Source organism: Diospyros lotus, chromosome 1 (assembly GCF_014633365.1).
Source record: "Diospyros lotus cultivar Yz01 chromosome 1, ASM1463336v1, whole genome shotgun sequence".
In the NCBI taxonomy this organism is placed as follows: domain Eukaryota; kingdom Viridiplantae; phylum Streptophyta; class Magnoliopsida; order Ericales; family Ebenaceae; genus Diospyros; species Diospyros lotus.
The window spans coordinates 54203000-54317385 of record NC_068338.1 but is presented as its reverse complement, the minus strand read 5'-3'; the positions used below and the strand labels follow the sequence as shown (position 1 = coordinate 54317385).

The following is a 114386-nucleotide window of genomic DNA, read 5'->3' as shown; positions in this document are numbered from 1 at the left end:
TTTCCCATTAGAATAATAAAATATGAATAAATAAATAAATATATTTTGAGTTTAGAGTTTGTTTTGAATGAAAATACTCAAAACAACTTTTTGTTATTTTGAGTTTTCTTTATTTTTTTTTTTGTTTTCAAAAATATATTTTTAAAAATAATAAAGAAAACACGTTTTCATTATTTTAGAAAATTAAAAACTAAAAATGACTTGGAAAACAGTAAAAATAATGCAACCTAATTTTCTCAGCCATTATAGGTAAGAAAATAAAATAAATTTTATATAAATGATGAAAGAAAAAATAAGAAAAATCATTTTTAGTTAATATAAATCACCCAATAATGAAGAAAATCAACAAATAATGGTGTTCAAACAAGTTGCCAATGAGTTTAAACTTGTGATTTATGTGTTATTTTTTTTTTCAATTAGGAACTATAACATTATCTTGTATCTCTAATATTTTTTAAATAATTTTGCATGTGTTGTAAGAGCAAGCGGTGTTGAAAAAACCAAAATCGAAAAACTTTACAAGTTATTTAGCTAACTTACCACAAATTAATTTCGATAAATTTTGTTCTCATCATTTGGTCAATTTAAGACTATCATTTGATTCTACATAACCAATGATTTTTATTTATTTTTAAAGTGTGGGTCTAGCTACAATAAATAGAACTTTAAGGAGTCTAAAATTAAATATGATTTAACCTTAAGGGCTTTTGTGGAATTGCATGTGACAAATTTGAATTCTTTAAAGATATTGGTATTAATGCAATTGCAATCAACTATTGGGCATAAGGGAAATTGTTAACAGATTTGGAACCTGCTGATATTTTGAAAGAGTTGAGGTGTTTGATTAATATTATGGAATATTGGGCATGATAGCTAATTATGAAATATCATGGGTTTTGATATCCATGTTACATTGTTTTGACAACATTGGGATATTTCGATAAAAATATAAACTTACATAGACAAGATAGATAACAGAATTAAGACTCGACTTGTTAATATTAATATGTATGTTATGTGTTATTTCACAATACTACAATACTAATAAAGGAACACGAATATACAATAAATTTAACAAAATGTAAGAACTATGCAAAGTAAACATTAATCAATATGTTTCATTACATGTGCATTTGAACCACTTTGACATATATTAATCGTGTAGTTTACATAAATATTTAGTTTGTAATTAGTTCACAGACGTAGAGGTATTTAAGTTCATACTGAAAAATCAAACCAAACCATATTAAAATTTTTGATCCGGTCTAATATCATATAAGTCCACTCAGAAAATTTTGAAAAATTAGTTTATGATTTAATCTAATTCGGTCCCAATCTTAGATCAAATATCTAATAAATGTAGCAATACATGTATTTACATACTTTTATTTGTATGTGTATGCAGTTGTTGTATGTAATATGTATGCAATTACATACTAGGGGTTGATTTGGTTGCATATAGAATATCGAGGAATAAACAATCAAGAATTGATTACTTATCCTTGGAATTTGTAGTCATAAACTTCCAAGTGTTCGATTTGCATAACTCCCCTCTATAATATATTATGTTTGGTTAATATAAGGATAAACACGTGATAACTCAAAATTAATAAAATATTCATGTCACAAGATTTTAAAATGTATAAATATTTAAAATTATAAAAATATTTGTTTTGAATATTAAATTTGTTAAAATCCCTTGAATAATGTATTGTGACCCATCATGAGATTATGTTATCTCTTATTTTGGTGATTTTTGAACCCATCATATTTATTATCTTGCGTGCATAAACACGAACAAAATACAATATAATTTTTATTTGCTAACTTTTTGTGTCATATATTATGAACCAAACAAACTTTAATTATACTCACCTTGTTGTGTCTTTTTCTTGTTTGGTCCAAAATCTTTGTCAATTCAAATTATGTTCCAAACCAATTTAACATGCTTGTAAACTCACAAAATATAAGTTAACAATTGAAAAAATTTAAAGAAATCAGCCAAAATTCTAAGATGTACACATATCATATGTAATTAAAGTTGTAATTCACTCACATAATTTTAGGAAAAAATTAATCGCTAATTTATTTTCCTTTTTTTTGCAAATGCCTCAATCACTTTCGTTATTTTTTGGGCAGTGATCTAGTTTTTGTTTAGTTATTGACATTTGTCATTTTCTTGGTACATCTCCAATTATATAATGTTTGTCGAAAATTTAAAAAAAAAAAATTAATATTGAAACACGAAGTCAATTAGATGTCACATATCTAGTAGAATTGAACAATAGTAAGTCTATACTGAAATATGTACTTGGTTTTGTTGTTTATCTTTGTATCATGACAACTCATTATTTATTATTTACTTTATTATTGAGTGATATAATTTGCGTATTTGACATAATTTTTGTATAAATAAATTTATGCTTGTATACACTCGAATAGTGCTTTCAGGGGTTAATCATTTAAGCCACGAAACCTATGCCAATTTAATGAAAATAATTTAAAAAATATTATTAATATTTTACTAAAATACTAGAGTTGCAACAATGAAACAAAGTTGTTTGTTCATATTTATTTACAAAAATAGAAGAAGAAAAACATGTTACTTTTCAATTGTAATGGGTAATGTGGTGCTTTATTACAAGAGAAATTACTTATACTCCGTTCTCTTTGTTATTTTCAGATTATTTTTAATTTTTAATATTTTAAAATAATAAAAATACTTTTACTTTGTTATTTTAAAAAATAATAAAAAAGTTTCTAAAGGAAACCCAAAGTTATTTTCACGCAAAACAATTTATAAGTCAAAAATATGGAAAATACAATAAATTTTTAATATTTGAGCTCTAAAAAAAAAAGAAAAGAATTATATTTATTTAATTTTTTTAAAATATAGTATATTTATATTATAATTAAAAGTATAAGATAACATATAGTATATTATTAAGTATATTACACATATTATGTATAATAATATTTAATATAAATTATCACTCAAATGTCAATAATTTATTAATTAAATTTATTATTTGATTTTAATAGTAAAGTTTTATTAAAATTAGTTAATTTTATTACTTAATAATCAAGTTCATTGAATAAAATATTATAAAATAAATTTTCTCAAATTTCTAAAATAAAATTGTTTTTTAAAATTTTTTTAAGATTTTTTTTTAAAATGATAAAAAAACATATTTTTAGTTTTATGAAGATAGAAAACTAAAAATAAATTTAAAACTTAGAACTTAAAATTAAAAAGGCAAAAAATAATGGAGTCTTATTAGTTTTTCAATTAAAGCTTAGGCCTTCATATATTAATTACAGTGGATAGAAAGTAAAATTATTTCTACCTTATTTTATTAGTGAGTAATGACACCCATGTTTTTTTTAATGCCCCTTTTTGTTTGTCCTCCCATGAACTTTATTTTGCCTTTTGAATTCTAACAAATTTATTGATTTCATAATAGGGTACCCAGGCCATGTTGTGACATGATATGCTTGCATGGTGCATGTCAAGATAAATTCTTTTTTTTTTTTTTTTATCAAATTTTGTTCACAAAATTTGATAAAAATTAAAAAAAAAGTTACTAAAATTTAATAGAAATAAAAATTTAAGGACACTCATAACAAAAATAAAAATACAATAATTAATTTGTTATGATGTGCACAATTAAAATTAATGGATAATTGTTATGTTGCCTAAAATCAATAGCGTAATTTATACGTGACTGCCACCACGAGGTCCAAAGTGCAAAATATGAGTATGACTTGAGTAAAATCTTGGAAAAAAAGTATACAAGTATAATAAAATTATAATAATAAATAAGGAAACAAGTTTTAATTAAAAATAAAAAAAAGATAAAAGAAAAAGGGAGGAGAGCAGATCGGGATAAACCCGATCCGTTGGGCTCGCCCGACCCAATGGGTCGGAATATAACGGTGGGGGACCCTTCAGCTCCCCCAAACCCTAGCCGCTCTGTCACCCTGCCTCATCTCTCTCTCTTTATCTCTCACCGCCGGCGTCAATATCAACGCCGGCAACCACTTCCTCGCCGTGAACCACCGGTAACGCCACTTCCACCAGCGATAGCCACAGCCGCCGCCTCTCCGTCATCTCTTCCTCTCTCCCTCCGTTTGCGGCGTCGACATCGGCACCGACCACCACCTGTCCGTCTGTCACCCGCCTCCTCTGCATTTTTGGGCCACTGCCGTTCCACCATATCCGATTCCCCCATCAGTTCTTCACGCCGCACAGTCGTTGGTCCGACCATTGGTAAGGTTTCCGGCGACCTCTCAGTTTTTGATCTATATACACATACACGCACTAAAGGATTTTCTGAAAATCAAAGTCTAGATCTACTAAGTTCCAATGGTTAGATCTTTTTGATTTTTGGGTACGTGGGTCACAAGGCCAAGGCGAGTCCGATGGTCCGTTCTGATTGTCGGAATCTGCAGTGGACGGCGACCGGCGATGATGTTTCAAAAAGGCGATTTTCTGTCCAAAAATTAATTTTTAGATCTGGTAAAGTCTAGCCGTTGGATCGATTTGATTTCTGGGTATGTGAACTACCGCAGTCGAGAAAATCCGATGACCGACTCCGATTATCGGAATCACTGACTGGCGCCGGCCCACCGCAACAGTGTGTCTGGAAATTATTTCTCAGATCTAGCGTAATCCGACAGTTGGATCGACTTCATTTTCAAGTATATTTGCTCACAGCGATGAGAGGAGTCTGATGATCGGGTTGGATTACTGGACCGAAGGGCCGGCGGCCGGCCACTGCGGGTGGTTAGGTTTGGCCTTAGGGTTCAGTTGGAGTTGGGTCAAGTTTTTTTTTTTTGACAATTTGGGCCTACCTTTTGTAAGTATTGGGCTTTGACCTAAGTGACTTAAAATCGCAGTGGGATAAAAAAAATAGTTCATTACTTAGATTGTAAAATTAGATCAGAAAATGATAATATTTTAGGGATAATTAAAAATATTTTTTAATTTTTGTTAATATATATTTATAATAATATAATTTTATAAAAATAAAATAACATTATTTAATAACTTAATTATTCCTTATTATATGAAAGGTATATGTATTTATTTTAAAATTATTTTTAAAAATTTTAAATAATATAAAATTTTTAAATATTAAGTTTATTGTTGATGATCATCCATCAATCCATAATTAAAACTCTAAATGTTAGTTTATATATTCTAAAATTTCATAAATTATAATTTAATATTAATAAAAATAATAATTTTGATTTTACGATTTTATATCTTGATTTTATACTCTGATTTTATGCGATTTGACCCCAATTTCGATTTTACATATGATTTGAATAGTTTGAGAGTCTATAATGCATACAATTGTAAAATTGTACTTGTTTGAATCGTTTGAATTGTACTTGTTGAATGATAAAAATGATCCATAAAGTTTCTAAGATTGCAAGATGGTCTGTGAAGTTTCTAAATTATGAAAACGGCCCATGGAGTTTTTGAAACTATAAAAGGACCCTTATAGTTTTTGAATTATAAAAGCACCCCATAGAGTTCCTGTAACCATAAAATGACCCATAAGTTTCTAAACGATAAATTGGCTCATAAACCCACATCTGTTATTTATGAAAGCCCAACTTACTCGTTTCGTTACAGGAACTAGATAAATGGTATAAGGTTAAGGCATTAGGTTTATTTTGATTATTCGTTCTGTGCATTAATTTGTAGTTTTTCATATGTACCCGTGTAGGATTCTTGGAGTCAACCCAAGGAGGGCCCAGTTAGACTCGTATCTTTGGGTTCCCAGGCAAGTAGACAGGCTATGTTATATTAACTGTATATTGCAAAGCTTTTATCTGATATTATGATTATTCACTGGCATGATTATTTAATTGCAAAATTTTACTGCTTTAAAATTAATGAATTGTTTTCATCCTACTGGGAGAGATCTATTGCATTCTGTTTGACTGTTCATGATACCTGCCTGTATGTTATCCGCTGTAGGATTATGACACTTGGTATCATTATGACATAGTGGGACTAGGTTGAACAGAACACTGATGTCCCCAATAGGGTTAGTATGATGACACTGTGGACCTTCACATGCCATGACTAACTGTTATCTATTTATGTCGACAGGGCTCTATTGTCATTCTTCAGAGATTTGAGTGCTATAAGTCCCCCCACATATATAGTATACGGATTGTTTAGTTCTATTAACCTACCGCACACTTTGTTGCATTACATGTCTTTACTTGATTTATAGTTGTACCTGATTTACTTCTTGCATAACTAAATTTTTATTGCTTAAGAACAGGACTTGGCGGCGAAGGACAGTTGAGAGGACTTAGAGGCAGTTGAAAGGTTACCATATATCTATACCTTCTTCCCGTAGCCCCAAATTTTTCAACCTACACTAATGATATAGTATTTATGTTCGTTTAAAATGTACTCTGGTAGTAGTCATCCCTTTGTTGTAGCATATGTGTTTGCATTCTCTCTTAGTGGGCATAGCATACCTTATACTTACGAGGCCACAAGACTTAACCCCCCTCCCCCTTAACATTTTTTTCAGGGTGTTTGCTACTGGTATAGCTAGTCATTCGGTGAGGATCTTTGTAATCTCGTCTTCAGTTCGCTGTTGGATAGGCACACTCTGCGGGGGCACACACACTGATTCCTCTGTTTGTATATGGTATGGTCATCTCCGTTATTTACAGATTTGTAAACATGTTTTGAGTCTGTATCTTTATTAAGATGTTGGTGTACTTACTGAATTCTAATTTCTGTTTTGGTGGATGAGCTTCCCACCTTATTTTTGATACAATTTGTTTTGGTGGATGGGCTGCCTGCCTCATTTTTGATATACTCTGTATTGGTGGATGGGTTTCCCACCACATTTCTGTTGTATACATATCTCATACCTATTAAAGATTCCTTAATGAACGATGCCTTTCTGTTTATTTTCTGTATCCGTGGCACTCTAATTTTGAGATGGGGGATCTTGGGATTAGTTCCAGTCGTGGACCCACCAAAAATTGGGTCGTGACAGCTTAGATAAGGATGTTACAATTGATGTGTGACCATATTAGAAAAAAAAACAAATTAGAAATAGGATTATTTGTAATAAGGTTAGAGTGACATATTGAAGTAAGATGTATGAGATGTGACTAAGATAGTTTGTATATGTGAGAAGACGACTAATAGATGCACTTGTGTGGAGAGTGCATGGAATGGAAGAAGTTTGTGGCAAGAGAGGTAGAGGAATTTGAAAGAAAGTGTGATGGAAAACCCTTGAGATGATTGGAGAGTTAGAATCCATGCAACTGATCCCATGTAGAGGGATTAAGGGTTGTGATGGTGAACCACCCTGGACTTGATCCTTGCCATTGATGATATGGTGTGATGGGGTAAAAGATGATTTTGATCCTTTCCATTGATGATATGGGGAGGGTAAAATGCTTTTGATCAGCCATGGATTTACTGTTTATATTCAGTAATTGTGTGTTTCTGGTGTAGTAGTATGCATTTGGACTTGGTGACTAACAGTCATTCTTGATTTGATGAATGATATGAGGAGGCCTATCGTAGTGTTTTGTTCCTTTAGCATGGGACAATGTATAACATATAGTACTGCAAGTAATGCCACAGACTTCCTGCATGCTGGTTGGCAGATGACCACATAAAACCCCAGGCATTTGATTCTTAATAATGGCACTGCTAGAACGAGTGTAAGATATAATTCCACTCAAATTGAAATATGTACTTCACAGTTCCTTTAGAAAAGGACAGCACTCTGGATCTTTCTGTTCTGAATGTTTTATCTTGGTGCCTCATCTTCATTATCTCTGCTCTTTGTAGGAAAAGGAAGCCAAGAAGGAAGCTTTCAGGAAGTACCTGGAGTCTAGTGGAGTTCTTGATGTTCTGACAAAAGGTTTATATTCCTTTTATTTGAATTTAGCAATAGCTAAGTTCTTAGTTTTTTATCCTTTTTGGGTTTATATTTCTATTTTGTTATGTTTTATCTTTATTTGTAGGTCTTGTTGCGCTGTATGAGCAGAATGATAAACCTTCTTCAGCTATAGAGTAAGTCCATCTTTGGGTTTTAAAAATTGCACATGTTTAGTGCACTATATTTGAAATAATTCAGTTTCACTATTGACTACCATGTTAAGCACTGATAAAAAAAACTAATAAATTTTGCATAGCTAAATCTCCATGTGATATATCTAGTATCAGTATTTTATTATTATTATTGTTTTGGTAAGTATAAACAACATATCAATCAAGGCTTAATTCCTCTAGGTGGGGTCGAATTCATGTAGCTCACCAATCACGATTATTCATGCTGAACAAATTGACATCTAAGAAGGATGCCTAGAGGAGATTGAAAATTGACTTTGAAATTTTATAGCTTGCATTTGTATGGTTGAATGTTAAAGTATTGACACAAGAAATTTAGAGAACATAACTGGCATATGTATTGAGATTTAAGAACAAGCTAAATTGAATTCCAAGGGACTGAGACCAGATATTTGAAGATCTATTATGAAGTATGTGTTTGGATAAGAAAGAAGAAAAAGTAAAAGATTAGTCTATGAAGAATTTATTTAATGGCTACCATTTCTGTTATCTAATATTATCAATTATACATTATTAGTCAGGATACCATACAGATGGTTTACGAGACTAACAACTTATGATTTTCTTTTCACAGGTTCATTCAGCAAAAGTTGGGCGGTCCAACTATATCAGAGTATGAAAAGCTGCAAGCTGAAATATCGGATTTACAAATAAAGTATGATGAGCTTTTGGCAGCACACCAGGAGAAGTGCAGGGAAGTATGACTCCTTCACTTTTTCCAGTTTTTCTAAGTTTGGTTGGAATCTAGTCATGTTATAAAAGTTGGGCATGCTCTAGGATATGGGAAGACATATTTTTTTATAAATTGCAATTTATTTTAGGATATAAATACATTGTCAGAAGTCAACACTAATTTCTCTGTGGAGAAAGTCCATTTGTCCAACAAATACTGGAAGTGGAAATCAGATAATCACAACTGGCCTACTCATGCTCTAAATAATTGAGATGCTAGAACAACCAAATGAATGGCAGTAAACCACATGGGCATTAGCAAAATATAGTTTGAATGACCATTTATTTTCAATGCTTTGCTGCCAACAAACGTCATAACTCATGCAAATGTGTTAGTGAGCATGTGCTTATGCAAGGGAAGGGAGGAGGGATGTAGGGGATTGTTTTTTCATGATGCCCAAGGTGGTGGGCCCCAAATCAGTTAAGAAAATTTAGGATCCTCAGTTGGATGTATGGTTCTAAGCTTGAATAAGTTCACTTATCAACTTTATTTAGCGGGGCCCAACATTGGTTGAACTTTAATATGGAACTTTGATGTCCCAAGATATCCAGAAATATAACAATTTGCAGTTTGAGGACAAATATTTAAGCTTGCTACTACTTGTTCATAACTTTTTATCATACCCTTGTCATATGATAGACTATTGTTGTCCTCCCCCCCCACACACACACACAGCGTGCGGACACACACACTCACTCTCACACTCACACCAAAACAAGAATAGAGGAAAATTCACTTCATATCCTCCTGTTCCTTATGGTGAAAAGAATATATTATTGAACCATTAAGATATTGATGTACACTTAAAATGGCTATCTCTTTTTTTTATTTAGTTATTTTTATATTCATTCTTGTTCCCATTTTATATGCCTTTTAAGAATGACCTATAATGGAAAATTGTATCTTGACAAATATCCTGTGTTTCTGTGTCTTAATAAAAGGTAAAAAAACTGGAAGTTTAAAGACCCTGCATGCATGCTTTCTTCATATATTTATTTCCATTTTGAAAGGAAACTAGTGGAGCTCCAATTTGAGTCTTTTTATTGGGAAATACAGCCTAAACCTAAGATAAACTAACTAAACTCACATAACTGGCATATTCAAATGAGCTCGGTTGTCCAACCTCTATAGATGAATGACTTTTTAAGTTTCAATATTTAGATTGCCTTTAAGTCTCTCATAAGCTGGTCCTTTGTTGTGGCTAACTCTGGATTGAAAACGACAAATACTATTCCAACTTTGAATCCTGAGTCCTTTAAATAGTCACATGCCATGGATGTATCAGTGGAGATATTGATTGACAGTTGGGATCGTGAGTTTCTAAGTAACCCGCATTAGAAATTAATGGAGGAGGTTGGAGGTATCAGATGTAAATCTAGACAGATATTAAACTACATATAATGAATGAGTTAGAATCAACATGTGATAATAGAAATGTATTAAGTATCATGGTAAGAAGACTACCTGCCATGATGTTTATAGATTGTCCATCCTCTTCGTAGTGATTGATTAATTATCACAAGAAATGCATACTCATTTTGAAAATGAATTGTTCACTAATGAATAGCCCTTTAGTTCTATTGCTTCCTGCCATTGCTCTTCTGGATAAAGATTCAAGAATGTGATAGCAGATATGTATTGGGATAAGCATCCATGTACATGGAAAGAAGAATAAATCTCATGATGTTTATAGATTGACCATATTCTTCTTGGTGCTTAGTTAATTATCACAGGGAATGCATATTCATTTTGCAAATGAATTATTCTTTGAGAACAGCTCATTAATTAATTCTTTGGCTCCATGCCATTTCCATTCTGGATAAAAGGGTGTCTCTAATACATGAGGCTCCTTGTTTTGCGAAGATTGGAGGAGGGTATTATTTGTATGCAACCTTCCCTCTTGCCTTTTTCAAAGAGGCTGCTTCCACAACTTGAAGTCATGACCTTCCATTCACAAAGGTGCAACCTTACTGTTGCTACCAAGGCTCTCCCTCCATTAATTAATTTTTTGGCTTTGAGCCAAAGATGTTTGCTTTTGTCTTCGTAGAAGTTACTGGTAAATAAATTTGTACGACTGAATTTATGTTTGGCAGTACTTGCAGCAAAGTTATTCTGTTTGGCAGTTGTGCTCACATTATTGTTATTTATATTTTTGGTATCATATTTAGTGCAAGAGTAGTTTGATTATTTCATGATGTTGCATAGCTATTGAAAGATTTTTTTTGATCCTTTTACCCATTTCAAGCCTTCTGCCCCTTAATTTTGATCTCATTTCTGGGCAGTATCCTGGATTCCTGATTTTATTATGCATCAATAGAACTTTTTTTTTTCCCCCCAGAAACGAAGAGTATCATCAGTTGATGATACATTTGATCGCTCAAAGTAGAATTGGGGCAAAAGATAAATGACACCTCTGGTTGACGTCTATCTTCAATAGTTGATACATAAAATATTGCAAAACTTGACACTTTAAGAAGCAAATATCTGATAACATGTATTCTCCAAACTGTAAAGTTTCATCATGCTGCATATATTCCTCTTATTCTAAATGGAACTATGTCGCATCCATAAGATGAGGGGGGGGGGGGGGGGGGGGGGGGGGTGTTTGCACGAGCCATACCAACTATTTGAAAGCTTACAAGTGAGAATTTTGGAGCTAGTTTAGTTTGATCGTTTGGAGGATATACGATATTTACATTCTTCCATTTGCTGTTAATTAGCAAGAGTAGGAAAAATCTACTCGATGATTGAGTTTTTGCCTTTCCTCTCATTCACTACTCGTTAAATGCACCACTGATTATTACACTTTGAACCGTGCATATATAAAGATATATATATATATGTGTGTAGTTCAGTTTTCTTATATTATTTTCTACATCTCATTGCAGCTTGAGGAATTGAAAAAATCGCACACAGTGGCATCTTTTGCAGTAACCATTGGTGATGAGTCCCCAAAGGATGACTCAGAGAGTACGAAGTAATCTTGTCAGATCTGAAACAAAATTAGATCTCATTTGTGGGATTAAACAGTGTTCATATTGGGGAAAGCAGAGCCATGGGCACTGTCGTACCCACAAATTAATTAATTAAAATTTGTATTGGGAGAGCCCTTCCTGCTATCTTCCTCTATGTGTGGACTTCCATCATCGTGTCGTTGACTTGTAGAGAGCATTGCCATCATTAATGTTACAGTTACTTTTTATCAGTTTGTACTAACTAATATATTATCTATCAATGTAAAATTCGTTTGATCCAGTATCCATGATGAATCTATCTCTTCTCATATTTTAAAATTATTTCATTTTTGGCAAGTAATTGAAATTCTTATAAAAACATTGTGGCCAAAACGGAAGTCTAAGAATGTTGTACTCTCAAATGTGCTTTTATTTGGAGAAAAAAAAAAGGGTGTTTCTTTTTGGATTCCTATGATACGACTAAACAGTTAAAGTGAAATATAGAATTAAAAAAAGAAGAAGAAGAAGAAGAAGCATAAATTAGTGTTAACTATCTATCTAGTGACCAGACAGGAAGTTGAAGTTTGAGAAGCATATATTTTCATTTTTTGTTTAATTTAAAAATTAAATTGTAAACAACCAAAACCTGAAATAAAAAATATAAAAATAAATAAATACATTCAGAACAGAAGAGAAAAGTTGATCCAAAAATGAATGAATTACATAATAAGAAGAAGAAGAAGAAGAAGAAGAAATGAAGAAAGAAAAAGGATGGTACTGTTGAGATGGTTGTTGACGTGGACTTCAATTTGAAGTTGAACTATTGGGACGTCGTAATTTGGATTTCAGATGCACACGTGTGCATCGCGAGATCCATCATCAGACCATGATCAACGGCTCAGAAGAGAAGAGGCAATCAACGAATACAATAAAATAAATATAAAATAATAAATAAGCAAAGGAAGGGCGGGCGGGCGGGCGAGAGAGAGGGAGAGAGGAGAAAACAAAAAAGAAAGAATAATAATCAAAATCTGGAAAAGAAAAAAAAAATCCCTCCTTTGCACAACACAAACACACGAATTTCTTTCTCTCCACTCGAATGGAACCGAATGAAAGTGGACTGAGCTCTTACTATCACCACCACCACCAGCCACCGCACCCCCACCCCCAACCCCAGCAGAGCCCCGCCGCCACCGCCTCCGCGGCTGCCGTCACCGCTTCGCCCACTAATGGAATTCTACCCAACACCGATAGGCCGCCTCAGATGCTGTACCCTCACTCGGTGCCCTCGGCGGTCACGCCTCCGTTAGAGACCGTGCGGAGGAAGAGAGGGAGGCCCAGGAAGTACGGAACTCCCGAGCAAGCGGCCGCCGCCAAGAGGGCTTCGGCTTCCGCGTCGATTTCGCAGTCCAAGAAGAGGGACCAGTCTTTGGGGGGCGTTGCTCTTGGTGGGGGTGCTTCCGCCCCCTCCTCGTCTTCTTCCAAGAAGAACCAATTGGCTGCTCTTGGTGGGTTTCTCCGGACCCTCTTTTCTCGTTCACTGTTTCTCTTCCAATTTCCTTGATTTCTCGAGGGTTTTCATGTTTTCTGTTGTGCGCATACAAATTTGTTTACTTTTGTGCATGGGCCCTTCGAGAGCTTGTTCTTGCAACATTATCTGATCGATTCGGTGGGGTTTCCTTGGAGAGCCATTTGATATTTGGTGCGCTCTTTTGCTGCACCGCATGATAATGATATCAAGAGGGCTTTTTGTTGAATTTGCCTTTACATGTGATAGTTGGGATGCCATTATGTTTGAATCTTCTGTACCCGTTGCTTTACTTGATCCAACTGGATTGCGCAACCGTATTACATTTGTTATGTTAAGTTACTCTGGTTCTTAGTTTCCATCATAAATATAATAATAATAAAAAAGGCTTCTTTCGTTGAACAAGTGCAGATTTGTTCCCATACAACATTTAGTGAAACATTGTTTCTGGTTTGGGTATCTCCTGACTGCGTGTTTCAATTTTGATTTTATCGGTATAGTTTTAACTATCCCATAGAGGGCAAGCCGTGGTAGCAATGGTAAGGTTGCTTGTTCGTGACTCGAAGGTCACGGGTTCAAGTTGTGGGAAACTATCCTCTTTGTAAAGGTAAGGGCTATGTATAAAAATGTCCCTTTCTCGACTCTCACAAAACGGGGTACCTTGCGCACTGGGACACCTTTTTTAGTTTTAATTAACTTGTACTTGACCAAACTAGTCCTGTCTTATTGCCCTTGGTGGACCTATAAATCCTTTTTATGCTAAATGTCATGAATTCTAGATGACATATTGCATAAATTATTTTAAGAGAAGGGAATTGCTTCATTATTCATTAGAGTGTATCCTATATATACACGTATATGAGTCCTACCTTATGTACAAGTCTATGCCATCTACAAGTACAAGATAGTTATCTAATCTATTTAAATTTACATAACAGCTATCTAAAAAATAGGAATACAACTAATCTTATAGGAGAATTATTCGGTCTCATCTTCAATTGATTTATCTTCAACCTTTAACACTCCTAATATTTAGGACCATTATCTCGGCTGCCAACTTCCGATAATGCTCCAGATTCCTTCTCAATTTTCCACACATATAGGCACTAATTTTTGCACCAGCAGTTGAGAAAAATATATCCTTAATTTGTTATGCTGTTGCCATGTCCAAAATTGAGACAGCCTGTATGATGGCTGGGCATGTGCAAATAGACCTTATTGGGTTTCTTCTCTTCATGGTGTCATTGTGTCAGAATGGTTTTTGTCAAATTCATTTTTCTATCAATTGGTGCCTTCCAGTTACTCATTTGAAGTTACCTGGTCTATTACTATAGTGTTTTTTGATATAAACAACAATTAACAGTATCAAGCCTTAATTCCATTACACTAGAGATTGTATACATGTTTGGAAATATATACATACTTTTTTCTTATTGAACTTGTCAAACTTAGATAAAAAAAGACATTTACTTTCTATTTCCCTGCTGTGTGCAGACTATGCTGTGAAACATTTTGAGTTTGTGAAATAACTGGGATGGATGTTGTGACATCTCCCTTATGGATGAGATATTATTAGTTGGACATGCACCTGTCATGTGTTTAAATAGTGTTCATATGAAAATATGCATAGGACTCCTGTTCCATGTAGAATTATGAAAAGATCTGAAATCTATTGGTGTTTTTGTTGTCCTTAAGCCTGAGAATTATGCAAATTTGACGCAAACACAGTCTTAAGCTAGACATGCATAATGATTTGTGACTATCACCTGAATAGCTTGTGGAACTTGTTGGATACTTCTCAAACTCATAGCCTTCACATTATATAAAGACATTGTTCAGTTTATGGAGTTTACTTTGATTAGATCTGAAATAAATACGAAGGAAGAGGTCAAAGAAAAGAGTAAAACCTAATATAGTGATCCAAGAAGAGGAAGAGAGAATGATGGAGTATCTGTGTGTTTGTGTGTGTGTGTGGGGTGGGGATATCATGCAACTTTACTTTATGTCCGTTAAAGTTTTGTGTCTATAACTTGTAGAACTCATTATGAACACTTCTCAAACTCTTATCCTTCATCTTATGTAAAGATGTCAAAATGACAAATAAGAAACTGAACTTAGACTCCTTGACACATCCATGAATTCCAAATTTCAACTTGAGTATCACTTATTCCACATCCATGTGTTCAATCTTTTCTTATTCTGTTCTACACTAGTGCTGACTGCTTGGTCTTGGGCAATATTAATGACTGTGTACTTTATTAGCAATTTTTTGACCAGAGTAGCTTATGAAAACAATATATTGTATCTTAAACATCTGAGATGGCCTAACAGTAGATTTGCTATATGTCTCTAACTTCCCTGACACAAAATTTTATATATAGGAATTTGGTTTATTACTAGGACTTTCCAATCAAGAGTGTGCATTGTTTATCTTATTATAGTGCTCTATTACCCAGTCAAGGAGTTCCTTTACTGATGTACATCTACAATAGAAAATACGGAATGTGAAAATCAAGGTTAAATTGACAACCGACAATAGTAAAGGCTCCTCAAGTGCTTTTGTAATGTTTCAGAATTCATGAATGACTCTAAGCTCCACAGAGTCCTCAAATGTCACCTTGCAGTTGCACCATATCCTTTACCTTTATGAGGGCAATAAAATTTTGCCAGAAGATGCTTTAATTTGCCCCAATTGACTATTACAACAACAACATATTAAGCCTCAATCCCATTAGGTGAGGTTTGCTACGTGAATTCTAGTTTGTCAATCATTTCTAGCCATGACTATATATTTTGCAAGATCTTTTTAACGCAGATAGAGTTTTTCACTAAGTTTTTCTTAGTTTTCCTCTACCTCCTTTGTTAGACTTGTTCTATTCCATCTACTCTCCTCATAGGAGTGTCCATCGGTCTTCTTATAACATGACCAAATCATGTTAATTGTGTCTCAGGCCGTATTCTAACATCCTTAACTCTAGCATGTTTATCATCTCTATTTATGACCATATCTTTTATAAGGTCATTGCAACTCTTGTCATGCATAATAGTTTCCCACCAAGCTTCTAATTTTTAATGCTATTGTTTGTTGTATGGCTGCACATCCTCCATAACATCCTTGCCTTAGTTGTGTGTGTATATGTGTGTGTTAGTGCTTTATTGCCCAGCATGTCGTGCCATACAACAGAGCTAATCTTATAGCTGTTGGATAAAACTTTTCCTTTAGCTTTAAAGGGATTTACAATTGCATAAGAAGCACTTCTCTATTTTAATCGTTCTACCGTAATTTTCTGATTAACATCCTCAGTAATCTATCTATCTCTTTGGACAATTGATCTAATATATTCAAACTAATCTTTTCTTAAATGACTTGATCTTCAAGTCTCACATTAACATTATCTACACTTTTATTTTTACTTAACTTTATGTCCATATATTTAGTTTTCAATCCACTCAACTTAAAGCTTTTTGACTCTAAGGTGTTTCTTCATATATCAAGCTTAGTATCCACAATTTCTTTTGTCTCCTCCAGCAAGACATTGTTGTTTGAAAATACTATGGTGTACACCAAGGCACCTTTTTTTGGATATTTTTAATGAGTTCATCCATCACTAGAACAAAGATATAAGAGCTCAGCATGGTGTCAAGCCTCAGGGCTGAGACTTGGATAGTTTCTAGAATTAAAGAAGAACCGAGAGGAAGAATAGAAATGGAGGGAGGATTTGAAAGGAGGAGGGAGAATTGAGGGAGAGAAAAGAGAGGGAAAGAGAAATTTAGAGGGAAAAAGAAACTTTGTGTTACTTTCAACGTGCCCCTCATCGTTTCCAACACTAACTGAAAGGAACAATTACAAGCGTAATGACTAGGATACCCTTGGGGTTGTGACAATTCCCCTGCCTTAAGAAAGTTCTTGTCCCCAAAAACTTTTAGTGACGGGCTAGGACTCAACCAATCCCTGCTTTCACTACTTGCTGTATCCTTCTCTCTTTCTTTCTCTTGTGTTTTCCTCATTGAGGAGTTGAAGTGTAGTAGTGTTCGCAGCTTTTGAATGTCCTTTCTCTGCTTCAGTCTTTTCTTTGAATTCAATAGCCTGTATAGAATGCAATAGTGACTCTTGGGCCTCTTTCTGCAATAATTTCTACAACTTCTTTCCTATGATCACCTTGCACTCAGTGGTTTCTTCTTGGAGAACAACCTCTTTGTCTTCTTCTTCTTTTTCATCTAGTCTTTCTAGGTTCAATAACAGTCTTCTGCATTGGTGGCCTGGACAGAATTTATCTTCGCATTTACAGCACAATTCTAGCTGACTCCTCTGTTCGGGCATAGAATTTTTGAGTGCATTAAGGTTAGAGTAAGCCTCAGGATTTCCTTCCAACTGGCAACTGCTGACTGGTGGGAGGATTATTACTCTGTGGGATTCCGTGTTTTTTAAAGATTGCTTTTAGAGCAAGCTCTTGTAACCTTGCCTTCTCTGTCACCTCTCTTATCGTAGTAGGCATCGTCATCTTGACCATGAACCTTAGTTTATCATTGAGGCCGCTGATAAAGCTTGACACAAAATATTGTTCCGTGAGGGATGGTTGGGAGCTCCACATTAGAGCCCCTAGCTCCTCAAACTTCTCTTGATAGTCAACCACCGATCCCTCCTGCTTTAGCTTGTTAAATTCCTCAATTACATCCGCCATATTTCTCTCTCTAAAACGTTTGCACAGTTCCTCAGCAAAATCAATCCACCTGGTATCAGTCCCTCTAGACTTGGTCCACCCTTGATTCCAAGAATCAGTCATATCATTCAGATAGGCTGTTGCCAAGTTAATCCTCTGATTTTTAGCCACATTGTAAAATTGAGAAAAACGCTCATGTCGGTAGATCCACCACCTTGGCTTTGATCCGTCAAACAATGGTATCTCCAACCTTAGCATACGAGTGTAATTGGAAGTATGAGTGTAACATCCCGTTTGAGCGATAGGAAGGACAGGAACAACTTACCCTGATGGGCCTACACGAACTTCCCAGGGGGGGTCACCCATCCCTGGATTACCCCAGGTCAAGCACGCTTAACTTGGGAGTTCTTTGCCAACATTCAGCCCAAAAGGTATCCAGCTGGTGTTGTTTCCTTTCTTACACTATCCTCGATATATACTAACTTCTCTGGACTCTCGGGGTATTACATTCTCCCCCCCTTAAGCACATGACGTCCCCGTCATGCGACCTTACAACCGGTCCCAGATCTCTCCCCCTTGCATGGCCGATGTGGGATTCGCCTAAGGTGCCTACACGCACCCCCCATAGGGGCCTCACGCCCTCCTCGGGACTCAGCCTCCTCGCTGAGGTTTGCCCCACCACCGCGCTCAGAGGCTCGGGGGTCGGCTCTGATACCACCTGTAACATCCCGTTTGAGCGATAGGAAGGACATGAACAACTTATCCTGATGGGCCTACACGAACTTCCCAGGGGGGGTCACCCATCCCTGGATTACCCCAGGTCAAGCACGCTTAACTTGGGAGTTCTTTGCCAACATTCAGCCCAAAAGGTATCCAGCTGGTGTTGTTTCCTTTCTTACACTATCCTCGATATATACTAACTTCTCTGGGCTCTCGGGGTATTACAATGAGGGCTTAATTCCCTTACCTGAACTCCTTGCTCCATGTCTGGCATCTCCTTTGTCCCTGTCACTCCTTGTGGCCTAGGGAGGATGCCTTGATTGGACAAGCCTGGATTGGAGACTGCTCAGGGAGGGAATTCTGGTGGTAACTGCAATTGAGGGAGGGACGATATCATATTGAACATGCTGTTAATTCTTTGGCCATACTGCTCCATCATCTCTCGATGCCTCTCCAATTCTTGCTGCATACTCTCCCATGTGGCCGTCCGTCAGATCCTCATACATGCTCTCTCTGATCGCAGCCACATCCTCCCTACTTTGGGTGACTGCCTCATGTGTCTAAGTCATTTCGAACTCCAATGTCTCCATCCTCGATTCCAATTGCCTCAACTTCGTTCCTTCTGCCATAGTTTCGATTCTGGTTTGCCTATAGGTATTACCTCCAATCACAGTCGAAAGTCGCTTAGCTTTGCTTCGCCTTCACACTTCAAACAGGAATTGCCAAAATTCTTAGCCGAGAATCGTTGGCCTGTTCCACCTTTTAGAATCTCAACAGCTGAGAGTTGGTCAACTCTGCTTGCGATAGACTGGTAACCTCTGGATCTACTTGCGATCGTTGCGGATTCAATGGTAGCCCCCTGACCTGTTTCTCCTTTGTGCGTTCCTTACTTCGTCGGAATCAAGTTGCAATCGCCGTGATTCAACGATAACCTCCCAGCCCACCCCTTCTTCTCACTCAATCACTGTTTGATGGTCGGAGGACCACTAGTTCTGATGTTGCTCCTTGAGTTCGCCTAGATGGATGGAATTGCTGCTTCAGATCCCGTACCTATTGCCAAGGATTGTTGGAATCACTATTGATGATTGTTAGAATTCACATAGCCTTGCATTGCTGCCAACTCGCTAGAGTTTCTACCAAAATTGCAAGATTCACAGTCGAGAATTGTTGGCTCTGATATCAAAATGTCAAGCTTCATGGCTGAGACTTGGATAGTATCCGGAATTAAAGAAGAACCGAGAGGAAGAATAGAAATGGAAGGAGGATTTGAAAGGAGGAGGGAGAATTGAGAGAGAGAAAAGAGAGGGAAAGAGAAATTTAGAAGGAAAAAGAAACTTTGTATTACTTTCAACATGCCCCTCATCCTCTCCGCTTAGCCTCTTTATAGGCTTCTTTTCAGTTATAATGTTTAACTAAAATGTACAATTGTTTTCAGCACTAATTGAAAGAAACAATTACAAGCGTAATGACTAGGTTACCCCTGGGTTGTGACACATGGATCCTTAATGTAATTGAAAAAAATCCTAGTATCCCCTCTACAAGTTCTCCATAGGTTTTTACTCCATGATGTTGTCCAGCCCCTAAAATGGGCTGGAATTGAATCGGAATTTTTGGGAAATTCCGTTAGAACAGATTTAGAAAGAGAGAAGAAAGAGATAGAGAGAAATGAGAGAAGAGACTTGAGAAAGAAGAGAGTTGTTATTCATCCCAAAAAACTGCCTTTCTGTTGCATTCTTCCCCTATTTATTCATAGGTAGGTTAGTTAGTTCTAACCCCCTCTCCCGCCTTCCATTCTCCTTCTACTTATTACAAAAATACCCCTTAGTCCTAACAATTCCCCCCACCCCCCACCCCCCCGATGAAGTAATTCTTGTCCTCAAGAATTTAGAGCAAGCTGATAGCATGGGGAAATCTTGTCAATACGTCTGGTAGGTATTCCCAAGTCGGCTGGTTTGGTGGTAGATGAGACCATCGGACCAGCACCTGCGTAATAGAGGCAACTCCTCTATAGATCACCCTTTTGTCTACAATTGCTTGAGGTTCAATGGGCTCCTCTGATTCCTCTTCTATCCTTGGTAAGACAGCAGTTGAGAATCCTTCAATGGGCTCCTCTACTTCCTCTTCTGTCCTTGGTAATACAGCAGTTGAGAATCCTTCCTCTGATGGTGGCAGTGAAGCTTCACTAGCTGTTGTTCCTCCTCTAGACTTCTTTAATAACGATACGTGAAATACTGGATGAATTCTCACGTTTTCGGGTAGTTGCAACCGATAGGCCACCTCTCCTATCTTTTCCATGACTGTATAAGGCCCAAAATATTTGGGGCTGAATTTGGAGACTGCACCTTTAGTAAAAGCAGGCTGTAAAAATCGTTTGACCTTCAAAAACACTGCATCCCCCACATTGAACTGCCACTCACTTCTGTTTTTGTTTGCATAGTGTACCATCCTGCTCTTGGCTGTTGCTAATTCCCTTTTAAGCTCCAATAACACTTCTCTCCTTTTTTGGAAATATTGTTCCACATCCGCCATTGTAGCAGTGGAACTGGAAATGGCAAGAAGTAACGGTGGACAGTACCCAAACACAACTTCAAAAGGGGTCCGTTTAATGGCTGTATGATATGTAGAATTGTACCACCATTGAGCAAGTGATAGCCAACGGTGCCAACTTTTAGGCCTAGCAAAACACATACAGCGAAGGTAGGCCTCTAGACATTGATTTACTCTCTTTGTTTGTCCGTCCGTTTCTAGATGATAAGCTGTAGATAAGTGTAGACCCACCCCCAAATTCTTGAATAATTCCTGCCAAAATTTACTGGTGAAGATCTTGTCTCTATCGGACACAATAGTCTTGGGAATTCCATAAATTTTAAACACCGAATCCAACAATAATCTGGCCACCTCTGGAGCTGTAAATGGATGTGTCAAACTCATGAAATGAGCAAACTTAGTTAAGCGATCCACAATCACCAAAATTGTATCTTTGCCCTCCGATTTCGGTAAGCCTTCTATGAAATCCATTGAGACATCCTCCCATGCTTGATCTAGAATTGGTAGTGGCTGTAATAAACCTAGTAAAGCCACTGTTTCATGCTTGCATCTTTGACATATATCACATTCCAGCACATATTTCACCACTGTTTTCTTTAATCCTGGCCAATAGAAAAAATGCCTTACCCGATAATAAGTGGCTCTTATCCCTGAGTGTCCACCCACTGCTGATCTGTGCATGGCCCTCGGAATTTGTAATTTCAATTGGTCATCCTCCCCTATAACAATGCGGCCCTTGAACCTAATGAGTTCCCCAACAAGAGTATAATCCTGCTGTGCATTAGGTGTTATTGCTAATTGCTGTAACAATGTTTGCAACCAAGGTGTCTGGTCGTAGCTTCTCACCACCTCTTTCACCCATTCGGGAGTAACAGCTGATATAGCTTGGTAAATTCCTTTTTCCTCTCTTCTGGACAACGCATCTGCCACCAAATTCTCCTTCCCTCTTCTATATTGAATTGTATAATCCAATCCCAAGAGTCTAGAAACTCTTTTCCGCTGTAAATGAGTGTGTAATTGCTGTTGGAGTAGAAATTGAAGGCTTTCGTGGTCCGTTTTAATCACAAACTGATTATTCTCTAAGTAATGACGCCATTTCTCCATCGCTGCCAATACTGCTATCAGTTCTTTATCATACACACTCAAGCCTAGATGTTTAGGAGCTAACCCTTGGCTCATGTAAGCTAAAGGTTTCCCTTCTTGCATGAGAATTGCTCCCACCCCATTATCACAAGCATCTGTTTCAACCACAAATTGTTTTGAAAAATCCGGAAGAGCTAAAACAGGGGCTTGAGTCATGGCTTGTTTAAGAATTCCGAAGGCTGCTTCAGCTCTGTTAAAGGCCGACTAATCACTCCATAATCTTTGACAAATTTCCAGTAATATCCAGTCAAGCCTAAGAAGCCCCTTAACTCCTTCACATTCTTAGGCCTCGGCTAATTCACCATTGCCTCTATTTTTTTAGGATCTGTACTCACTCCTTTAGCTGAAATGACATGGCCTAGATACTCCACCTCTCCTTGAGCAAATGTGCACTTAGACATCTTGACGTATAATTGATGAACTCGCAGGATCTTAAAAGTGGTTCTGAGGTGGGATAGATGGGTTTGTAGGGTTGGGCTGTAAACAAGAATGTCGTCGAAGAAAACAAGTATAAATTTGCGAAGGTAGGGATTGAAAATCTGGTTCATCAATGCTTGAAATGTGGCTGGCACGTTGGTTAGCCCGAAGGGCATGACAGTGAATTCATAAAGCCCTTGGTGTGTTCGGAAAGCCGTTTTAGGAATATCGATGGGTCTCATTCTAATTTGGTGATAACCAGCCCTTAGGTCTAGTTTAGAAAAAATGGCAACACCATTGAGCTCATCTAATAAGTCCTCAATGATAGGAATAAGAAATTTATTCTTTATGGTAAGGGAATTGAGCTGTCTATAGTCTATACAAAATCTCCAAGTGCTATCTTTTTTCTTGACAAGAAGGACTGGAGAAGCAAACGGACTTTGGCTGGGTTGTATGATAGAATTGTTTAGCATGTCCTTTACTTGTTTTTCAATTTCAGTTTTCTGGGCAGGGTTGTATTGATATGAACGAATATTTACAGGTTCTCTGTTGGGTTTAAGATGGATAGCATGGTCTAAAGGCCTTTGGGGTGGTAGGGTAGTCGGTTCTTGGAAGAGATCCTGGAATTCATGCAATAATAAGAGTGCAAGGGATCATGAGTGTTTACCTTTTGCAGAAGTTGTAGTGTAGCTGCTGTTGTTCCCATGGACTGTGGACTGCCACCTTCTTCCTCCTCATACTCCATTGCATGAATAGAGTATAATTCTGCAATTTGCTCCCTTTTTCAGTTCATTAACTTGTGTAACCTCCTTCCCGATATTATTTTGCATTCCCCTTGATCTAGGCTTCCCATCAGTGTCAGCTTTTGGCCTTCAACCTCCACTGTCACCTCCAGCTTCTTAAAATCAAAGGTTAGAGGACTTACATTCTTCATCCAATCAACCTCCACCACGATATCACACCCCCCTAACTCTAAGACTCTTAAGTCTGCCACAAATTCTACTCCTTGCATTACCTACTTAAAATTCGAAAATTTATGGTTGTTGTACATTCTGTCCCCATTGGCGACAGTTACTGATAGTGGGTTGGTTTTGGTCATTTCACACTTGAGATCTTGGGCTGTTTTCTTGTTCACAAAACTATGGGTGCTTCCACTATCAATCAGCACCGTTAATCTTCGTTTTCTCACTTGCCCTTTAACTTGTATGATCTTCCCCATAGGCCCCCCTTTCAATGCGTGGAAGGAGATTTGTCCTCCATCATCCTCTTGTTCTTCCTTAGCCTGGGGCTCTTCTTCTGTATCTTCTTCTGCCTCTTCATCATCGGAGGCCTCTATCTTTAACATTAATCTCTTACATTGATGGCCAGGTCCATATTTTTCCCCACATTTGAAGCATAGGCCTAATTGGCGCTTCTGCTCCAATGTCGTATTCTTGTTTGTTCCTATTCCATTTCCATTCTTAACGCTTCCTTGGTTTGTTCCTCCCATGCCCGGTTTGAAATGACTTCCCCCCGAAAGAAATTCCCCCTCTGTTGACGGCCGACCCTCCTTGCGACCATGGCTTATTCTTCTTGAATACTGCCTCCTATGTTATTTCTTGGAGACGTGCTTTTTTTGCTGCTTGTCTTATCGACACTGGCCCCAGCATTTTAACTACGGATCTTAAATCGTCTCTGAGTCTGCTGATGAAACTCGAGACGAAGTATGACTCGAGCAAGCTCGGATGAGCTGCTCCTATCAATGCCTTTAATTCTTCAAACCGCCTCAGATGATCTTCGACCGGTCCTTGCTGTTTCAGTTTGTTAAAGTCTTCCACTGTGTCCACCAGATTCCGTTCGCCACACCACACAGTTCATTGGAAAATTTGGTCCACAACACCCATACCCCTTCTGATTGCCCCCAACTTTGGTACCACGCATCTGCGGTATCATCCAAGTAGGCCGCTGCCATCGTCACCCTTTGTTCTTCTCCTATCCGATACAATTCAAAAAATCTTTCACATCGTCGTACCCACCAGCATGGTTTTGATCCATTGAAGATTGGAATTTCCAATCTTGGTGTTGGCGGGTGTCCCCCATCAAATCTTGACCCGGAATTCCTGCCATGGATTTCATGTTCCCACACATTCCTTTCCTCTGTTTCCCTCGAGCCTCCTGGTCTTAGTAATATTCCATCGCCTCTTACGTCTGTCTCCATTCTAGGAACAGACTCTTCTTGCGATCGGAATTGTGGCCATGTCGACATGATCGCAAACATGCGATCTATCTTCTGCCCATAAAAGTCGGCCCGTTCTTGACCCTTTTCTAGCTTTCGTATACTGTCTTTGATGGCAGCTAAATCTTCCCTATGGATCACCATATCCTCCCTTTGGATTGTCATGTCTTCTCGTTGGGTCCTCACATCTTCTTGCGTCTGGCCCATTAATCCATCAAGATTCTCTAGGCGAAGCTCCAGCTGTTTCAGACGTGTTCCTTTCGCCATGCCTTCGTGGTTGCTGAGTCGGACCTTCCGTCACCTTCTAACTGTGCGCCAGAAGCCGCCGAAGAAGGCTTAGCTCTGATACCATTTGTCCAGCCCCTAAAATGGGCTGGAGTTGAATTGGAATTTCTAGGAAATTCCGTTAGAATAGATTTAGAAAGAGAGAAGAAAGAGATAGAGAGAAACGAGAGAAGAGACTTGAGAAAGAAGAGAGTTGTTATTCATCCCCAAAACCGCCTTTCTGTTGCATTCTTCCCCTATTTATTCATAGGTAGGTTAGTTAGTTCTAACCCCCTCTCCCGCCTTCCATTCTCCTTCTACTTATTACAAAAATACCCCTTAGTCCTAACAGATGTCTTTATTGATTTGTATATTAAGTAACTTGGACTCCCTTCTTTAAAACCTTCTATGAGACTTGCTTGGAGATTTTGTTATAACCTTTTCTTAGATCTATAAATACCATGTGTAAATCATTTTGTTTAGCAACAAGTATGTTGCTTCTATGGTGGACCTATTAGACATAAAACCAAATTGGTTTTTAGATACTTTGGTTTCTTCTCTCATATTTTGCTCAGTTATTCTCTCCCAAAATTTTATAGTGCGGATCATTAGCTTGATCCCTCTGCAGTATCTACTTTTCACAACTTTGAACATCTCCTTTATTCTTGTTTGAATTTACCTTAATAATTTCATTTCAAATTTCAATAATTAAATACCTAATGGGTATATTCATTGTTTACTTCTAAGTCTGCCATTCTTTTGAGGTAATATTTTTATCTTATGTTATTGTTGAACTGCCCATGTAGTGGAACCTGGTTTGGTGATTAATACTGAGATTATACCACTGCTTCTGCAAATTAATGTCTGCAGCAACTTTCTATGAAGGGTGTTATGACCAAGTACACTGAGTTTTTATGGGTTTTATTATGGGTGTTATGAGGGGATTTAGTTGTATCTTCTTACAATTTAAGGAGGTTAAGTGATACAAGCTCATTGTTCTAGGTGTTTGGTCAATTACCATAGATTTTTCTCCATAGAGTTTATCTACAAATGATTATGTCATCACTTGACTGTAAAGCCCTGTGATTGCTAGAAACTGTATAAGTTCCTGCCTGTCTGTGGTGGTTAGAGTTAGATATGTAAATAATTCTTCTACTTCTTTGTGGTTGATGCAGGTAATGCTGGGCATGGTTTTGCGCCGCATATTATTTCTATAGCTGCAGGAGAAGTATGTTTCTACCTCTAAAATTGTTATTGCCATAATGAATTATGTGATCTGTGTAAAAGTAATTGTGCATATTATCACTAAACATTCTCTTGCACTTGCAAATTGTGGCGACTTTCCCTGTGAAATGATGTGTCATTTCTTCTTTTTTTTCTCCCTTGTTTCTTTTCATTGATTACTCAAGGTTGGGTTCCCTATCCAGGGAATTGGGTTGAGTGTCTTGATGACACCCTTGAGTACTGACTTTGGCTTGCTGTCCAATAAGTATTCCTAGTTAGGTATCTAGGTCCTGCATACCGCAAAGCGTCATGCTTGAGCTGGTGCACTTAGGCGAGAGAGTTTCAGCAAAGTGAGGCATGATAGGATGATTTCTCAAATGCTCTGATTTTTTTTTTTTTTTTTGGGGGGGGGGGGGCGGCACCCTCCAGGTGCATTAAAAGTAAACGAAGGAGGTGAACTTGTGGTTCAGGCTCCAATGATGGGGCATCATGCCTACTCCTATGCTGGAGGATGATTCTGTTGGGAGCTTAGACTTGAGGAACAGTGGTATATGAAACTGCAAATATGTATATAATAACACATTTTACGAACTGCGAAGAAGTGGGAGCTGAAACTAATACACCAGTTTAAGAAATCTCAAGCATTAATAAACATTTTTCAGGTGTTGCAGATAGAATTTTCTTTTTCTTTTCTTTGTTTGGCCCCTTCAGGCATGCCTTCGATGATATTTACTTAACAAAATAAAAAAAAAATTCATCTGGTTTTGTGAACTAAAAAGCATCAAGTTACGATCTGATGGATAAATTTGACCATTAAAGTGTAAACTATTTAGAATAAATGATGCATATGGAGTCTGGCAAGAGGTACAGGAAAGCAAAACACAGGAACATAATGAATACTTGTTAAAAAACTAGGATAGTCTCAACAACTCAGGTAGCTGGCTAAAGTGGTCTCCATGTTGTCCTTTTCTTCTTCTTCTTCCTCTTTCCTGTCTTCCTTTGCCTTCATCTAATATTGATATGGGGGCAGATGTCTTTGTTTAGTTTGGCTATTCCTTGTTTTTCAAGTTCCTTCCTTTTCAAAGTAATTTATTCCGTCACCATTTCATTTCTTACAAACCTGGTTCAATACCCTTGTCATGTTAGACATGCCTGAGTGATGTGTATATCTCGTATGTATTTGGGGGCTAGTTAGGTTTATGGGGTCACTCTGGGATATGTTGACAATTAAATATACCACCACTGCCCAGTGTTTTCATGCTTCCTGGTAACTGAATTGGCTTTATTAAGAGATTTTCATTTTCTAGACCCGCAGGAAATTGGTATATTTGAGATTAAGTAAACTAACATCTTGAAATTCATCAGGGGGAGAAAACATGGCATGCAATTTTACTGTATCCAGGACAAGGAATATTTTAAATAGTGCTAGACATGGTTATGTTTTTATTGATGGTATAAAAAGACAGGTGTGAAGACATTGACTTTTTCTTTTTTCCCTGGAATTACTGTTTTTACTAATTACTAAACCATGTTCTAAAGGGGAAAGTATGGCTTCTTAGGAATTAAGATGAAACTGGGATTCATGTTTTCCAACTCTGGAATGTTCATGGAAGCTGAACTTATTGTCTAGTTATATCATCAAATAGAAATTTCTAATCTAATTTGAGTTATGTCTAGTACTTCATTTTTTTAATGGTTAATTCCAATACTTATTTAGTTTGAAGGTGATAAATTTAGTTCTGAATGAGTTATATGCAGTGGCAATATTCTTTTTGTTTTCCTGGAGTTTTGGTCTCAATTTATTCCTTACCAATAGTTCGGATTATACAACGATGTGAAGTTTTTGGGACATTATTCAAAGACTAGCAAATTTGTTTCCAGAATTTTCTATTGATACTTGTAAAGCTATATAAATTAAGGATGCACAAGTAGCACCCACTTAACTTTATGTCATCTCTAAATTGATAATGTTTTCCTGCATTTGATGCATCTAACTACAATAAATCCGAGACCACCAAAATCTGCATTTGATATGATTTATTTACATTTTTATCAGTAGTGTTATACGTCATAGAAGCCTAGAAATTGGCATTATTATTGTATGCCTGTAGGAGAGCAGTGTGGCTGGGCCAATGACAGGTTCATGTTATGCTAGTCACCATTTTCTTTTGCCTCCATGTTGTGTATGAGGCTGCGGAGAGGACTGAGAACTTGTTGAAGTCTGGATATAAATATATTTTGATAGAAAAACAAGCAGACTAAATCACCAAAAAGAGGGTGGATTCAATACAAAAGAAATGAGAAGCAGACCCAACGCTACCTACTACAATAACTCATCAACTAAATGACAAAAAAAGGCCCTAGATAAAAGGTGGGAATTTCCAAAACAAAGAGAATAAGGAAGCAGGAATTTTTCCCTTTATGCAAAAACTCCAGCTCTCTGGATTATTGAAAGTTTTCAAATTCCTTTCATGCTTGATGCATGGCATGTGATGTTAGAATGGGCTTTTAAATGCCATGCAACCTCCTACTAGGGCAAGCTCCAAGAATCCAAAAACACTCATACTGAAATGATATAACCCACTGAATACCAATCAAGTACTACTACCAGACCTTTTTCCCCAGATTATCAGATGTAAAGATGGACCCTAGAGTCCAGCTGAAGTATGCCACTTTGGGAGGAGATATTTAAACCTCCACCAAAATTTTCCAGGAGACAACTACCTTTGTCACGTATAGATGAAAAACTTGTGCACTTGTAGAAGCTGTTGTGTCATTTGTACTAGATTAGGATTTTATGTGTAAACATATATTTTTTGTATGCCTGCATTTGTATGTTTCTTTTCTGTTTTTAGGGTTAGAATATGTATACTTTTAGAAAGCATGTTTCTAGAAGGGCGGCTGACTGAATTAGTTATTTGGTATTTCCAGTTAGTCAGTTAGTTTATTGTAACTCATGACCCTATAGTTTATAAATAGGGATCATGGGACAAGGCAGTGCGTGTGCTTCATTCTGAGAAGCTTTTCTGTTTCTATCTTGTGGGTTGGGATCGATTGAGAGGCTGAGGGTAAGGTTGGGGATAAGTCTTGTAATCTCGAGAATCCAGTTAGCTTTTAGGGTATATGGGCTGGGTGTAGATTCGGGTACTCTTTGTAATTATCCTAAAGTTTGTTTCAAGATAGTGGATTGGAAGGAGGCAGCTTTAGTTTGGACGTAGGTCTCATATTTTGAGACTGAACCAGGATAAATCCCTTTGTTCATTACTATTTTCGTTAATCTTGTTTACTCCACTTGTATCGTTTGTGTTTTTGGAGGTGGTGAGTGATTTCATCGAGTAATTGAGTTGAGAGTATTAGTGGGATTGCTGTGTTCTACTCTAACATGGTATCAGAGCCAAGAAGGCCTCTACGGTGATCAATATTTTCAAGAAACTCAAGGAGTTAGAATCAACTCTAGAAATCGACATGGCACCAACTGCCTCAAGATATGATATCGACAAATTCAATGGGACAAACGATTTCGGCTTGTGGAGGATTAAGATGGAAGCTCTTCTCTGTAGTCAAGGATTATAGGGAGCTTTGGAGCAAGAGAGGCTTGACAACTAGGAAAGAAGTACCGGTGATGTCAGAAGATTAGGAAAAAATTTAGAAGGAAATCAACAAGAAAGCCTACAACATGTTGATTCTAAGCCTAGTAGACAAAGTGCTTAGAGAAGTCTTGAAGTGGAAGATAGCGGCAAAAATCTGGAAGAAGCTTGAAGACCTATACCTCAAGAAGACCCTTTCTAGTTGTCTATACCTAAAGGCCAGGTTCTTTAATTTTAAAATGCAAGACCCCAAAAATTTCATTCTAATAAATTGTGCTTAGATTTAGAAAACATAGGAGTAAAATATGAAGATGAGGACAAAGCTTTAGTTCTTCTATATTCATTGCCTAAGTCCTATGAGAATTTCATAGACATTCTTCAACATGACATAGATAAGCTTACGTTAGAAGATGTCATGGGTGCATTAAATTCCAAAGAACTGAGGTTTAAGATGAGTGACAAATCTTCTCCTGGGGATGCTTTAACAGTTAGGTGAAGAAGCTCTAAAAGAGATCAAAAGAATAGGGGTAAATCAAGGTCTAAGTCTAGGATTGGAAAAGGCCCAATAAAATGCTATTACTGTCAACAAGAAGGTCACATTAAGTGGCTTTGTCCAAAGAGAAAGAAGGACCTAGCCGAGAAGGATAATTCAGGAGGAGGGGCAAACTATTGTGACTCAGGTTATGATAGTTCTGAGGCCTTAATTGTTAGTGAAAGTGCAGATAGCCTAGAGTGGGTCTTGGACTCTGGTTGCTCCTTTCACATGACCTCAAAGAAACATTGATTACAAAACTTTAAGGAAATCAATGGAGGAAAGGTCTTGCTTGGCAATGACCATGAATGTAAAATTCAAGGGGTAGGAGATGTTAGATTAAAGCTTCATAATGACTCTCTTAGAACCCTTACATTAGTAAGATATGTCCATGAATTAAAGAGAAATCTAATTTCTCTCGGTGAACTGGAGAGGAATGGCCTCAAGTTTAAGGGTGAGGGTCGAGCTGTCCAGATATCAAAAGGATCTCTAATATTAGGGGTGTCAATGGGTTCGGATTGGTCCGGTTCTATAAGAATCCAGTAATCGAACTATTTTTAACGGTTCCGAAAAAATAAGAACTGTAACTGTTGAATCTAGGATCGGTTTCCTCATAATAATAGACACTCTCTCACACCCAAATCCTTACCCGATAGAAATAGAAACAAAAGAAATGGAAACAAAACAAATAACAAAGCTATAATAGAAATAAGAGAGTCAAGAACTTATCTTGGTTCAGGCATGAAAATGCCCTATATCCAGACTGCCGAAGCCTTTAGAAAATCCACTAGAAAGTGTTCAAGATTATAGCAATTCACTCTCTCTTACGCCTAGCTATGAATCAATAGCCTCACCTCTAAAGAATACAAGGACCGAGCCTTTGCTCTCTCTCTATTCTCTAGAATTCGTGCAAGACAGAAATCAAATGAATGAATCGCTGAAAAACTCATGCTACCTGAGAACCTATCCACCTCTATTTATAAGATATAGAGGTGGTTACAACTTAAGGACTGAAATGCAATATCAGGGAATATAAAGCCTATCCGGAAATAACTTAAAGGTTGTTATTTCCGTTATATTCTAAACACATAAAATATAAGAATACAAACATTTCCCGACATAGAATCCTGCCCTTTACAGAAACTAACAGCTAGACTAATACAAATTCTAACAATTTCTCCATCGATTTGATTAGTTTAGCTTTTGGTTTTCAATCTTCCAGGTTCTGCTACAGCTTTCTTCTCTTCCTTCTTCAGGCTTCCTTCTAAGTTTAAGTGCTTAGACTTCTTCAAGCTATATTAAGTAGCTGCATGTAGTGCTTCATCTTGGCTGCTGGAACAGCCTTGGTGAAGATATTCGCTGCATTTTCCTCTCCTGATACCTTTTCTAGCTTCAGCAATTTCCTGTCAAGAATTTCCCTGATAAAATGCAACCGAACATCAATATGTTTTGTGCATTCATGGTGTGCCTGGTTTTTGGCTAGGTGAATGGCACTTTGGCTATCACATCTTAGGGTTGTATCTATCTCCCTACCTAGCAGTTGTCCTAGAAGACTTTTTAACCACAGCCTCCTTTATTGCCTCTGCTAAGGTAATATATTCTGTTTCAGTAGTGGATAAAGCTACAACATGTTGTAGACTAGCTTTCCAACTCACTGTGGCATCCCAAACCTTGAAGACATAGCTTGTGGTTGACCTTCTCCTATCCTGATCCACTGCATAGTTTGCATCATCCTAGGATCTAAGCTCCTACTTCTTTCCTTGCTTTGCCATAAACTAAACCAGTACCTAATGATCCTCTTAGGTATTTAAACATCCACTTGATTGCACCCCAATGAGCCTTCCCTGGGTTTGCCATAATCCGGCTAACCACACTCATGGCATGGACAAGATCTGGTCGAGTACAGACCATGCTGTACATCAAGCTCCCTACTGCACTAGAGTATGGAACATTACTCATTTCTGCCTTACCAACCTCATTTATAGGAGATTGACTTGCTGAAAGTTTAAAGTGCTAAGCAAACAGAGTACTGGCAGCCTTTGTTTCAACCATACCAAACCTTTGAATTAATTTTCTTAAGTAATTCTCTTGAGATAGACCTAGGGTTCTTATCTTTCTATCCCTCTTAATTTCAATTCCCAATATCTTTCTTGCTTCTCCTAGATCTTTAATTTCAACTCCTAGATCTTTAATTTCAAATACTGACTTTAATTCCAGTTTTAACTGCTGGATTTCTTCCCTTGATTGATTTGCAATCAACATATCGTCAACATATAATAGAAGATACAAGAATATTCTGTTTGATACTTCTTTAAAGTATACATGGCAATCATATGAACTTCTTACAAACCCATGTTCAATCATAAAAGTGTCAAATCTTTTATACCATTGGCGTGGGATTGTTTAAGCCCATATAGGGATTTCCTAAGAAGGCATGCTTGCTCTATTTTTCCTTTAGATTTGAACCCCTTTGGCTGCTCCATGAGAATCTTTTCATCTAATTCTCCATGTAAGAAAGCGGTTGTAACATCCATTTATTCTAAACACAAATCCATGTGAATAGTCATGGCAAGAAGCATTCTTATTGAGGTGTGCCTTACAACAGGGGAAAAAACCTCATTATAATTAACTCTCTCAACCTGAGTAAATCCTCTTGCAACCAGCCTAGCTTTATATTTAGGTTTAGAATCACTCCCAACTCCTTCCTTTATTTTATAGAGCCATTTACAGCCCACTATTCTCTGCTTCTTAGGTCTATCAACTAAGGTCCAGGTTTGTTTTTTCCTTAAGAGAGTTTATTTCTGATTCCATAGCCTCAATTCACTTACTTGAGTCCTTAGAGGCTATTGCTTTCTCATAAGTTTGAGGTTCATCACTGATCACCCACAACCTCGGATGCACTCGTAAGTGCATAGGAAACCAGGTTTGCAAAGCCATATCTCTTAGGGGGTTTGGATTGTCTTTTCTGCCTATCCCTAACAACATTATACCTATGCTGGTCAGGCTCATCTTCTGCATCTGATCCCTCTTTTCTTTCTTCATGAGGGTCAAAGTCTTGGTCAGCTATGGGTTCCTCTAAGTTTACCTAATGATCCAAGTCCTGGCTTTGTGAGCCAGATGTTTCTGCACTAGGGGAATCTTCCTGCCATCAAATTTCTACATTTTCTATTATAGATGATGGCTCATTTCCACTATTATCATGCAGACCCTTAGCTACAAATTTCTCATAAAAAATGACATCCCTTGTAACTAAAATCCTTTGGTTCTCAGGTTCTAGACTCCATAGTTTATACCCTTTTACCCCAACTGGATATCCTATAAAAATGCATTTTTGCACCTTAGGTTCCAGCTTTCCTTGTTTTACATGGGTATATGCTATGCACCCAAATACCCTTAGGTGTTTTAAGCTAGGTTTGTGACCTGTCCATTTCTCATAGGGAGTTTTAAAATCTATGGCAGCTGAAGGGGATCTATTTAGCATATAGGCTGCAGTATTCACTGCTTCTCCCCAAAATGCCTTTGAGAGGTTTGTATGAAATAGCATATACCTAACTCTCTCTAAGAGAGTCCTATTCATCCTCTCAGCAAGGCCATTCTGTATAGAGTTTCCTGGTGCAGTCAAATGCCTTACTATCCCATTCTCTTTACAAAGATCTGTGAATTCCTTATTGCAGAATTCAAGACCATTATCAGTCCTAATGGTCTTTACCTTTCTCCCTTTTTGATTTTCTATCATGGTTTTCCATGTTTTAAATGCCTCAAAAGTGTGCTCTTTTGTTTTTAAAACATAAATCCATACCATTCTAGAAAAATCATTTATTATGGACAAAAAATACCTAGCTCCACCATAAGTAACAGTCTGGCAGGCCCCCATAAATCGCTATGGATATAATCTAGAGGTCCCTTGGATGAGTGTATTGCAGTCTTATTGAATTTTACCTTAGTGGTCTTTCCATAGATGCAAGATTCACACTTATCTAAGCCTGCCACTTGATTTTCTTTTAACATCCCTTGTTTTGCTAATTCTTTAAGGCCAAGCTCACTAGTGTGAGCCATCCTAAGGTGCCATAATCTTGAGTTAGTGACTACCTTATTATCAGCCATTGTTGCTTCCCCATCTAATGCAGTAGCTTGCAGAATATATATACCATTCTGCTGGCTGGCCTTCATACATACTAGGGATCCTCTTGATACCTTAAGAATTTCTCCCTCTCCCTCAAAACTATGGCCAACTTTAGTTAATGCTCCTAGAGAGATTAAATTCCTTTTTAGCTCCGGGATGTACCTTACCCCTTGAAGGGTCCAGTAGGTATTGTCAGGCATTTTAAGCCTTACATCTCCTACTTCTAGGACCTTACACTTATGATCATTTCCAAGAAGGACCTTACCCCCATCAGCTTCTTGGTAATTTGCGAACCAGTGTCTATTGGGTGTCATGTGGAAGGGACAACCTGAATCCAAGATCCACATATCCTTTACCAAGTTCTGAGATACAGTTAATGCATCAGAACTGTCATACCCAGACTCACACACTGAAACTCCACTATCCGAGGCATTTTTATCCTTGAAATCTTTCTTCCTGTTTGGACAATCGCTCTTAAAATGCCTTTCTTCTTGACAGTGATAACACTTATTCGGACCCCTCCCATTTCTTGACTTAGACCTTAATTTATTTTTCCCTTTGAAATCCTTTTTTGTACCCCTAGATCTTGCAATCAGAACATCTCCACTGGAGGATCTTTCTTCCTGGTTATGCCTCAAGTTTTTTGAATTTAGGGGTCCTATTACATCTTCTAAAGACAACTTATCTCTGCCATGTTGCAGAATATCAACAAAATGCTCATATGACTGATGCAAAGAATGTAATAAAACTAATGCCCTATCTTCATCATCATATTTAACATTGATGTTTTCCAAGTCTAGGCATAGTTTATTAAATTCGTCTATGTGGTCTTGCAGGTTTTGTTTTTCTTTCATCTTAAATGTAAAGAATTTGGTTTTTAGATATAACCTGCTTGACAAGGTTTTTGTTAAGTAAAGATTGTCCAATCTCTTCTAGATTTCTAAGGCAGTAGTAATTTTAGACACTTCCCTTAATACCTTACCTCCTAAACTAAGGATTAGAGTATTAAATGCCTTCTCTTCTATGTCTGCTTTCTATTCTGTCGAGAGGGTTTTAGCACTATCCCCTACCTTTTCTTTATCCCTTGGTTCCTCTCTTAGCGCCTCCTTTAAACCCAGATTTCCGAGGAGGGCTTGGATCTTGATTTTCCATAAAGAAAAATTGTTTGAGCCATTGAATTTTTCAATATCATATCTTGATGCAGAATCGGACATAGCCATTTCTAAAAGATTTCTAAGACTGATCTAAGGGTTCTTGGATGAATCTTGAAAGTAATTATGTGAAATCCTAAGCTTTGATATCAAATTGTTGAATCTAGGATCGGTTTCCTAACAATAATAGACACTCTCTCACACCAAAATCCTTACCAGATGGAAATAGAAACAAAAGAAATGGAAATAGAACAAATAACAAAGCAATAATAGAAATAAGAGAGTCGAGAACTTATCCTGGTTCAGGCATGAAAATGCCATACATCCAGACTGCCGAAGCCTTCAGAAAATCCACTAGAAAGTGTTCAAGATTACATCAATTCACTCTCTCTTACGCTTAGCTATGAATCAATAGCCTCACCTCTAAAGAATACAAGGACAGAGCCTTTGCTCTCTCTCTATTCTCTAGAATTTGCGCAAGACAGAAATCAAATGAATGAATCACTGAAAAACTCATGCTACCTGAGAACCTATCCGCCTCTATTTATAAGATATAGAGGCGGTTACAACTTAAGGACTGAAATGCAATATCAGGGAATATAAAGCCTATCCGGAAATAACTTAAAGATAGATATTTCCGTTATATTCTAAACACGTAAAATATAAGAATACAAACATTTCCCAACATAGAATCCTGCTCTTTACTGAAACTAACAGTTAGACTAATACAAATTCTAACAGTAATCGAACCATTACATATATAAAACCAAACCATGACCAATCTGTCACACCAGACCGGTTTCGGTTCGATTTCGATTCTATTCAATTAACATTTAGCTTCTAAACATTTTCGCAAAATATGAAATTACAAACAAAATTGTTAATTAAAATAAACCCATAACTTCATTAATACTTTAAGTCTTGAAGTAAAAGTAGAACAAAATAATTCATAGACTATCTCATCAAATGAGATTACATCGACCATTTAGTATAGCAATAGTGCATAAAAGTCTAGAAATAAAAGAGTTCATGAATCTCGTTAGTTTCCTAGGAAGTGATACTATTTATGCGTATGTATATATATATATATATCAAAAAAATTATAATATATATATAAATATAATATCGGTTCCGGTTCGGTTTGAACCACGGTTTGAAAAAAAAAACCCAGTAACCAAACCAAATATGTCGGTTCTTAATTTTTTAGAACCAGAACTTAACCTTTGAACTATAGAACCAATCCAAAAGGCACGATTTGGTCCGGTTCACCAGTTTTCGGATATTTTTTGACACCCCTATCTAATATGTATGAGGGTTGTTTTAAAGAATGACATTTATCTCTTGCAGGCCACCACATTATGTGGTGAAGTTGCAACAATGAGTATTAACCCTAAGTCCAAAGCAAGTTTGTGGCATTTAAGAATGTCACACATCAGTGAGCAAGGGCTCAAGGAACTTGCAAATCAGGGTATTCTGGATTTTGGGTAGTCCTTAGAATTAAGCAAGTGTGAATCTTGCATTTTTGGGAAAACAGCTAAGGTTAAATTCAATAAAACAACAATTCACTCATCAAAAGCACCCCTAGATTATATGCATTCAGACTTATGGGTCCAGCTTAGTCATTAACTCATGGGGGCTCTCAATATTTCCTATCAATAATAGATGATTATTCAAGAATGCTATGGGTATATGTCCTAAAATTTAAAGATAACACCTTTGAGACATTTAGGACATGGAAAAGTATGGTAGAAAATCAAAAGGGCAGATCAATTAAGGTTATAAGAACATATAACGGGTTGGAGTTTTGTAATAGAGAGTTTAATCAAATGTGTAAGGATGGTGAGATCATTAGGCACCTTACCGCTCCCGGAAACCCCAAGCAAAATGGGGTGGCCGAGAGGATGAATAGAACCCTCTTGGAAAGGGTAAGATGCATGCTTTTTCATGCACAATTAACCAAGTCTTTTTGGGGGGAGGCTGTTGCAACAACAGCCCATGTTCTTAACATAACACCTTCCAAAGCCATACTCCAAACTCCTTATGAAAGGTGGACAAGACATAAACCAAGCTTAGACCATCTTAGAGTGTTAGGATGCCTAGCCTATGCTCATGTGAAGCAAGGCAAATTAGAGCCTAGGGCCAAGAAATGTTTGTTTATTGGTTATCCATCTGGTGTTAAAGGTAACAAATTATGAAACTTAGAACCAGAAGGACCAAGAACCATAATTACTAGAGATGTGACATTTGATAAATGGTCTACCATAAAAGTAGGAAATAATGAATCTCAGCCTGATCAGGAAGAAAATAGAGAGGCTGTTTAGGTGGAGATCATTGAAATTAGCCCTAATTTACCTCAAGATGCTCCTGGAATTGAACATGATTTACCTGAACCTGAACAAGTAGATGACCATGACCAGGAGCATGAATCATCCCAAATTAAAGGGGAAGATGGTGATAGTGATGCAGATTCTAGCCTAGGGGATCATCCTAATCTCGATAGGTATCGTGTGGCAAGGCACCGGCAACCTAGAACCCGTAGGCCACCCCAAAGGTATGGATATTCAGACCTAGTGGCATATGCCTTTACTAGTGCAACAAAAGTTATAGGAGAGGAACCCCTTACCTATGAAGAGCCAATGACCTCAAAGGATGCTGACAAATGGCAAGTAGCTATGAGGTTAGAGATTGCATCTCTCAAGAAAAACTATACCTAGGAGCTGGTTGAAAGACCAAAAGGGTAGGGAGTGGTAGATTGCAAATGGTTGTACAAAATTAAAGGAGGAGCAGGAGATAATACTAAGCCTAGGTATAAGGCAAGATTGGTTGCTAGAGGCTTTACCCAAGTGCCGGGTATTGATTTTAATGAGGTATTCTCCTCGGTTGTGAGACACACCTCTATAAGAATTCTTCTAGCCATCACTGCTCAATTAGATTTAAATCTTTGAGCAGATGGATGTCGCAACCGCATTTCTTCATGGGGACCTAGAGGAGAGGATTCTAATGGAACAACCAAAGGGTTTTGAAGCTAAGGGAGTGGTGGAGAAGGTATGCCTTCTTAGAAAGTCCTTGTATGGGCTTAAACAATCCCCAAGGTAGTGGTACCGAAAATTTGATTCGGTCATGTTAAGCCAAGGGTACTCTAGAAGCTCTTATGATTGTTGTATTTATTTTAAACATATCTCTCATAGCATTTCCATATACCTGTTGCTCTATATGGATGACATGCTTATAGCAAGTCAGTCCACACAAGAAATCTAGCTACTCAAGAAAAAGCTGAATGCTGAATTTGAAATGAAGGAATTCGGGGAAGCTAGAAAAATTCTAGGAATGGAAATCACTAGAGATAAGCATCATAGGAAGATATATCTCTCACAAAAGTCATACTTAGCCAAGCTATTATCTAGATTTGGAATGGCTGATTCAAAGGCAGTTAATCTTCCATTTGCTTCTCATTTTAAACTATTTTTAGATCAGTCCCTTAAAAATGAAGAATAGAAGGAGATGGAGTACATCCCCTATTCGATTGCAATAGGAAACATCATGTATAGCATGGTGTGCACTCGACCTGACTTGGCACATGGAATGAGTGTCATAAGTCGGTTTATGGCTAATCCAGGAAAGTCCCATTGGATGGCAGTCAAGTGGATGTTTAGATATATTAAAGGATCTATAAATAATGGATTGTCCTATGGTGAAGCAAAAGTAGGAGAGAAAACTAATATCTTAGGATTTTCGACTATGCTGCTGACATAGATAAAAAAAGATCCACGACCGGTTATGTCTTTAGGCTGTGGAACTCAACAATTAGTTGGAAATCTAGTCTCCAACATGTGGTAGCATTATCTACTATCGAGGCTGAATACATAGCAGTTTCAGAAGCAATTAAGGAAGCTATGTGGCTTAAGGGTCTAGTAAGTGAGCTCCTAGGGGGTAGAAGTTAAGGCCACTTTGATGTGTGATAGTCAAAGTGCAATTCACTTGTCTAAAAACCAAGCACACCATGAAAGGACTAAGCATATGGATGTAAGACACCACTTTATAAGACAAATTATTGAAAATAAATCTGTAATTCTAACCAAGATTGCAGGGGAAGACAATGCAACATACATGTTTACAAAATTTGTGCCTACAGCAAAGCTGAAACACTGCATGAAGATTCTGCAGATTGATTCAGGACGAATTTGAAGATGCAAGGCAGTGGATGATGGTGCAGGGCCAAGAAGAAGCCTAATCAAGTTCAAATGGGTGGAGAATTTGTTATGTTATTCGTACTAGATTAGGATTTTATGTGTAAACAGATATTTCTTGTATGCTTGCATTTGTATGTTTCTTTTCTGTTTTTAGGTTTAGAATATGTATACTTCTAGAAGGCATGTTTCTAGAAGGGTGGCTAACCGAATTAGTTATTTGGTATTTCCGGTCAATCGGTCAGTCAGTTAGTTTATTGTAACTCATGACCCTATAGTCTATAAATAGGGATCGTGGGACAAGGCAGTGCGTGTGCTTCATTCTGAGAAGGTTTTTTGTTTCTATCTTGTGGGTTGGGATCGATTGAGAGGTTGAGAGTAAAGCTGGAGATAAGTCTTGTAATCTCGAGAATCTAGTTAGCTTTTAGGGTATATGTGTTGGGTGTGGATTTGGGTACTCTTTGTAATCATCCTAAAGTTTGTTTCAAGATAGTGGATTGGAAGGAGGCAGCTTCAGTTTGGACGTAGGTCTTATATTTTGAGACTGAACGAGAATAAATCCCTTTGTTCATTACTATTTTCGTTATTCTTGTTTACTCTGCTTATATTGTTTGTGTTTTTGGAGGTGGTGAGTGATTTCAATGAGTAATTGAGTTGAGAGAATTAGTGGGGTTGCTGTGTTCTACTCTAACAGTAAACACTGCTTATATTGCTTGTGTTTTTGGAGGTGGTGAGTGATTTCAACGAGTAATTGAGTTGAGAGAATTAGTGGGGTTGCTGTGTTCTACTCTAACAGAAGCCTCAGCCATTGTCCTTCCCTAACATGCTGAAGAATACAAACATATATGCTCAAGAAGACCTGTCACGGAGTCCACTTCCTACTTGAGGATTATGTTTGAATTTTGGGGCCAAATCAAAGAGCCAGGAAGGCCTGCCACATCTTTATTACTAGCTGAGATAAAATAAACTGGAAACATATCACACAATGGCATGCAAACTGACCCAATGTTTGACCAGAAACGACCTTTGGAAGCACTATGAATCTTGAAGGAGATAAACCTAAAGAACTTACCCCAACCCAACCCCTCGTAATACCATCCAATGCCAAACACCATAACTATTAGAACCTGTAGATGACCCGCCCCACTGAAGACTAACGATACCCTTTTCCCAAATACAATCCTTCCCAACTGCAAGCCTCCACAATTGCTTATTTTGAAGAGCCTTATTCAAAACAAGGTTATAAAGCCTAAAGCATCAGTCTCAAGTGGACTGCAAAATACAGATAGTATCCCCAACTCTAAATGATAATTTAATTCATTGCCCAAATGAAGATCTCACATGTTTCTTAGAGTAGGGGAATATCATAGAAGTAAATTATTGTTCTATGACATGGATGTGGAAAGAGATGATGCAGACAATGGAGTGGAATCATTTGTGGTTTTTCTAGAGACATAAAAAATCATTTGTGGAATCATTTGTTATATGTGGATATTTATTTTTCCTGCTCTATGCTTGTACTTGTTATGTATGAGCTACATGTATTAGTCTTATGATTCATTTCTAAGGTCCTTTATTTGTGTTGTTTCATTTACTCTTTCTAAACTCAAAAAAAGTTCTATTTAAGCCCAAAAAAGAAAAAGAAAAAAAGTAATAGTGATTACCATGAGACATCAACTAGTTTGTTTGGAGTTCTCAATGCAGTTGTTTTATATTGACAGTGGAGGTTGTTGTATCTGATATGGATCATAGCATCTGTATTCTGGATATGTTGAAATTTCAGGGGTGTTATGTCTTGGGTTCTCCTGAAGGGGCTACATGGTATTTGTTTTTTCTTTGCCAATTATCTTTTAAATTTGTGAACACAAGGCCATGATGTTTGATTGTCTGCTTATACTTCTATTTTTTGATGCTTCTACGTGGTTCCATATTGGATGGCACTTCTCTAATTTGACCTTTCTGATAATGGTTATTTAACAATGTTTTACTATAATAAACTGGAGCGTCTGATTATATATTGTTTGCATTCTGACTTTTTTTTCCCCTTGTATTTGTCATTCCTAATGAGATGTATGTGCACATTCTGTAGGATGTGTACCAGAGGATTATGTTATTCATGCAACAAAGCAAGCGTGAAATATGTATTCTGTCAGCATCTGGCTCCATTACTAATCCATCTCTACGCCAGCCAGCAACATCTGGAGGCAACATTACATATGAGGTAGATTTTTCTCAGTTATTTTTTCCCAACATGTTGATGCATACTTGTTGATTGAGTGAAACTAGGAAAGTGAGATATAGAAAGAACTCTAATCTTGTTTATAATACTGGGGCCTTTTTCATACGTCTTCTTCTCAATACTTGTTGCCTGTTTTCTGTTTCCCCTAGATCCTATATAGTTGGTATCTTTCAAATTGATTTTTCAGGGATGCACAAATCCAATTGAAAAAGAAAAGAAAACAAAAGGTGTGAAGGGAAAATGAAGTTATAATGAGCAAGATGTAAAATAGGACAAGCAAATTTACTGCTGTTCAGATCTTGGGCAAAGTTGTTCTAAAATACCTCTTTAAATAGATGGTGAAATCTATTTTGTGGTACAAAGCCGACCTGTGTCTCGTCTCCATTGCTAATTTGGAGATAGAGAAAGGTAGAATTTTTTTCATGAATCTCATGATTCATGAGCAATTATGATGTCTGATTATTGTCAACAAAGAGTAAATTATATACAAAATGATATTATGATATAATGACTGTAAAACATATAAAAAATCCTAACAAACTATAATATGACATGCATTTAATCATCTATTGTTGCCCTATGAGGTGGCTAGAGAGCTGGAGTTAGTTAACAGGCTGCAGTCATCTTTTTGAGAGTTGAGTGATGTTGCTTGATGCTTTGTTATGGAGGAAGTAGAATAGGTGCACCATGGATGGAGGAAGCGGAATAGCAATCACGGACATAAATTGTGTCTTTGAACTGTTTTCATTTTTGGTTAGTTTTGATTATATATTCTATTATATAAGTAAACAAGAGATTTGGTGTTTGAAGCCATGTCAGTGGTTTTTTTTTTCTATTTTAAAAAATGTCCTTTATATATTTGCTTTAAAAAAAAGAAAAAAACACAACCAAATGTACTATTTCTTGATTTGAACCTATGACCTCTAAGCCACAAAATGTCCTTCATTTTAAATTTGCCTAGAAAAAAAGGCAAAAATTAGAATGCAAATGCCAAACACCACTCCTCTAGTCTCTCAAAATGCTATTGGAAAAAAAAAAAGAAGTGATGTTCAAAATCCCTGCTCATGGGTTACATACGTACATGTTCCACTGTGCCAAGATTTGAGGTCCTGTTAGTAATGATCACCCTTGGGGTATGTGCTAGCCCCTTTGACAGGCACTCCAGAACCCTCCAATGCTTGTGAAAACCTGGGCAGTTGGCCTGCCATTCATTTGACCAACTTTGTGATTATTTTTCTTTTCTGAATGCATGAGATATCTTATAGCTGCGGTATATTTAACTTATAAAGACAAAGATGCATGCAAATTAATTCTCCTTTTGGCAATTTCCATGGAACTACCTGGTAGATGTTCTGATGACATTTTGTGGATTGATTCTTTTAAAATATTTTAAAATGAGTGGAATTATTATTTTTCATGAAGCAATTTTTTTTGCCAAGCGTTTTTCTTTAATCTTTATGTGGTTATTGATATCTTATTTCTAGTGTTGCTAAGCTGACTTAAGTTGTCTTCTTAGATACCATATGCAGCTAGGTTGTAGATTTCATCTTCTTCTGGAGTTCTTGCTACTATATTTGTCTATTCATTTCAGTCTCTATTGGTGCCTGGGTATTATAGAAGTGAGAAATATTGTTACATGATATATATGTTAAAACAAGCTACAGAACATAGGCGGACCATAACTTCCTGATTAATGCATATGCATTGAATGATTTATGCACTCTAGTGTCTAGCCAATATTAAGACATTGATCTGTTGCTTTATGTTTGTAAGGTGGTAATATATCTATGCGTAATTCTTTCCTTGCCCTATTCTTTTTGGTTGATAGAGAACATATGTGAGGCTTGTGTGATTGAAGATGATTGGTGAATTGAAATTGACTTTTACATCTATGCACACAAAATTTAGTTTAAGATAAATAGGAGAAACATGAAACATGAAGCTATGCAGTTAAATCTTCCCAACAGAGGGTGGGCCTTGGTAGAAATGAAAGGTCTCTCCTTTGTGATTGGAAGGTCGTGGATTTGAATTATGGAAATAGCTTTTTTTTTTTTTTTTTAATTTATTGTGAAGCAAAGGTAAGTCTGTAAATAAAACCAACCCTTCACCGACCCTCAGAAGCGGGGAGCCTGGTGCACTTTGGACACCTGTAGGTAAGTCTTCCTGCATAAATGGAATTCCGTCACTTATATTGTATGGTGCATTGGTCAATGTAATTGTCTTTTGGTTAGTGAAATATGATGGAAGTGTTATCCTATCACCTTGGGAAGCGTACTCAAAAGATAAGAAAGCCATGGATGATGGATCTTAAAATTTCGTGAAGTGTCACTATAAATATTCTATTTTCTGTGGGGAACAACACTTCACTTTTTTATGCTGTGTATGGCACCCAGGAAAAAGCATTCATATGCAACACCATGTTCTGCGTAGTTTGTGACTTATTGCCACCAGCTATTTAGTTGGTAGCTGAAACATAAGACTTCCAAAAGGTGATTGGACATTGAAGACCAATGGCTGCACTAAAGTTGTTTAGACAACGAAAACTGTTTTAAAAATACAGTTTGGACATTGAGTTTTGGAGTTTAATATTCTTGAAGTGGAAAAGTCAAAAACGTCTGTAACCAGTTTTTGTGAAATATCACAATTTTAGTGCTTACTCTAATATCAGGGACGATTTGACATCATATCACTGTCTGGATCTTACATCCGTACTGAGCTTGGAGGAAGAACTGGCGGCCTCAGTGTATGTCTCTCAGATGCTAATGGCCAAATAATTGGAGGGGGGATTGGTGGACCATTAAGAGCTGCGGGCCCAGTACAGGTAGGAGTAGTTACATTGTTATCTTTATTGATGAAAGAAACATCTTAATCAACCAGGGGATGGCAATATCTTATGCTGTCTTGATGCATCAGAGAAAGAGAGTTAACAAAACATCCTTTCCTAATTCATGGAGCATGAAAATCAGTAAAAAGAACTCCTAGATATAATAGGGAATTATGCTACTTGTACATCATTTTTATATATCTTGGGCTATATAAAGGGGTATTATGACCAAAATACCCCTCTCCTCCATGTGCTTCACGCACCTTTATGCGCTTCATGAGGGACTTTTTTGTTATTGATACACCTTTATGTAGCTCAAGGTATACACAAAGGTGTACTAATAGCATTTTTCTATAATAGGATTTCTTCTTGCCTCGCATTGAGTAGAGGAGAATCGGGGTATGATGATGGTTGGTTCTTAATTGTTTGCTAGGCAAGGTTGGTAAGTTACTTGGTTGTCCACAGGTAATTGTTGGTACGTTTCTGATGGATACCAAGAAGGATACAATTGGTGGCTCAACAAAAGGTGACGCTTCTACCTCTAAGTTCCCATCACCGGTCTTCCATTCTGGAGTTGATTCTTCTGGAAGAGTCCCAATCAGTGGCGGCGAGGATCATCAAAACATGAGCGGAAGTCAATTCGTGATTCAACCTCGTGCCGTGCAGGCAGCATCCCCACCAGCATCTGATTGGAGGAGCAGAGCGGATGCCAGAACTCATGCCAGTTTTGACTTGACAGGTACCAACTTGGCCAGTGTATACACGTACGTGTGTGTGTGTGAATCGTGGATCTTTGATGAGATTCAACAGCGAAGTAGTAGTAGTAACCCGTTCCACAAATTGGCCTGAACCAGGAAGGATCGATGGTTGTGTGTTTTGCAGGGATGGCAGGTCATGGGGCTCACCACTCTCCAGAAAATGGATCCTATGAACAGCAGTTTCAAGATTAGGGATAAGTGGCTTGTGGGTTGATGAAAATGCTGCTGCTGCTGCTGTAAGGAGAAGAGTTCTCTTATTAATTTGCTAGTGGTAATTAGGGAAGTCAGTGTCAGTGCTTTGGTGAGAGAGAGAAGAGAGAGAGAGAGAGAGCTATGAAAACTCTGCATTATATTATTGTCTCTACTAAAATTATATTTGAATTAATAGCTAGCTGCTGTATAGGAGATGGTTTATCTCATCTTATCTTCTATCTTAATATCTAGGATCTAGCTAGCTAGCGGTTTTTTCTCTGCTTCTGTTTTAGTGTGGGATCATCACTAATTAATATTAGGTTGGCTTTAATTAGCTGCTATTATTATCTGGATCTTCCCTCTTTTCCTCCAAATTAAAATTTCGCCAAATCTACATTTAAATTTATTCAGTAGTTGCACCGTATACATCCACATCCACATCCCCTATTGACCAACAACATTTGAAATTGCTCAACGGGGAAACAAATGTCATCTGCTGCAATTCGCACATGGCCCTGGAAAATGGCTACTTATAAGCGTGGCATTTGATACAGCCGCCCTACCGTTCAAATCTGTTTACATTTTAACTCCCATAGAACTATTCCAATATAACAATCAACCAAATCCAAATCCAAATCCCAGTCTATATTGTTGGCGGCTAGGGCCATTGTTGTTGCATGCCAACAACACTCCTACCTCACCATAAAACCTTTCTTGATCATTGATCCCCAAATAACCTTCAACAATGAACCCCTTTGGTCTTTTCTTTTTCACAAGGATGGTCCTATTTTGACAAGATCGTGGGGACTCGGGGATTCAAAAGGGGACAAAGAAGCTTGTTGCACAAGTCAGATGCTTGACTTGTGGCACTTGGGTATTTGGATTTTGTTCTATCTTTGCCGGGCTATTCACTGCTTTGGATCTTCTAGATTTGGTTGGCTTGGTGGCTGTCTGTTGAGACCTTGCTAGGTCACTTTCCTACCCTCCTTTGAGTAGTCCCCGAACCTTATGATGGCATTGTGCCCTCGCTAGTCGATAGCCATTTTCAAATGCTTTCTAACTTTGACTCGTTTTGGTGTGATACGAGTCTTGGTTGTCTAGTCTAACTTGGGGGGTTAGCTTCAGAGTTGTATTTTCTTTCCTTGTCTGACTAGTCTTATATATGTTTAATTCTCTCTTTTGTAGGGTCTAGCTTGCGTTATTAACTTGCATTTGATTGCAAGCATCTAGTCAAATTGAATTGTCTAAAAATTATTTGCATATAAATTGTCAATTAAATGTGTTTGATTACTTAATTTTTAATCTAAAATTTATTATATTTTTTAATATTTTGGTGTTTGATTGTCATTATTTTTCATGAAAATAGTCATTAAAATTTGACTTAGCCCACATGATGTGCCAGAGCTCACACGATGGAATCCCATTGTGATCGTGGGAGAGTGGGCACTGTGACACCCGTAATTTATTTACAAGCTTAACAATAATAATAATATTCGAATGAACTTTAAGGTTTAGCGTAGAAAAATTAGAGAAACCAAACTTTTATAAACTTAAGTAAAGTTTCGAACATAATAAAATTCAAAGTATGTTTTGTGTAAATATAAAGTTTGACGTGGAAACATGGTTTCAACAAAAAAAATAAAGACTTCGCGAAGATACTTTACAGCAATAGCATATATAAAAATATCCGGAGTTTAAAGCCAAACTCATACTTTCTTTAAATTAGATAAAAATTCAAGACATGTTTTATGGCATACATATAGGAAAAGATCAGAGTTCAACCCCAAGAACTTTGTTTCAAAAGGAAACTAAAACTTAAATTCTTGAAAATTCTTTTTCAATGAGTCACCACGCTCCACGTCCCGATTTCCTCATTCATGATCACCTGGGGGAGAAACATAAGTGGTGAGATTACGCAAATCTCAGTACGTACAAGAGAACTATTAAACGTATTTAAATATGACATGAACTTGCAACATGAACATATAACATAAAGGGACACGATAGGTTCTACCAACTTGCAGGGGTAAGAACCTCCGTGCGTAGCGCTATTAAATCCCGGTCCCATAACTTGCTTGAGAACATGAAACTTACTTGAAACATAACATGAGGGACCACATAAACATGATTTATGAGCATACCTAAACATCGTAGATAGTTCATAGTGTATTTACCTTAACTTGGTTGGAAATGATCCAACTTTTTCAGCGAGACTGTTTTGCTCCTGTTTCTACACCAAATTTGCTCACTTTTTCTTCAGAATTTTCCCCTCACTCTCTATCACAAAATCCTCTCTTCTAATTCTCTCAACCTTGCCCAAATTCTACCTAAAACTTGTGAACTACCTTAAGGCCTATTTATAGACATTTTCGATTAATCATGTTTTGTCACATGTCCTATCATCATGAGGCCTCATTATTACCGTTCATGTGTGGCCAATAAATGCTTGCCACATGTCCTTAAGATAAGGTTTGGAGACTTTTGTAAACTTGGAGGCTAAGTAAGCTTTTTCATGGCCAATCACACGATGCCACCTTAAGGGGGTCATTATGAGCCATCATGTGATCTTATCTTATATTTTTAATGACAATTGGAAGCTTGCCATGTGTCCTTGATATTTTGAGTCTCACATGCTTAATTACATTTTCAACACTTCCATCATTACATCTCACACGGTTTAATTCATTTTTCTACATTTCCCATCATTACTCCCACATGGTTAATTGATTTTCTACATTTCCCATCATTACACCTTTAACTAGTTAGCTATATTTAGTTACCCTAACCACTTAGTTTGAGATATTTTAATGAGATATTTTAAGATTTCAAGAACTACACCTTAGCCCAAATTTTTCGAATAATTTGCACTTAGGCCCTTGCAACTTGGTCCCTGAGCCATTTTTTAATTACATTTTAGTCGCCGAAGAAAGGATAAATTATGCTAATATCCCAAGATTTTAGGTAAATTACACTTTTACTCGAACTTTAATATTTAAGATTTTGCCACTAGTTCAGAAACTGAACCTTTGTCTCAAAACTTCTATAATCCCTTGAAAGGACATATTTCCTCAAGTATTAGATGCTAAAAATCCTGAGTATTACATCATATTTCAATCTAAAAATCTCGGGTGTTACAGGCACGATGGGAATTTATAGCATACAACGACAAATATGCATGTTTGAGTTTATATATATATGAGTGGAGACTGGAGAGGGCGAAACTGCTATAAATTTTCATTTTGGAGAAATAATGGTTGCTGGGAAGGTGAAAGTGGCGATGCATCTCTAGAGCTTGCCGGCGAATCCCAAGCCAGACCCCTCTCCCAAGCCCCCATTGCCTTTGCCCATTTCTGCCAAGGTTTTTCAGAAGGCCACCATGTTCTTTGGTTCCTTCGACGTCTATTTGTTGCACTCCTCCGCCTAGGTTCAAGCCTGCCCGTCTGACATCATCGAGCCCCTCTCCCTCGTCGAAGAGTTGTGTAAGAGAGAGTCCCGCTTGAAAACCAAGCTTCTCTAGCACAAGCTCTTCTAAGAGTTCGTAGCGATTCTTCCTATTCTTGAAAACAAAATTGCTTCTAAGGATGCAAAGATTGCTCGAAATGCAACGAAGATCAAGTACTTGGAGGTTGAGAACGAGAGGGTCAAGTAGGATTTGGAGATTCTCCATGCGAAAGCGCCGGAGGAAAAAATAGTATAAGAAGAAGGTGAAGGCGATGGAGGCTGTTGAAAGAAAGAAGGTAACGTCAGATTGATAAAAGAGAATGTGAGATTGGGAAATGTGGGAATTGCCTGGAAAATAAGAACTACCCCTACCAGGAGAAAATGTTTTCCAGCATTTGGAGGAAAATCAGGTCACGTGAGCAAAACTTAAAAAATAAATTGCCTAGAAAAAAAAAAAGGTAATCAAACACTCCAAAAATTAAAATTAAAATTTGAATGGAAAATTAGCATTTTCCATGCAAAAAAAAAGCTGATTTTAATATATATATATTTTTTCAAAATGAAGTGTAGATGGTTTAAAAAGAAACCGAAACAAATAGATGGGTGATGAATGTAGATTAGGGAGTTTTAGACATCTTTATATGTCAAAAGTTTATTTATGTTTTTGAATTTTTGTGATATTTTTCCCATGGAAGTCTAAAACTTTTGAAATTTTAAATGTACTTTTGAATTTAGACCAAAAATATATTTATTACCCTGAACTTTTTGTAGTTCCAGATATGTCACTGAACTATGCAAAATTATTTATTTAATTACTCTTGACTAGCAAGTGATACGCAAGTGTCCTGACATGACAATTTTTCAGCATCTCCTCAACTCTCTTCGACTGTATTTCTTCTCTTTCTAGCATCTCTTACATCTCTTTTGGTTAGGCTACGAATGTTGATTGGATTAGACAGGTCATTGACATGCCCAAGTCGATGATCACTCCACTATCTAGAGGGTTCGAAGATAGGGCTAGTCTAGGGGTAACATTTTTTTGCAAAAGATGCAGTCGAAAGAGATTTAATCGGAGGAGACTCTTGTGACACCAAAAAGATAGGAGACATACTCAGAGAGAGAAAGAGAAGGGTTGAAGAGACACCAAAAAGAGAGAAAAAACTAGAAGATGTCATTAGAAAAAGAGAAAGAGCTGATGAGACGTTAAAAAATTATCATGTTAGCACGATGCATATCATTTGTTTACTAAGTATTTAAATGAATGATTTTGTATAATTCAATCAAGGAAAATTTAGAGTTGTATAAGAAAGAAAGTTAAAATTTAAGGATATAAATATATTTTTAATCTAAATTGTAAGACACATTTAAAATGGTGAAAATTTTAAGGATTTTGTTTTTTTTTTAAAAAAAAAATTTAGAGAGAGAAACACAATTTTCTCGCACATCTTTATGGATAAACTAACTAAACCGTGAAGGAGGGGAGGGGATGTATTCAAGGCTGTACCAAGTTCCAACAAATTGCCTCGAAAGCTTGTTTTGCCAGCGCTGCACCCAACCCATATATCACAGCCGTAACATCACATTACATACATACATACATACATACATCTGTCGGGAGTACAATTTTTATATTTTGTATAATATTTAGTATTAATTAATAATAATTAAAAGTTATCTATTAACTGCTGAATAATTATCCGTTAATAAATAATTTTTTTAATTTTTAATATTAAATATCACCCAAATATCTAAATTCTATATCTAACAAAATTTCTTTGACATATGTATGTATATATACCCACAGACCATAACAGTAGTCCTCACCCTCACGCCCATTAATAATATTCCCATCCCATCCATTGACTCTATTTCTGTCTGTCTTGCTCCCTCAAACCCTAATTTCCACGCCACCCACCCTTCTCTCTCTCTCTCTCTCTCTCTCTCTCTCTCTATATATATATACATATGTATGTATCATTTTCTTTTTCTTGAAAGAAAGCAACATAAGCTAGCTAGCTGCTAGCCACGTTTTGGTGAGAGAAAAGCAAGGAAAGCTAGCTAGCTGCTGCAGAGGCAACGCCAAGACACTAACTACTCAACGCCACCGCCGTTCAGAACCCCGGCCGGATCGAAACCCAGACTATTAAGGAGGGGAATCCTTCAATCTTTTACGCCTTGTCATATATATTTAATTTCTTCTTCTTCTTCTTAATCTCAGAATACATACATATATATATAATCATCCTCTCTCTCTCTCTCTCTCTCTCTCTCTATGTATATCTGTTTTTGAGTTTTTTTCTCCATTTCTCAGCTCGATCGATTTATATATATATATATATCGATCCTTTACACTTCTGTTTATCTTATTAGTTGGGAGCATCTTCATCTGTGTATGTCTTTGTTGTTTCTGCCTTAGATCGTTCTTAGGTTTGTGGTCAACTGATCACCTTATATATATCTTTTACTTAGAACAGGACCCCAAAGCCCCTTTTTTGATCTGTTCTGAGATTAATTTCCATTATATGTATGCAGTACTACGTAGATCGCTTGGGTGAATGAATCGTCCTGTCAATTAATCATCATCTTGATCTGCCTCAATATTACTACTTCTCTTAATTTTGAACCTAGCTAGAAAGCTAGTTCTCCAAACACATGTCGAACCCATGGTGGGCCGCGCAGGTGGGTCTGCCGGGAGTCGAAGCTTCCTCGGCAGGAATGAAAATACCAGATCTAGGTATATCCATGAACGAAAACGGCGGAAGCGGAGGCGCAGAAGAAGAGGAGGAAAGAGGGGACAACAGCGACGAGCCCAAAGAGGGGATGATCACCCGAAGGCCTAGGGGCCGCCCACCCGGCTCCAGGAACAAGGCCAAGCCGCCTATTTTCGTGACACGGGACAGCCCCAATTCCCTCCACAGCCATGTCATAGAGGTGGCGAGCGGCGCAGACGTGGCAGACAGCATCGCCCAGTTCGCCAGAAGGCGCCAAAGAGGCGTGTGCGTGCTCAGTGCCACCGGCATAGTCACCAACGTGACGCTGCGACAGCCTTCGGCTACTACAGCTCAAGCCATGGCACTGCACGGCCGCTTCGAGATCCTCTCCCTCACCGGCTCGTTCATGCCCCGGCCGTCGCCGCCTTTACCGACGACGGGGCTGACAGTATATCTAGCTGGCGGGCAGGGACAGGTGGTGGGCGGAAGCGTTGTGGGTTCGCTAGTTGCGGCGGGGCCAGTTATGGTGATTGCAGCCACGTTTATGAATGCTACCTATGAGAGGCTGCCCCTGGAGGATGAAGATGAAGAGGAAGGAACTGGAGGAGGCCAGCAGGGACAACATGGTGGAAGCGGTGGCTCTCCGCAGCCGGGGATTGGGGGCAGTGGGCAGAATCAAGCTGCTGCTGCTGCAGGGTTGGGGGAGTCGTCATCTATGCCGGTTTATAATTTGCCACCAAATCTGATTCCTAATGGTGGACAGCTGAACCATGATGCATTTGCTAATTGGACTCATGCTCGCCCTCCATCTCCTTACTAAAAGGTAAAAAATCATACATTTATATATCTATATATGTATCCTAATATCCTATGGAGAGAGAGAGAGAGAGAGAGAGAGAGAGGGTTTGAGGAGATTAGGGTTCATATCTGTACATTCTTGCTCTTCTTCTTCTTCTTCTTCTTCTTCTTCTTCTTCGCATATTTGATGAATAATATAAGTTAGTTAATTAGTTCTCGACTATATATATATATATATATTTTTTTTTTCTGTGATCTTCTATTTCTTGTGAATATTTTGTTATTATAGTAATTACCTAGAGATTAAAATATGGACTGCATGCCAGAAAGAATTCATTTCCAGGTGGATGGATACATACTCCTGCTAATTAATTACTTGGTTAATTAATTTGTACCATGCAGGACCCAAACACACACACATATATATATATATAAATCATCAGAATGAAGAATAATAATTAAGAATATATATATATATTATATCATATGAACAAACAAAAACCCTAATTAATTTTCTTTTAATTTGTTTAATGAATGTGTCGTTGAACAACAACAATAAAATAGGTTTTGCTTTGTTTCTTGTACGTAGGATGACACTAAATTGGCTTCCATGGGCTCAAAAGGATATATATATATATATAGTATAGCAAAGCAAAGCAAAGCAAATTGATTAAATTGAAGCAGCAAGTGCACTGCAGGCTGACTTGGGCTATAGCTGCTGTACGTGGAATGGATTCCCAATTGGAGTTAAATATATAACAAGAAGCATTCAGTCATTCATTATCCATTAATTAATTCATGAGATAATTAAAACTTTGAAATTAAATATATATATATATATCATACATACATACATATACAGCGGGGCACTCATCTTATTATTATTGCCCATCCCACTCATCTTATTATATATATTTATTTATGCTCATTGGCTGGCGGGCTTGAAAAAGATGGTTTAGTTACTTTTTATCCCGCCCCACCCCCCCCCCCACCCCCCCCCCCCCCCCCAAAAAAAAAAATAATAATAATAATAATAAAAAGATAGTTTAATTTAATTAGTTTGACATTCAAAATTATAAGGAGGATCCGAGAACATTATTAGGGGTGGGGGGGGGGGGGACCCTCTTCACATGTCATCAATCATCATACCCCCATAAACCCTAATTTTTAAATCCCTGGAGTTAAATGATTTTTATTATTATTATTTTTTTATTGAAGACATAGTAGCAAATTAAATGATTTGGTAACCATATCTGGAGGAGGCCCATGGGCCTGGGCCTGGCATGGGCCCACTTCTTTCTGCTTTGCTCGTAATTAATTAATCAAAAACTTTTCCGTTAACCTCTCGGGCGTTGGCGTAGCACTGGCTGGAGCCTGGAGCCCCTCCCCCTCTCTCTCTCTCTCTCTCTCTGAGACCGAGACCCAAAGAAAGAAAGAAAGAAAGAAAGAGGCAAGCAGATAAGAGCAGCAATTGGGTGGGGGGTTTACGAGTAGGTCAATATTCCGGGGAAGTCGAAGAAGAAGAAACCAATGGGCGACAATCTATTTCAGGGTTTGCCGCCTCCTAGACGACGTCCTTCGCCTGAACCCCCCCAAAAACACCACTCTTCTCAAACCACCAACAATCAATCATCTCCCAATCCGCCGCTTCCGCCTGTGCTCAAGAGCGCGCTCAAACGCTCCAAGCTTCCCGATTCCCAACCTCAAGGTACACAATTTCCCTGTTTTAACCCTTCTGGATTCCTTTCTCTTCTGATAATTGATCTTCCTTGCATAAGTCGATCGATCGGGGTCATTGAATTCATAAGTTCTTCGTAGTTTTAGATAATATGCGGTATCATTTCAGAGAATTCTAGGGTTTCATCCTGCGGCACTAGTTCAAATTTTGCTAGTTACAAAGGCTATTATATGCATATATTTATCTTTTGAACTCGTGTGCTGGAACTAAAGTACCATGGGCCTTTGATTGTGTTGAAATGTTTGTGAAGAAACACCTGCGCAATGGCGACTGAAAAAACTAAAGCGTCTTCTTTTTTTCCTCTTCTTTTCATAGCTTTCATAGATTTACACTTTTCTAGTAAGTAGTCTAGATAGGACTGTCTTAATCTTCCTAGGTTTCCATGGATTTGCACTTTTTTGGGTGCAAATTCCTGGTATCTCTGACAATTGCCCCACATATTCACTGTCTTGCTGCATGTTTGGGCCAGTACAATCCGTGCTATATGATAGAGATTTTCCACAAGTGTACAGATCGCACAAGTAATAAAGTAGTGAGTAAAAGTAACATTCCCACAAGGATTGGTTAATAATAACCAAAATTATATTAACTCAAATGTTATTTAAACAATTGATTAAATGATAAATTAATTAATTTACGAAAACAAAATGAAATAATAACACAAAAAATAAATATGAAGAAGTTCAAGTTTTGGAGAGCACTAAGGTATTTCAATTTCACCTAAATAATCTAATTTAATTTAAATGGTTGATGATCCAAATTTAATTATTCATTCAAAGATAAGTAATCACATAAGTCAAATTTTTACTTCCGTTTCAATTATATTCCTGTAGTGTTTATTATCTAGATCAAGTTATAGATTTTTCTTTTCGGTTTAAATCTATATCAACATATCAATCAAATATTGGCAAAGTATTTAACAGCATTAAGCACAATAATAAACATTTGCATGAATAAAGAAAATCAAATCATTATATTTAAGTTACATCAAAACACCCTAGTTATATGGTTTAGTTCATATTACAAATAATAAAATTCATAACAAAATAAAAGAATATAAATATAGAATTTAAAGGAAATGGAATAAGAGAATAAAACTCTTTTGATGTGTGGAATTTCCTTCTCCAAAAATGTTGTCACCAATTCTTGAAGAAAATACAAGAAATCCTCCACCAAGAATGCTCCAATTCACCAATCCTTCAAGCTCTCTCACCTCCAACACTCCTCATTTTCCAGCCTTCTCTTTTTATACTCATTACATTTTTCTTTTCCTTAGTTTCCTCCTTAAAACATGGGTCAAACCATACCCTACCTCCCTAATTTCCTCCATCATGTTTTACTCCCTAATTTCCTCCTCCATGTTTTCCTCTCCATGTTTCATGCCACCCATGCCCACTCAAAATTTTAAGTCCCACACTCAAGGAAAAATACAAAATAATCCCTCAAAATATCAAGAATTACAATTTAGGGATTTTTGTAATATATGGGCTTAATTTGATTAGACTTTTGGGCTAGGCTTCTTTGGTCAATTTGGGCCTAATTCTTCATGAAATAGGCAGCTCAAATAACCCTTAAAAGGCCTCTTAATCCATCTACAAATCAGCCCAACTTGGAGAACGGAATAAAAAAATCGTAGGTAATGTTGGTTTTTTTGACAACTTTGACCTTCTGTCACTCCAATAGCCATAACTTTCTGTAGAAAATGCAGATTTATGCACCGTTTGAAGCGTAGAAAAGTAGGCATATAGAGCTTTCACATATATTTTTTTTTTTCAGAATTTTTAGAAATTCCAATCGGTCCAATTTTTACTTTTAATCGGACCTTTGAGCAGTGAAAATCCATAATTTTTGCTCTACTTTCTCACTTTTCCTTCAAATCCTATCAACATGATAAATTACCTAAAATTAATATAGAAAACATATAAAAGCATGAGAATTAAGCATAAAATTAAATAAGAATGGTATAAAAAATATGTAGGAAATATTAGCACATCACTATACCTCTGGTCCGGTCTATACTAGTATTCATTGCTTTGCAGCTTGCCAATAAATTATCTGTGACTTCATATCTGCTTCTTGGGGAACCACACATTTTGCAAATGAACCCCCTGCTTTTTGGAGTGACAGCTCTTCACAGGGGAAGATTTTGGAGGTCCTTGAGACTCAAATTGTTGGCTGTGCATAGGCCTCGGATATTCTCGGTCTTGATTTCTTTTAGTAGGGAAGAGGTCTGATGAATGAGGTACATTCACTTTAATGGGATAGAAATGAGTGGAATATGTAAAACAGTTTCTCCATGTTTAGGAGTGTCAGGGATGGAAAGTAATGAAATGTTTTCTATTTGTTTGGGAGAGCGATGGAATTGGATAGAATGGTTAAAAATTAAATGACTATTATACATTTTTAATGAAAGACAGAGTGATTGAGGGTGTTTGGCGTTGCTTATTTTTTGGTCAAGGAGAGCTTATAAGCTCTTCAACAACTTAATATTGTTTCTTACCCATTTGGCAAAGTTGGAAGAACTTGTGAGCTACCCAACTTACAAACTCTTTTGATAGCTTTTTAAAAGCTGGTAGGGGCAACTTTTTTTTGTTGGGCAGCTTATAAGGAATCTTTTAATTGAATTAACATTGTTTTTCTGTTTTACGCAACTAGCATCAGGTTTGGGATTTTTACCAAAGTAGCATTGAATGTTATCCAAGCCTAGGCCAAGAGAAACCTGCCATTCTAGCTAGTGAGTCTTTCTAGCTTCTCTTTGCCCACACTTAGCAAAAGACTTTAAAGTGTTTGGCATAAAGAAGGCAACTGGTGGGTTTGCCGTGCCTCGCAAATATTGATGTTCATTAGACCTGCTAGTTAGACTAGCGGGTCTCTCTCAAACCAAGCTTGGAAGCCATCTGGTGCTAATTTAGTAAAAAACACAAAACCAATGTTAATTGCATAAAATACAAGAAAATGCTAATTTAATAAAAAATTTGCATATAATCTATCCAAAAAAAGGGATCTTTTTTGACTAAGTAAAAGACCTAATCCCCCCTCAAAATATAAAAATTTCAAATGAGCTTTTACAGTTTATAAGTTGTAAGAGCTTATCTGCTCCTATAAGCTAAGTAAGACAAACACCCTTAGTCAAGGACAAATTTGAACATTTAAACAACTATTAAGGCTAATCTTGTCAAAATACAAAAGTAAGTTTTCAATCCATATCCATTCCACCCCCCCCCCCCCCCCCCCCCCCCCCCCCCAAAAAAAAAAAAAAGAGGGGGACCGGAAAAGGGGCTTTGGATGGAAAGTGTTCCCATTCCATTTTGTTACTATTGTCTCTTTCAAACTAAGAGCTTTTTTTCATCCATTTCTATTCCATCTCTCTCCCCAAAATCACCCTCAAGGATCCAGACAATGGTTGGACTATTGTCTATGCGACCTTGGATGCTAGAGTGGCCAAAGTTATTAGGGCATTTGACTGTTTGTTCATGGAATGGGGCATACACCGTATTTTTCACAGCATTGAAAGTATCCATGAGCTGTTGCACATTTCCCCTATAAATGGCCAACTGGAGCTTATTTCAAAGTTTCCTGTTGCTTGCCTGATAATTGGTATTGAATACTCCATTATCTTTAGGAATGATATACTGAGGCATCTGGCTTCCATTAATGTGAACATCAAGGTTTCACATCTAGCATTATTTGAATAATTATCGGCATGCTTGTATTCCTTATCTACCTGTCCTCCTCTAGGTGATGCTAGGACAATACTGGCTTTCCTAGCATGTTGGGTGTCAAATCTGTCAAATTGAGACTCCATTTGTCATGTGTCTGAGCAACTTCTACCAGATAGTCAACTCATGCATCTGTTGCCCCGGGCTCATGGTGATTTAGAAATTGCCCAAACAAATTAGCTAGCATCTGGTTCTTGGCCTTTGGTGTGAGACATGTGATGTTGTACATTGAGAATGATGAAGATGATTTTGTTATTTGTGCTGCCATGATTTCCTTTGCAAGCAAATGGAGAACTAGGGCACCACCTGGTCATTATGTGAATAGGGAAAGCTAAGAAATAGTGCCTTAGTTTTTGATAGTGCCTCTCAATAGGTGAATTATGTTTGGCCCCATGAGTAATTCTGCCAATGTAATAGACCTGCCTGTTGACTCCATAGACTTCCTGGGCCAATAATGCCCTTATTTGAGTGGGGTGTCAATGTTGAATATAGCAGGAAAGGTGTTTTTGGCCACTGGTGATCATCACTTGATAGATTAGCAAGATTTTTATCTTCTTAAGGGAACTTTTATTCTGCTAGAGCCGTGAGTAAACATTTGGGTTCCAGTGTTGGGAATCCGTGGATCATGAATGGTAAGCATGTGTCTTCATGGTTTGAAATCCCAATAGCAGAGAAGCCAAATCCACCTAAGAGATTGTTTCTACTAGGGGGAAGGAGAATCCTGATCCAAATGGGTTTGGACTAATAGCTACTGTGCCCATGTTCCCCAGAACCTATTGTGAATAGGGTAATAGGAACTCTCTCCCCAATTCAAGTTGGCCCCTTAGTATTGAACTTTCCTTTTGGATGACTGCCATGGCTGTCCTCTATCTTAAGGTTCCAAGCCACTTAACTGTGTCTGTAGCATTTTTGGTAGTTCATTCTAAGGTGTTCATTAATTATCGAAAAACATAGGGACATCAATGTGGATGTTACTCTTTTAGGGCTGGATGGTTAACATGGAGAAGTACTTCCAACATTTTATGTGATTTTAGAGTCTTTAAACTAAAAGGAAGGTTTTATTGGATGGCTATTATGTAAGGGGCCCCACCTCACTCGACGAGGCACCCTTGGGAACCACCTACAAGACTTGAGTGACCTAACCCTTAGCAGTCTTGGAAAAGGCACTCGGTTGATTTTTGACCAAAGCGATGCCCTTTCAGCTCACTGATCATACTAACTTTTACATCACATGTGGAAGCATTTGCTAGAGATTGGCGAGGATCTGACCTGCTCACTGGTCATACAATCAATGACCTGCTCATGCACATACATCATTGATATTACTGTGGCACAATTGAAAACCTGTCATATATACATCATCATTCAATATCAGATTCATACACTTGAATAATATACATGATTGGCATTATAGCCTTAGGCTATGTACATTTATAACTTAATACATCACTGATTTTATTACATTTACAGCATGCTAACCTATTACACAGGGATCTGGAAATAGAAAATAAAACTCCGTACAACGGCATCATCCGATAGTACTACTGGTGCCTCCATGAGCTAAACCCCATAAGGACTAAGGTGAGAAAAACACACATGAGCCAATGCCCAGCAAGCATACCTATAGATGCATGGAGACTCCCTTCACATCACATGCCTATTATGTGCCAATCACCAAGCCCAACTTGGTTAGCATTCCAGGGAATGTCTGATGGTGCCCCATTAACTTTATCCCACATACTTGTCTGTGTTGTCACGCTGCATACCTAGTATGCGCCAACTACCTAGGTCAACTTGGCCTTTATTTTGAGGTACTTCATGTCAGTGCCTTGCTTTACCCAGCTTGGCCATTCATTTCATATACTCCATATGTGGATAAATACCAAGCTCAACTTGGCGATTCATTTTAGGTATTGGCATTGCCTCGATTATCCTCTTTTTGCGGTCTCAACTGTTGGCTTAGGAGTTCATGAACGCTACTAGAGCAACACTGACTTTGCCCAGTTGAGTGTTTCAGCCTACACCTCTCTCAAGTTATTGTCTTTCTGGTTAGCATCCCTAACTTACCATCTTAGTAAGTTATTCCTTTTTTATGCATAGTGAGGCCTATCTATCTCTACTAACTTTAAATTGTACAAGCAGGTCACTAGCACTTTCTTTCTAGTTCGCAGCTTCCCAACTAGCCGCTATGTGCTAGGTTCACTTATAATCCTCTTGGGTCCCTTATTTCCCTAGCTCCTTGATTATCCTCTTTTTGCTAGGGTCTCAACTGTTGGCTTAGGAGTTCATGAACGCTACTAGAGCAACACGACTTTGCCCAGTTGAGTGTTTCAGCCTACACCTCTCTCAAGCTATTGTCTTTCTGGTTAGCATCCCTAACTCACCATCTTAGTAAGTTATTCCTTTTTTATGCATCGCGAGGCTTATCTATCTCTACTAACTTTAAATTGTACAAGCAGGTCACTAGCACTTTCTTTCTAGTTCGCAGCTTCCCAACTAGCCGCTATGTGCTAGGTTCACTTATAATCCACTTGGGTCCCTTATTTCCCTAGCACCTCACTAGGTGTTTCCTTGCCCAATACCCATTCTGCTAGGTACCATTCCTGTCCCTAACACTCACTTCTTAGGGATTGACCATACCTTGGTCTTGACCCACCAGGATCATCTCATAACCACCATTCTAATCCCATTCGGGACTTATTGAGGTCTCACCCCGCCTCAAGCCTAGCCTAGCCATGCCACTATATGTGCCACATGCAATGCTCTAACTAGAGCCAACCAAGCTATAAGTATACTTGGTCTTTCATGGCCTCCATTCAGCAGCCACACTGCACCGCTTTCTGGGGGTCCACCTGTTATCAACTACATTGTTGTCTATGCTTCATAACCCTAGCCGGTTGAGGTTTTCCCCATTCCTAAAGTTCTTCATAGGACCCTACACTATTAGTGTTTGCTACTGCCCAACTAGCCAACCATGGAAATACTAAAGGCAAGTTCGATGTTTGACCTGTTAGGGTACCCTCAAGTGTCGACAGTGCCTGGTTGTTCTATCAGAGCTGGCCATCTCGACTTCCCATGGACTTACCATTCAACCACCAACCTTAGCCCTGCATATATACTCAATATAGGTGGACCATACTAGGATAAGGTTTCTTCTTACCTTGACGACTTCCTATCCTAGTACTACTTGCAACCAAGTATGCTCCACTTTGGGGTGTTGGCATGATTGCTTCCTTTAGATTGGACCTCTCACTGACCCATTGGAGCTCTGTTTCGATCTCAACCACCCCAGGGTTGTCTTTCACTCCAAGTTTGACCTCCCTCTGGTTTCAATTGATTTCCCTAAAGTCCCTTCCAAAAATTCTGTTCACCAACCACTAATTCATCTCAATTGGACCATTTTACCCCTGAGATTTCATTGGAGTCTCATTTAATCCAAGTTGTTATAGTCTCATCTCGGAGATATAGAACTCACCATCTCTCTCCATGTTCCTCCTAGATGTAGGCTCAAGTACGGTGTGACATATTAGACCATCTTCACTATATGGGCTGGAATATCGGGTAGTAAAGTACTAGTACGTGCAAATTATGAGCTTAACTGAGATGAGAATGCTATGGTGGGTATTTTAGCCATATAAGAAAGGACAAAAACTTATAAATGATGTTATCTTTAATAAGTTTAGAGTGACTTCTCAGAAATCAAGAGCAAGATATGGTTCAATCATGTGAGAAGAAGTTGATATAAAAAGAGGTAGAGAAATATCAAGGAAAATGCAATAAGAAACTTTTAAGCATTATTTGTGTTATGATGGGCTTGCAGGAGATATGATCATAAATAAAAATGATTGGCTTGATAAATTCATGAAGCCAACCCCACCTAGTGGGAATGAGGATTGGTATGTTATTGTTGGTTTATCTTGAGGTGTTCAATGTCTTCATCACCTTCCCTTTCAGGGGTTGTGCTTATCCACACTTCTATTATCTGTTGCAAGTTGCAACATGATTTGGCTAAGGAATTACTAGGACATCTCGTTAGTTTCTGAACCCATGTATACCACTTAATGATCAGAACACTTGTCCCAATCCATGGTTAATGCATGCAACATTTTGAGCTCACCACATGGTTCCTGCCAATCTAGACAATCAAGTGCCTATGGCTCCTTGCATGCCTAGTTGTGAGCCGAACAATTGCATGTGCAGGATTTCAAGTGATACTTGTCATATTCCTGCCAGTCTTCATCATTAATGCAAATTGGCCATACTATTGTAAGGCACTGGTCCTGATGCACATCAATCAAAGTGTCACACCCCTCTGTCTTGTTCCACTTTGTTAAATATGGTTGTATGCCATTGTATATTAGTCATTTTCAGAAGGAATCACACTGTTTTTGTCCATCACCAGCAACTTCTGCATGCAATTCATGTTCATCAACATGCTAAGTTTCCAAGTCATGTACGGTGTTTTTGTGCACAATTGACATTTAGTTATTTAACTGGGATGGACTTCTCCAAATAGAAGAAGAAAAGAAAAGAATTCTGCCATTAAAAAATGAGTGAGCTGCTTTCTAGACTTGTTTTTCTTGAAAGACTTTTCACATCTACAAAGATAATGAGTTATTCATTCTAATTCCAGCTGCTTCAACTGAAAAACGATTAAGATTTAAAATGACAACTGACGCCTCAGAAGCACAAGTTATAGAGGCTATGCAAAAGATAGCATCACATATAAAGAATCCTTCCAAGTTTGGTAAAGCATCAAAATTGGCTATACAACTGATTCAAGCTGGTAGCGTTAAGCCTGGAACAAGTGAATACTTCTTTGCCATTCTGGAATCTGCAATGGCATCCCCAACAGCTTGTAATGATACTTCAGTAAGAGCAGATTATCATGTATTGTTCTCAGCAGCACAGGATGCAGTTGAAGTGAGTGTTTAGTTTTAAAATGAAACTATTTGAAAACTTTTAGTGAATCAAAATTTGTATGATGTGGGAATATGCTTAGTTTCTTACTTCATTTGTCATTTGTAGTCTTTTAGCAAGAGGCAGAGAAATCAATTCAATTCATGGATGATCAGGGCAGTGGTGGCAAATGATCTATTCACAGATGACAGCTTTGTGGTATGTTTTTCCTCTTATGGAAGGCATTGTTACAGAATATTCTAAGTTGCAGTTAAAAATGTACCTTGATAACTTATGAGAATTGTTTTTGGTATGTTATGAGGGAAGATGTGGCTATGAAGAGTTAACAACTTTGTTCTTTGTCTCCTTGCTGTAGGCACACAATTATAACACTACATGTGATCCACATGATATGTTCATATAGTAACGAACTTTGGATTTGGAGATGTAGATGAATCTTTATTTAGCAACTCACGTTTTGAGGTTATCTGAACTAAATTGTGAGTAACTTGGTCATGTAGCCAATATCTAGGTAAATTGGTTGGCCAAACAAACCATTTGGGGAAATGAAGTGTGGGAGTCCAGTCTTGTAGGTAGGGTGGTACAGATACCCAATGCCTGGCATGATAAGACACTAGGGAGTCCTTACACTCACAATTTCAACTTGAGCATCAAAGCAATATAAGATTATGTGCAAGATTTTCATGCATATGATGTATGAATGTGTCAGGGACTAAAAAGAGAAGAAAGTAATATGCAATGGTTGTGTCAAGTTGTATCATGCAGTAAATATTTCATTACTCAAAATTACTTATACCATTCAAATTCTGTCAGGGATATATGAGCTTTACATTGTCCACTCTTCTATTCAGAGAGTGGCCATTCTTCAGTAGAGAGATGAAGGTAGGTATTTGGTTCTTTATTTGTGAAATGATGACTATAAAAAAGCGCTATCTATTTTCCACTTAAGTTCTTTATGTTTGTTGCATTAAGGGCAAAATGCCTTGTACCATTTGATTATTAATGCAATTCTATTGATGCTTGCTTTGTTAATTCCAGTCATAAAATTCTGTAGTCTTACTACCGTCTTAGTTAAGAAAATTTAAGCAACTGTACTTCTGTGATTGCAAATTTAAAAGTTCCAATATTTCTTGTGATGCTTTCCAGTGAAAGTTTGAATTTCTAGTAGTTTCTGTTTATGTTTTCAGCATCTGATGATTTTCCCTCTGAACTTTGATTTGGTGGAGACATTGTTTAGTTTTCAAAAGCAACTGGACGGATTAAAGAAGCTATACTAGACCTTCCTGTCACTACAAAGGATGAAGACACAGAAGAAGCTGCAGCCCTGGAGGATGAGACAGAGAGGACCCGTATGGATGATGGGACGAAGCAAGGTGCGCCACCAGTTGCTACATCTGAGGGAAATGATGATAAAGATGATTCAGATCCATTCGGCCTTGATGCTTTGATTCCAAACAAAATTAAAAAAGATGAAAAAACAAAGGGAAAGAAGGAGGTGGCAACTGCTGCTGAGGAGGAAGAGGAGGAGGAGAGCAAGAGATATCTGAAATCACAGAGAGAGGCGTTGATTCTTTGCTTGGAGATTGCAGCCCGGCGTTATAAAACCCCATGGTTGTTGGAACACAAATTTTACGTTTTTCTTTGGCTGGTTTTCTTCTTTCCCTGACTGATATAAAATGAATGTGTATATTGATTGATGTTTGTGTTGTCAGGTGCCAAACAGCCATAGATATCCTAGTAAAGCAGGCATTCGACAACATATCGAGGTTCACCTGTAAACAAAGGGATGCCATAGAGAAACTCTGGGCTTCCATAAGGGAACAGCAAGCCCGGAGGAAGCATGGGAAGTCGGTATCTGGGAAACTGGACGTGAATGCATTCGAATGGCTTCAGCAGAAGTATGCGAGCGAGAAGATCAGCATCCGGCATTCTGTTGGAGGTGGTGGAGACCGGCGTGCTGAACAGTGGCTTGGTTAATACTTGTAAGCTTCTTTTCATAACAGCAGCAAGAAGCAAGCAGTTGTAATGAAAATTTATACAGGCAAGAGAAGGGTAAGAAGATGTTGGGTTTCTTTACATTTGAATTAATGGAGCAGTCTAGTCGAGGGTTGTTGTTTGTTCGTCTTCTTCTTCTTCTACTTCTTCTTCTTCTTCTTCTTCTTCTTCTTGTTATTATTTTAGACTAATTTCTCAGAGTTAGCATCCATATACACATGTACACACACGCACATATAATGAGATGAAGCTCGGCCCCTGCCACCTCTAGTGAACTTGTCCATCAGCCCCGCATTACATACTCATTAAAACTCTTTCGTTCTGGTTTCAGCTACCACTTATAATACAAGTTAATAACAGAGGGATGAAAGAGGAACTAGCCGCCCCCCCCTCTCTCTCTCTCTCTCTCTCTCTGTGTTTGTGGTATATTTATGATGTGATATGATAGTTCTTCAGTTAGCCTGGGTTGGATATATCATCATTTTATAAGTCTGAAGTTGTAGGTTTTAAGTTATGTTGAGTTTCAATATCATTTGGATAGTCAAGTCTCTTATATATGATCTGTATAAACTTGAATAGAATGCTTAATGATTATCCTTAATAATAATTTATTGAAATCATTTGCACATCATGATAAATTTAAGATTAAAATTGAGCCGAAATGAGCTTCGTTGAGCTCAGAGTTGGCTCAAAATCAATTTCTAGGCTTGAGCTTGAGCTCAAGCTCGAGGTTGTTATCCCCAAGTACGAGATTGAATGCTTGTTGGCAAGGTTGAGTTTTGAGTTTGGGTTTGTTTACAAATTAAGTTTTAAATTTAAGTTTAAATTTGAATAATTTATCTTAATAAATGAATTTGAGATAATTACAATTATTATATTTTAAATTTAATTAAAATTATTAATGTAAAGCGGTATAATAATTTAATTAAATTGAATTGGAAGTGAGATATTTTGTTGTAAGGGCCCAGGGCCAGGCCGGCCCATCCCGCCCACCTTGTAAAAAAATATCACAAACGTACGTACGTACATACATACATACTTGCACACCGGTATTTTGTAAGTAATTGATTTGCGGGAGAAGATAAGGCTCTGCTTATCTTTTTGGAGTAGTAGTAGTAGTAGTAGTAGTAGTAGAAGAGGAAGAAGAAGACTGGATCGAATAGGAAGAAGAAATCGACATCCATACCCATCATCAGAGGCGCAAAGCGGAGCGCCACCATGCTCTCCCTCACTGCAGCAGTAAACGCTCCCAAGCCCTTCTCTCTCTCCTCAAAGCAATCCATCGTCCCCACCTTCCTCTCCTCCGCCGTCCTCCCCACCCACAAAGCCCCACCTCATTCTTCGATGTCCATCTCGTCCCTTATCATCCCCCCCAAGTCCTCCAACCCTTCTCTTCAACAGCAGCAGCTCTACCAGCCATTCCGGCCCCCTCCATCCCCACTCCCCCCTAAATACCGCTCCCTCGACACCAGCGCCCGCCTCGACGTCCTCGCCAACCGCCTTGGCCTCTGGTTCGAGTACGCCCCTCTCATCTCCTCCCTCATCCAGGAAGGCTTCACACCCTCCACCGTCGAGGAGCTCACCGGCATCACCGGCGTCGAGCAGAACTGCCTCGTCGTCGCTGCCCAGGTCCGCGACTCCCTAATCGAGTCCCAGATCGACCCCGAAACCCTCTCCTTCTTCGAAACCGGCGGCTCCGAGCTCCTCTACGAGATCCGCCTCCTCAGCGCCTCGCAGCGCGCCGCCGCCGCCCGCTTCGTCGTCCAGAACAAGCTCGACGCCAGGGGCGCCCAGGACCTCGCTCGGGCCATGAAGGATTTTCCCCGCCGGCGTGGCGACCGTGGTTGGGAGAGCTTCGATTACGTTCTGCCGGCCGATTGCTTGTCGTTTATGTATTACAGACAGGCGCAGGAGTACAGGAATCCGTCGGAGCAGAGGACGGCCATGCTCCGGCAGGCCTTGGAGGTAGCCGAATCGGAGGCGGCGAGGAATAAGGTGTTGCAGGATCTGGAGGGCGTAGGCGGGGAGAGGGAGGCGGAGGGCGAAGGAGAGGAAAAGGGCGTCCGGGTGCCGGTGGTGAGGATGATGGTGGGGGAGGTGGCGGAGGCGACGTCGGTGGTGGTGTTGCCGGTGTGCAGGGCGGAGGAGAGGGAGGCGGAGCTGGAGGCGGCGCCGTGGGAGTGCGGGACGGAAGGGGAATTTGGGGTGGTGGCGGCGGAGAAGGGGTGGAATAGGTGGGTGGTGTTGCCGGGATGGGAGCCTGTTGCGGGGCTGCAGAGAGGGGGAGTGGTTGTGGCATTCCCGGACGCCAGGGCATTGCCGTGGAGGTCGAACCGGTGGTACAAGGAGGAGCCCATTTTGGTGGTGGCGGACAGGGGGAGGAAGGAAGTGGTGGCAGATGAGGGGTTTTACCTGGTGGCGGAGAAGGGCTTGAGCTTGAAGGTGGAGAGGGGTTCGGCACTGATAGAAATCGGGGTGAAGGAGAGTTTGGGGACTGTGTTGCTGGTGGTGAGGCCACCGAGGGAAAATACCGATGATCAACTGAGTGACGAAGATTGGGAGTAAAAATGAAGGGCAAAAAAAAAAACAAATCGTCTGAGAGAGAGAGAGTCTTTTTTGTGTTTGATTAATAATTCTGATTGGATTGGATTCAATGCCAATTGGAGTGATCTTTGCTTAATAATATGTTGAAATTACGAACTCGTGGTATATGTATGTCATTTACTGCAACTATACTTAGTGCTGCTCCCCTTGTGCAAAGAATAAAGATGATGATGATGATGATGATAATGTATTCTTACTCTTGGAGTTGGAATTATATTTGCCATGAAAGTGAAAGGTGGTCTCTGGTCTCTCTTCCTTTCTTTCTTAACGCAGAGAGAGAGAGAGAGAGAGCTTAGAAGTTTGATGGATTAGATATTAGATAAATTATTATGATTAGATATGCATGCTTTCTTGATTATTACTGGAAGGAATCAATCATGATGTCCATTATGCGTATGCTCCAAGTTAACGGGGAGAGAGAGAGAGAGAGGGTGGTGAGGGACTTGATTGTTGTTGGATTATTTATGCAGATGATAGAGGAATGGATATATATATATATATATATAGTTGGGGATTCACTCAGTATTAACATCTCTCAAATGTCGAAGAATCAATTAATTGTGTGGTCTAAAGCAAAGCAAAGCAAAGCAAATTAATCACAACAGTGTGTTTTATCTTACCGGCTGCCATCCATGTCCAAACAATAGTCTTTTTTATTTTATTTTATAACTCTTTGTTTCATTGGCGAATGATCTGACCTGAAGACTGAAGAATGATCATTCATTCATTCATCTTTCATATTTCAATGCTTGTTGGCGACAAGAGAAGAGAATGTCCTCTTTTCTATTACTTGTTCTGTCATAATAGATTTTCTTTCTTTTATTTATTTATTTATTTCATTCTTTTATATATATATATATATTTGTAGCCTTGGGAAAAAAAAAAGAAAAAACTAGTGAGTGACACGCACACATATTAATATATGAATTTTGTATTTCTGTAATATATTAATTATTATTATTATGGGTAATTTCTGAACTACCTTCTAGACTCCACCGAGTAGGCCAGCTCAACCTCCTGAAATCTAATGGGCCTAAGGACGGAGACACCTTGACAAAGTTACAGATCGCTCAAACCCGAGCTCTGACAATGAGAGTCAGCGAACTCCTAGCAAGACGTTTAGCTCGCTAGCCAATTCAATCAGCTCATAGGACAAAAAAGCCAGGTGATAATCGGAGGCGGTGCCCACCTGTCTTATCTAAAGCAAACCACATCTCTGATAATGCATAACCTATTCCTAATTTTTGTGAAACTAATAAGGACAGATTACCTCTGTGATATTATCTTTCTATATTTATGACCCCTTAAACTTGTAAACACCCCTACTCTACAAGTAGGGGTTAGAATACCATTGTACGGGTATGATAAATTACATATTGTTACTCTGTCGAAATTATCAGAAAGTAATTGTGGAGTGGGCACAATTCTAATCGAATCACGTAAAAATTTTCTGGCGTTTTGTTTGTTATTTGCGTTATTTGTTTCTTCCTCTCATATTCGTATTTATTTAATCAGCGTAGGTCGACGGATCACAGTCAACCAATTATGAACGTTGACAATTATATTTTAATTTTTGTTATAATTTATTCATTTTTGTTTAACAAAAACATTAACTATTGTGATGTGCATTATTATTATTATTATTAAATATATAAGTTACAAAAATTAATTGGTTTCCAAGTTTACGCTATCTAAGTGATTTGAGTTGCGTGTTTATTATATTAATTAATGAATGCATATTATATTAATTTTTTATAAAAAAAAATTGAATTGAGTCATAATAAAAATTAAAGTGAAAGAAAGAAAGGGCTAATTTATTATTATAAAAGAAAATGTTATTGGGTCACTTTATATATATTGAAACTAATGTGACCCCATCCCATGCATTAACACACATATATATATATTTATATATAATAGCCAGGCGGATTTAGGGTTTTGAACTTTTCGAGAATGGCGGCGGCGATAGATTGCAATTGCAATTGCATAAAAAGAAACTCTTTCATCGTTGCTTCTGCTTGTGCTTGTAGTAATCTTCCTCCCACCGGCGTTTATGGAGGCGCTCCTCTCAAAGTCAAAAAATTATTAGTGACATCAAGATTGATGTTGAAGACTAGTTCTTCCATCTGCCCGCTGCCGGCTTCTCTACTAACGAAATTAAGTTCTAAATGCTGTATTTCTTACCGAAGATGCGGTTACAGTACCAGTGGAATCATCATTTGGTGAGTTTGCAGTTTTTACCCTACTTTTTCCCAATCAATCTCTCTGTCCCCTTTTCAGCACGGATATCGAATTTTTCGTCGATACTCAGATTTGATTTAACCTTACATACATTTTTGCTCAACTTTGGACAACATCAACAGATTTTTTAGACTTCACTTCATCATGTGCAATGCGGGGTTGTTTTTCTATTTGTTGAACTGAACTGAACTTAAGTACTACCATGTTGCTGTTGACATTACTCAGGAGTCATTGTAGAATCATAAAATTGTTGATGATGAGTCTCCTCACTCAATGGCATTTCGCGGGGAGGGACCAGGGAATGAGCTTCGATAGATGATGTATCGGGGTGGGGATGTTGACGAGATGATTACACTACGAGCATCCATATCAAGTCTTAATCAATCTCACCCCACCATGTAGAAAAAGAAAATGTATGTTGAAATATTTTTTTAAAAGTAAAAAGTGCACTAGGTCCCATGCTCTTTGCAAAGGAGAGTTAGAGCCAGCACCTGGATCCCGACCATAATAGCATTTTGAGCCATCTTCACTGTGACAAGTGAATAAATTTTCATGCTCAAGGAATCATAATGGCTCTAAAAAATTCATTGGAACTCTAATACACTCCGTGTGGCTTACACTTAACCATCCAATACTCTGAAAAATACTTGTCCACCTAGAAGCACATGATCGACAAATGCCACCCAGCCCGTGACATGACTTTTAAGCACATCTTTGCCAACATGTAACCAACTATACCTTTAGTAATTGGTGGTATCCCAGATTCCTAGAGACCTTGCACTTTCTGGAAACACAATCAACAATTCAACATGTGTCTGATCAATCATTACATATAATTTCGATAGAAAATTATATTAATTTTGAGCTAAAATATGGAAAAAGTAGAACATGGCTTTACTTGTGGTTCTTTCCTATTTGGCACATAAAGTCACCAACCAGTTTTTGCCAGAACTATTATAGCTTTACTGATGGACCATAAATCTGGCTCATCATAGATGTTACTGAACCATCTAATAAAAATGGTTTTACTCGCATCAGAATGGCAATTCTAACTCAAATATCGAGGCACAAGTCTAACCTCTCATTTCCAAGTTCCGTTTGAGCTAGTCGAGTCCAATCTGATCTAAGCTTGGGGATGCTTTCATCTCCCCATTTGAAAACCAGCAACTTTCAGCATCACTACGGCAGGTACAAGGAAACTGACCATTTGACTTTACCATTATTCCATCAGGGGATGTCCAGTTTCTTCCTGACAAGCGAAACCAAGGAATTTGAAATTTAACTTACTCATGATTGTTTTCTGATTTGAGTTTTTAATTCAGATACAATATAAGTCTGTTTAAATGGTACTTTTTCTCCAGGAATATATGGAATCTCACGTGGTTTAGATGCTTTATCGTCCCATGGAGTTGGACTTCTCGGGTGATCTCTATTTATTTATTGTGTCTCAATTTTGTTGTAGAGGTCCATGATACATACGCTTCATCTGGTTATGATTGTGAAAACGTTCAAAAATATTATGCTGGTATGGAACATCTGAGGGGTGAAGCACTTAAACGAAGGTTGAATTTTACCATTGCCAGACATCAATCATTGCCCTACAAGAAGGTAAATTTATTGATGAATCCCTAAGTTTTCTATACAATCCCCTTCTACTATTTTTAGCGTTCTGCTAGTATTAATTTTTTGTCCTCTGTTTTATAAACTTCGGTGCTGCAAAGCAGGTCTGGGATGCACTGAAGATTCTTGATGCTGCTGATGTTGACAACCCAGAAGCTTCGTCACAAGTGTAAACTTCTATCATGTTTGTCAACAATTTCTATTTGTGATTATGAAAGTCAGAGATAGAGGTCCTATCCAGTGACTTGCTGTTTTCTTATCTACAGTGTTGAAATTTACTCCTTGAGAGTTGTCCCAAAGCTCTTAGCTGGAAAACCAGAAGGATGGAACAGTGAGTTATTTAACCAGACTAAGTGCAGGTGCTATATGTCTGGAGCTTGTGCTTTACTTATTGGGGTTTTGATATGAAAATCTTTGTGTAACTGATTTACTTTATTTACTCGTGATCAGTTTAAATTAAATTTGATTCTTGTGATAATTAAACAATAATAACAGTTACATAAATCCAAGTTTCAGGTACAGGGAAAGTGGTTTCTCAACCACAAAGAAACAGCATCTGTTCAGTCAGAAGCTTCATATCGTTTTTTTGAGATGTTGTGTCATCTCTTGATGCTTGAGAAGGAAAAGCAACCTAACGTGATTGTTGCACATTTAACAAGAAAATAAAATGCTTTCCAAGTCCAAACTGGTGTCATTCACATGCCACTGAAGTGGAGAAAATGGGATCATTTCATGCCATTGAGATTTGGATATACAAACCGGCTATCTGACAAGATATTATTGCTTTAATTTTTTGAATGCTTTGGCTCCACGTCGTCCCCTATCAGTATTTATTCTCCTGTCATGGTTGTCTACCTGCTGTCCGTTCTCTTCATATACATTAGTTTAACGAGTTAATTATTATTATTGGCTTACTCTCTTTGCCATGCTGTCAGAGGATGATTGTATGCTTCTCTTGTGTCTTTTTTCTGCCATGAGAATGGACACCTGTGCAGTATTTCTCTCAATATGATTTTGTAATTTATTACTGATAATCTTGCCCTCCATATAACAGCTCCGGGAAGTAATCATGTTTTTCCTTTGTTCAGGGGAACATTTGTGGCCTCGCTCTTATGGGCTAACTGATGGTCCATCCTTGAGTGATTTACACAATATCCGCCCAGCAGATGTGAATGGTAAGATGGGGTTTTGGGTATGAGCACGAGTAGTTTCATTTATTGGCACTGGTATATCAACATAGTTAATCATCTTCTAGTGAATTCATCAAGAGGAAACAAATTATATGGAGAATGCCGTGTTCGTACATCTAATTGTTTGAAACCAGCAAGTAAAGAATCTGCTTCTGATACAGAGACGGATAAGGAGAGATGGGCACCACCAGTACAGGTTTACTCTTTGCTATTTTATGTATGTTTGAATTTTATATTTGCTTAACCTGCATTTATTATTATGCTGCTGTTAACTTCTTTTTTTTCTTAATTCTAAAACAGTCTATTTGTTAACTTGGGGAAAATAAGGCCATCAATAAGTTGGCTTTCTACAAAACCAGATTTATCATTGTCATGGCCAGTGGAAACTAAAGCCAGCAGTTATTTAAGCTATGACTGGGTTTGGAATCCTTAATAAATCTAAGGGTTATATTTGTATTACAAAATCCTGAGCCCGCAGTTTATGTCTTTTTCTGTTTGCTAGAAACAGGGAAGGTTTTCCATCCACAGGAAGTTGAAAAGAAACACTGGGAAAATAGCTTGGTTCTAATGATTCACTCACAACACATTTATCGTTGAAAAAAGGAACCATAACACGCCAAAACATTTTGCAGCAATAAATGACAACAGTAGATTTATTTGCTGATTTATACAAAATCCAGCATAAAGGGTTGGATTCCACTAGCTTTGTAGTTTAATCCAAGCCTCTGAAGTACCAATCTGGGGTCGACAATAATATAAAAAACACAACATATTCAGCCTTAATCCCCCTGTGGGGTTGGCTATATGTCTTCTAGCTTGCCAATATATCATTTCTATCTGTGGCCGTTTTGGCTTTAATAACATAACAAAGCCATAAAAAGTTAAATTCCACCATATATTTACATCAATTTTCTCACATTTGCGGATTTTATTGGTTTCTTGCTTTTTTCGATGTATCATATATTGCTACTTGTATGGGTTTGCACCCATTTTGATTCAACAGAATTATTTACTTGTAACGAAATCAATTATTTCTCAGAATCTCCTTCATAGAGTAATTACAAGCCTGTCTACAAGTTACTAGGATGACTTAATTGTAAATTACTTGGGAATAAAGAGAACTGCAAAATAACCACAGAACCAGGATATAAGCAACAAGTGGCCGTGTATAAACGCTGCCTCCTAGTGCTGAGTTACGCATCCATCTATGAATGACATCTTAGGCATAAGCTGCTCGGAAGCAATCACCCAAATATTAAGCTTCTAATAAATAACTAATGGTCACCCTTTCAATGGGGGGTTCATCTTGCACTAAGCCACAAAAAACACACACACACATAATAGCAAGACTTGTAAGGGCATGCCCTAAATCCAAGCACAATGTATAACTGTAAATTTATGGAAAAGAAATAATTTCTAATTTTATTAATCTTTGAAAACTAGGCAAACCACTTTTTTAATGAAAGACATTTTTAAATCTGCAATGCATTAATCTGGCGTGATTTTAAAATCATATACAGTTTTGTAAGTTTATTTGAGAACTTAATTGGCTTTTGTTGCTACTCTACATCTAAATATTTATTTGTTGTCCACCGGTTATTATGAAATGTTTCTATGTCAGTACTAACTGTAGAAATAGACAAAAACAATATCCTAATCCTTGTAGATAACTTCAGTTAAAATATCTAAAGATCTGAATATTTTCAAAAGTATAACTGAAAAGAAGGCATAAGGGGTTTGTCTTTGACAAATAACTACAGATTGACCTTTACTTTTTATTGCCCTGTTTTTGGCATATGAAGCCCCTAGTGAGATTAAGGATTGTTGTAATTTGTTTGTTTGTTTATCTTGGCATATTAACCCCCTAGTGAAATTAAGGATTGTTGTTGTTTGTTTGTTTATCTTTGGCATATTGAACCAAGTTATTTTTCTATACTTTGCAATTCAGGTTAGAGGGGATATTGCAAGGGCAGTAATGTACATGGCGGTTTGTTATGGGTTCAATCGATCTGGAGGCCTTGATCTTCACCTTTCTGATTCTCCAAGCATTGGTATGTCAACAACAACAAAAAGAGAGAAGAAGAAGAAAATGAATCCTCTCTCTCTCTCTCTCGCGCGCGCGCGTTTGTGTTCATTGAAGGGGACTAGGGGTATCTAAAATAATGAGATAAACAACCAGCACCTCTTATTGAACCATAATTGAAAATGAAATGAGGGACTCTTCAATTTCCTTTACTGGGAGCTAAACTGTATGTAAACCCTACTGGAAATCTGGGTTTGACATTCATTTGGCACCCATTAAGTTTTATATAAAAAACAAAATATAGTAATGTTTTTGTGTTTTGAGTAGAATATAATTTAAAATGCCAAAAGATTTTCAGTTTATTCGTGTAAGCCGTTATTTCTTGAACAATTCAAACAAAATACTGAAAAGAAGAGGGAAGGATATTGGTTAAATGAACGCTGACTTAAGAGAGCTGCCATGGACTTCTTTTCAAGTCTGAAATTTATTTTCAACCTTGGAAGGATTGGATAAATTATGCAAAGTTCAAATTATAAAGTGTTTTGTTAAAATGGGAGTTTCATCATATAAAGATAAAAAATAATGTTCATCTTCATTTTCTCTTCTTGTACAACGTTTCATCTAGGCATCCTTGAGATTTTCCATGTTCTCCCCTTTTGTCTAACCCCCACAAACCCAAGGGTCTGTCTTGCGTCGAAATGCTCATGTTTCTCTTTCTTAACTGGATCGTGAAAAAAGGAGTCTCATATGTTGAATGCTAAGGTCATGTTAACGTTCAGAGTCCCATGGGCTAATGTTTGAACAGTGGCTCGTGGTAGTTGCTAACCGTGGCTATCTAATGATGCGGATGTAGTTTTCATGTTAACTTGTAAATGTTATAATTGGGGCCTTTTGTGCCAGTTCTTTTTTAGGTATTAATATGCTTATCATTTGATGCGAATGTTTATCTTAACGAGTCCCAGAATGGTAATCTATGACACGTAGTTGCAACCTTTTCAGAATGCAATGATGGAGAGAGACCATCCAAGAAGTAGGTCTGTGGCGGATGAATTTTGGTGTTCAAATTTATCTATACACGATATGTTTAGAACTGATCTGTGCCCTCATCAGGATCTAGACAGTCAAGAAATGGAAAAACTTGCACATTACTTGTGTACTTGGAATGGTTCGTGCCCTTTATATTATCTCTCATCTCCAGCATAATTGCATTTCTTTTTGTGCTTCCTTCTTTATGTAGCAAACAGGGAGATGGGGATCCTTTCTACATTGCTGAAATGGAATGAAGTTGATCCTCCGTCATGGGAGGAGAAGTTAAGAAATGAGAGGATATGCATAAGGTACCAGCATAATCGAAATCCTTTTGTCGATCATCCAGAATATGCCAATCTCATATGGAAGCAAGTTCTTCAAAGACGTTAGGATTCTTAATACAGAGGGAAAATCACAACGGGGTTGGTTGGATTTAACTCTGGCAGCAACAATTTAACTCATTCAACAAAACAATGCTGGTGAAAGTTTAGGTTTGGTCCTTCTAGCTTTCTGGACAGTTTGTTTTGATGTGTACGTGTAATTTAACATTGTGTTTTAGGTATTTGTTATGGATTGGGAAGGTCTATGATTTGCCCAATGCGCATATGATATGCCCAAAGTGATACATTACCATCTGTTGGAACCCTATTGTGATGTTGGGAGGGGATGGTTTTGGAGAATCATGGCAGTGGACTGTGGATCGTCCACTGCTGTGTCCTTCAGAAGAAGCCTAGTGCTCATGCTCCTTGGGAGATGCAGGACCCTATTGCTATTATGTATTGTGTGTACGTGTTTGCAACATAGGGTGTTTGAAAATTTATAGTTCCCATGATTTTAACAAGTCATAGAATGCTTAGCATAAACATTCTATGACTTCAGAGCTCCCCGTGATTCTACTTCCAGTGTCCATATCACTTATTTTCCAGCCAACAGTTGAAAATACATATCTTTTAGAAATGAAGACTTTGATAAGATTGACCCATCTACAATAAGCCTCTTGTCTGTAACTGGAGTTGTTTGTCATCATTCTTTCAACATATATGAACGAGTATTAGTCAAACCAAATTCCAACTCTCAAAAGTCTCTTCATAAACTTCTCACCTAAAGCCTTCAAATTTGGTTAATGCCATGGTACAAACAATAATGTTGAAACAGAACTCACCCAAGTGCCTTCTCCATCATTTTACTCAAATTTCGTCTTCCTCAAAGGGATCCCGTTCTGGGTAGTCACCGACCTGGAAAACATTTAGGTTGGGCATTCAACAAGAATAACGAAGAAGAAGAAAGAAATACCTATTCTAGTAGACAAAGTTCTCATTCAGATCTGTAGCGTTCAACTTGTACTATAATTGTAATGTTTCCATGTTCTTTCGCCAGAAGGCTCATCATTGAGAGTATGATTGCCAGTGCCAAACCAAATCTGACGTCAATCGGTCTCTAGCAGAGCTAACCAGCAAAAAGAAGAAATTACACTAACGACAGATTTCAGTACATGAGCACTCTTTGCCAGAAGCTTTATTATATATATATATATATATAGGATGATTCCGAGTGCCTGACCAAATCTATTGTCAATTATCAAAACCAAATATTCTTAAGTTTATAATCTTTGGTTCTGCATGTGCACTTGCAATTCTTATTAAAAACTAACAATTTTAGACTTCAAACATATTTCAGATCTTTCACTGCATTTGGAGCAGGAATTCTTCTGAAAATATCTCTTTGCTTCATGTCAACATGTTGCCTTCTTACAATAAAACTCAAAATGCAAACACACATGGAAAGAAAATACCTCTATGGTTGACTTAGATTTATCGACATTGATTCCGAAGGAAGGAAAAATGTCCCTCTCGTTTGCATCATCAAATGGCTGCCTTGGCTTGCACTTATTTTATTCGATAAAAAGGCAGATACCAATTACTTGAATGCTCCATATAGAATAAGGCAACTCCAAGTTCTTATATTAAATTACCATTATCGTCACAATCCTTAACCCACTAGGCACGGTCATCACCATGAATCCTAGCCCTCCAGTCATCTCCATGACAATACCTTCTTTCTTTAAGTTTTATATTGAAGTTGCTAAAAAGGAAAAACGATGTTGCAAGCATACCTTTACTTTGTCTGGTCTGACCATTGCACCATGAAGCGGTGGGCAATCAAAGTACCTTGTTCCTTTAACCCTGAAATTGGTGGAGATAAAAAATTGATGACCATGACATATGAAGAGAAAAATAATAAATTTCACCACATCTAATACCAAATAAAAAACAATGCAGCAATCTCAAGCAAGAGAGGAGGAAAAGAAATGGCTCTGCAGCAATCCTAGATTATGGACTGCTGACCTTAATGCACCTCTGGTTGAAATGACAATGAATGAGAGACCATCACTAGGTGATGCATGAGAAAGACCATCCACTTTTTAGCATGATATAAAATTTACCAGTCAAAATTCTGAAACAACCAGAAGAGTTTGAAACTAAAATAATAAAATAAAGGGTAAATTGCAGTCTGTGATCCCTGAGGTTCACTAATCAGGTAGTAGAACCCCTAATCTGAAAAATAGAGGGATGGAGGAACCTTCCCACTAGCATGTTGTCCCTTAACAGGTCTACTTACATTTACTACATCCAGAAAATCAATATTGTGCTGGATTACATAAATATCAGTGGCTCAATATTATTGTCACGACCCTAGGGTTTAGAATGGGATTTTGGAGGAATTTTGAAGAAGAAGAACAGAATGGGAAAGAAAACAGAACAGAAAGAGGGAGAAGTTGAGAAGAGAAGGGAATGGTTTGGACAGAGAGAGAGAGAGAGGGAAAACAGAATGTTTCATTCAATTAGATAGCCCCTATTCTTCATTCAACAGCCTATTTATAGGCATTGCAGTTATTACCCAACTAAGCAACTAACAAACTAACAACTCAAGTTCCACTATACATTAAGGAAAATACAAACAAGAAACAATTACAACTAATGCCCTTGGGGTCATGACAATTATGTGCCCCATGGATATCAAATTAGAAGTGCCACCTATTTAGTAATCTCAATCCAGCAGCAAAAACAACATACAACCCCCCTCCCCCCAGGGCCCTAAACAAGGAAAAAAAAAAAGAAGCAAACTGCCACAACCATCACCATCCTCACTATAGTTTATTTAACCACCATTATGTAAATTTTTTAATTTTCTATTAATGTGAAAAACGAGACGTGTCCTTCACTTGGACATGTATCTGTTGATCATAAACAAATGAACAAATTGCAAGTTTGAAGAAAATAAATATTGGGATTTAATGCTAAAATAAAAGAACTGTGAATCCATACATAATCCTTTTCTGGACTTTTTAAATTTAAAGGTTCTGTAAAACCCAGCACTTCCAATTTATTGGCAAAGAATCTTTCTAAAATAGTCATGAGGACTTTTTGTTTGCATTTCAATTTATGACATTCACATATGTTGCCATTACAGGAAACTTGGGAAAAGAACTGTCATGAACCACCTAATACATTTTCACCAGTGACTAAACCCATTACCAACAGTTTCTGCCACTTCGTGGTGTGATTTATAATTCTTTGAAATATGCCTGTGGAAATAGCGTTTTGCAAAATAAGGGTAAGGCTGCATACAAAAAGACCCTCCTTTCAGCGCACACTAACTATGTCTGCACTTTCGTGCCACAACTGGACTTTTAACAAATTAATCACTAAGTTGTGCAAGTGAGTGCCAATAAAGTACGCAAGTGAACTAACTTCTTGTGAAACATTCAGAACAATTAGATTTGCACAGCAGAATGGACACTAATTACAAAACCATATGGCCAAAATATTACCAAGTATCTAAAATTGTACATAAATAATATTTTAGTATCCAGGAAAAACAAGTTTAAAGTTGACCTACATGCCGTCATGTTTCCCTAATGGTTCATCATATTGGACTCCTACCCAGAAACCAGGTCCAATAGTCACTGCTCTGCCAACAAATTTGACAACACCCCTTTTCTCTCCTGGTTCAACTTGACATCTATCTCCAACCTTTAGAGCAGAAAACAAGAAGAGTAAGAACAAGATAATGACTAAAGATAACGATGTGCACTCTTTCATGTGATAATACAAAAAACAAAATAGAGGGAGTAACTGATATTCTGAAACTTGTAAATTTTGAAAATAAGAACAAAAAGTTGGAATTTTTTGTAAACAAATTCATTCCTAATGCAAAATATGGAGGATAATATCATTGAATACCAGATATGCCTATTAATAACAACTCAATTTCTCCAGGTACTAAAATTTGAGTCATAAAAAAGGGCATGAAAGAAAATGATTGACCACCCATATTATCAGGTAAATCTCAACAATAACAGGTTATTATATTGTTGTTTTCAGACTCACAACAATAGCATATTTACAGCAGAATACTCAAAACACATAAAAAGATGCAGCAAACTGAGAATCTTAAACCTCAACAGCATCTTTTCTCCCATCATGTAGAGTCATATGATAAAACAGTTACCACTTGTGTCTATTAAAGCAAACATATAATGAACAAATGTGGTAGTAGCACCCAAAAAGTAATGCAGAATCAGTGATCTAATGTGAGTATTACATTCAAGCTAGCTAAGAAGAAAACCATGGAGTCAGGGTAGAATTAATAACTATCAATTGTAGAAAAAGGAGCCCTAACAGCAGTGGTACAATGTTCCTATTTTTTTCCTATGTAATTCAATGTTCCTTTTAATACTACAATTGTTGATTAAGTCCATGGCCCTCACAATCATCACTCCCCAGAGTACAGTCTAAACCTATACTTATGTAATTTAGACAAATAGACACTTTGACTCCTTTCTTACTTTCTTCTCATCTCTCACCTTTCTTTTTCTTTTATTGCTGTTTATCTGAATAGGGAGGGCTTTGGGTATGGATCAACCTTTATCCCTCATCCATATATAGAAGCAGGTCCCCTTCCCCATCCTAAACCTACAAGGGATCGGACACCATCCCATTCAAACCTGCATAAATTAATTGGATTTTTGGTTGAGGATACACAAAACACCAAAAAGAAAAAACATATATATTAAAGGACAAACTATACAAATATAAATGATATAGATTTAAGTTAAATAAGATTTTCCTAGAAGATCCAGAAAACAAAATATAGGGTAGTATTTTATTAACACAAGAAGATAAGAGGTATTCAAGGCATTTCACTTCACAAAATAACCGTGTGGGTTCAAATTTGGTGACATAAATCTATCAGTCACAGAAAGATTTATGGTATTGACTTTTTTAATTTCACATGCACTACTTGATTATGTAGATTCTGAACCAAAACTATTATAGACAGGATGAGGTGTTGCAAAGCTCTATTTTTTAAGTCAAACTACAGATGAACAGAGACCCTCCCAATTCTTTGGGATTAATTAATTCATCACATGTTTTACATGCCCTATTCGCCACCATGCACATTAAAATTTGATTATATGATATATTAAGAAATATAAACATAAGCACAAGCACATAACATGGATAAGACAAAAAATGAACCCACCAACATGGCAAAGAAAATTTAAAACATGACACATCTTTTCATAAGTTGTGCCATCTAGTTTTGCTAGTTTCCCATCCTAGCCACATCGCAATGTTATCCGTTGATATTCAAACCCATGTTGCTTATTGGTGCTTACTAGTAATATCACTAGAAAAAATTGACTCCTGGCATTAGAAAAGCAAAAGAGGACCACCATATAGTTGATACACCCAAGGGTCCAACCACTTATTTCTTCACATACAAATGCTAAAGACAATTTATTGAATCTGACTTTTTTTGTTGTTAACCTAGATCTCACCCTTTTATATGATCACTCAATCACTCAAACTCACCCAACGAACTCTCTCTAATTTGCAAATGAATAGCAATCAGAATACAATCAAGAACCAACCAAGAACTGCACAACACACACAAGATTTACCCTGGTTCGGTCTCAATGAAAAACCTACATCCAACTTGGCTTTCGCCCCTGCTTTCTCCACTATCTTGAATACCAAAACAAGATTACAAGTGCACTCAAACCCAACTCTCACCTTACCCATAAACCTGAAAGCTATATAGAGTTGTATACCAGAAAGATATTCACTCTTCCTCACTGCACAATCTCACCCCAAGACAACTTGAAAAAACCCACAATAGAAAGCATACCCAAAAGCCTAACTCTCGGCCTCTAGTTATAAGCCATAGAGGGCGGGAGAGCTACCTGACCGACTGTCCAAAATTAGCAGTTACAACAACTCGGTCAGACCTAAATTTCTAGAAGAAATAACCGAAGAAATACAACATAATATTTCCCTCACATTACAAACCCTAATCTAGAACAAATGAACTCTAACATTTGTCATTAAGAAATGAAAAAAGACAGAGAAAATGACAGCAAATTTGGTGTTGATTCTTGTGCATTTTAGATAATTGCTAAACATATTAATACTTAAAGATTATAAAAAACATATTCAAAATACTAGTACAGTGTGTCACATACCTAGGCTGCGACCCTTTTACTTTGTTGCTATCCATAGCTATAATTGTAATTTTGGAGGGAATTAGCTTGCTAGTAGAAGGTTCCAGCAATGCAAGTTGTATGCAAACCGTTAGGCAACTTGTACTAATTATAGAAGGGACTTGGCTACCATTTTGGCGCCAATCCCAAGTTGAGGCCGTATAAAAGATTGGCCCAGCTCATTTGAACGCTAGGAATTGATAATTGGAATCAAAACATTTTCCCTCCTAATTCTCTAGTTCTCTCTCACTCTCTCTGATTTCTCTCCCTCAACTCTCTAATTCTACACTCTCTCTCACATTCCTGCAAATTCTCTCTCGGATCAGAGAGAATTCCCTTTGTCAAATCACGGATCTGACACGGTGTTATTTTGTCAACAACACCAGTAAACCAAAATATCTCGGGGCATGCTTGAACCTATATTAATCTCTCTGTCTCAGTGTTATTAAAGGCCTAAGGCGCAACGCGCAAGGCTAGATGTGCACCTGACGGAACTAGGCGCATGCTAACTAATATATATATATCCTGGTTAAAGAATAAGATATAAAATAGATCTTAACTCCAAATAACATATTCATAAGCATGTTATCAAGGAAATTAAAAAATTCAACATATACTGATGAAAAGAACAATAAAAAAATATCAAAAGATGCAATATAAAAGTCTTTAAGTCTACTTAAATTAAATCTTAAACAATTTATAGATCTTAAATCTTAATCAAGATTAACTAATTATGCATTTTAAATAATTTAAAAATCATCCTCATCATCAAGATCAAACATTTTCATATTTTCATCATTAAAAGCATCATCTCTAATATCTTCTTCCACATCATCTCCCTCTCCATCTTCATCTAATTCAAATTCAATTGGAGCATTTGAAGTAGTAGTCATTTTACTCATTGTCAAATCTGTAGTTGAAGCAATGAATTTAAATCCTAAACAGTAAAAAATTAAATAAAGTAACTAAACAGTAAAATAAAAACCCTAAAAAACAATTAAAAAAGCTCAAGCACGCCTTGATGGTCTGCACCCACCTAGAAGCATTCCAGGTACCCAAGGTGAGCCTAGGCGCACCTTTAATAAGACTGCTCTGTCTTGAGGCACTATCATGTTTTCCCCCATAATACTATGCTTACAAGTACTAAATAATAATTTGCATGGTGTTCCATCTTTTCTTATCAGTTAATTATTCTCTACATAATGTCACAACAATATAATTTCAACAGTTTGCTAATCTTGGAACAGAAAAGGCAAAGATGAGGAAAATAAACCATTAAGATCAACTAACCTTGATGTTTGCACATAGTTCCTCCATGTAATTGTCTGATATCTGAAGAAAGGATAAAGACTAGAAAGTAAAATCCATGTCCACATTAATATAGACAGAAACCAAATACAAAAAAGATATGAGTAGATAAAAATAACTTAATCAACATGACAATGCAGGAGAAATAAACCAAAAAGCACCCCACACAAATTTTCATACAAGTAGAAATTACCTAGAGAAGTAGGCCAAAACAAGATACCAGTTTATATTTATCAACAAAATAAAAAAATAACGAAAATAAGAACCCACAAAAAAACAATAAGAGATATCAGTTTGTACCAATTTGTTTAGGTGAGCAAGAGAGATTAAAAATAAAATAAACATAGAAGACGAAAGCACCAAGGGAATCTGAACAGCAAAAATCATCTTATGTTATGTTAATGCTAATACAACATCCGAAGCTTACTTTGGTTTCATGAGCAGGAGGAGTTTGATGGGCCAGCTTTTCTTTGAACTTCCTAAAAGTGGCTGAGACACAAGAACTTACCCATGAGTTATTAGTACATATTTTCCTGTGCTAATCTAAACATTTAAGTACAATATCATAACCAAGAAGAAAGCACTGCTATTAATTGTCCCAGAAAGGAAAAGAATAAAGCCATGTTGCATTAAGTTGAGACTAATCATGATACCCACGAGTTTCAAAACAATAGTGCCACATAAAGTTAAGGGTTACAAGATGTACATAGACAATTAGAAAGCAGCAAATATGATGAGCTAACGAACTCTGTATCACAAATCCTTTCTGTATCAAACCATTTCTGTTTAAAGTTAAACATAGAAATGAAAAATTGAACCTTGACTAAAGGGCGTACAAAATGAACAAGACTCCCCACTTTGCAAGGGTCAAGGGAGGGTTGTCTTTGTACACAACCTTACCCTTGTTTTCGCAAAGAGCCTATTTTCACAACTCAAATTTGTGACCTTCCAATCACAAAGGAGCAACCTTACCATTGCTACCAAGGCTTACCTTTGATCGCTAACTAAACCTAAATAACAATAAAGTAACGCTCCTATAAGATCGAAAATTTCTAGTTCATCAAGGCTTACCATCACGTTTATCATAGTCTTCTTCCGATATTTTGTATTTCTCCACTAATGAAGTGTCTTCCAACAAGCCACCAGACGTTACTGACGAAGGATCAAGATCAATAACATGCAATCGAAACCTATGATAACACAGGAGAAGTAAGCCAATACATATAAAGGAACAGCCCTTTTGGACAATACTGAAACAAGGATACAACTTCCCGAAAGAAGAGGACAATAATGCAACCCAAACAAAGCCATACTAATGTATATAATAATTGATTTTCCAACAGTCTAAAATTTTGTGCCAGTGCACCTCAGGGAGCATAGGTTAAAAATGAAAGGCAAAACATCTTTCATCCAAGGCTTTTAATATCTCCAAAACTTTGGGTTTGAACAATAAGACCAAATGGTAGGGAAATAGACTGTATAATTCTATTATTTGCTTGTATCAGAATGCATCAAATGGATGGTTGAAGCATTGCAGATACATACAAAATGCCAAACTTTCTTTTTACTCAGTTTTTAGAAAAGGTGGAGACTACCCATTCTCTCCTACTTTCAAAAGTCTCAATATACATCAATAGAAACATCTTGTGAGTACCATCAACTAGTTGATAATATAATGGACATGTGGCATCGGATACGCACGTTTAGAAATTTTGAAGAAGTGGGGGTTTCCAACTATGAGCAAGAACATGGTTTATCTATAGAGGTGTCTCTGACACTTATCTAGAACGGAGCAAATCTGCGGCACTAGTCACGAGACAAAGAAAGAGGAGATGTAAAGTTCAACCATAAATGCTTACATTCCTGGAGGATGAAGGGGGCCAAAAGAAAAAGAACGATTCAACTCACCCATCTTGTGGGGAATAAAAACCAAGAGGTCTTGAGTTGTCATAAAGATCTGAAACTTTAGTTCTGGTGTCATCATATAGCTCAAGGCACATCGAATTAACAGAAGTACCAGTTTTCTTCCAGAGCTTCTCTTTTACAGCTTCAATTGTCATCTACCAGCACAGTATCAGACATTGGTCAAGGTACACAGAAAAAACGGATAAGCTTGCTCATATTTCATGTATAACTTACTAGTTTAAAATGGACATCTTCAAAAAGGTAAATGAAATAGATTTTGGGTATGAGATTTAAATAAATAGATTAATAATATATAAACTAAAAGAAAAGAAATCCATGTAGCAAAGAAAGTAAATACTACCTAGCAAACTAGTAAAAACGGACTGAAAGAAGAATGCATTTGTAAACACTCATATGGAAACTCAAGGGAAGAAATGTCTTATGTTTTCGTTACCTGAAGAGAAAAGCGAACATCAGCAGAGAAACTCCTGAGGTTAGAATGCGTTACGCATAAAAGAACCGACTCATCCCCTTCAACCTGTAGGCGAGACCCCATGCCTGTGGTACCCCTTCCGTATCTACTAATTATACATTTTTATCTGTCGTCAAATACTTAGGGCTCTCAGCTCATGTATCTAGTTATGGATATGCACATGTCTGATGCAAGATGATTATAGTCGGGATCGAAAAGCAAATCGGTTGATCACAGCCGAAAAATTACATCTTCAGCAAAGTATTGGATAGTAGAGATTCGGAAATGTATGACAGAGCCCATGAGACAAATGTACTCACCATCACAATGCTTAAAAATCTAAGAACACCAACATGTGAGATGTTATGATGAATTGATGGAATAGATAAAACACACACACACACACACACAAAGATCTAAGAAAATCCATGCTTCTGACATAAACTGATATTTACCCAAAGAAATAGGAAACAAACCATTGTCAGTGAAACAGATTATCAAACAGTTTACGGGCAAGACGAACAAGAATGGAAGTTGAAGTGGTAATGCCCAGCAACAAATGGGTCATAGACTTCAAAACGACGAAACCACAGTAAAGACGTAACGAAACTGTAAATAGCCAGAAAAAGGATTGATCAAACAAAAATCAGACAAAATGTTCACCAAAATTTGTTCTTTTTTGTTTGGGTTGGGGATCGGGAGGGGTACTTGACATATACATTATCAATGGAAGTCAGATCACAACAAAAGTGATGGTAAAAGATGCTCACACAATGGGGGGAAAGAGTTGTCAGGACTCAGGGCTCGTGGGGATGCGACGATCACTTGGTTTGTCTCTGGATGAGTATCGCTATATCAGCCACTGCGTAATTTCATTTTCGGAGTCGGGAGCAACGAAAGGGGGAGATTAGCGCGGGTTGTTGATCGTATTGGCCCAATACTATTGGGTTGGCCGAGTTTTGTTATCAATGGTTTGCTGGCGGGGTGAAATTAATAAACATTTATTAAATTTTAAAGTCGTAATTATTTATTCATTAAATTTTAAATTATAATAAGTTACTCATTAAATTTTACTCAACGTCAACCATTTATCATTAATTATAACTCCATCAATTATTACAAATGAAAAATACTAATGGGATCTGACATGACAAAAATTAATTTAACATACACTTACTGAATTTTAAAAATGTAATTATTTACTTACTGAATTTTGTTCAACGTCAACCATCCATCACCCAGTTACATCACCGTCTAATCTTGAAACATCCGTTACATCATTATCTGATCTTAAAACATATTAAAAGATTTTTATATGCATTTGAGATCGCTTACTTCTCAAACCAAAAATTAAAAATTAAATGAATGATTCAAATTAAAAAAATTACTAATGCAAACCAAAAGTAAAAAAAAATGTTTTCTTAGATTTTTTTACCTCCATTATGAATAACGAAATTCACAAAAAATATATTTAATAATGAGACCAAGAGCCAAAAACTGATTACAAAAATCATATTTCTTCTATGCCAAAAACCAACAATCTTTAATACATCATCGCCTCAAACAAAACACTTACCCATCCAAATAATGTGACTCTATGATCATCTTAAGAAAACAAAAACTCAATCCTAAACAGTGGTCACCAAGTTCACTCATTACATCTATGCCAATTTGATATAATGCATCATTGTGGGTGCAATAATATCCAGTGACCGCATACTTTCAGTGAGTGACCAAATTGGTCATATCCGGTGACCGACATACCTTCAGTTTTTTGCCCTTGATCTCATTATTGAATATGTTGAATTTCGTTGTTCGTAATGGAGGTAAAAAAATCTAAGCAGACATTTTTTTTTACTTTTAGTTTGTATTAGTAGCTTTTTTAATTTGAATCATTAGTTTAGTTTTTGACTTTTGGTTTGAGAAGTAAATGATCTCAAATTCATACAAAAATCTTTTAATATGTTTCAAGATCAGACAGTGATGTAATGGGTGTTTCGAGATCAGACGGTGATGGATGGTAGACATTGAAAAAAGTTCAGTGAGTATGTGTTAAATTTATTTTTGTCACGTCAAATTCTGTTAATATTTTTCGTTTGTAATAGCTGACGGAGTTATAATGAGTAATAAATGGTTGATATTGAGTAAAGTTCAGTGAGTAATTAGTTACAATTTAAAGTTCAGTGAACAAATAATTATAACTTTAAAATTCAATGACTGTTTATTAATTTTACCTATCACTGGCTATCATGATATCTAGAACTAGAACATCCGAGGTGCTCACTTTAATTTAGCGAAACACTTTAATAGGTGGGCCATTTGGATTTGGATGGTGGGAGCGATACATTGATGTTTTATTTTTGTGGTTAGTTTTGATGATAAAAAATAATAATTAATTTTAAATTTTAAATTAAATAAAAATTAATTTAATCTAAAATGGAAAAACAGTTTCATGTACTTTATTATCATGATCAATCAAACTATATTCTTGTTCAAACAAATATTTGATGAATCTCTTAAATGATTTTTAAAAATTAGTTTTAAAACCATTGGTTAATGAAATAATATTTTTTGAAGGCAAAATGAACATCTTTATGTTCTTGATAAATTGATATTTTATTTTTGATATATTTTTTATGATAAAAATCAATTGCATTGTGATAATAAAATTATTTTATCTATGGTTATTATCTTAGTGCTCTAAAATATTTTTATATGTTCTATTAAGCACCAAAATAAAAATTAATTTCATTGTGCGAATGTCAAAAATCTTGTTATGAATTTATTGGTGACAATTCGAATATTATGTTTCTATTTTATCAAAATTATCGAATGAAAATTAAATTCAATGTCAAAATATCTTGTGATAAATTTCTTATGACATTTTGGAATATTGTGTTTCTAACTGATTAAAAATGTTGAATGAAAATTACTTTTAATAATTTAATGCTAAAAAGCTTGTGATAAATTTTTTGATGATATTTGAAGTGTTGTATTTTTATTTGATTAAAAATGTTGTACCAAAATTTTTAAGAAGATTGAAAAAACAAAGTGAAAACATATCAAATCTCTTGGAAGGAATTGGAAAAAGGTTTTAAGAAAATCAAACATTTTGTAGACTACATTAATATTTCCACTTGTGATCTGTCGATTAAGTTTAAGCCATCTGTCGACTAACAGAATAACTATGTTTCAATATGTCGACTAACCTATATGGTTATGTTGACTAATAATAAGATTGTTTCTTTAAATTTTTTTTTAAGCCTTGTTATGTCAATTAACTCTTTTAGTTTGTCAACTAATAGAATCAATAAATTGGTTATGTTGATAAATAGTATTAATCTGTCGACTAAGTCTTGTTTCGTTGCTTGATTTTGTCAACTAACTCATTTATTTTGTCAACAATTTATATCGCATAAACTTGTAACTATTAGTTTTTCAAAATCCAACAACTATAAAGAGTTAGTTTTCTCTTGAAACTCTTGGATGTCTATAAATACAAATCAATGATGATCTATAAAAGGCTAATGGATGAGAATGAAGTGAAGTGAGCTTACAAATTATTTACATCTTCTCAAATTATATTTGTACTTTCATAATTTTCTCTCAAAAGCTTTGACTTTCATTTGTATTTAATTGTTTCAAGCCTTGTATCTTCTTGAGATACATTGTAACTAAGATTGTATACTCTTAGAACCCCTCTATTAAATATTTATTGTATTTCCTAACTTGTGTAGACAGATGGCCTACTTGTGTAAGTAGAAGGTTGTAATTCCTAGTTTTTGACTAGAGAGCCTATTTGGGTTCAAGTAGAAGATTATAGTATATTGGTTTACAAAATCCTTAGTGAGGAGTTAAGATAGTGGATTAGGTTTAATTTAAGCCGAACTACTATAAATTCTTGTGTTCATATCTTACTTATGCCTTTTGTTTTATTTATTGTTCAAAGTATTTCAATAATCCTAACTTGCATTGAATTTTTATTTTTCATCAAAAGGATTTCAAGCTTAATCAATATTTTTTAATTATTAATTCACCCAATTTTTGGATGTGTGCCATAACATTTCAAACCTATCAATTGATATTAGAGCCAAACTCCTTGTTCTAGATCTAATAACCTAAGGAGAGATCCATGGCTCTTAAGCAAGGTTATCCTACTATTGTGCCACCCTATTTTGATGGCTTATTTTATAATTATCGGAGAAAAATAATTTATGTTTTAATGACATCCATTGATTGTTATTTGTGGAATATTGTGAAAAATAGTTTTGTTTCGAAATCAAATTTGCAATATATGGGAACATGACAAAAATAGTTTTTATTTAAATATTAGAGTTATGCATATTTTACAACATACCTTAAGTGATGATATTTATGTTGAAGTTTCTAAGTGCTCTAATGCTAAAGATATATTGAATACTCTTGCTTCAATTTATCTTATTAATTAATTTTATGAGATTGTTGATGATGTTCACAGGGGAAACAAAGAAGATACTCTAAAGGAAAGCTCCCATGCCTCAAAAGAAGAAAACTCAAAGCCCATTCCGTGCTTCATAGATAAGGAAAAAGAGGAAGTAACATCTACTTCTACTTATGATTTTGATGATAATAATGATATTGAAAATGATCATGAGTCTACTTCTTCGAATGCTAAAAATGATGGTCATGATAATTTTCAAATAAAGAGTTGTTGATACTTTTAATGATTTATATGTCAACTTTGAAAAATTATGTTTGAAAAACAAAACTCTTAAAAAATAATTAGATTTATTTTCAAATGAATTGGAAGTTTTAAGATCAAATAATGAATATTTGTTTGCCTCCAATAAAGAATTTTCAATGAAAAATGATTTAAAAGAAACTAAATTCAAATCTCCTAATGTTACTTTAAATGATAAACCTATTTTAAATAGAAAGATTTTAAATTCACGTGATCATGAAATAGGTGTTCGAAATTTTAATAGTTAAATAGCTAATGTCAAAAGCTCATATTTACACACCTCTCGTGATATTAAATGTTTTTATTATTGCAAGATAAGCCACACTACATTTTGTTGTCCTTTTAAAAAGAAATCAACCAGTGGTCCTAAAATGAAATGGATATCTAAGGAAACTAAGATGGCATTTTCTTTGTGTTTTAGTTTTGAGTTTTAAATTTATTTTTAATTTTGTGTTTTGAGTGTTTATTTTAAGTTTTTAAAAACACGTTCTTTTTGTCATTTTGAAAAATTATTTTTTAAAATAAAAAATTATAAAACACGTTTATTTAAAAAAAATTAAAAAATATTTTATTCAATAAATTTGATTTAAAATTGTAAATATCTATTAATAAAATATAAATTTAATTCAAAAAATTTAAAATATAATACAAAAGATAATTGATAATCTAACCGTATATAATATATTAAAATTACAAAGTGCTTTCTAAAATAATTTTTAATTTAATTCAACTATTAATTTCATGATAAATTTATTTTTACCAATAAATTAAAATCTAACATTAATTTTGAGATTTAGATTACCCACAACATAAATATTAAAAAAAATTATAAATCATAAAATAGCAAAATATTGATTTATCCAAAATTTTAAAAATATAATTGAAAAGAAAAATTAATAAAAAAAAACCATTTGGGCGTGGAGAGAGGGCGATGAAGGAAGGAAGAAATGCAGAAAGAAAGAAATGGCAAGAGGGCATAAGAAACACTATTAGAAAATTGTAAATTAGTGACGGGGATCCACTTGTCACTAATTTGTGACAAGTTTAGTGATGGAAATCTGTCACTAAAATGGTTTAGTGAGGGTTGAAATCTCCGTCACAAAATTGCGACAGGATAGCCAATTCCATTGCAAATCAATGACGGATACGACCCTCCAGTCGCAAAACAACGACGGAATGTTTATTCCATCGCATATATTGCGATGGGACTGACATTTCCCGTCATAAAACTGTGACGGGACAATCAGCCCCGTCGTAGATTTTCCCTTAAAATCCCCTCATTCCCTGCTCCTGAACGAGCGCCCTTTGCCTCTCCTTCCCTTTTCTTACACTATTTCAACCCATTTCTCTCATAGTTTTCTCCTTTTCTTTCCTATTCTTCTTTGCGATTGCTACCTCTCAACTTTGTTTTTGTTTTTAGTGCCATTATCGTTGTCTTCAGTGCTATCACTTGAAGTAATTATTTTGTGTTATTTAGTTTTAGTTTTAGTTTTAGTTTTAATTATTTTATGTTAGTTTAGCTGTAGTTATTTTGTGTTAGTTTAGTTTAATAGTTATTTTATTTTTGTGTTAGTTTTGTTTATTTTATGTTAGTTGAGTTTAATGATTATTTTATATTAATTAGTTTAGTTTTAGTTTAATTGTTTATATTATTTTTAATGTTTAGAAATTAAAATGTGAACGTTATTAATTATTTATAAATTAATTCTTTAGTTATTTTGTTATGTAATTGTATTAATACATAACGTTTATTTTTTTGTTTTTAATTTAAAAAATATTTTTAATGAAAAATACTATAATTTTAAATAAAACACGTAAAAAATAAAATACTAAAAATAAACATAATATTTAAGAAAACATATATTTTATTGTCATGAGATTAAATATACACATTAAAAAATTAAAAAAATTCTATTTAAAACATTAAAAATAATAAATAAAATTTTAATGAAAATATTTAAAGCTAACATACGAAATAAATTAGATCATTACTTTAAAAATTAAAATTAAAATTAAAAAGGTATACATTTTAAGATTTTTATTTAAAATAAAACACTAAAAATTAAAAATAACATGAGAAATAAATTAGATAAATATTTAAATTCAAATATATAAAGAATGCAATATTAATAAAAAATACTATTAATAAAAAAATATAATTTATTGTTATAAAATGAAATAAGCACACTAATGGATTTTAATATTTATATTTAAAATTAAATATTAAAAATAAAAAAATAAAATTTCACCGTGAGACATTTACAACTAACATAGAAAATAAATTAGATACACTATTTTAACCATAATGTTCTTAATAACTCAATCAAAATAAAATAAAAAATGTAACAAATAAAAATTTTAATAATTGTTAAAGCATTAAAGGAAATAAAAAATTAAATTGTGTTAGTTTAGTTTAATAGTTAATTTATTTTTGTGTTAGTTTAGTATGTTAGTTGAGTTTAATGATTATTTTATATTAATTAGTTTAGTTTAAGTTTAATTGTTTATATTATTTGTAATGTTTAGAAATTAAAATGTGAACTTTATTAAATATTTATAAATTAATTCTTTAATTATATTCTTATGTAATTGTATTAATAAATAACATTTATTTTTTTGGTTTTAATTTAAAACAGATTTTTAATGAAAAATACTGTAATTTTAAATAAAACACGTAAAAATAAAATACTGAAAATCAACATAATATTTAAAAAACATATATTTTGTTTCCATAAGATTAAATATACACATTAAAATATTAAAAAAATTCTATTTAAAACATTAAAAATAATAAATAAAATTTCAATTAAAATATTTAAAACTAACATACGAAATAAATTAGATAATTATTTTAGAAATTAAAAAGGTATAAATTTTAAGATTTTTATTTAAAATAAAACACTAAAAATAAAAAATGACATGAGAAATAAATTAGATAAATATTTAAATTCAAATATATAAGAAATGCAATATTAAAAATAAAATACTATTAATGAAAAATATAATTTATTGTTATAAAATGAAATAAGCAGACTAACGAATTTTAATATTTTTATTTAAAATTAAACACTAAAAATAAAAATAAAAATTTCAACGTAAGACATTTACAACTAACATAGAAAATAAATTAGATACACTATTTTAATCATAATGTTCTTAATAACACAATCAAAATAAAATAAAAAATGTAACAAATAAAATTTTTAATAATTGTTTAAGTATTAAAGGAAATAAAAATTTAAGAAAAATTCAATTCAAACATGTAGAATTAAGTAAAAAGATCAAAATTTATTATCCCAATAAATTATTTATTATCTCAATTTATTAAAATGATCAGAATTTATCTCAATAAATTATTTATTATCTCAGTTTATTAAAAAGATTAAAATTTATCTCAATAAATTATTTATTATTATATTTATTTTTTGTTTATATTTATCTGTTGCCTATGATAGTCTGGAGTGATGAAATATAATTTGGTTAGTTTTCAGGATAAAATATCTATTAGGAACTAGCACGTGTTTGTTATATAATTTTGAATTGAAAATGAAAGTCCCGTTGCATCGTCGTTGTAAGTGTATTTTATAAATTAAATTAAAATTTTTATTTTAAAATAGTTTCTTAATTTACAGAAATATTTTAATTTTATAGGAAAAATATGACAAATTGAGTGCGGAGTCATCTTCATCATCCATAAGTACCGGAGAGTTCTCGTCGCCTACAGTTAATGAACACAATCTTTGATATCAAGCTGTTAGTGGTCGGAATAAAAATGGTAAAATATACGGGTTGGGCTCCCAAGCTAATCTGTTATATCCAACTACCGCCAATTGTTCTAGCTAATCATCTTCAAATATGTCACAAGAGTTTGAACAAATGAGACTTAGAGTCACTCAATTAAACGATGAGTTGCTTGCATCCCGGGCTGAGAATCGACAATTACAATAGTGACAAGAACAAATGACGACGTGACAATCAAAAATGAATACAGTAATAAGTAGATTGACAAAACAATCTACTGTAGATGCTGAATCGTCGATTGTTCTAGATGAATCTGACCCGGTAGCTGATCAAGACAAGGGTGACGATGAGGAAGATGTAAATGATAATAATAATGACGATTGATTGTAATTGAATGTTTTAAAGACTGACAATATTAAATTTTCATCATAGATTTTTCAAATGAAATTTTTATTACTTATTAATATTAATTTTCTTTTTAATGTTAATTTTGTTTTATTTTAAATGTAAACATTGATAATATTAATATTTTCTTTCTAATATTATTCCTATTTTTTTTAAAAAAAATTATTGTTATAATAAAAATATTTTTTTATTATTATAAAAGAAAATTTTAATTTTAATAAATATTAATTTTTAAAAATATTTTAATATAAATTTTAATGTTATAAATTTAAAAATTAAAAACATAATTTAATTTCATAAAAATATATTATTGTTTAAAAATATTAACATTAATTTTAATAATTTTTATATTATTTTATTTCAAAATTAATTTTAATATTTTATTTATTATTTTTAAAATAAAATAAAATTTTATTATTTTTTATTTAAAAATATCTGCGACGAGACACCTGTCGCAGATTGTCCGTATTTTTATTTATTATTTTTTTAAGTAAAATTAATATTATTTTTTATTTTAAATGTATCTGCGACAGATTGTCCCGTCGCAGATTGCCTGTCACAAATCTGTGATGGGATGAGACTATCTCGTCACATATCTGTGACGAGTTGTGATACCTCCGTCATAGATTTGTGATGAGATAGCCTCACCCCGTCACTAAAATTTTGTGACGCCTTCTTTTGTGATGGTTTATTACCTTGTCACTAAAAATTTTGTGACGGATTTTATGTTTTTAGTAATGAATTTTTTCGTTACTAAAATTGATTTTTTTTGTAGTGGAATAAACGACTAGCAGTGGTGGATCTGGGCCTGGCGATGGTGGTGGCAGGCGTGTAGGGCTGGCAATTTTTGACATAAACAGATTATACGACACGGAGTTAAGCGGGTTAGGGTTGGGGCTAATCGGGTTTGAGTCATAAATGGGTTAACTCGTTTATGACGTGGTTATTTTTATGTCTTAGGCAGGTCAACCTGTTTAACCCGTTTAGACACGTAATGACTTGTTTAATTAAACGGGTTGACCTAAATACGTTAACATGATTATATACGAAATGACACGTTTAATTAAAAGGGTTAGTGGGGTTGATCTGAACATGTTTAAGACCAATTTACGAAAACAAATTAAAAACAATTATAATATTAAAAAAACTATTATGCATTCAGAAATTTTATGATTATAATTTAATATTTATAATTAATAGATCTAATATCTAATTGGATATTTCTAAGGAAAACACTCCTTCAACTCAATGCTCTAATTCTTTCACTATTGATTAGATTGTGTATTATCTAATTTAGAACATTTTATTTTATTGTTAGATAACTGTATTTTATTTTATTGTTGGGATGATTGTATTTTGTTTTTCTTCTTGGATGACTGTATTTTATTTTGCATGTTAGATGACTTTTATTATGTGTTGATTGTTGAGAATATTCCTATTTTAACAGGTTAAACGTGTTTTATTCGTGTTAATAGGTTTTTATTCATGTTAACATGTGGTGTTGTGTCGTGTTTGTTTAATAAGTGGGTTATCATGTCGTGTGTGATCTGTTTAACTTGTTTGTTAAATGGGTTATCGGTGCCGTGTCGTATTACCCGTTTAATAAACATGTCCCTGTTAGGATTGAGGGTTTTGACATGATTAGTTAATTGTGTTGTGTTCGTGTTTGTCATAATCGTGTTATACATATGTCTTGACACGACACGATTATGACCCACCAACCCATTTTGCCACCCCTACAGGCATGGATGGCGGATTTGGAAGAAAGAACGGCTAGGCAAAAGGCAAGGTGTGACGGATCTGGATGAGATAACGGCGTAGGCGAATGACGTGCGGCGACGACGATGGATGGCGTAAGCGAACAATGTGCGGTTGCGGCGTAGGTGAACGACGTAAGCGGCGATGATAGTAGTGGCAGGCGCTGCGATGGCCAACAAGGAAGATAGGGAGTTTAGAAGGGAGAATAAGCCTATGCCCGATGCCTACCCTACGTTAAAAGGAAAAGTGAGGCGTTTTTCGTGTTTTCATTTTTGTATTGTGTTTTGGCTGAATACAACCAAAACGATTTTTGGTTGTTTTGGGTTTTCTTTACAATTTTTTTTTTCAAAGATGCGTTTTTGAAAATAACAAAAACAATGCGTTTTTAGTGGTTTGAAAAATTGAAAACTCAAAATAGGTTGAAAACAGTAAAGAGAATAGGCTCTAAGCCTTCTAATGTTTCTCATACTAATTCTCAAGAATCTAAGCATGTTTTGATATAAAAAAATTCTCATTTTAAGAGAAATCTGCACGAGGATAAAATGAAGAGAAATTTCAAACAAAAATCATTTAGTTTACATCCTAGAGATTTGTATCAATTTATAAATAAATGTTTTGTAAGAAACTATCTAAAGATTTTTAAACAAATGTGGGTTCCTAAGGGAATACTCTATGCTAACAATGACGAATCCAAAGTGGTTTGGGCACCAAAAACTTGTGGATAATGATTTTTGCAGGTTACTTGTCATGCAAATGAATCTCAAATAAATTTTCTTATGGATGAATCAAGCAGATGGAAAGAGGAAGTGAGCAAAAAAATCACTTCTCATTTTACCAACCAAGTGCAAGAAAGATTTTATTAATCAAAATCTTCGCGATACATTTATATCCCTAAACTTTCTATTTTATTAATCAAAATCTTGATTTTGTTGACTAACTCATTTCTTCTATCGACAGTTTGTATTGTAAAAACTTATAACGACTAGTTTTTCAAAATCCAATGACTATAAACAGCTAGTTTTCTCTTGAAGCTCTTAGGATGTCTATAAATACAAATCAATGATGATCTAGAAGAAGCTAATGGATGGGAATGAAGTGAAGTGAGCTTACAAATTATTTACTATTGTCTTACTTTTGTATATTAGTTTTGATGATGAAAAATATCTATTGGCTTAATTCCTATATCATGAGTCAAGGTTATGGTTTTCAACACATATCAATTTCAATATCAAGTATTATTGTGTTCAAATGAAAACCAAATTAATTTAATTCTTATACATTTGGAGATTTGCAAAAACAAGTATTCAGATTTAAAAGAATCTCCTAAAGTGTTTTTTAAAATTAGTCTTGAAATCGTTGGTCAAAATAAAACTAAAATTGTTCTAAGACAAACAACCAACTAGAACATATTTTTGAAAATGTTTTCATTTTGAAAAACTATCTCCCAGTATTTTGATAGCTAATATCCATTGGTATTAAAATGATATTTTTTAAAATAAAAAGTATATATTTTGGAGGTGGTAAAATCGCAAAATCATGAGTTTGTACTAAAATGAAAATTCTACTTTCTTATTGTTATGGATTTTGATTTTTTTAGATATTTTTATTGAATTCAAATAGGAGGTACTTGCTTATTTATATTTATGTATTAAAGTAAATGAAAAGTAAAATATAAATAAAAGAAAATGTGAACATTTACTTAAACTAAAAAAATGTAAATATGTTGTAATGTATACATGTTATGGATTGTGCTTTTAAGTAAATCTTTCTGAAAATCTATCATATTTCTGTGCATTTTTTGAAACCCCTTCTAAAAAGGTTTTCAAAGTTTTTCTAAGTGTATATGCTATTTCAAAACATCTATATAATACATTTGTTTTCAAATCAGGTTTTGGACTATGTTTCGAAACTTGTATATTATGTTTCGAAACATCTGACATTTCTATAAATAGAACATTTAAAAAATCGAGATGCATGTGTGCTTCATTTTTGTATTTATCTAAATGCTTCTCAAAATATTTTTAAATGAATTCTCCATGCTTTGCAAATTCAAATTCAAATTTGAAGTGGAGATTATTTTTATATGTTAGTGGGGAATAGATTATGTCTCTACTCAATGTTGTCTCTAAGTGCAAGTTCAGCTGAAAAGGCTATATGTTTCGAAACATGTGGTCTATGTTTCGAAACCTTAGTATAAATTTGTGATGTTTTGAAACCAGTATTCTATGTTTCGAAATCTTCTTTTATGTCATGTCTCTAACGACTATAAACTACCAGATTTCTATATTTTGATATAAATAGTAGTTGTTTGAAGACAAAACATGTAAGAATAAAAGAGCACACACTAGAGACACATATACAAGCACAAGTGGAGATCAAAATGTTTATTCAAGCTTTAAAAGAAGATCTTCTACAAATCCTATTCTTGTGCATTGTAAGTGAAAACTGAAGTCTCATCTTATCCAGCTCTCCTCACCTCAAGCTAAGAGGTTTGTCTAGCCATTGGTAAGATATTCATTGCTATAAATTCATTGGGGTATAAATATAAGTTTTATTTATCTTGTTGATTGTTGTAAGGTTTGAATTGAGTATAAAACTCATTGTGATGTAAGGTTTAAGTTGAGTCTAAAACTCATTGAGTCAAATGTTTGAGTTGAGCCTAAAACTTATTGTGTCAAAAGTTTGAGTTTAGCCTAAAACTCACTTGGTGTAAGGTTTGAGTTGAGCCCGTAAAAACTCATTGTAAAAGGTTTTAGGGTGAATCGTGGTAAAACCCTTGTTGTGGTTGATCACTAGTAAAAATGATTGGGATTGAAAAATATTTCAAGTGAGTAAACTTGAAGGTAGTGGATTAAGCGGGGTGCTGAACCACTATATATTTTGTGTGCAGTTAATATTTTATTTTTACTTATCCTTTATTACTTAAGCTTTTAAAAGAATGGTTTTCAAAAACTAAAATATATTTTCCTTGAGCATAAGTCTATACTCATTCATATAAACATAAGTACCCATCTTTAATCTCAAACACTTTTGGTATATTCTTACTTATGTAAATCATTTTTGCCAAAGATCATTAGCTTGAAATACAAGCTAAAAGATTTCGAATCAAGCAAAATATAAAAGTATATTTTGAAACACATATTCTATATTTCAAAACAAACTATAATAGTAAGGTATATTTTGAAACATATATAGTAGGTTTCGAAACTTGCAAAACAAAAAGGTTTATTTCAAAACATATATTCTATATTTCGAAACATAGTGTTCTGCCATTAATCATTGTTTTAATTATCGAAAAATTTATACAAATCTCAATTCACCCTCCCTCTTGGGATATATTTGCCATCATTAGAACTAACATTTACATTTTCTCAAATTGTATTTGTGCTTTCATAATTTTCTTTCAAAGACTTTGATATTCATTTGTATTTAATTATTTCAAACCTTGTATCTTCTTAAGAGACATTGTAACTAAGAGTGTATACTCTTACAATCTCTTTATTAAACATTTCTTGTATTTCTTGTGTAGCTATAAGGTCTACTTGTGTAAGTAAGATATTGTAATTTCTAGTCTTGAACTAGAGAGCCTACTTGGGTTCAAGTAGAAGGTTATAGTGGATTGGTTTACAAAATCTTTAATAATAAGTTAAGATAATGGATTATGTTTGATTTAAACTGAACCACTATAAATCCTTGTGTTTATCTTTTACTTATATTTTTTTGTTTTATTTATTATTCCAAGTACTTCAATAATCCTCACTTGTATTGAATTTTTATTTTTCATGAAAAAAATTTAAATTTCAAACTACTTAATTCACCCCTCATCTTGAGTGTGTGTCATAGTATTTCAAACTTATCATAAAATAATAATGAGATATAGTTAGTTAATTGTAAAATAAAACAATGATGAAATTGAAATTATACAATGTGATGTTTTGTTTAAGGTATATATGAAAGTATTATTTAGCGTTATTTATTAATATGACCAAATCCAATGATAATACTTTAAATTATAATAACAAATTTACCCAAACACCTATTTCCTTTATGGATCACACCTAAACAATTTGAAAAGTTAAAAAAAAATCAAATTAACCATATTCCACAAGTAACTTTGAAAAGTCAAATACATAAAAAGAATAGAAGAAAAACAAATATATATATATATATAATCATGCAACAGAAGAGATGAGGTGAGGATATAGCAAATGCCTTACTTACTACTACTACCAGTATTGGTTTTAATAAGTGATCGAAACCTGTGAAGCACAGAAATAGTTTGGAGGCATTGTTTCGACGTTTCCAAATTGTTTCCCATTTCGAAAACGTCAAAAACGGCCCGAAATATTTTTCGGGCCGTTTGTGTAATTTTTAAAAATATTAGGGTCATTTCATAATTTTCAAAACTTGGCTGGAAACATTTTTTTAGCTAGAAACGTATTTCCAGCGCACGCTAGCTAGCATCTGCTTGCCCTAAAAAAATTTTACTACTTCATTCCCTCTTCTTTTTCTTCTTTTTATTCTTCTTCTTTTTCTCTTTCCCTATTTTCCGTAGCTGCCATTTGCTTCGTCGCAGTCGTCTACTTCTAGAGCGCCTCTTCGTCTACTTCGTCGCCATCTGCTTCCAGAGCGACTACCATCTACTTTGTCGCCGTTTGCTTCTGGTCACCCACGCCGTCTACTTTCGGTCACCTACGCCTTCTACTTCCTTCCCTCTCGGTTCCGGTCGGCGATCGCCCACGCCTTCATTCCCTTTTGTAACACTGTTAAGTAAGTTGTCGACTCCTGTTTAGGTTAGAATGGTAACATTTAAGCCTCTTTGACAGCCTGCTGCTGTATTGAGATTTTTTTCTGAGGGGTAGACAATATTTGGACCATTTCTCAATTTGTGCTAATATTTTAGTGGATGCTTTTGAATGGGCTGAGGGGTTGACAATAAGAGTTGAATGTTTTGAGTCATTTTCTTTTTTGGGGTGATAGAGAATTATTTTTATTTTGGTTAGTCTTAACTTAATTATGATTTAATTAAAATTTACTTACTATGGTTTTAATTAATTGTGGCTGTTAAAATTTACTTACAGTCAATTATTGGCTTTTATAATTAAATTAATTGTAGTTGTTATAATAATTATATTATAATTGTGGCAGTTATAATTGATAGTTTATTAGATGATTTGTTGATATAATTAAAAACATTGATAGTTTTTCATGTATAATATGATTTATTATATCAAAGTTTGTTTATTACATGGATTATAAATTTGGTGAAATTTAGTCATATATTATGAACCCTATATTTGATCATCTATTGATTTATTAATGAAAAACATTGATAGTTTGAATACATTATGTAACTTATGTTTATTGTTTATATTTGAATATATTTTTTATTTTTTTATATTAAAAATTATATTTATAAAAAAACCCCTATATTTTTTAAATTTATAGTTTACCTCGCATTTTTGTTTCCTACATTTTTAGAAAAATGTTATTTTCGCATTTTCGTTTTCTATCGAAAACATCCCCCATTTCTGTTTCTGTGCAACCTAGATCTAAACTAGTGGATTCGTATTTATATATAGGCTTAATACATCTTAGGGTGTGTTTGATAGCATTAGTTTGGAAAGGAAAACATTTTTCAACTTACATAGAAAATAAAAACTATCTCCCATCTAGATGAAATTTTTTATGAAAAATAGGCAAAAATATGATTTAATGATTATACCATGAAATTCAATTTCATGGAAAATATAGGGTGTCAAACACCAAAGATGGAATTCAATTATTTGGATATGACATTTTCCATGTATTTTTCATGTTATCAAACGCACCCTTAGGGTACGTTTGATAGAGGTGGAAAATGAGAGTGGAATTTCAATTTTCACCCCAACCCCTAGGAATTCCAATTCATTGATTTCAAGGAAAATTTTCACTTTTTGAACTAAGATGGATTTCGAATTCTATGGAATTGAAAAGTTGTTTGATAGAATTTCTTGAAATTTAGATGGAATTCGAATTTCACCCTCATTTTTCACCCTTATCAAACGCACCCTTAAAGTCCCTCAACTATTACAAAATATGACATTGAGTCCATCACCTAAAAAATCTCAAAATTCGATCTTTAAACAATTAAAAAGATACCTCGTTTACATCCGTTTGTGTGTGATATCACTCATGAGCCTCGGATAGACTGGTCTAAGGCAATTAGTAACAAGCGCCAAAGGGGTCCGATTAATTTAGATTTATCACTGTGAGAAATGCTCTTTATTAAGATGGCTGAGTAAGGAGTACTTTTTGTACTCTTGAGACGCATCTAGTTATTGTACATAGCCGGTTAAGTTTGCAATACGAAACATGAATGCATTGATTTCTCATTTGAAAACGTTTATGCATGAGAATAAGTAATTTACATTCATCAGGGATTCAAAATTTAGAAATTGGTTATCGGTCATAAAGTCAAAGGTAACAGTAATTAGCTGATTAGTACACATGAGAATAAGTAATTTACATTCATCAGGGATTCAAAATTTAGAAATTGGTTATCGGTCATAAAGTCAAAGGTAACAGTAATTAGCTGATTAGTACACTGTATGATCCCTCAACAGAAGTGGAGACTATTACCCAAGTGAGTGTTTGAGCCTAATAACCGTTAATTCTGAGTGAAATAACACTTACTCTAAATATGCTCTCTTGTTTATCTTATCTTTTCAATGGCTTCAAAATATCAATTCGCTTTGTATGCAAATGTCCCAAATGGACATGTGAAAGTTGTCTTCTCTTGATCTTCTAGTGCAATTTTTATCTGATTGTACCCTGAGTAGCCATCTAAGAAACAATAGTAGGCTTGGCCTGCTATTCTCTCCAGAACTTGATCCAAGAAAGGCAAAGGAAAATGATCTTTCCTTGTCACAGAATTGAGCTTTCTATAATCAATTCACATACGCCATCTTGTCTGGATGCGCGTGGGAATCAGTTCATTGTTCTCATTTTTTACAATCACGCACCGTTTAAGGTGGTGCGTGACATAACAAATTCATGTATATAATATTGTTAATATTTTGTGTGATTCAAAATGATTTTATATTATTTTAATTACTGTTATAATTTTGTATATCATATATACCTGTGGAGGAAGCTTCAACGAAACTTTGCTGGGAAAACCAGACAGCGTGGCCGACAGTGGCCACGACAAGTAGCCCACTGTGACGAAGCCCACTCCAATAGAAGTAGATGACGGCGAAGCCCACTGTGACAGTGGCGATCGAAGGGGAAGCCGACGGCCATGGCCATGCCCCCTATATATATATATATATATATACTTTGCACAGACCCACCCCCTCCCATGGTCGTGACCATCACCCTTTCTTGTCCATGGCCGTGGCCCTTTTTCTCTTTCTCTCTCTCTCTCTCTCTATATATATATATATATATACTGCACAGACCCATCATCCTCCCATGGTCGCGGCCATCACCCCCCTTGCCCATGTGCGTGGCTCTCTCTCTCTCTCTCTCTCTCTATATATATATATATATATATATACACTGCACAAACCCACCCCTTCCCATGGCGGCGACCATCATCTCTCCTCGCCCATGGACGTGGCCCTCTCTCTCTCTCTCTCTATATATATAAATATACACTTATTGCATAGACCTATTCTCCTCCCATGGCGGCGACCATCACCCACCCCTCGGGTCATGGTCGTGGCCAGCTCTCTCTCTCTCTCTCGCAACGATGGCCACACGTTCATCGAGGTTGCCATGGCGGATGGGTGACGACTGCATTTATAGCGGCCATATGTGTGTGTGTGTGTTTATGTATATTAGGGGGTAGGTGATGGCTGAGACCATGGTTGGAGGGATGGGTGATGGCCGCGGCCATGGCGGCTGGCGATAACTGCCATGGCCGCGGCCCTGTGTGTGTTTGTGTATATGTATATATATGTATATGTATGTATATATGTGTATATATAGGTTTGAACAAATATAACGGAGCCGTTTACTCGCATTGATGGCAGAGATTAAAATAGCAGCTTTTTAATTGTTTATAGACCTAGTCTTGAAATTTTTTAGGTAATGGACTGAATGTCATATTTTGTAATAGTTTAAGGACTTTTTGGATGTATTAAGCCTTAAATATATCAACAGAAGAAAGAAGAACCATGCATGCAAATATGAACAACTTTACACTTTCACTTTGTTTGTATTGCATGTACCTACTAATTCTACAGGAACAGACAGGAAGACTCTCGACGAATTAAACGAACTGCAACAAGCGCATGACAAACATGAGATGAGATTGATTACAATGTTAACTCCGCAAAAAATGCAGTGCCCATCTTACTATTATAATAAATTAAGAATTTAATTACATGTATGTTGGCGGCAATGAATGAATATGATGAGTACATGTGTATTTGCTAAGCCAAGAAGAGTTGTAAGCATTTCCTTTATGAATACTACAACGATTCTTCTGTTTTGGTGAATTCGTTTATTATAACATTAACAGCTACTTTTGTTGTGACAGACAGAGACAGGTCATCGGTGAAGTGAAGAAAAAAAAAGTTAACTTCTTCTTCTTCTTCTTCTTCTTCTTCAAGTTGTTGTATACTGTAACTGTCTGTACGTATCGTATGGGGAAAGAAAACATACCTACCTACCTTCATTCATGATCTCCGTTTCCTTTCTACTAAGCAGGCTACGAGATTTTGCTTCTCTTTTATTCCCCATTCATAAGCTTTCCGTGAGTCCCTGTTTTGCTGCTGCTTATATAATATTCTGCTTTTATCTATTCCAGCGGTAGTTGTTGCTGCTTATATAATATTCTGGTGATGCGGACTCTGTTGTGGGCGATAATGGCTGTATCGCGGAGGAGGAGGAGTATGTGTGTGGCCACAGCCTATCAGAAAAGACAGGGGACGGGAGGGGAGGAGAGGAGGGGAGTGAGCCCCAGTCCAAGGTTTTCCAAACCCTAACCGCCTCAATCTCAATGAGGCCGTTTTGAATCAACGCCCATAGATCAAGGTCGAGTCCTTAAGCAAAGCCCGCCCAACTCACAATTCGGGCTTGGCCATTCGGCCAGCCTACTCACAGCACAGGTTCCGTTTTACTCAATTTTTTTTTAATATTCAAAATTATACATATTTAAATAAATAAAAAATTATTAATTTAATTTAATTTCTCCCCCCCCCTCATTACTTTATAATAATAATAATAATAATAGGCATATTTCTCAATAAATAATAAATGAATAAACAGGTTGAATAATTAAAATCATTCCAGTTATTCATTTCACCTCTATTCTTCTCTTCTTATTTAAATAATAATTTAATTTCAGGTAATATAAAAGTTTATTTTATTCATTTATTTTCCTTTCTTATTTTAAAATTTTAAAGATGTTAGATAATAAAAGTTGTGTGGGTGGGTGGGGCATACTGGACAAAGGGTAGGGTGGGTTCGATAATAGTGTGTGAGTCCTGAGTAGATGATTTTATTCTGAACAAAATTAATTCAAAAACTGTGCCCTCCTCAGACAACAAGTTAAATGTTTAAATTTGTAATAATTACTTTTAAAATGATTTAATTTTTTAAAATAAATTAAATAAACTATTTGTAAAAGCATATAATAATAATAATAATAATAATAATAATAATAATAATAATAATAGTGATAGAGGGTTTGATTGGTGCATGCTAATTCGATTTGGATTTGTAATGGTATCTCCAATGCCAGCCTTTTCTCCTCGCCAATCTAATCTATGGGGAGCCAAGTTGGAGAAATCAACTCCAACTGTGCTCCCTATATCTATTTTTGCTTGTCAAGAATTTGATGAGGTTCAAAAAGCTCGCCAGTGTTGGCTACGCAACCCTCCCTCTCAATAGCTATCAACGTAGAGCCAAAGATAAGATGGTTGAAGAAGAACCAGGGTTGCAGAGCAACAGCAATGAGCTTCCCATTTCATACCCCAGATTCGGAGTGGCGGCAACAGCGGTGGCGTCTTCTTCAGTTTGTGATTTTTTGTATTTATTTTAGTATTCAATAATTGATATTTTATGTATTTGATTATTAATTTATATATGTATATGTATTTTATTATTTATATTATGTATGCATGTATTTAATTATTTGTGTATTAAATATTCAAAGATAATCCCATATTTAGATTAGATGAATTCCTAAACAAAATATGACCACTTATCTAAATTAGAGATAATTGTGTTCAATATATTTATAATTTTTTTATATAAAAATATACACTGGTGAATTATCTCACTTCATAACCAAATCACATGAGTGGTCATATTAAAATTTTAAATTCTCTTTGCGATTCAATTTTTAGTTTTTAATTTTGAATTTTTTTTATTTTTTTATTTGAAATATGGAGAATAATTTTTTAATGATATTTAATTTAATAAATTTAATTATTTAGTAAATAAAAATTATTTAATGTTAATATATTATTAAAAAATTATACATTTTAAAATTGATAAATCTTATAATATTTTTTCTTATTATAATAATAAAATACAAATAAATAAATAAATAAATTAACTTAATAAAAATAAAATACAAAAAAAGTCCAAGATAAAGTACGAGAGAGAATGTGACGGGTTTTAAGCTGTGATTTACCGCTAGTTTGGCTATGTGATTTGACCATTTATAAGCTATTCATTTAGCTTATAAATTATCAAACTTATTTACATACTCGACATCTTTAATAGCTTAAAAGTTAAATAGTTTAAACGCTTATTTAATATCATTTGTCAAAAGTCATTGTGACGCCCCGACCCCACTACTGGGTGTCACCATAACTCACATTACAACCCTAGCATGCATGCTCCGAATAACGGTTATGCTCCTGCTAATATAAAATATTAAAATAATATAGGCGCCCTGGGTAGGGTCCAGGCTTCGCTGCCTTCGACCAGTCGAGAACTCGAGAGTAAAATGCATAGGCAGCGAAAACTCACCCGAGTCCCGTACCTTATTAGGCCCTTGGAATATAAATCCAATTTCAAATAAACAAATACCATCATGCACAAAAAATTATTCCAACCACCAAACATATTTAAACATATTTCAGATTCCGGCCGTAGCCGACCAGTACAAGTTCCCTACACCTACTAGGTTTTACTCATAGTGGGAACCTTAACTTAATTTCAGTTTGCTTCTAGTTAAATCATAACCGTGACTCATGATTAACACACAGTAAATATATTACATGGTTAACATAGGAGTTAACACACACCCTTACTATTAACGGTCACTGCCAATTGGCGGCTCATCTAACAATATCGCATTTCCCTTCTCGAATCCCGAACCATCTACTGGGTTAGTGGGAAAAATATAGGGGTGAGTCCAAGGACTCAATAAGGATAATATGAGTTATAGTAAATTAAAATGCATGACAATCATAGAATAATGTGAAGTGTATCATGCATGCAGGCTTGTCCACCTCATCTTGAACTGGATTTTGGTGGTCCATTTGATTTCATTTAGGACCCAATCTCGAGACTCACACAACCCAAATCTACAACCCCATGTCTAGACACTTCCCTCACAGTCTAATACGAGTCACGCTAAAATAAATTTACATGCAAATCATAATAAACCTTACCGCGCGTTAACCACCTGCTTCGCGTCGGTTTCACATCCCAATTTCCTATACAATGTATAAAATAAAATAATTTAATTAAATACATGGTTAATTTTAATTACCGCTATTACATTGCTAAATAATATAGCTAATCATGTCATTAATTTATAATTAGCACTATTAAATAAATTTAAAATATTTCTTATACCTCGCGTATACGCACGAGCAGAATTTCTATTCTCCCAAAATTTACCGTGTTATAGTAGTGAAATCACTGCTATTTATAAGCGAGGGATGAAGGAAAAATCGGCATAAGGATGTGAAGTGCTGGGGCCTAAGGGAGGTCCCAGATGCTGCCACGTGGCAGCAATGGAGAAGGGGAGAGTGGCGCATGGTTGGGTAGAGAAACCCACGGTCGTGCCATGTGGCGCGGCCTTGGCGTACCTCAAGTGCGCATGGCCGCCGGCTAGCTCCTTCAAACGACACCGTTTGGCGCCCCAAATGGGTGGAAAAAAAATTCAACCCTTCATCTCCTCTGCGCTTACCTTCCCACTCGAACCCGGGTCACCCAACTGGCCCCTCACGCGTGCAACTAGCTGGGCTAGTTGCTCCCTCAAGAAATTGTTTACATCCATTTATATTTAAACCACTTATTTCCCTCCCCTACCAAATGCATTAAATACACATTCTTTATTAATTTTTTCCCACTCCACAACTATTCAATAAATCATAATTAAATCCTCATAACCACAATTCTTTAATAAATCACAAATAATTCATCCCAACATCAAAATTAACCGATAATCATACACAAATCACCATAAACCCAATAATTAATTATTTTTCAAAGTTTAGGGTGTTACAGCCATCGGCCACCAATTTTCGCAAAAATGTTGCAAAGAGCTTCTTGAGTTGACCAACTCATTTACAATTTTACTCTCCTGCATTTCCAATATTTGCACCTCATATCCCTCTTCTACTATTTTCCTAGCGCTTTCTCCATTACCACCGTTGTAATACCCTGAGAGCCTAGAGAGGGGTAGTATATATCGAGGATAAATAAGGAAAAAAATAATACCAGTTAGATACTTTTTGGGCTGAATGTAGGCAAGGAACTCTCGGGTTAAATGTGCTTGAACTGGGAAAGCTTAATGATAGGTGACTTTCTGAGAAGTTCGCGTAAGCCCATCAAGATAAGTTGTTCCAGTCATTCCTATCCCTCGATGCAAGATGTTATAGACTTATAGGTGGTATCAGAGCCGACTCCCGAGCCTCTGAGCACGGTGGTGGGGCAAATCTCAGCAAGGACATTGAGTCCTTAAAGGGGGTGCGTGTAGGCACCTTAGGCGAATCCCACATTTGCCATGCAAATGGGAGGGAGAGATCTTGGACCGATTGTAAGGTCGCATGACGACGACGTCATATGCTCAAGAGGGGAGAATGTAATATCCCGAGAGTCCAGAGAGGGGTAGTATATATCGATGATAAGTAAGGAATGAAACAACACTAGTTGGATAACTTTTGGACTGAATGTAGGCAAGAAACTCCCTAGTTAAGCGTGCTTAAGTTGGGGAAGCTCAAGGATGGGTGACCCCTGGGAAGTTCGCGTAGGCCCATCAAGGTAAGTTGTTCCGGTCATTTCTATCATTAAATATAGGATGTTACAACTGTGATGGATCTCCTCCTCCATAAACGATTGTCGTTGCCGCCCACATCGCAAGACGCCCAGCCCCAATGCCGTTAACGTCGCTGCCCAACACCGAAAGTCGCCTCGTTGCCCAAGGTCGCCATTGCCGCAAGCCTTTCATCGCTGCCTTGCTTGCAGATTGTCGCTATCTCCAGCACCCATTGCGTCACGGACCGCCCATCGCTCTCATCTCCTCCGCGTTGCTGCCATGGTCGAACTATATATATATATATATAAATACAATAATACATAAAATATATATTATTATTATTATATAACATATATAATACATATAATCTATAATCTTAATAGATTTTTAATAATTATGTATAATTGTATGTAAATCTATTTTTTTGTTCTACTATCGCTTTTGTGTGTATGTATGGGATAATCGAACTTCAATTCAAATATTATGTCTTATCTAATTTTGAATTTTGTAATTATCAAATTTATTTGATTATCAATTATTGTGTCGTGTATGATCTTGTAATTTTATAATATATATCAAATTTCTAGCTGTTTGAAATAAATATAAATTTAAGTATTAATATTTATTTAAATGGAAAATACTTGATATGCATTGATAAAATTTAAAAATAAATAATTTTATATAATATCTCAACATATATATTGAAGATTTTTATGAATTAAATCTAAATTTATACATAAAGTATACAAATTATATATTTTTAAATATTTTTATAATTTATTAACACGTAATTGTAAGTATTTTAGTAATTGGACATCAATTTAATTTTTTTTAAATATGTATTTTTTGAATTTTATTTGTATTATTCAGTGTTATATCCATTTTAGTCTTTTTACAAGTTTTAACAACTTATCAACTTTTACAAACTAAACACCATAACTTTACACTAATAGCTTAAAAGCAAGTTTATTTAAATACGTTATCAGTTTAAATGCTACCTAATTTAAACGTTATAACCAGTTTAAACACTATCTAGTTTTAAAGTTTTTTTTTTTAAAAAAAAGCATAGCCAAACTAGCACTTAGAATGTGTAACTACATTTGCGTGTTATACGCTTCGACACAAGATAATCAATCAATCTTGATTGCCGTCGGCATCGATCTCAACCATGGTGACATTGTTGGCTACCTCTCGAAGTAGCTCGAGTTGCTCACTAATCTTGCATTGTTCCACATTAACTCCAATCGGTTCTTCGACACAGTCCTAATGAAGTTTCGGAACCTGAGTTTCTCTTGGAGCTCAATCTCAACAACAAGAAGTTTGCCCAAAAATGCCCTCGCATTGTTCTGGATCTAACCAACTCCAAAAAAAGTGAAAGTGGATAGAAGGAAGAGAAGAGACAAACCTAGATTGAAAACGACGGAAGCTAGGCCAACAACGTTTTATGTGTTTTGGTCGGTTTTAGCTGAAAATAGGTAAAATAATTTTTTTTTTAGATTTTCTTTACAATTTTTTTATTTTTAAAAATAATAAAGTAAACACCTTTTTAATATTTTAAAAATTAAAAATAGTTTGAAAACAGTAAAGAGGACATACTCTTAAATTTTGAATTATAAAAATAATTATGTTAAATAATTGTATTTAAAAAATATTAGTAAATTTATTTAAAAATATATTAAATATTATAAAAATCTAATACTATTATATTTTATTATTAAATAATAAATTTTTATAGTAGTGAAAATTATAAATAAGGTAAAATAAATAAAATTAAAATTTATTAATAAATAAATAAAATAGAGAATGAGACAGAGAATAGAATAGAGAGTATGATAAAATTATAATAGAAAAAAATTATTTATAATATAATAAAAAGTGATAGAAAAATCATTGGAGATAGGCTAAACGTACTTAGAAGAGAAGAGAAGAGAATATTTATTAGAGAAAGGGAGGCAAAGAAAGGGGGTGTGTGAGTAGCTGCTGCTGCTGCTAAGCCCAGACCGTTTAAAAAAACGAAAAGAAGGTGAAAAATTAGATTCAAATTCCAAAAAATGAGAGTAAATCAAAGAATGATGTGACTTTGACTTGTGAGCAAGCTAGCCGCCTTCCTTCCTTCCTTCCTTAAATGTTATATATATATATATATTTATACATTCATGTATTTATATAATAAGGGAGAAAAATTTTTGAATTTTCAACACAAATGTAAGGGAGACATTTTTTGAATGATTGAGATGGTTTCCTTCTTTGATCAATGGCTGAGATCAATAGTTTTTTCCCTCCCAAAATACATCCCATCCCATCCTCCCTCCCCAACGCACTCTTTCTCTGCCAAACCCATTCTCTGCTCGCCTCCCCTTCTTTCTTTCTCTCTTTAAAAGCCCTTGCATCATCGCCCCCGCCACCCACCGTCTTTGCCCCCACCCAACCACTGTCGTTGCCTCTTGCCAATGCCACCTGAAGCTCTGCCTCCAGCTCAAAGGTATATATGTGTATGTATTTTGTGTGTGTGTGTATGTTTATATTTCTGTGTATGTATGTATGTACACCTGCAACTTTATTTAGGTATGGAACATTAATTAGTTAAAAGTACATTGAACTTTCAAACTAAGATTTGATCAAACATATGTGTGTGTGTATACCTATGAACAAGTATACACACACTGTTGAAGGTCGAGGCCTTCTAATGTGTTGATTGTTGATAACAGTTCTGGCCTTACTGCACAACAAATATCAATCTAGGTGTCTCTGTTCATTCTTTCTATATTGATTTTTCGGGAAAACGCATCGACAGGTGAAGCAATTGTAGGGGATGAGGGCGCAAGAGAATAACGGAGAGAGCAAGCAAATCAATCGGGGAGGCTGAAATGGTGGGGGGAATTGTTTGAAGAGTTCAAAGGTATCCAATTAGATAGCGCTACTGTAAGCACCCCCGCTCGGATATCCCAACCACCCGGTCTATCCGAACGAGTGCGCTCACAGAAGGGAAGAGGAATAGACAAAAGACAAAAATGCCTTAGCATGCATAAATAAGAAATTTAACAGCGGAAGCAAAACGGTAAACATGCATGCCCACAAGCACCCTGCTGATACAGCGGTCATGGAGTATATAAAAATACATTCAGACCCTGTGCCAACAATAGGAGGTACAAATGACAACCTGGCACAGTCAAAAATAAAAGACAGCGTCTCTAGCAAAACATCAGAGATGACGGGGGCAGCTAACTGTACACCTTACCAACACAGCTGGCTGCTAGGTGGCGCGATCCTCGCCCTCGGCCTTCGCTTTACCCTTAACTGAAATGATGGAAAGTAAGGTGAGTCGCAAGACTCAGCAAGTTTATATGAAAAGGAAGGCTATAACATGAATCGAAGAAGAAATCACCCCAAATACAAACCCACATGTACACACAAGCCATGTGACGCAACCAAACAATAGCGTCGCGTAATAAAAGCACATACCGGTCCTTGGGGCCCACATAAGACACCTGGCACCCAAGTCCCATACCAGCCTGCCGCTGCCCTGAAAGGCAACATATATCTCCATAAGCCTGTGCGCACTGTCCCGGGTCGGTACTCCCGTCACCCGTATCCATGTCGGTACTCCCGACAACCGAGCCATAGGCTCCCTCGGAACGATACTCCTTTCCGAGAACTAAATACTATCAGTAGCCATGCATACTCCCTTCCGAGAACTAAATACTATCAGTAGCCATGCAATGCACATAAAATGCAATGGCGTAGTGAGCATCAACGTGATACCAGGCGCCCATACATCCAGGCATCAGGCCATGCTTCGCCCATATAGTAAGCCACACGCAATGCATATGCCCGTGCTGGATGCATCATAATCAAGCTAAAATGCCCGTGACCAAGCATAACCAAATCATGTTAATCCCAACATGCAGCCCGTACCCATGTGCACATCAAGCCATGCAACGAGAATAAAATATAAGCAGGCATGCTATAATCACATAACGGCTAAGCTAGTCAGCAGTGCCTAGCACCGGTCAACGAACAGTGGGTAGGAGAGACTCGCCGGCGGCCTAAGGTAGACCGTACGACAGTCACTCCGTCACCGAACCGCCGATCCTAGCCCCCACTGCACAACCGCTCCAGCCAGAAAATAACCAAAAATCCAATTAATACCCGAACCGC

General features: G+C 35.9%; 7 protein-coding genes and 1 long non-coding RNA gene across 15 annotated transcripts in view; 7 read left to right on the top strand and 1 right to left on the bottom strand.

Moving 5' to 3' along the window:
• The first annotated feature begins 3948 nt into the window (after window positions 1-3948).
• Window positions 3949-12122, top strand: LOC127799424 (uncharacterized). Its single transcript, XM_052333451.1, has 7 exons — window positions 3949-4270; window positions 6306-6352; window positions 6564-6683; window positions 7850-7922; window positions 8026-8074; window positions 8706-8829; window positions 11753-12122. Exons 3-7 carry the CDS (start codon window positions 6681-6683, stop codon window positions 11843-11845), a joined length of 342 nt encoding a protein of 113 aa, XP_052189411.1. The 5' UTR covers window positions 3949-4270; window positions 6306-6352; window positions 6564-6680; the 3' UTR covers window positions 11846-12122.
• A 698-nt stretch (window positions 12123-12820) lies between these two features.
• On the top strand, window positions 12821-46486 carry LOC127799419 (AT-hook motif nuclear-localized protein 14). Its single transcript, XM_052333447.1, has 6 exons — window positions 12821-13326; window positions 26489-26541; window positions 42207-42338; window positions 45025-45177; window positions 45646-45919; window positions 46063-46486. Exons 1-6 carry the CDS (start codon window positions 12918-12920, stop codon window positions 46128-46130), a joined length of 1089 nt encoding a protein of 362 aa, XP_052189407.1. The 5' UTR covers window positions 12821-12917; the 3' UTR covers window positions 46131-46486.
• A 4970-nt stretch (window positions 46487-51456) lies between these two features.
• Window positions 51457-53292, top strand: LOC127793003 (AT-hook motif nuclear-localized protein 19-like). The gene has a single exon (XM_052323736.1). It carries the CDS (start codon window positions 52224-52226, stop codon window positions 53100-53102), a length of 879 nt encoding a protein of 292 aa, XP_052179696.1. The 5' UTR covers window positions 51457-52223; the 3' UTR covers window positions 53103-53292.
• Window positions 53293-54431: 1139 nt separating this feature from the next.
• LOC127808756 (uncharacterized) lies at window positions 54432-65577 on the top strand. 2 transcript variants are annotated; one of them, XM_052347350.1, is made up of 6 exons: window positions 54432-54788; window positions 63171-63460; window positions 63566-63655; window positions 64271-64339; window positions 64695-65068; window positions 65170-65577. In XM_052347350.1, exons 1-6 carry the CDS (start codon window positions 54611-54613, stop codon window positions 65432-65434), a joined length of 1266 nt encoding a protein of 421 aa, XP_052203310.1. In that variant the 5' UTR covers window positions 54432-54610; the 3' UTR covers window positions 65435-65577. The 2 variants fall into 2 exon arrangements, with proteins under 2 accessions (XP_052203310.1, XP_052203318.1); XM_052347358.1 differs by lacking the exon at window positions 64271-64339.
• Window positions 65578-66506: 929 nt separating this feature from the next.
• Window positions 66507-68152, top strand: LOC127793238 (rubisco accumulation factor 1.2, chloroplastic-like). The gene has a single exon (XM_052324072.1). The coding sequence runs from the start codon at window positions 66671-66673 to the stop codon at window positions 68015-68017; it is 1347 nt and encodes a 448-aa protein (XP_052180032.1). The 5' UTR covers window positions 66507-66670; the 3' UTR covers window positions 68018-68152.
• Window positions 68153-69963: 1811 nt separating this feature from the next.
• LOC127793065 (uncharacterized) lies at window positions 69964-76805 on the top strand. 5 transcript variants are annotated; one of them, XM_052323843.1, is made up of 8 exons: window positions 69964-70278; window positions 71659-71905; window positions 72022-72086; window positions 72184-72248; window positions 73006-73092; window positions 73173-73303; window positions 75056-75158; window positions 76130-76510. In XM_052323843.1, exons 1-8 carry the CDS (start codon window positions 70010-70012, stop codon window positions 76162-76164), a joined length of 1002 nt encoding a protein of 333 aa, XP_052179803.1. In that variant the 5' UTR covers window positions 69964-70009; the 3' UTR covers window positions 76165-76510. The 5 variants fall into 5 exon arrangements, with proteins under 5 accessions (XP_052179803.1, XP_052179795.1, XP_052179820.1 ...); XM_052323835.1 differs by having other exon boundaries at window positions 69965-70278; window positions 76368-76805; XM_052323860.1 differs by having other exon boundaries at window positions 70130-70278; window positions 71760-71905; window positions 76368-76805.
• A 227-nt stretch (window positions 76806-77032) lies between these two features.
• On the bottom strand, window positions 77033-87328 carry LOC127793171 (tubulin-folding cofactor B-like). Of its 3 annotated transcripts, XM_052323969.1 has the most exons (10): window positions 87162-87328; window positions 86868-87000; window positions 86374-86518; window positions 85923-86074; window positions 85086-85204; window positions 84442-84503; window positions 83997-84038; window positions 80060-80193; window positions 78273-78342; window positions 77033-77394 (listed from the first exon to the last, which is right to left on the bottom strand). In XM_052323969.1, the coding sequence occupies exons 3-10, from the start codon at window positions 86473-86475 to the stop codon at window positions 77347-77349; spliced, it is 729 nt and encodes a 242-aa protein (XP_052179929.1). In that variant the 5' UTR covers window positions 86476-86518; window positions 86868-87000; window positions 87162-87328; the 3' UTR covers window positions 77033-77346. The 3 variants fall into 3 exon arrangements, with proteins under 3 accessions (XP_052179929.1, XP_052179921.1, XP_052179937.1); XM_052323961.1 differs by lacking the exon at window positions 86868-87000 and having other exon boundaries at window positions 77035-77394; XM_052323977.1 differs by lacking the exons at window positions 77033-77394; window positions 86868-87000 and adding an exon at window positions 77408-77605.
• Window positions 87329-112577: 25249 nt separating this feature from the next.
• The window catches only part of LOC127793198 (uncharacterized), a 5317-nt gene continuing 3508 nt past the window's right edge, over window positions 112578-114386 (top strand). The window contains exons 1-2 of the long non-coding RNA XR_008021279.1: window positions 112578-112710; window positions 113023-113127. This is a non-coding gene — a long non-coding RNA (uncharacterized LOC127793198). The remainder of the gene's footprint in view (window positions 112711-113022; window positions 113128-114386) is intronic.

Bases quoted from the DNA above. Each gene is read 5' to 3' on its own strand.
- LOC127799424 (XM_052333451.1), top strand. The intron at 7,923-8,025 runs GTTTATATTCCT...CTTTATTTGTAG, and splicing joins TCTTGATGTTCTGACAAAAG to GTCTTGTTGCGCTGTATGAG. The intron at 8,830-11,752 runs GTATGACTCCTT...ATCTCATTGCAG, and splicing joins ACCAGGAGAAGTGCAGGGAA to CTTGAGGAATTGAAAAAATC.
- LOC127799419 (XM_052333447.1), top strand. From the start codon at position 12,918: ATGGAACCGAATGAAAGTGGACTGAGCTCTTACTATCACCACCACCAC. The intron at 42,339-45,024 runs GTAGATTTTTCT...CTCTAATATCAG, and splicing joins GAGGCAACATTACATATGAG to GGACGATTTGACATCATATC. The intron at 45,178-45,645 runs GTAGGAGTAGTT...GGTTGTCCACAG, and splicing joins GAGCTGCGGGCCCAGTACAG to GTAATTGTTGGTACGTTTCT.
- LOC127793003 (XM_052323736.1), top strand. From the start codon at position 52,224: ATGTCGAACCCATGGTGGGCCGCGCAGGTGGGTCTGCCGGGAGTCGAA.
- LOC127808756 (XM_052347350.1), top strand. From the start codon at position 54,611: ATGGGCGACAATCTATTTCAGGGTTTGCCGCCTCCTAGACGACGTCCT. The intron at 64,340-64,694 runs GTAGGTATTTGG...GACATTGTTTAG, and splicing joins TCTTCAGTAGAGAGATGAAG to TTTTCAAAAGCAACTGGACG. The intron at 65,069-65,169 runs GTTGTTGGAACA...TTGTGTTGTCAG, and splicing joins CGGCGTTATAAAACCCCATG to GTGCCAAACAGCCATAGATA.
- LOC127793238 (XM_052324072.1), top strand. From the start codon at position 66,671: ATGCTCTCCCTCACTGCAGCAGTAAACGCTCCCAAGCCCTTCTCTCTC.
- LOC127793065 (XM_052323835.1), top strand. From the start codon at position 70,010: ATGGCGGCGGCGATAGATTGCAATTGCAATTGCATAAAAAGAAACTCT. The intron at 71,906-72,021 runs GTAAATTTATTG...GCTGCAAAGCAG, and splicing joins AATCATTGCCCTACAAGAAG to GTCTGGGATGCACTGAAGAT. The intron at 73,093-73,172 runs GTAAGATGGGGT...ATCATCTTCTAG, and splicing joins CCGCCCAGCAGATGTGAATG to TGAATTCATCAAGAGGAAAC.
- LOC127793171 (XM_052323969.1), bottom strand. From the start codon at position 86,475: ATGGGGTCTCGCCTACAGGTTGAAGGGGATGAGTCGGTTCTTTTATGC. The intron at 84,039-84,441 runs GTAAGCTTCGGA...TCCTTTCTTCAG, and splicing joins CTCCTGCTCATGAAACCAAA to ATATCAGACAATTACATGGA. The intron at 77,395-78,272 runs GTATGCTTGCAA...AATGTTTTCCAG, and splicing joins TCAGACCAGACAAAGTAAAG to GTCGGTGACTACCCAGAACG.